The 139,149-nt window shown below is 45.3% G+C and overlaps 10 protein-coding genes and 1 long non-coding RNA gene across 24 annotated transcripts; 6 read left to right on the forward strand and 5 right to left on the reverse strand.

Moving 5' to 3' along the window:
• Positions 1-7,061: 7,061 nt before the first annotated feature.
• Positions 7,062-7,520, forward strand: LOC608133 (G patch domain-containing protein 4-like). Its single transcript, XM_038544073.1, has one exon. The coding sequence runs from the start codon at positions 7,122-7,124 to the stop codon at positions 7,518-7,520; it is 399 nt and encodes a 132-aa protein (XP_038400001.1). The 5' UTR covers positions 7,062-7,121.
• A 12,300-nt stretch (positions 7,521-19,820) lies between these two features.
• Positions 19,821-62,108, forward strand: RNF212B (ring finger protein 212B). Of its 4 annotated transcripts, none has more exons than XM_038544213.1 (15): positions 19,821-19,958; positions 21,493-21,593; positions 25,060-25,112; positions 25,495-25,569; positions 41,670-41,785; positions 42,425-42,485; positions 43,209-43,237; positions 44,271-44,317; positions 44,533-44,575; positions 44,727-44,787; positions 45,742-45,790; positions 52,143-52,182; positions 52,467-52,567; positions 52,821-52,882; positions 54,476-55,104. In XM_038544213.1, the coding sequence occupies exons 2-15, from the start codon at positions 21,494-21,496 to the stop codon at positions 54,539-54,541; spliced, it is 903 nt and encodes a 300-aa protein (XP_038400141.1). In that variant the 5' UTR covers positions 19,821-19,958; position 21,493; the 3' UTR covers positions 54,542-55,104. The 4 variants fall into 4 exon arrangements, with proteins under 4 accessions (XP_038400141.1, XP_038400142.1, XP_038400140.1 ...); XM_038544214.1 differs by lacking the exon at positions 54,476-55,104 and adding an exon at positions 60,493-62,108 and having other exon boundaries at positions 19,831-19,981; XM_038544212.1 differs by having other exon boundaries at positions 19,831-20,021.
• Positions 55,796-68,970, reverse strand: HOMEZ (homeobox and leucine zipper encoding). Of its 4 annotated transcripts, none has more exons than XM_038544207.1 (2): positions 68,434-68,970; positions 55,796-58,508 (listed from the first exon to the last, which is right to left on the reverse strand). In XM_038544207.1, the coding sequence occupies exons 1-2, from the start codon at positions 68,519-68,521 to the stop codon at positions 56,911-56,913; spliced, it is 1,686 nt and encodes a 561-aa protein (XP_038400135.1). In that variant the 5' UTR covers positions 68,522-68,970; the 3' UTR covers positions 55,796-56,910. The 4 variants fall into 4 exon arrangements, with proteins under 4 accessions (XP_038400135.1, XP_038400138.1, XP_038400136.1 ...); XM_038544210.1 differs by lacking the exon at positions 68,434-68,970 and adding an exon at positions 64,142-64,331; XM_038544208.1 differs by lacking the exon at positions 68,434-68,970 and adding an exon at positions 63,674-63,864.
• Positions 68,971-69,168: 198 nt separating this feature from the next.
• On the reverse strand, positions 69,169-74,926 carry PPP1R3E (protein phosphatase 1 regulatory subunit 3E). 5 transcript variants are annotated; one of them, XR_005363050.1, is made up of 4 exons: positions 74,189-74,926; positions 73,506-73,960; positions 71,739-71,816; positions 69,169-71,443 (listed from the first exon to the last, which is right to left on the reverse strand). XR_005363050.1 is itself a non-coding variant. In XM_038544215.1 (3 exons), the coding sequence occupies exons 1-2, from the start codon at positions 74,603-74,605 to the stop codon at positions 73,538-73,540; spliced, it is 840 nt and encodes a 279-aa protein (XP_038400143.1). In that variant the 5' UTR covers positions 74,606-74,926; the 3' UTR covers positions 69,169-71,816; positions 73,506-73,537. The 5 variants fall into 5 exon arrangements, 1 of the variants encoding a protein (XP_038400143.1); XR_005363051.1 differs by having other exon boundaries at positions 69,169-71,571; XR_005363049.1 differs by having other exon boundaries at positions 71,739-71,874.
• A 4,537-nt stretch (positions 74,927-79,463) lies between these two features.
• Positions 79,464-81,925, forward strand: BCL2L2 (BCL2 like 2). Its single transcript, NM_001031635.2, is given in 4 exon segments — positions 79,464-79,536; positions 79,814-79,901; positions 80,381-80,820; positions 81,417-81,925. Coding segments are annotated over 2 exon segments (582 nt in total). The 5' UTR covers positions 79,464-79,536; positions 79,814-79,901; positions 80,381-80,388; the 3' UTR covers positions 81,567-81,925.
• Positions 81,926-84,340: 2,415 nt separating this feature from the next.
• On the reverse strand, positions 84,341-91,448 carry LOC111096965. Its single transcript, XR_005363052.1, has 3 exons — positions 90,798-91,448; positions 88,428-88,503; positions 84,341-87,073 (listed from the first exon to the last, which is right to left on the reverse strand). It is a non-coding gene; the product is annotated as an uncharacterized LOC111096965 (long non-coding RNA).
• Positions 91,449-91,463: 15 nt separating this feature from the next.
• PABPN1 (poly(A) binding protein nuclear 1) lies at positions 91,464-95,630 on the forward strand. The gene is made up of 7 exons (NM_001130437.2): positions 91,464-91,822; positions 92,172-92,286; positions 93,008-93,075; positions 93,338-93,444; positions 94,308-94,395; positions 94,484-94,635; positions 95,530-95,630. The coding sequence occupies exons 1-7, from the start codon at positions 91,472-91,474 to the stop codon at positions 95,567-95,569; spliced, it is 921 nt and encodes a 306-aa protein (NP_001123909.2). The 5' UTR covers positions 91,464-91,471; the 3' UTR covers positions 95,570-95,630.
• A 9,256-nt stretch (positions 95,631-104,886) lies between these two features.
• Positions 104,887-111,334, reverse strand: SLC22A17 (solute carrier family 22 member 17; the record flags this gene model as incomplete). Its single annotated transcript, XM_038544074.1, has 10 exons — positions 104,887-105,525; positions 105,638-105,749; positions 106,084-106,301; positions 106,462-106,567; positions 106,737-106,882; positions 107,077-107,242; positions 107,851-108,005; positions 110,143-110,246; positions 110,339-110,848; positions 111,014-111,334. Coding segments are annotated over 10 exons (2,127 nt in total), but the record flags the coding sequence as incomplete, so codon positions are not given.
• A 2,066-nt stretch (positions 111,335-113,400) lies between these two features.
• Positions 113,401-122,663, reverse strand: EFS (embryonal Fyn-associated substrate). Of its 4 annotated transcripts, XM_038544219.1 has the most exons (7): positions 122,363-122,658; positions 118,605-118,685; positions 118,407-118,518; positions 118,012-118,152; positions 117,186-117,908; positions 116,733-116,822; positions 113,401-115,604 (listed from the first exon to the last, which is right to left on the reverse strand). In XM_038544219.1, exons 2-7 carry the CDS (start codon positions 118,613-118,615, stop codon positions 115,170-115,172), a joined length of 1,512 nt encoding a protein of 503 aa, XP_038400147.1. In that variant the 5' UTR covers positions 118,616-118,685; positions 122,363-122,658; the 3' UTR covers positions 113,401-115,169. The 4 variants fall into 4 exon arrangements, with proteins under 4 accessions (XP_038400147.1, XP_038400144.1, XP_038400145.1 ...); XM_038544216.1 differs by having other exon boundaries at positions 118,407-118,685; positions 122,363-122,659; XM_038544217.1 differs by lacking the exon at positions 116,733-116,822 and having other exon boundaries at positions 118,407-118,685; positions 122,363-122,663.
• An 8,687-nt stretch (positions 122,664-131,350) lies between these two features.
• Positions 131,351-134,786, forward strand: IL25 (interleukin 25). Its single transcript, XM_038544223.1, has 3 exons — positions 131,351-131,593; positions 131,770-132,014; positions 133,979-134,786. Exons 1-3 carry the CDS (start codon positions 131,585-131,587, stop codon positions 134,232-134,234), a joined length of 510 nt encoding a protein of 169 aa, XP_038400151.1. The 5' UTR covers positions 131,351-131,584; the 3' UTR covers positions 134,235-134,786.
• A 415-nt stretch (positions 134,787-135,201) lies between these two features.
• CMTM5 (CKLF like MARVEL transmembrane domain containing 5) lies at positions 135,202-138,163 on the forward strand. Its single transcript, XM_038544224.1, has 5 exons — positions 135,202-135,755; positions 136,629-136,781; positions 137,298-137,390; positions 137,683-137,767; positions 137,868-138,163. Exons 1-5 carry the CDS (start codon positions 135,630-135,632, stop codon positions 137,879-137,881), a joined length of 471 nt encoding a protein of 156 aa, XP_038400152.1. The 5' UTR covers positions 135,202-135,629; the 3' UTR covers positions 137,882-138,163.
• Positions 138,164-139,149: the final 986 nt, after the last annotated feature.

Genomic DNA, 139,149 nt, shown 5'->3' on the forward strand with positions numbered 1-139,149 from the left:
TATCAGCAATAAAGCTATTTTGCTTTCTTACCATTTCCATGTTCGCTGGAGTAGCATTTTTTATTTTAAGAACTCTACCTTGAATTCATAACTTGGCTGTTTGGCATAAGAGGCCTACCTTTCAGCCTATCTCACCTTTTGACATGTGTTCCCCATTTACGCTTAATCATTTTTAGCTTTTGATTCAAAGTGAGAGCTATGTTTGGGACATCTGGGTGGCTTAGTCGGTTAAGTATCTGACTCTTGCTTTTAGCTCAGGTCATAATCTCAGGGTCATGAGATCGAGCTCTATGTCAGGCTCCACGCTGGGCATAGAACCTGCTTAAGATTCTCCCTCTGCCCTGCTTCCCACTCTCTTCTGCTAAAAAAAAAAAAAAAAGGCAGGGGGAAGGCACCTGGCTGACTCAGTCAGTTAAGTATCTGCTTTTGGCTCAGGTCATGATCCCAGGGTCCTGGGATCGAGTCCTGCATCAGGCTCCCTGCTCTGTGGGGAGCCTACTTCTCCCTCTCCCTCTGCCTGCCACTCCCCTTGTTTGTGCTTTCTCTCTCTCTGCCAGATAAATAAATAAAATCTTTTTTTTTAAAAAGTGAGAGATGTGCAACTCTTGCTTTCACTTGAACATTTAGAGGGCATTGTAAGGTCATTAATTGGCTTTATTTCAATACTATTGTATCTCGGGGCAGCCCAGGTCGTTCAGGGGTTCAGGGCAGCCTTCAGCCCAGGGTGTGATCCTGGAGACCCAGGATCGAGTCCCACGTCGGGCTCCTTGCATGGGGCCTGCTTCTCCCTCTGCCTGTGTCTTTGCCTCTTTCTCTCCCTCTCTGTCTCTCTCATGAATAAATAAATAAAATCTTAAAAAAAAAAAAAACTATTGTATCTCAAGGAATAGGGAGGCCCAAGGAAAGGTAGGGAGATGAAGGAATGGCTGATAAGTAGAGCAGTGAGAAAACATGTAACATTTAATAATTAAGTTTGCGATTTTATGTGGGGGCTGTTTGTAACATCCCCAAACAATTACAATAGTAATATTAAAGATCATGGAATCAGATCACTGTAGCAGATATAATAATAATGAAAAAGCTGGAGTACTGAATTACCAAAATGTGACACAGAGACACCAAGTGAGTAAATGCTGTTAGAAAAAATGACACCAGAGTTGCCACAAATTTCAATTTGTAAAAAAATGCAGTATCTGTGAAGTGCAATAAAGCAAAGTGCAACAAAACTAGGTATGCCTCTGTCTCCATCCAACCATCCATCCATCCATTTTCCCCTACTGGTTCTGTTTCTCTGCAGAACCTTGCATAATACAAGGATCTTAGATACAGATGGCTTAGTTGTTTCTCTTTCCTCCTGAAGTCCACAGCTTAGTTACTTGGACTCTCCAAAATAGGATCGTTGGACATTTGAGGAAAGCTCTAGCATGAAAGCCATAGACTAAAAAACATGGATGATGCAAGGAGCAGAAGAAGACTTCCAAAAAATTACAATTCATATACTCAAAAGGGTGCTTAGAGCGAGAATAGAGGACCCAGCTCTGAACCCCCATTAGGTCATTGGTTTCAAAACCAAATTCCTTTCAGCTCTCCGGACAAAGCTGCTCTTCTTTCCTGTCTTCCTGCTTGCAGTCATGGCCTGAGTATCTTACTATCATAGCACCATGGTCTTAATCACTCAGGCCTAAGACCTTCATCTTTTTCCCTCCCTCTCTTTTTGTAGCCCCATATCCAATTGGTCACCAAGCCCTGTTGATTCCACCTCTGAAAATTGTTTCACAACTGTTTCCTTATCCCATTGCTGTTGCCCTATTCCAGAAACTCTTTTCTCTCTTCTGGCGCACTTCAATAGGCTACCAACTAATCTTCCTGCCTGTGACCTTCCATCCCTTCATTCTGTCCCCAGTATTATAAAATATCATATTTATCATGTTTCTCTCCTGCCCAAAAGCCTCTGCTGGTTCTCCATTGTATAAAGCAGGGTTCCCTATAGCTGGCTGAGGGAGCACTACAATTACCCAAGGAAATATATATTTGGCACAGGGGAGGTGCTCAATAATTTCTCAGATAGACCTTCTCCTATGGTACCCTCTGGTGGCAACTTCATGCAATGGAACTATCTTCATTTCACCCATCAAATTCTGAGATTCTAATTCAGTGGATCTCCTTATTGCTTGAGGGAACTACTAGCTTGTAAAATAAAGTCTGAACTCTTGTATAGAAGCTTCAGTCCATCTCTCCAGGTTTTCCTCATAATCTCTCTTTTCCTCACCATCTCTCTTTATGTGCCATTCACTCTTTCCCTTCAATCACACTGGACCACCCTATACTTTCCCGTATTAATGACTTTACTGATGCTTTCTCTCTGCCTGGAAATCCCCTTCCCTCCACCTCTGCAGGATGAAACTTTAACATTGTTTTAGACTCATTCAAATATCTGTGTATCTGGAAATCTGTCTGAATTAGCTTGGCCTCTCTTTTCTTTGCATTCCCATAGTACTCCATACTCCCTCAGGGAAGCCTTCCTGAATTACATGCTCTCATAGTTCCTGGTGTTTTGTCTTTTAAATATTTAGTTATGGTTATATGTTTATTTGTGAGATTTTTAGAAAATGTCTTTTTCTTCTACTCTATTGGAAGTGACTTGATGGCAAGAGCCATATCTGTTACCATATACAGTTGGTATTCAATTATTTGTTGACTGGGTGAAATAATGTTTCTGAAATGATCATATATTCTGCTTTGTAGTGTGTATAGTTATATATACATTTGGATTCCCTTGTTAGGTGCATTTTTAAAGGGATAGATAATATCTTTTAAGTCTTTGTACCTCCCCCTGTCCCATGTAGCTCTGTGCTTGGAATACAGTAGGAGCTTAGATACAACTGCCCTACTAGGACCCCAGGGAACAAAAACTCCATGAGAGCCAGAACTTTATCTTATTCCTTATTATATCCTCAGTGGCTAGAACAGTAATCCCAAAATGAAAAAAAAAAAAAAAAAAATATATATATATATATATATATATATATATATATATAATCTGGAAAAAGAGAAAGAAGTGGATAATTATAACAAGGGCCATGATAGAGATCCACAAAGGATGATCTGGGAGCTCCACTCTGTGGGCAGGCCAGAGTAGGCATCCAGAGAAAGTGATTTCTGAGCTAAGTCTGGAAGGATGAATAAAAGTTAATGAGGATGATATGGCAAGCAAAGGAAACAGTTTGCACAAAGGCACACAGGTGAGAGAGTGTGACTTAAGTTCAATGAGACTGAAGTGCATGGTGATTGAACATTGAGAGATACAAAGAGAAATGTAAATCATGAAGAGTGTATGCCTAATAAATGGTCTTGAAAGTGTTGGGCAGTTTTAAGCAGAAGAGTGATTGGATCTGGCAACAGTGGTAGGATGGAATGGAGTTGGGCAAATCTAGAGGCAGGGAGCAGTTAGGAGGCAAGTAATCAAAGCAGGTAATAAAGAGGGACTAAAAGAAAGCAAGAGTGGTAGGGGTGCTTGGGTGGCTCAGTTGTTAAATGTCCCACTCTTGATTTTAGCTCAAGTCATGACCTTAGAGTCATGAGATAGAGCCCCACATCAGGCTCTGTGCTGAGTGTAGTCTGCTTTCCACCTCCCCCCTCCACCACTTGCGCTCTCTCTTCCTTTCTCAAATAAATAAATAATTAAATCTTTTTTTAAAAACTTAAAACATTTTTTAAATATTTTATTTATTTATTTGACAGAGAGAAAGAGCACACAAGCAAGGGAGGTAGAAGAGGGAGAAGCAAGTTCCCTGCTGAACAGGGAGCCTGTTAGGGCTTGATCTCAGAACCCTGGGATCATGACCTGAGCTGAGGGCAGATGTTTAACCAACTGAGCCACCCAGGCATCTCCAATAACAGAATCTTAAAAAAATTTAAAAAGATTCCATCTGTCCTCCTCCCTCTTAAAAAAAAAAATGCAAGAGTGGTAAAAATGTAGACACTGGATTCAAGATGTATTTATAAAATGTATAAAATTGATGAATAATTGTTAAATTTAGAATATTACTTTTAGAAATAATTGCATGGATGCCCAAAGATAGATGACATGAAGATGTTCATTACAGCTGTTTTTGCAATCGTTACAATCTGGAAACACTATGTGTGCATCAATATGGGATTTATTAATTAAATAGGGTATAATTAATCAAAACATGCAATCTTTAGAAAGAATGATGTAAAAAATAAATAAATAAAAAGAATGATGTATAAAAAATGAAATATTAACCAGAAACAAATTGTAGATATTATGTATACCATATTTTTGTTTAAGGGTGTACAACATGTATGTGTGTTGGTATATGCAATAAAAGAAATTCTAGAAGGATTTATATAGGGGTGTCTGGGTGGCTCAGTCAGTTTAAGCATTTGCCTTCAGCTCAGGCCATGATCTCAGGGTCCTGGGATCGAGTCCCACATTGGGCTCTCTGCTCAGCGGCGAGTCTGCTTCTCATTCTTCTTCTGTGTTCTCTATCCCCCTCAAAAATAAATAAATAAAATTGTAAAAAAAAAATAGAAGGATTTATATAGAAGCTATCAACCATGTTTGTCTTTCGGGAATATGATCAAGGGTAATAGGCTTTCACTTCCCAATTTATAAACTTGTGTTAATTTTTTAATGGACAATTAATTTTTAAATGCAATATGTGATTCTGGATAGAAAAATATTTTCTATAAGGATATTTGTGGGACAATTGATGAAATGTGAATAAGGTTTCTAGATTAGATAATGTATCATATCAATGTTAGTTTCTTAATTTTGATAATGGCACTGTGTTTATGGGAGAAAATATCCTTGTTTATGGAAATATACACTTAGAAGTAATGAGGTATTATGCCTACAAATTCTCAAATGGAAGAGAAAAAATAGTAATAGAGACTAACAAAGCAAATGTGGTCAATGCTAACATTTGGAGAATCTGGATCAAAGTAAATAGAAATTCTATGTACTTTTCTGTAAGTCTGAAATTATTAAAATGTTTTTTATTTATTTTTTAAAATTTTTATTTATTCATTCATGAGAGACAGAGAGAGAGGCAGAGACATAGGCAGAGGGAGAAGCAGGAAGAGCCTGATGTGGGACCTTGATGCCAGGACCCGGGGATCACAATCAGGGTCCATGCAGAGAGCCCAATGCAGGACTCGATTCTGGGACTCCAGGATCATGTCCTGAGCCAAAGGCAGACTCTCAACCGCTGGGCCACACAGGCGTCCCTGTTCTATACCTTTTTAAAAAGAATCGTTAGGGGTACCTCGGTGGCTCAGGGGATCACAACCTGAGCCAAAGGCAGGCACTCAACCACTGAGCCACCGAGGTACCCCTAACGATTCTTTTTAAAAAGGTATAGAACAGGGACGCCTGTGTGGCCCAGCGGTTGAGAGTCTGCCTTTGGCTCAGGGCATGATCCTGGAGTCCCGGAATCGAGTCCTGCACTGGGCTCTCTGCATGGACCCTGCTTCTCCTCCCTCTTCCTATGTCTCTGCCTCTCTCTGTGTCTCTCATGAATAAATAAATTCTTAAAAAATAGAAAAATAAAAAGGTATAGAACAGAATATAAAGTATGCTACTATTTATGTGTGTATGAAAGTGGAATGTATACATATATTTGTAAATATATAAATTTTCTGTGGGAAGATATACAGGAATCAGCACTATTAATGCCTTTGGAAATGAGGATTTTGTGGCTAGGAACTGAGGAAAAAGGAAGACTAATTTTTCATTGCATATCCTTTGATAACTTTTGAGCTTTTACTAAGTAATTCGCCTACCAAAAATAAATGTAATTTACAATAATAGAAGATTTTATAAAATGAAGAATTTCAAATATACTCAAAAATAGAGAGGAATATAATGAACTCCTATATCCCAGAATCATTACCCCAATTTTACAATTATTAAGATAATTAAGATAATTTGATAATTTGATTAAGATTATTTGTCATATTGCTTTATTTATTCTTTCCCATTCTATTTATCTTTTTTCCTGAAATTTATTTATTTATTTATTTATGTGGTTCCATGCCCAGTATGGAGCCCAATGTGGGGCTTGAACTCACATCCCTGAGATGAAAACTGAGCTGTGATCAAGTCAGATGCTTAACCAACTAAGCCACCAGGTCCACCTTTGCTGAAATATTTTAAAGAAAATTCCAGACATCATTCCATCCCTACATATCTCAGGAAGCATCCCTTAAAAATGTGGGCATTTTCTTACATGATCACAAGGCCATTATCATAGCTAAAAAATTAACAATAATTCTTTATTATCAACTAATATCCAGTCCATAATCCAATTTCCAGTGTGTCAAGAAAGGCCCACATACTATATATAAACACTTCACTCTAGCTGGTAAATTTACTTCTTATAGGTTACAGATTAACAATTTTGAAACTGCTTTACATGTATACTGGGGTTGATTTAATAAATAAATGTATAATGGATGTTGGGAGCCAGGGTTCTCACTGTCAGAAAGAAGACAGGAGAAAAGGCAAGAAGTAAAGGCTAGAATGAATCCTGTAGTAATGGATTAGAATTGGAGACATCAGTATGAACTCGTGTTTAACTTAATTCATATATAGATTTAAAAAAATGATAGAAATGTATGTATACATGAATTAGTATACGTATATTACCTAGGGCTGTCCACTGAGAGGGCCTAGATATGACATCCTTGTAGGAATGGTCACATTTTGTGCCTAGCTTTTGGTTTCAAAATACCATTCTCCAATAAAAGCAACCAAGAATCCTCGGAGAACCATCTGATTTTAGAACTGGGAAAAGGAAAATACAAAATAAGTCTAGAGCATCTTGTCATACCAAAAAGGAAAAAAATTTCAAAGGGTTAGAGGAGTCAACCTAAAAGTGTTCCCCAGTAGCCAAATGGAATAATTTGAGCAATAAAATATTATAATATTAGGTTAAAATCCAAAGTGTAAAATAAATACAGATGTGTCTATATTGATATAAATAAATGATTGTGATGGGCAACGCATGTGTTCATGCAGAGAGGGCCCTGCGGTGACAGGATGATAGTGGCTTCTTCTCTGGTGAGGGCCTGAGGATAGTGACTCTTCTCTCACCATGAGTGCCACCCCAGAGATCAAGAGTCATGGGATGAAGTTTGCTGAGGAACAGCTGCTAAAGCATGGACGGACACAAGGCAAAGGCTTAGGCCGGAACGAGAACGGCATCACCCAAGCCCTAAGGGTGACACTGAAGCAGGACACTCACGGGGTGGGACATGACCCTGCCAAGGAGTTCACGGACCACTGGTGGGATGAGCTTTTCAACAGGACTGCGGCCAGCCTGGTTGTGGAGGCTGGGCAGGATGGAGTACGGATAAAGCGTCTTTCGAAGGAGACAGGCCGTCGTAATCATCCCAAGCCCAACTTGCTGTATCAGAAGTTTGTGAAGTTGTGGTCACAAGCAGGGAGAAGTGGCTTGCAGACAGGACCAGAATCCGGTGCTTCAGACTCCTAATTCCTAGCATAACAATAGAAGGGAGCTAATGTTCAGTGATCATCTGTTATGTGGGCCCTCTGTGTTATATAGCAAGCTTTTCTCATTTCTCCTCCTCCCTATGGCCACCATCCTCTCCTGCCTGATTTTGTTCACAGCCTCATAGCCAGACCCCTCACCCCGTCACTGCCCACCCCAATCAGTTCATTGACAGTGACTAGAATGCTAACAGATTTCACTAGGGCTCTGGCTCATCCTTGACCTGGGATGACAGTCCTGATGTGTCAGACTGGCTCATAGGGACCTGAGGCCTTGTCCTGCGCTCACCCCTTTCCGGACCTCTAACACTTTTAGCCAGATGGAATCAAATTCTTCTGAAAATACCACCTTCTTTCACCTGCAAGATTTTGCACATGCTCTTCCCACTCACTGCCTCCAAGAGTCTGCTGCCTTTCCACCTTTACCTGCCAATTTTGATGGCCCTCTAGAGCTCACCAAGTTCCTGAAACTTCCCCAGACCCTGAAGTTGGATTGATTATCTTCCTCTAGCACAGGCAGCACTCTGTGCCTGCCTATGTTCTGCATCCCTCCTTCACCCCACACATAGAATCCATATGGGCTGACTATCTCATTTGTGTTCCACTCTGTATCTCCAACCCATTGGTCCATAGTAGGTTCTCAGTCTGCTTAAATAAAAGCACTCCAGGGACGCCTGGATGGCTCAGCAGTTGAGGATCGGCCTTCGGCCCAGGGTGGGATCCCAGGATACGGGATAGAGTCCCATATTGGACACCCTGCATGGAGCCTGTTTCTCTTTCTGCCTGTGTCTCTGCCTCTCTCTCTCTCAATCTGTGTCTCTCATGAATAAATAAATAAATAAAATATTTTAAAATAAATAAATAAATAATTGAGGGAACCCCGGGTGGCTCAGTGGTTTAGTGCTACCTTCAGCCCAGGGCATGATCCTGGAGACCCGGGATGGAGTCTCACGTCGGGCTCCCTGTGTGGAGCCTGCTTCTCTCTCTGCCTGTGTCTCTGCCTTTCTCTCTCTGTGTGTCTCTCATGAATAAATAAATAAAATCTTTTTAAAAAAATAAATGATTGAAAACATAACTGAATGGTAGAGTAGGAATAAATCTTTACAAAAGAACTTTAAATTATGTATGCAGATATTTTTCCTTAATAGAAAGTGGTGGTTAAACACTTCCCCACTTTGAGCGTGGGCTGGACTTGTATTTTTGCTTCCAAGGAATATAGAAAGGGAGTAATATTTGAACTTTGCAGAAATCTAGCAGATGTTACCTTAATCAAATCATGAAATTTAACATCAGCATTTTGTCATGTTGATATTATGAACCCCCTGATGTGACGAGAACCGCACTTGGCATCTATGTGTTGTTTTTTTTTTAAGATTTATTTATTTATTTATTGAATGCATGAGGAGGTGGGAAGGAGGGCAAGGCAGAGGGTGAGGAAGAGAGAATCCCAAGCAGAATCCTAAGCAGATTCCACAATAAGCACCGTGCCCGATGTGGGGCCCAATCTTATGACTCTGAGGTCATGACCTGCACTGAAATCAAGAGTTGGATGCTTAACTAACTGAGCCACCCAGGCGCCCTTGCTCTATTTTTGAATTGTCTTTTAGTTGTTGTAGAAGTTCTTTATATATTCTGGGTATTGAACTTTTATCAAATATATCACTTGCAAATATTTTCTCCCATTCTGTGGATTGGCTTTTTGCTCTCTTGATAGCGTTCTTTGATATACAGGAGTTTTTAATTTTAATAAAGTACTATGTATCCATTTTTTTCTTTTGTTGCTTGTGCATTCATCATATTTAGAAACCATTGCCAGATTCAAGGCTATGAAGATTTGCCCTTGTATTTTCTTCAAGGAGTTTCATAGTTTTTGCTATAACATTTATATCTTTGATCAATTTTTAAATTTTTTTTATTTATTTATGATAGTCACAGAGAGAGAGAGAGAGAGGCAGAGACATAGGCAGAGGGAGAAGCAGGCTCCATGCACCGGGAGCCTGACGTGGGATTTGATCCCGGGTCTCCAGGATCGCGCCCTGGGCCAAAGGCAGGCGCTAAACCACTACGCCACCCAGGGACCCCTCTTTGATCAATTTTTAGTTAATTTTTGTATATAGCATAAGGTAAGGGTCCAATTATTCTTTTTCATGTGGGTATTCAGTTTTCCCAGCACTATTTACTGAAGGGATTATTCTTTCCCCCGATTGGTCTTGGCATCCTTGTTGAAAATCAACTGATTATTGATGTGAGAGTTTATTTCCTGATTCTGAATTCTATTCCATGGTTTATATGTTTACCCTTATGCTAACACCACAATTTTTTGACTACACTACATTTGTAGTAAGTTTGGAAATTGGGAAATGTGAGTTCTTCACCTTTTTTTTTTTTTAAGATTGTATTCATTTATTAATGAGAGAGAGAGAGAGAGAGAGGCAGGGATATGGGCAGGGAGAAGCAGGCTTCATGCAAGGAGGCCGACGTGACTCCAGGATCACCCCCCAGGGTCAAAGGCAGGTGCCAAACTGCTGAGCCACCCAGGGATCCCCCACATTTCCTCTTTTTCAAGATTGTTTTGGTTATTCTGGATCCTTTGAAATTCCATATGAATTTTAGGATGGGCTTTTCAATTTCTGCAAAAATACTAGTGGCATTTTGATAGGGATTATATTGAATCTGTGTATCATCCTGGGTAGAATTATCAACAATGTTAAGTAGTTTTCCATGTACAAGTCTTGCACCTTCTTGGTTAAGTTTATTACTAAGTATTTTATTCTTTTTGATCCTATTATAAATGGATTTTTTTTATGGACAACTAAGTTTTTGACAAAGGCAATTTAGGTGAGAAAAGATCATCTTTTCAATAGATGATGCTGGAATAATTGGATGTCCATATGCAGAAAACAAAAACAAAACAACACACACATACACATGAAAGAACTTTATTTGTTTTTAAAGATTTTATTTGTTCATTCATGAGAGACACAGAAATATAGGCAGAGGAAGATATAGGCTCCCGTGGGGAGTCTGCTGTGGGACTCAATCCCAGGACCCCGGAATCATGACCTGAGCTAAAGGCAGACACTCAACCACTGAGCCACCCAGGTGCCCCACATGAAAGAACTTTTTTTTTTTTAAAGATATTATTTGTTTATTCATGAGAGACAGAGAGTAGAGAGAAGGAGGCAGAGACACAGGCAGAGGGAGAAGCAGGCCCCAAGCAGGGAGCCTGACATGGGACTCCATCCCGGATCTCTAGGATCACGCCCTGAGCTGAAGGCGCTAAACTGCTGAGCCACCCGGGCTGCCCCCCATGAAAGAACTTTAATCTGCACCTCATACCACATAAAAATGTAACTCAAAATGAATCATATTCCTAACTATAAATTCAAAACTATATAGTTTAGATTTCTAGAAGAAAACATGGGAAAATCTTTGTGCATTGGGTTAGGCAAAGATATCTTAGATATTATACCAAAAATGCTCCATTAAAGAACAATTTGATAAACTGGACTTTATAAAAAATAAAACCTACTTTTCAGAAACTATTATTAGGAGACTAAAAAGACAAGCCACAAACTGGGCATATAGTTGATGAAGGAGTTTCTTCAGCATGTAAGAATTCTCAAAGTCAACAATAAGAAAATAAACAACCCAATTTAAAATGGGCAAAAGATTTGGAAACTTCACCAAAAATATATACATAGATGGCAAATAAGCACATGAAAAGATAAAAAGATGTTCCCCATCATTAGTCATGAGGAAAACACAAGTTAAACCACAATAAGGTACTACTACATACCTATTAGAATCATTAAAATTAAAAAGAGTGAACATACTAAGTGTGAGCAATAATGTGGAAAACATGAAATTCTCATACATTGCTGGTGGGAATGTAAAATGGTACAATCTCTTTGGAGAAGTTCAGCAGTTTCTTCAAAAGTTAAACATATACTTACTATACCTACTATATGATCTAGCCATTCAGCTTCTAGGAAATTACCGAAGAGATAAGAGAGCATAGATGCAATGATTTGTGCATGAACACTTAATGCAGCTTTATTTGTAATAGCTCCCAACTGGAAACAACCAAATGTTCATCAACAGAAAAATGGATAAACAAATTGTGGTATATACATACTACTCACTACTAAGTGAAACGTGAAATGAAGTAAAGTGAAATACTAGTCAAGAACTATCAAGGGGCGCCTGGGTGGGCTGAGTCAGTTAAGCATCTGCCTTCCACTCAGGTCATGATCCCAGGTCAGGCACCTGTTCAGTGGAGAATCTGCTTCTCCTTCTCCCTTTGCCCCCCCTCCTGCTGCGCTCTCACTCTCTCGCTCTTGTGCTCTCTCAAATGAATATGTAAAATCTTAAAAAAAAAAAAGGGAACTATCAATACATGGAACAACATGGATGAGTCTCAAAACTGTTAAGCTGAGGGATGCCTGGGTGGCTCAGCGGTTGAACGTCTGCCTTCGGCTCAGGGCATGATCCCCAACTGGGGAGAGTCCTGCATCAGGCTCTCTGCAGGAAGCCTGCTTCTCCCTCTGCCTGTGTCTCTGCCTCTCTCTGCATCTCTCATGAACGGATAAGTAGAATCTTAAAAAAAAGAAAAAAGAAACTGTTAGGCTGAATGAAAGAAACCAGACAAAAAATAGTACATATGATTCTATGTATATAAAACTCTAGACAATGCAAACTGATCTGTGGTGAAGAAAGTACCTGGGTTACCTGAGGATTGAAGTGTTGGGAGGGTTGGGAAGAATGGTTTACAAAGAAGCATGAGGAAATTTTGGGGATGATGGATATCTTCACTATCTTTATTGTAGTAATAGTTTCAAGGGTATAGGTGTCAAAACTTATCAAATCGTACATTTTTAATATATACAATTGATTGCATTGCAATTCTATCTCAATAAACTTGTTTAAAAAGTCACCAATCTGATATACAGCTAAATTTGTTTCAGTCCCTCCCCTTCCAATTTTTAAGAATTGCTTTTATTTTTTAAAAAGACATTCAGGTTTTTTTGTTTTGTTTTGTTTTGTTTTATTCATGAGAGACACAGAGAGAAAGAGAGAGAGAGAGACAGGCAGAGACACAGGCAGAGGGAGAAGCAGGCTCCATGCAGGAAGCTCCATGCAGGATCGACGTGGGACTCGATCCCAGGACTCCAGGGCTGAAAGCAGTGCTAAACCGCTGAGCCACCCAGGCTGCTCAGAATTGCTTTTAAATTATATTTTTAATATGTACATAAAACAATTATATTTCCAAAAGATGAAATTATATAACAAGTTAAATTCTAAAATTTTAATTTCAGAAACGCTAGAAGATAAAACGAATTACTAAAAATGGTTAAAGAGGTAGGCAGGAAACATCTTAGAGGTGACAATACAGAATTAATTATTTATCAACTTAATCCTAATTAAATTCTAACTAAAAGTGAGGCTAAATATCTTTTGCTCAAATTTCTATTGTCACTGGGTTTTTTGTTTTTTTTTTTTTTTGGTGTCACTGGGTTTTAAAAAAAAACATTCTTTGTACATTAAAGGCATTAGTACTTTGTGATTTAAGTGGAAGATATTATTTCCCAATTTGTCACTTTACCTATGATGGAGCGTGTGTTTGTATGTGTGTGTGCGCGTGTGTGTGTGTTTGAATTTGACCATACAAAAGGTCTTCTTTTTTTTTTTTTAATTTTTATTTATTTATGATAGTCACACAGAGAGAAAGAGAGAGGCAGAGACACAGGCAGAGGGAGAAGCAGGCTCCATGCACCGGGAGCCCGACGTGGGATTCGATCTCGGGTCTCCAGGATCGCGCCCTGGGCCAAAGGCAGGCGCCAAACCGCTGCGCCACCCAGGGATCCCCAAAAGGTCTTCTTTTAGTCAAACTTATCATTCTTTTCCATTATTGCTTCTAGATTTCTGAATCATAGAAAAGCTTCCCACTTCTTGGTTATAAGTATTCATTAATGTCTTCTGCCAGTACTTGTACATTTCATCTTTATATTTAGATTTCTGACCCATTTGAAATTTACCCTGATGAATGAATGATGTAAGATATAGACCTAATTTTATTTTTTTTCCAAATGGCTATACAGTTGTCCCAATTCTGTTTATTAAAAACTCAATCCCCCCCAAAGTGAATTCCCCACATTTATCATAAATTTTCCAAATGTACATGGTTCTATTTCTGGACTTTCTAGTTTATTGTACTGGTCTAGATGTTCATCCATATGCCAATATTATACTTTTTAAATTACAGAGGCTTTATTTTTTTAAGATTTTATTTATTTAGGGGGATCCCTGGGTGGCTCAGTGGTTTGGCGCCTGCCTTTGGTTCAGGGCGTGATCCTGGAGTCCCGGGATCGAGTCCCGCATCAGGCTCCCTGTGTGGAGCCTGCTTCTCCCTCTGCCTGTATCTCTGCCTCTCTCTCTCTCTGTGTGTGTGTGTGTGTCTCTCATGAATAAATAGATAGAATATTAAAAAAAATATTTTATTTATTTATTTGAGAGAGAGAGTGAGTAAGCAAGAAAGAGCACAAGCCAGGGTAGAGGCCGAGGGAGAGGGAGAAGCAGACTTCCCACTAAGTAGGAAGCCTGACTCGAGGCTTGATTCTAGGACCCTGGGATCATGACCTGAGCTGAAGGCAGATGTTTAACCGAATGAGCCACCCGGTATCCCTACAGAGGTTTTATAATACATTTTAATATTAGGTGCAGCTAGCTATCCATCTCATAGGACACTGAACATTTTCAGGGTTTTCCTGGATACTCTTGTTTGTTTAGTCATTTTCCATGAGAACTTTATGATCAATTTGTTTAATTCCAGGAGACAACCTGTTGGTATTTTTCCATTGGGATCATGTTACATTTATAAATTAACTTAGAATTGACATCATTAGGATGTTGACTTTTCCTATCTAAAAACAAGACTTGGGAAGCCTGGGTGGCTCAGTGGTTGAGTGTCTGCCTTTGGCTCAGGGCATGATCCCAGAGTCCAGGATCAAGTGCCACATCGGGCTCCCTGCAGGCAGCCCGCTTGTGTCTCTGCCTCTCTTTCTCTCTCTTTCTGTGTTTCTCATGAATAAATAAATAAATAAAATCTTAATAAATAAATAGATAAATAAAAACAGGACTTATTTTTCCATTTGTTTATGTTGATTTTTGTCTCTTTTAGTAATATTTTAAAGTTTTCTTCATATACATTTGCATATGTATATTTCTGTTAAATTATTGTCTAAGCATTTTAACTGCTTGTGGATATTTTCTTTTTAGTTTTCTTCCCTACGATTTATTTACTTCAGAAAGACAGAGAGTGCAAGCAGGGGTAGGTGTAGAGAGGAAGAGAGAGAGAGAAGGAGACTCCCACCAAGCACAGGGTCTGACGGGGACTGATCCCAGGACCCTGAGATCACGACTTGAGCCAAAATCAAGAGACAGCTGCCTACCAACTGAGCCACCCAGACATCCCATGCTTTGTTGTTATCTTAAAGACTTTTCTTTCCTATTACATCTTCTGATTATTATTTGAACATAGAAAGGTTACTATATTTCCTTTGTTAATTTTATAACATCTTACTCTACTAAATTTTCTTATTATTTACATTTTCCTATTGATTCTCTTCCATTTTTCAGATAAACATGATAGAATCTTCTAAGAAAAGATGTTTTTATTTTACCCTTTTTAATTAATATTGATACCTTGTTTAGTGGTAGTGGCATTCTTGTCCTTATTCCTAAGTAACAAGAATGCCTCAAGTGTTTCTTCATTAAAAAACATTCCAGCTTTTGGGCACCTGGGTGGCTCAGTCCACTGGGCAGCCGGCTCTTGATTTTGGCTAGGTCACTATTCCAGCGTGGGGGGGTGGAGCCCCTCACGGAGCCAGGAGCCGCAAGCCCAGCCCAGCACGCAGAGCAGAGGCTGCTTGTCTCTCTCCTACCCCCACTCACGTGCTGGTCCACACTGGTACATGCTTTCTCTTAAACAAATTAATAAATAAAACTTTAAAAAACAAAAGCATGCTAGTTTTTGTGCACATGCACACACACATTTTTAAATCATGTTAAGGAAATGTCCACTGATTTCTACTTCAATAAGATTTTATTTTATTTTTTTAAGATGTTATTTATTCATTCATGAGAGACACACAGAGAGAGGCAGAGGCACAGGGAGAAACAGGCTCCATGCAGGGAGCCTGATGAGGGACTCAATCCTGGAACTCCAGGATCACACCCTGGGCCGAAATCAGGCGCCAAACCTACTAAGCCACCCAGGCGTCCTTTCAATAAGATTTTTATTTTTATTATTTATTTATTTATTTATTTATTTATTTATTTATTTATTTAAAGGGAGATTTCTTTTTTAAGATTGATTGATTTATGATAGACATAGAAAGAGAGAGAGAGAGGCAGAGACACAGGAAGAGGGAGAAGCAGGCTCCATTCCAGGAGCCTGATGTGGGACTCGATACCGGGACTCCAGGATCGCGTCCTGGGCCAAAGGCAGGCGCTAAACCGTTGAGCCACCCAGGGATCCCCTCAATAAGATTTTTAAATCAGAAATGGGTATGAGGACACCCAGGTGTCTCAGTGGTTGAACCTTAGGTTCAGGGAGTGGTCTCGGAGTTTTGGGATCGAGTCCCGCATTGGGCTCCCCGTGAGGAGCCTGCTTCTGTCTTTGCCTCTCTGTGTCTCTCGTGAATAAATAAAATCTCTTAAAAAATAAAAAACAGAAATGGGTGTGAATTACGACAAATGTTTTACTGGCAACTGTGGAGATGATCATGATATTTCTTCTTAGAAATACAATCAATTACATTAATGGATTTCCTAATATTGGAATTATTTCATTCCTGTAGTGAATATCACTTGGCCATAATGTATATCTTTAAAAATGTGTTGTTGGATTCTATTTGCTAATATCTTATTTAAAGATCTCTGCGTTGGGACGCCTGAGTGGCTCAGTGGTCGAGCGCCTCCCTTCACCCAGGGCATGATCCTGGGGTCCTGGGATCAAGTCCCACATCGGGCTCCCTGTGTGGAGCCTGCTTCTCTCTCTGCCTGTGTCTCTGACTCTCTCTCTGTGTCTCTCATGAATAAATAAAATCTTAAAAAAATGTTCTCTGCATCAATGTTTTCAAGTGGGCCTATTCTATTGTTTTATGTATGTATGCAATCTTTTTCGTTTTTTCCCGTCAATGTTCATTTCATAAATTTTTTTAAATCTCTTTTTTCTATGGCCAGAATATTTAAATAGAATTAAGATTATATTTAGAAAAGCCATTTATGTGATGGTTTGAGTTGTGAGCTGAACTAATCACTCATATTACGGAACACCATTTTTACTTGAAAGAACAACTAAAAAACTATAGTTACTCTGACCTGGATATTTGGTAGACATTTTCTCAAAAATAAACAAAATGAGTTTGTCACGTCAAGGAAAACAGTGACAGTATTTGTTGCCAATGATAAAATTTAAGATTTCTTTTTTCTAAAAGATTTTATTTATTTATTCATGAGAGACAGAGAGAGAGGCAGAGACACAGGAAGAGGGAGAAGCAGGCTCCCCACAAGGAGCTCGATGTGGGACTCGATCCCAGGACCCTGGGACCATGCCCTGAGCCGAAGGCAGACACTCAACTGCTGAGCCAGCCAGGATTCCCAAAATTAAAGATTTCAGAGAAAAATTAGAATTTTGGAAAACTTGTATCTGTAACTGTGAGCCTGACAACTTTCCAATATTCAAAGATTTTTCTGATGAAACAGGTAGTAATATCAACAAAAATGATTTTTAAAATTATAAAATAAAATGTGTCAATAATTAACATTACATAATGAAATATGTAAATGTATATAACTCAGTGAACCAATATTTTCCAAATGACTCATTTGGTCTAAACATAAGATGTTACACATTCATTAATACAGTGCTACATTCCACATCACAACTAGCTTTTAACAAACTCCCATCATTTTGGTGGAGTGTCAAAGAAAAATTTTCACAATTACCTGAAGAAGCTATTAAAATACTACTGACTTTTCTACCTACATATTTGGGTAAGTCCAGATCTTCTTCACACATTTCAACTGAAACAATCTGCCGCAATAGAATGAATGTAGCAGGAAATGCACAAACACAGCTGCTTTCTATAAAGTCAGATAGTAAGAGATCATAAAACGCTACTCTTCACACTAAATTGTTTTATTTTGAAAGATATAACTATTTTTCATAGGTTATATTACTATTTAATGGGTTTATTATTGTTGTTTTCAAACAAATTAATTAATTAAAAAATTTTTTTAATTGCTAATACCATACATATGATAGGTACTATCCACATAAACAAAAGTTTTTTGGGAAGAGAGTTTTCAGTAATTTTTAAAATGTAAAGGAGGGGGCATCTGGGTGGCTCAGTGGTTGAGCGTCTGCCTTCCACTCAGAGCATGATCATGGAGTCCTGGGATTGAGTCCCACATTGGGCTTCCCTCAGGGAGCCTGCTTTTCCCTCTGCCTATGTCTCTGCCTCTCTTTCTCTGTGTCTTTCATGAATAAATAAAACCTTTTAAAAATAAAATAAAATAAAATAAATAAATAAAATGTAAAAGAGTACTAAGGCCAAAAAGTTTGAGAACCACTGCTTAGTGGATTCCTCAGGGAAAGCTCATGTTTACATTTTTGGTCGGCAGCCTTTTATACCTGAACACAATGTGGGGAGAAATAAAGTTCTTGGATCATATTTTCTTTTTGAAAATCTTGAAAATGCTGTCACATTGTTTCTAGCATAAAATGCTGCTGTAGAGAAGTCTGATGCTGTAGAAAAGTCTGATGCCAATATATTTTTCTTTGCCTTATAAATGACTAGTACTTTTTCAACTGGATGTTCAGAAGGGTTTTTCTTTATCTGTAAGACTAATTGTTTTATTAGAAAATGTTTTGGTTTTGATTGTCCTGGATCAGTTTTCTCCTATATACAGTATGCCCTTTCAATAGGTAGACTTAAGACTTTTTTTTTTTTTAAGATTTTATTTATTTATTCATGAGAGACACACAGAGAGAGGCAGAGACACAGGCAGAGTGGGGAGCAGGCTCCATGCAGGGAGCCTGACATGGGACTCGATCCGGGGTCTCCAGGATCACACCCCAGGCCTAAGGCAGGTGCTCAGCTGCTGAGCCACCCAGGCATCCCAAGACTTATTTCAGGAAAATTTGTTCCAAGTTTTAAATATTTGTTAATACATTGTTCTCTGGTTTTTCTTGGAGGAATAAATGTGTTTGCATGTAAAACCTCTTTTGCTTATTTTCTGTATCTATCACTTTCTCTTAAAAACTTTTCTTTTTTTTTTTTTTTTAAGAAAAACAACTCTCCTGTCAGCCATTAATTGTGCTTTCTTTCTTTCATTTCTGAAAAAAAGTTATAAATTTTTTTTCTGATATTTGTTAGTTCTTATTTATTATGTTCTCTATCCAGGTTGCTTTTTAGCTTTTCTGATTTATGCTATTTTTTTTAAGATTTATTTATTTATTTATTTATTTATTTATTTATTCATTTATTCATTTATTCATTCGTGAGACACAGAGAGAGGCAGAGACACAGGCAGAGGGAGAAGCAGGTTACCTGTGGGGAGCCCTATGCAGGACTCGATCCCAGGACCCCAGGATCACACCCTGTGTGTAAGGCAGACGCTCAGCCACTGAGTCACCCAGGCGTCCCTGATTTATGCTATTCTTTCAAAATATCCTTTAAAAAAAAAATTACGGGATGCCTGGGTGGCTCAGCGGTTGAGCATCTGCCTTCAGCTCAGAGCATGATCACGGTCTCGGGATCCGGTCCCACATCGGGCTCCCCAGAGGGAGCCTCTTTCTCCCTCTGCCTGTGCCTCTGCCTCTCTCTGTGTCTCTCAAGAGTAAATGAAATCTTTAAAAAAATGGTTGAAATATTCATCTGCTTTGTGACCACAGTTTTTCAGTATTATTATTTATAGGAACATTATCAGGTTCACTCTTACCTGTTTCCACAATAATTTGTAAGGGATTAGGCCGCATTCCTCTTTGTTGCCATTCTTAAATGAGGTAAATTTTCCTCAACTACCAAGAAGAGGCACCCTTGGTGCCAGCTACCGCCAACCCCACTTTCCCGCCCAGTACTTGGTGTGGGCTCTGCCCACGCCGCTTGCGGTCCCCCAGGCCCCGCCCACCGACTCGGCGCCCCGGCCCCGCCCACTGCCCCGGCGCCCCGCCCCCGCCCCGCCCCCGCCCCGCCCCGCCCACGCCGCGCGCGCGCGCCGCGGGGCCCTCCCATTCAGCCCGCCGCCGGGAGCTCTGCCCACGCCTCGCACAAGCCGTCGCGGCCCCGCCCAGCCTCTTGCCTCTGCCAGGTGCCGGGCTTGCTGTGTATTTTCCCGCCATTTCCAGCTCTTGGTGAGGAGAACTGGATGATTTCGGTGAGACCCCAGGGCTTCTGAGACCATGGCGGCCAAGCGGGTAGGGAATGTAACTAGAAAAGAGACTACTAAATTGCCATCACCTCTAGAAATCCGGCACGCCTCGCCCTCACAGCCCCTTAACTGCCCTTCTGGGAAGGGGATCCTCTGTACGACCTATTTAATTAGCCCACTAATTGTTGTTGCTGTGCTTACACAAAGCAGGATACATAGAGTAGGGCCTTTTCAGTAGTTCTGCAGACTCGCCTCCTGGCAGAAGTTAGTGTATTGTGAGCAGGAAATCTAAAGCTCATGGCTCTGTATGATGCCTTTGCATTGAACTGATTATTCAGCACGTTTTTATCGCGAATCTTTTCTTTTGTGACAAAAATGTTGAAGTGTGGTGCAAACTAGTCATCATTCTTTTAGCAAATCTCTCCGTAAGCTACTTACAAACTGTTTTTAAACAAAAGACTTAGGGGGCAAAAAATGTTACCTTCCATTGTGGTTATTTTCCTAATGTAAATTTAAAGGAAATCAAACTAATAAATATTATATTCATCGACAACATATTCATGGAATTAAACATATGACTTCATTAAACATATGACTAATTACAGTTCAATATGTATCAGCTCACTTCTGTATTTTTAATAGTTTCTTCGTTTAAAAATCTTAGAGTCACATTTACAAAATTACGTATTTCACCAGTTATGTGGATAGAATTAGTATTGACAGAAAATATAGGGTGTATAGTTGCCATATCTAACAGAAAGGTTTATTCGATGTGGTAGCAAGAACTTGACACCGGGAGTAAGAAAGAAGACTTGAATTCTAATCCTAGAGTTGACATTAAAGATGGAACTTTGGACAAGTCATTGAATTTCAGTGAACATAAGGTATAACTTTTGCACAGTGTTGGGAATGGACAAAATGTTAAATGATTTTTGAAGCCCCTTCTAGATCTATGACTGTCTGTAGACTAGAAGGGAAAGTGTACAAGCTGAGACAGTATCATTAATGAGCCAGGTTTCCCTTAGATAAAATATGTCCCAAGTGGCTAATAAAACATCTTCTATTATTTGATCCACTGCTTCTCCTTACGCCATCTCACTGTATCACAGGGAACTATTAGGAAAGAAATTGATTTTTTAAAAGATTGTTTTTTCTGATTACAAATTGGTGCATGAACTACTCCAGAAAACTTGAAAACAAAAAAGTGTAAAGGTCAAACACACACACACACACACAAATATCCATAATCTTACCATTCAAAGAAATCTCATTGTCCCATTATTTTTCTAAATATATACATTTTTTTTCTCTTTTAAAAATGGTAAATGTAGTTTGTGGTCTGCTTTTTTTCACTTGAGAGGTATAGGTTCTTCCTGACAACCAACTAGAATACCCACAATAATAGTGCCTGCATCCCAAAAAGATAACAGAAGCTAAGCAAATATTGTTCCATACGTTTTGGCACAGCTACAATTATATTACGCTCCAGGTTATTTTCCTCTTTCTCTTTGTTCCAGAATGGATTGGTTTCACTGTAACCAGTGTTTCCGAAAAGATGGGGACCATTTCTTTGTCACCAGCTGTGGGCATATTTTCTGTAAAAAGTGTGTGACTCTGGGTGAGTGTCTTAACTGTTTTCAGATTCAGGCAAAAAATGTTTTTAACCTAGAAATAATGATTAACCATTTCTCTGTGTGACTTGGGATAAAAATCACATATTGGGCCAAAGCTGGTATAGATATAGTAGGAAACTGTTGATTATGGAAATTTGAGGCATCCATTAATAAAGAATGATTTAGCAAATTGAATATCTAATACTTGAACACCAAAAGTTACTTGTCAGTGTTTTGAAGTCTGTGCCAGGGAAAGCCACATGGTTATCAGACTAATTAGAGAAATAAGAAAAAATAAGAGTAATGAATAGTAATTGGGGAAAGTTTGGTTAATAACAAGAGTCATTTCTAATGGGAAGTGGTCTAGCCCCATTTCAAATTGATAGAAATGTTGATGATGATGAATAAGATGATAATGGTTGTGGTGATAGTAGTGATATATTTGCAATTTAAAAAGTATTTCCAGAGGTGCCTGGGTGACTCAGTTCGTTAGGCGTTGGACTCCGTTTTGGCTCAGGTTGTGATCTTCTGGGTCATGGGATGGAGCCCCATCAGGCTCCGTGCTCAGTGGGGAGTCTGCTGGAAGTTTCTCTCCTTCTGCCACCCACCATGCCCTCTCTTTCTTTCTCTCTCTCTGAAATAGAAAAATATTTTTTTTTTTAAAAAGTATTTTCCCAGGCAGCCCGGGTGGCTCAGTGGTTTGGCGCTGCCTTCAGCCCGGGACCTGATCCTGGGGACCCGGGATCGAGTCCCACATTGGGCTTCCTGCATGGAGCCTGCTTCTCCCCCTGTCAGTGTCTCTGCCTCTCTTTCTCTCTGTGTCTCTCATGAATAAATGAATAAAATCTTTTTTGTTTTTTTAAGTATTTTCCAGGAGCTCCTGGGTGGTTTAGTCAGTTGAGCATCAGACTCTTGATTTTGGTTTAGGTCATGATTTCAGGGTCCTGGGATTGAGCCCCAAATCGGGCTCCATGCTCAGCAAGGAGTCTGCTTGTCTCTCTCTCCCTCTGCTCCTGCTCCCACTTGTGCTTTCTCTCTGTTTCTAAAATAAATAAATCTTTTTAAAAAAAAACAAAAAGTATTTTCCACATGTAAGAATTTTATGTATCCTTATCATAACTCCGGAGGTAATTATTAGTAGACTTATTTTACAAATGAGGAACTGGTTCAGAAAGGATAAATGTTTTGACCAACTTCTTATAGCTAAAGTCTTAGAAATGAGATATGAATCTAAGGGGTCTTTTTTCACACCAACATGCTTATAAGGTATAGAAATAGCCCAGAAGAGGGACGTAGGATAGGGTAAGGAAGATTTCATAGAAGAGCTGTTGCTTCAGTAGAGTTTTTTTTTTTTTAAGATTTTATTTATTTATTCATGAGAGACACAGAGAGAGGCAGAGACACAGGCAGAGGGAGAAACAGGCTTCAAACAGGAAGCCCGATGTGGGACTCCATCCCAGGACCTCGAGATCATGACCTGAGCCGAAGGCAGATGCTCAACCACTGAGCCACCCAGGCAGGTTTTGAATAGTAAACTGGAGTTGCCAAGTGGATAAGGCAGGGAAGATCATTCTCGTTTAAGAGAACAGTATGTATAAAGGCATACTACATTACAAACTCATAGTGCAGGGGGCTGCACATGGTTAGGATTGGTAGAGCATAGAGAATAAAGAAATGGTTAAGAGATAAGGCTAGAGAGGTAGGTAATGGCCAGATAATGGAAGGTTCTATAAACAAGACTGAAGAGCCTGAACTTTATCCTGCAGGTGGTAGAGAGCTGGGATAGTTTGTTTTGTGTTTTGTACGTGCTAGTTCACTCTGGCAGCAATATGGAGGGAAGACAGGGAAAAATCTTTAGTCCTCAAGAAAGAGTGAGGTTACTAGCATCTGGAGAAGCTTTTTTTTCTCTATATGGATCTCATGACCCTTTTAATTTATCTGCTAAAGTAACAGAACTGTTTACTATGGTAACAGCAGCTTACCTTGGAGAGGTTTGTCTCAGTGAAGCATATGTCATGTGATGTTTTCGCTTGTTGTGGCCTTTGTCTTAATAACTAGCACAACTACTAAAATTTTAACTTAAAAGAAAGACTAAGACTTTTAATTTTTATATCTTTTAGTTTGGGTTAATTAGAGAATGCAAACAGGAGAGCTTCAAAGCAAGTTCCAGGAATATTAGCAAAGTGAGAACAGAGCAGGAATAATTGGGGAGTTTCTTTTTTTTTTTAATATGTTTTTTAAAGATTTTATTTATGTATTCATAGAGACACAGAGAGAGAGAGGCAGAGACACAGGCAGAGGGAGAAGCAGGCTCCATGCAGAGAGCCCGATGTGGGACTCGATCCAGGGTCTCCAGGATCACACCCTGGGCTGCAGGCAGTGCTAAACCGCTGTGCCACTGGGGCTGCCCTGGGGAGTTTCTTACAGTAGCTATAGTGTGCCTGCTGTTAGGTAGATGGGGGAAAAAAGAGCAACCTACAGTTGAAACCTTTGGTACTCTTGTGTTCTTCCTAGTATTCTCATAAATGTACTCTAGTACTCTTGCTGGAGGGTTAGAACTGCCCCCCCCCCCCATCCGCAGAAGAAAACTGGAAATTCGTAAAGAGGAGATAGATAGGGGCGCCTGGGTGGCTCAGTCAGTTGGCTCTGGTCATAATCTTAGGATCTTGAGATCAAGCCCCATGAGGCTCCCAGATCAGTAGGGAGTCTGCTGGAGATTCTCTCTCCCCCCCTTCTCTCCCTCGGCCCCTCTTTCCACTTATACACATACAGTCTCTCTCTCTCTCAAAATAATCAATCCTTTTTTTAACAAAAAAGAGGAAGGGGGATCCCTGGGTGGCTTAGTGGTTTAGCGCCTGCCTTTTTGGTCCAGGGCACAATCCTGGAGTCCCGGGATCGAGTCCCACGTCAGGCTCCCGGCTTGGAGCCTGCTTCTCCCTCCTCCTGTGTCTCTGCCTCTCTCTCTATGTCTATCATAAATAAATAAATACATCTTTAAAAAAATAAAAATAAAAAATAAAAAATAAAAATAAAGAGGAGGGGATCCCTGGGTGGCTCAGTGGTTTAGTGCCTGCCTTCCGCCTAGGGTGTGATCCTGGAGTCCCGGGATCAAGTCCCGCATCGGGCTCCCTGCGTGGAGCCTGCTTCTCCCTCTGCCTGTGTCTCTGCCTCTCTCTATCTCTCTCTGTGTCTCTCATGAATAAATAAATAAAATCTTTTAAAAAATAAATAAAAATAAAAAAAAGAGAGATGGATAGAGCTACACAGTGTGAAAGCCTTACTTGTCATCAACATACAAGTTTGGAAATACTGATTTTGAGAACAGAGCTCAAGATGATGTCCTTTTATAGCATAAAAATATTCTAAATTCAGTGAGAACCTGTTTCTTACTAGCCTACTTGACCATGTACTTTAGGAAGATCTTACTCCTTGCCCACAAGAACCAAACTTATTTTTCCCTTTCTCCCTTAGAAAAATGTACTCTTTGTGGAACTGCTTGCAAGCATCTGGCTCTTTCTGGTAATGTAAGTTTTTCTCCCCCTGCCACAAACCATCTTCTCCCATTCCTGGTCTGTAGGAAGTACAGTTGATGCATGACTAAGCACTGAAGTTTTTAAAAAAGAAGGAAAAGAAACAAAACTCACAGGTAGCAATTTTTTTAAAAAAGGGAGGTGGTAAACAACAGAAGAATTATTTGTGGCTGTTGCTATAGAAGCATGAGGTAAGGAGGATTAGAACATATAATCTATATTACATAGGGTAGTGGTGAGCTTCCTTATACTTAGAATAGTGAAATAATACCAGGTGCTTTAGGGAAGGTGGTAGGTATATCCTTTGCCATATTTTCCAGTATCTTATTTCATTCCCTTGTGGATATGCTCAATGTTTGTCTCACTCTCTTCATAGCTGAAACCTCAGGAGAAGATATACTTCAAAAGCCCTGTGGAGACAGCCCTGCAGTATTTTAGTCACATCTCTCAGGTATGAGAAGCAAAAGTAAAGAAAATCAGATTCACCAGGCAAATTCTAATTGCGTCTTTTTTAAAAAATCAAAGATTCTCTTTAGACTGCATTTATACACAAATGGAGGGAATTGGCTGTTTGTCTGCTTTCTTCCCTGATGATACAAATCTCAACAGTAAACTTATTTACTGACCCCAAACCTGTGATAGACTGTAAAAACCAGTATGTGGGGATCCCTGGGTGGCTCAGCGGTTTAGCACCTGCCTTCGGCCCAGGGCTTGATCCTGGAGTTCCGGGATTGATTCCCACATTGGGCTCCCTGTATGGAGCCTGCTTCTAACCCTCTGCCTGTGTCTGTGCCTCTCTCTCTGTCTCTCTTTCTGCGTTTCTCATGAATAAATAAATTAAAAAATCTAAAAAATAAACCCCACTATGTAGCTGACATCCTACCTTATACTTCCTGGTTCTATTAAGTAATTTTTAAGAATAAAGAAGGCTCTAGGGGTACCTGGGTGGCTCATTTGGTTAAGTGTCCCACTCATGATAATGACTCAGGTCATGATCTCAAGATTGTAAGATCAAGTCTTGCATTTGGCTCCACACTGGGCATGGAGCCTTAATCTTAAGCAAAGATTCTCTCTCTCCCCTTCTCCCTCTAGAAAAAGAATAAAGAAGATTCTAGAAGTTTTATCATCTTTCTGTGCAGACTAATGAATCTTCTAAAAATTGCTTTGGATATATAGGCCTGACCCTGTAGTCAGGGGACTAATGGGCTAGTTCTCAAACTTTTGCTTAAAGACCTGTGTTCAAGAAAGGATTTCTTGTTCTTCATTTCCATTTTTCAGTAACCTTTTTTAGTAATGCATATATATTTAATTCTTTATTTAGTGTTTATAATTTGTTGCCTCAATTTTAGAAAATATTTTTCTTTCCTGATGCATCATATATTTGCATACTGTTGACTTGATCAAGAGCACTAGGAATGGGGATGCCTGGGTGGCTCAGCAGTTGAGCATCTGCCTTCGGCTCAGGGTGTGATCCCAGGTCCTGGGATCAAGTCCCATGTTAGACTCATCGTGGGAGGCCTGCTTCTCCCTCTGCTTATGTCTCTGTCCCTCTCTCTCTGTGTGTGTCTCTCAGGAATAAGAAAATAAGTAATCTTAAAAAAAAAAAAAAAGCAATAGGAATGCGGTAGGAAGAGGAGAAAAGATAGAATAACCATTTAAGAGTTCCCAAATTGTAAAAACTTTGGTTTTCCCCTTCCACTCTCCAGTCTCCACTCATTATTTTATGGCCTAGTGGAATTTCTATCTTGGCATGTTTCCTGAGATTTTATCACTGTTTTTCTTTTTTTTAAGATTTTATTTATTTATTCATTGAAGACACGGATGGGAGGGGGGCAGAGACATAGGCAGAGGGAGAAGCAGGCTCCCTGCAGGGAGCCCGATGTGGTACTCGATCCCAGGACCCCGGGATCATGCCCTGAGCCAAAGGCAGATTCTCAACTGCTGAGCCACCCAGGCCTCCCTATCACTGTTTTTCTTCTGTACTCTTACTTCTCATTCTCAGGAGAGTAATCCTTTCCAAAATGTGAAGATGATCCTTTGTCATGTTCTGGCTGAAGTTAGTAGATTTAATTTTTTGTTGGTGGGGCAGCCCAGGTGGCTCAGCGGTTTATTACCGCCTTCAGCCCAGGGCCTGATCTTGGAGTCCTAGGATTGAGTCCCATGTCAGGCTCCCTGCATGGAGGCTGCTTCTCCCTCTGCCTCTCTGTGTCTCTCTTTCTGCTCTGTCTCTCTCTCTCTGTGTGTGTCTCTCATGAATAAATAAATAAAATCTTTTTAAAAAATAATTTTTTGTTGGTGTTTCACCCCTCAATCCTAACTCTGGAAGTAGAGGAAGGGGAATTAAAGCTTTCACTGCGTTCTGCTTTTAGTTGCTTGGGTGAGCCATCATATTTGAGATACTATTTAACATTATGAGGAGATAAAATCTCCCTGAGACTTAAGGAGAAATGTAAACAAGGTCACATGAACAAGAGAAAAAGCAGACCTTTGGTTAATAATTAAACTCAGGATTAGCTAATGATCAGTAGAGAAATTATATGTAGTCTGAATTCTAACCTGCCTAATCAAGGCACCAATTACACATGGTCAAATAATCAAGATAAAATAAACGGAAAGGGTCAGTTAATCATCACTTTGGTCAAGGACCAGTTTGGTGAAGTCAGCAATGTCTGAAAATGTGTTTTCCTAGTCTGTGAAGTTGAATAACTGATCCAAATAATATCTAGATTGCCTCATTCAGGCCTCTTGCTAAAGTTTGTCTTTCTCAGTCAGACTTTACTGACTCTCATATATCAAATGGTAGCCCCAGCACTGTCTACTTCTTACCCTGTTTTATTTTCCATCATATCTCTAACATCATATACTTATTTATTGTCTAAATCCTGCACTGGAGTGTAGGCTCCATAAATTTAGAGATTTGGTAGGTTTTGTTTGTCGTTATATGGCAAGCTCTTTGGATAGTTCTTAATATGTAGTAGAAGTTTTAAAAATTGTTAAATGAATGATTTATGAATCATTTAAATGAATGGCATATTGATCTAAATATCTATTTATGTTTTAATCATCCCAGATTTCTGTATTGACTGGTCGAGGGCATTTTTCTGCTATACTACTCCATGGCCAGTAGTTAGAACTTCCTGTTTTAAAATCTTTACTCACCTCTAGATAAAATATCTAAGTATCTTTGGGGATTGGAGAGCCTCCTATAGACCTGTGAGCTTTCTTCTAATCCCAGGTCATAGATTACACCCTATTGATAACTAGTATCGATACCTGTGCCAGTAATTGTTTCTTCTTGGGTAAAGCCTTCCCTGATTCCTGTAGGCAGATTTTTGCCCTGTTCTTTGTAATCCTAGAACACCATTGCTCTTACCTCTGCAAAAGTGTTTTAATTTATTTGTTCATAGGGCTATTTTTCTCACTAAACTGAAACTTTAAAAAGGCAGGTATGAACTTTGTATTGCCCAATGGCTAATAGGTACTTGGCACAAATTAAGTGAATAAGAAGTGTTTGTCAAATGAATAAATGCACATCAAGGCTGAGAGGGAGGTGGGAATGGTTCAAGATAAGGTCAGAGAGAGAGGCTTGAACATATAGGGACTTATAAGCCGTGGTAAGGAATTTAGATTTTCTTCTAAGTGGCAATGGACACCATTGAAGAGTTTTAAGCACAGAAATGGCATTATCTGATGTATAATATTAAAAGGGAATCTGGCTGCTGAATGAAGAATGGGCCTTGGAGAAGTTAAGATCAGAAGCAGAGAGAACATGTAAGAGGCTAATGGAATAATCTAAGCAAGACTTCTTGAGTTAAAGTGGTAGCAATAGAAATGGAGGAGGGGGGGAATCCCTGGGTGGCTCAGCGGTTTAGCACCTGCCTTTGGCCCAGGGCGTGATCCTGGAGTCCCAGGATCGAGTCCTGCGTCGGGCTCCTGGCATGGAGCCTGTTTCTCCCTCTGCCTGTGTCTCTGCCTCTCTCTCTCTCTCTCTCTATCATAAATAAATAAAATCTTAAAAAAAAAAAAAAAGAAATGGAGAGGGGTAGTCAAATCTGAGATGTTTTCTAGGAAGAACTGGGTAGAACCATTGTTGGTTTGGATGTGGGAGGTGAGAAAAAGAGAGGAATAGAGGAAGACATCTGGGTTTTTGTCTTGAGCAAAATAAGACAAATATATGGGATGATTATATTGAGAAGACCACTTGAGGGAAAATACCATTTTGGACATACTAAGTTACAGATGCTTTTTAGAGCTCCAGGAGGAGAAATCACAAAGGGGAATAAATGTACTATTCTTTTTTTTTTTTTTTAACACAGTCTGTCTTTTTAATTTTTTTTAAAGATTTTATTTATTTATTCATGAGAGACACAGAGAGAGAGAGAGAGGCAGAGACACAGGCAGAGGGAGAAGCAGGCTCCATGCCGGGAGGCCGACATGGGACGCGATCCTGGGTCTCCAGGATCAGGCCCTGGGCCGAAGGCGGCGCTAAACCACTGAGCTACCCGGGCTGCCCCATAAATGTTCTGAAGCTCAGGACATAGGTCAAGGATAGAGCTATAGGGATCCCTGGGTGGCGCAGCGGTTTAGCGCCTGCCTTTGGCCCAGGGCGCGATCCTGGAGACCCGGGATCGAATCCCACGTCGGGCTCCCGGTGCATGGAGCCTGCTTCTCCCTCTGCCTGTGTCTCTGCCTCTCTCTCTCTCTGTGACTATCATAAATAAATAAATAAAAAATTATAAAAAAAAAAAAAAAAAAAAAGGATAGAGCTATAAATATGGAACTCATTAGGATATAGGTAGTTTTTAAAGTCTTGAGATTGGATGCGATCATCCAGAGAAGGAGCCCCTTCAACATCTAGGGATTAGATAGGTGAGAAGAGAAGTTAAGGAAGAGTGGCAATAAGTGAGTAGAAGCAAGAAAGTGTGATATCACAGAAACTAAGAAAGAGAAATATTTCAAGAAGGAAGAAGTAAAAAAAAAATAATAAATAAAAAATAATAATAAAATAAAATAAAATAAAATAAAATAAAATAAAATAAAATAAAATAAAGGAAGAAGTAACCAGCTTGGTCAAATACTGTTGAGACATGAAGATGAGGGCAAAGGAGGGAGGACTGGATTTGGCAACATGAAGGTAATTGATGACACAAAAGCATGTTGAACAGAGTCTTGAGAAAGGAAAACACATTGGAGTGTTTTGGTGGGTGTATGTTTACATTCTGTCTGCTTCTTCACCTCCCAAACCTCTTATTGAACCCTCTGCAGTTTGGCTTCATTTAGACCATCTCACTGAAATTGTTCTTGCTAAGGATATTAACAGCTTTCTTGTTATCAAATCCAGTGGATACTTTGTTGTTTTTGTATTTGATTTCTCAGCAGCAACCTAGGCCTACTCTTGCCTCCTTAAAATATTCTTTCATGGCTACCATGGCTACCAACTTCTTTCTCCCTTTTGTGTTTATCTTCATCTGTCCATCTCTTGAACAGTTCTATTTCTCAGGTTCTATACTAGACACTTACACTCTCAATGGATAATCTCATCCATTCCCATGCTTCAGTTATCATGGATTTAGGGATCATTTCTAGTTCTATTATGTCCAGTAAAGATCTCAGTTTAAATGTCACCTCAGAGGCACCTTCTCTGACTACTATATTTAAAATGGGCCCTAAAAAAAAAATAAAAATAAAAATAAAAATAAAATAAAATAAAATAGGTCCTTCCCCCTGCTCAAGATTGATTTATTTATTTTAGAGAGCAGAGGGAGGGGAAATGGAAGAGGGAGAAAAGCAGACTCACTGCTGAGCAGTGAGCCTGAAGCAGTGATTGATCCCAGGACCCTGAGATCATGATCTGAGCAGAAATCAAGAATTAGTTGCTTAACCAACTAAGCCACAGGTACCCCTGTCCTAGAAACTTTTTTGTTTCCTTAATAACACTTGGATAATTTATAATTTTGGTGGTGTTTATTGTATGCTCCATAGACTATAAGCTCCACTGAGGCAGAGACTAGCTTTGTTTTATTCATTGTTGTATCCCATGCAAAGATGACAATTTTATTGCATAGGAGGCATTCAGTAAATCTTTGCTGAATGAATGAGTACTCCCTGCATACACACCGCACACACCCTGCACTTTAGGCATATATCCATTTGCTAACTGGATATTTTCACTAATTCCATATGTACTAAACCGAACTCAGTATTCTTAATAACCCTCAACCCAGCCCACTCTTTATATACACACAGGAGAACAGGCTACTCTTCCTGTTTCTTTTTTTTTTTTTTTAATATTTTATTTATTTATTCATGAGAGAGCAGAGACATAGGCAGAGAGAGAAGCAGGCTCCATGCAGGAAGCCTGATGTGGGACTCGATCCCAGGTCTCCAGGATCACACCCTGGGCCAAAGGCAGGCACTCAATCACTGAGCCATCCAGGGATCCCAACTCTTCCTGTTTCTATTGTAAATGATAACTACCATCCACATCCAAACCAAAAATCTGAGTCCCTCTTGATTCCTTCTTTGCATATCTAATCCATCATTAAATCTCTCTAAAATACTTGAATTTTTCTATTTTATCTCCAGCCTTCTAGTTCAGTCCATCATTGTTTCTCTCCTGGATTATTGCAGTAACTTCTTAACTGATCTTTTCTTTTCCTACCAATTCTCCATGTTGAAGCCAGGAAATCACCTAAATATAGGTATGATTAGGGGGTGCCTGGGTGGCACAGTTGGTTAACTGACTGACTCTTGGTTTCTACTGGTCTGGTGATCTCAGGGTCGTGAGATTGAGCCCTGTGTCAGGCTCCATGATCAGCCCTGAATGTGCTTGAGTATCCCTTTCCCTCTGCCTCTCCTGTTCATGTTCTCTCTCTATCTCTAAAATAAATAAGTGAGGGACACTTGGGTAGTTCAGTGGTTAAGCTTCTGCCTTCATCTCAGGGCGTGATCCCGGGATCCGGGATCGAGTCTCACACTGGGCTCCCTGCATGGAGCCTGCTTCTTCCTTTGCCTGTGTTTCTGCCTCTCTCTCTGCATCTCTCACAAATAAATAAATAAAACCTTTAAAAAATAAAACAAATAAGTTAAATCCTTAAAAAATATATAGATATGATCAGTTCATTTCCCTATTTAAAACCATTTAATACAGGGGATCCCTGGGTGGCTCAGTGGTTCAGCGCCTGACTTCGGCCCAGGGCGTGATCCTGGAGTCCTGGGATTGAGTCCGGCATCAGGCTCCCTGCATGGAGCTTGCTTCTCCCTCTGCCTGTGCCTCTGCCTGTCTCTCTCTCAGTCTCTCATGAATAAATAAATAAAATCTTAAAAATAAAAAATAAACCAAAAAATAAAAAATAAAAATAAAAAATAAAACCATTCAATACAACTGTTGCTCTGAGAATAAAAGCCAACCTTTAACATGGCCCAGAGGCCAGACCTGCTTTAGTCCCTGCTTATCCCTTCAGTCTCACCTCTTATCCTCTCCCTCAACCCCCAACTATAATACAGACACACTGAATTTGTTTTAATTGTTTATATAAATAGTTTCCTCTGTTGTTTCTGGACTTTTGTACATGCTGTTCCATCTGTCTAGAACATTCTTGTCCCCAAACATATACAGGGATAAGTACACACAGTACTTAGAATACAACATCATATTGCCATATTATATTAAAATTTTGTTTGCTCATCTGCGTCATCACATGAGAATAGGGGCAGTATTAATTTTATTCATCTTCTATATAGACTCCTGACATGGTACCAGGAACATAGTAGGATTCAATAAGTATTTTTTGAAAGAATGAATAAAATAATCTTTCCTGTTGAGGTTTTCCCATAATATAGTATAAGGGGATATAGTAAAGCAGTAATACTGGGAAAATTATTGAAGTAGAAATATCGAAAGTAAATCTGCTTGCTAGCTTGTAACTTTCTTTGAATCATTCATACTCCTTCACATGTAATGTGAAACAATAATACTCATCTTAATTCTTATAAAGATCCAATGAAATAATGCTATGAAAGCATTCTGAAAGCTGTAAAGTACTATATTAGTTTAAAGAATAATGTGGAAAACTCATAATAGATTATGGAAGGTCACAAACCTGCAGGAAAATAGTTAAAGATCATATAAGTAAAAAGTTTGTATTTTTAAATTGTTTCCAAAGGGAAGTATAAAATACTTGCTTAGCTTTATTTTTATTTTTTTAAAGATTTTATTTATTTATTCATGAGAGATACAGAGAGAGAGGCAGAGACACAGGGAGAGGGAGAAGTAGGCTCCACACAGGGAGCCCAATGTGGGACTCGATCCTGGAACTCTGGGATCATGCCCTGAGCCAAAGGCAGACACTCAACCACTGAACACCCAGGTGTCCCCTGCCTATCTTTTTAAATAACAACTTTATAGACATATACTTTACATACCAATTTCACCCTTTTGAAGTATGCATTTCAGCATTTTTAGTATATTCACATAATTATGCAGTCACTACAACCTAATTTTAGAACAGTTTTTTTTACCCCAGAAAAAACTCTATATTCATTAGCAGGCACTTCCCAAATCTTCTCCACCTTCCCCAGCCCTAGGCAATCACTAATTTACTTTCTATCCCTATAGGTTTGCCTATTTGGGAATAAATATGAAATTTTACAATGTGTGATCTGTTGTGACTGCTTTCACCTAATCATAATGTTTCTAAGGTTTGTCCATGTTGTAGCATGTATTAAGATTTCATTAAATAAAAACTTAAAATGAAAAAAAAAAGATTTCATTAGTACTTCACTCATTTTTATGACCAAGTAGTATTGCATTATATAGATGTGTATACATTTCACGTATTCCTTCATCAGTTGAGAGATATTTAGGCTGTTTCCACTTTTTGCCTATTCTGAATAATTCTGCTATTAATATTTGTGTATAAGTTTTTGTTTGGGCATATATTTTCATTTTTCTTGGATATATATGTGGAAGTTGAATTACTGGGTCAAACGGTAACTCTATGTTTAACTTTTTGAGGAAATGCCAAACTATTTTCTCAAATGCCTGCAATATTTTACATTCTTACCTGCAGCGTTATGAGGGTTTTGATATCTCCACATCTTCACCAACTGTTGTTTTTATTTGTCTTTTTGATTATAACCATCCTAATGGTGTGAAGTGATATCTTATTGTGGTTTTGATTTGGATTTCTCTGATGACAAATGATGTTGAGCATCTTTTCATGTGCTTACTGGCCATTTATATATCTTCCTTAAAGTAATGTCTATTTAGATCCTTTGCCCATTTTAAATTGGGTTACCTTTATATTATTAGTTGTAAGAGTTCTTTATGTGTTCTAGGTACAAGTCTCTTACCAGATATATATTTTGTATACATTTTCTCCCATTCTTTGGGCCCATCCTTTTTATTTTTTATTATTTTTAAATATTTTATTTATTTATTTGTGAGAGACACAGAGAGAAGGCAGAGACATAGGCAGAAGGAGAAGCAGGCTCCCTGCAGGGAGCCAGATGTGGGACTTGATCCCAGAACTTGGGGATCATGCCCTGAGCTGAAGGCAAGTGTTCAACCTAATTCCCAGACGCTCAACTGCTGAGCCACCCATCCATCCCTGGGCCCATCCTTTTTAAAATTAAGAACAAATAACCCAGATGTCCATTAAATAAATATAAATAGGAAGAACAGACAAAAGAGGACATTGAATAAAGTCAGAAATAGAGGAATCCCTGGGTGGCGCAGCGGTTTAGCGCCTGCCTTTGGCCCAGGGCGTGATCCTGGAAACCCGGGATCAAATCCCACATCGGGCTCCCGGTGCATGGAGCCTGCTTCTCCCTCTGCCTGTGTCTCTGCCTCTCTCTCTCTCTCTCTCTCTCTTTCTCTCTGTGACTATCATAAATAAATAAATAAATTTTTAAAAAGTCAGAAATAGAGATTGATAGAAAAGGAGGGAAAGATATTGATCCACAAAGAAAGACAAATACAGAGAAAAAGACATAAATGGTATACAGAGAAAGACTCTCATAAATTTAGTGTTAGGATTGTTAAACTTTTTCTTTAAAAAAAAAAAAAAGATTTATTTACTTTACAGATAGAGTGCGCTCGAGCATGCACAAGTGAGGGAAGGGGCAGAGGGAGAGAATCCTCAAACAGATTCCCAGCAGAGTGCAGAGCCTGATGTGGGACTCAATCTCACAACCCATGAGATTAAGGCCTTAAGATCTTGACCTGAGTCAAAATCAAGAGTTGAATGCTCAATCAACTGAGCCACCAGGCACCATGATAAACTTTTTCTTAAAAGGCCAGTAAATATTTCAGGCTTTGCAGGCCATACAGTCTCTGTTGCAACTACTCAACTCTGCTATGCTAGTATAGAAACAGCAATAGGCAGTATGTAAACAAACAGGTATGGTGTTCCAGTAAACTTTATATACAAAAACAGGCAGCTGGCCATGGTCAGTAGTTTGCTGACTTTAAAGTCATCTGTTTTGCTAACATATACGTAACTACCACATATGCCATTTGAGTAAAATCAGATCAAAGCCTGATCTCATCAACAGACCAGACCAGTTCTTCATCTCTTACTTGAATTTAAAAATTGAACAACTGAGATAATCAGTGATACCTTTGAAGAAAGGTTTACTTGGTCTAAGATTATTTTACCTGAAAAGTAGAAGGTAATCTGTCAATATTTAGGACTTCTGAATCAGTATACCTGAGGGTTTTTTTTTTTTTTTTTTTTTTTTTATGACTACTGAGCAAGGCGTTGTGGTATGAGAGGTAATATCGCTTTGATCACAAATTGTGCAACTCAAGGAGCACCTGGGTGGCTCAGTCAGTTAAGCCTCTGCCTTTGGCTCAGGTTATGATCTTGGGATCGAGCCCTGTATTGGCATCCTTGCTCAGTGGGGTGTCTGCTTCTCCTTCTGCCCCTCCCTATCCTGCTCATGCTCTCTCTCTTTCTCTCTTTCCTCTCTCTTCTCTACTCTCTTGGATGGATGAATAAAATCTTAAAACAAATTAAAAAAAAAAACAAATTGTGCAACTCACAACTTAACTTCCCACCAGGTGGGCTGCTGTGGCTTTCCTATCCAGAATGGTATTTCTGAACATGTAACTGTCTTTTCAAGACCCTTTGGTGGCTTTTTATCAGCTATGTTTCAGATTTTTCAGTCACACCTACTTCTCCTAATGGTCTGGTTTCTCCTAACTTCCCCAATCACATTCACAATGACCGCCTCACATCTTATATACCAACATCAATTCTTATGTAGGCTATTTATTACCTAATCTATAAGGAAGATTTACTTTTTTGCAGTTCTTTTATGCATATAGTTTCATACCTCTGTGCCTGGGATGTCTCACTTCCACACTCTGAAGACTGAATAGTTAACTCATTTAATTTAAAGATTTATTTATTTGAGAGAAAGAGGGAGAGAGAGAGAGAGAGAATGAGAGGGATGAGGGGTAGAGGGAGAGAATCCTCAAACAGAATCCCCTCTAAGTGTGGAACCCGACAAGGGGCATCCTACCACTCTGAGATCATGACCTGAGCTGAAATGAAGAGTCGGACACTTAACCACCTGAGCCACCCAGATGCCCCCCGAATAGTTAACTCTTAGTCATTATTTCTATACTTTACACATATTTCTTCTGTTCTGCATATCACTTTGCGTTTTATTTATTGTTTCACGTGTCTGAATGTCTGGTACTGTATGGTGATGAATTACTAAAGGACAAAAGGACAAGAACCCATACTACCCATCTTAGTGTTTCTGCTTCAGTATACCTGTCACCCCACTTCACCAATTATCAGCTTGTAACCAATCTTCATTTACTACACTTCCAGCCACTCCAGACTATTTTGAAGCCAAAACTAGATGTTATATTATTTTAATCTATAAATATTTCAGAATGTGTCTCTAAAAGATGAGAACTCTTTTCTTAAATAAAACCATGTCATACTAAAATAACAACCCCCAATCTTATCAAGTAATCAACCAGCATTCACAATTCTGCAGCTGTTTCATAATTATTTTAAAACTTTGTTTGAATTTGGTTTCAGTAAGGTCCATAGAGTTCACTTGGTTAATATCTCTTAAATTTCTATTTAACTGTAAGTTTCCTCTCATTTCTTTTTTACTATTTTTAAAAAGATTTATTTATGTGTTTGAGAGAGATGTGCAAAGAGTATGTGCAAAGGGAGTGGGAGAATCTCAAGCAGGCTCCTCCCTTAGTGCGGAGCCCAATGCAGGGCTCCATCTCAGGAACTTGAGATCATGACCTGAGCCGAAATCAAGAGTCAGATGCTTAACCAACTGAGCCACACAGGTGTCCCCCTTTTTTTATTGTTATTGAAGAAAATGGTCTTTTGTCCTATAGCATTGTTCCCGGTGTGGATTTTGTTCATTGTACCCAAGTCATTTGATAATAATACTTGTCTGTGCTTTGTATTTCCTTAATCAGATCATTTGATTGAGGGTGGGTGAGAGTCAAGCCTATTTTATAGCAGTGTTGTGCTCGACCAAGAGATACATAACAGTCTTCCATCTCTTGTTTTGTGTGATGGTAGCCAATGATGAACTTTTACATGGACCCATTAATTCATTAGGAGCTGCAAAGTGCTATTTAATTCTATCATTCCTATCTCATTTTTTTTAGGTGGAATACGTCTACAAAGAGAAACTTCCTTTTCTCAACTATATGATTACCTTGAGATATAATTTAAAATACTAAGACCTTTAGATATTATGAAATGAGGGAGTCAGTTTCATAAAAGATAAAGAAGACCAAAAAAAGATAGATAAGACAAACCAGTAAGTTTGTAGAGTCAAAGGTAGATAATGAGTTTACCAATACCTTTGAAGTAAATTTCTAAACTTAGCAACCTCTTTACAAATGTTCAAAACATTAAATTTAAATTTAATGGGAATAAAAAAATGCATGGGAATATAAATCTTCAACTAAAAAACTCCTCTGACATTTAAAAATAAGACTTAGGAAATCCAAAAAAGTTTCTTAAGCTAATATTCATTTCCACAGTATACATCAATTTTTATAAACAAGAACCTTTTTTAAAAAATAAAGCAGAAAAAAATAAGGCAGAAAAATGCACACCCCATATTGGGCCAAAATATCTATGTCTTACCATAATAAACTACTGAGCTCCTCTTTTCCTTCCATTCTGATTCTCTCAATATCTTTCAGTGGTTTCTCCCTATCTCCAGGCTTTTGTTGTTAAGTGGGCCTATTTTAGAACCGAAGTTTTAAAATACTGTCTTCAGCAAATAGTTATGTTCCATGTTACCAGTTCTAAAAGGAGTGGGAATCTATAGAGCATGAGGACCATGATACCCTTACCGGGTCCTGGTATGGAGATATAGGAAAGGAATCTGGATCTAGAAGTAGGTAGTTTTATACATTGTTCCAATAAAATAAATATTTAATACTTGGCATCATCCAGACAGCATTTATTATCAACAGAACTTCTTTCATTATCATCTGCTTTGTGCTATTATATTTACAAAATAATCCCAGTTCTTAAAAAAGAAAAGTGAGCAAGGGACGCCTGGGTGGCTCAGCAGTTGGGTGTCTGCCTTCAGCTCAGGGCATGATCCCAGAATCCGGGATTGAGGAAATCTCCTTGCAGGAAGTCTGCTTCTCCCTCTGCCTGTGTCTCTGCCTCTCTCTCTCTGTGTCTCTCATGAATAAATAAATAAAATCTTAAAAAAAAAAAAAAAGCAAAATTTGTCCTTCTTTAGGAAAAACAAAGAAGCCAACTTTTTTTTTTTATGAGACTAAAGAATTTGAATGAAACAGAATAATGAGTTTGCTAACAATCAAGATTTTTAAAATACTGAATTTCATTAGTGCATTAGGTTTTTAGAATCTTCTTTGATGGATGTATTTGAAACAGGCTAAACGTGTACTCTAGCATCAGACAAAAGCACTTGTTCGGGACGCCTGGGTGGCTCAGTGATTGAGCGTCTGCCTTTGGCTCAGGGTTTGATCCTGGAGTCCTGGGAGTCCCACATCCGGCTCCCTGAATGGAGCCTGCTTCTCTCTCTGCGTATGTCTCTACCTCTCTCTCTCTCTCTGTGTCTCTCATGAATAAATAAATACAATCTTCAAAAGCACTTGTTCCTCTCCTATAACACTGCTTCTTGCTAATGGTTGTTTTCTTTCCTCTTCTTGGAATGGTCAGATCTAGGATTTGGATTTGAGTTTTTAGGTAAGTAAGCCTGCCTAGGTCTAGGCAAAAGGCCCTTCAAAATCTCTTTTGTATCTGTGGAGTTCCAGAGGGGGATCTGTTTTCTGTGCACATGGTGGGTGAGGTATGCAGAAGTCTGGGAGAGGAACAGGCAAAAGAAGTTCTCAGTCAATAAAAGAAAAAAACAGATCAAAGTTCTTTTGGCTCGGGCCACCTTGGTGGCTCAGCAATTGAGTGTCTGCCTTTGGTGACCCACATTGGGCTCCCTGAGAGGAGCCTACTTCTTCTTCTATGTCTCTGCCTTTCTGTGTCTCTAATAAATAAATAAATAAATAAATAAATAAATAAATAAATAAATAAATAAATAAATAAATTTTTAAAATCTAAAAAAAGATATTTTAGCTCTGACAAAAAAACACATGGTGGTGGAGTTGGAGGTGTGGGGGAAATTTGGAAATTAGACAAATTTGCAATTGATTTGAATTAAGTAGAAATTGGGTAAATTCTTCCTCCTAAAGGATCTAGAAAGAAGGCAGTAATGTGTACTCATGGGTGCTCTAATTAGGAGAGTAGTTTAAATTGGTTTTATTGAGATAGGAGAGTAGTTTAAATTGGTTTTATTGAGATAGGAAAGGGAGGAACTTAAAAGGGGAATTCTTTTTCTCTTAAGTTTAGTTCCTTCTAAATGGCCATCTGTCGTGTGTTCTAGCTCCGAGAGGAGATTGCTGATTGCCCTTTATCTTTTCCTTATCCTTTTTGAGGTCTGAGTTCAGTAAGTTAAAAAGATCAATTTTTTAATGAGACAGTGGGACCTTTGGCAGGTCTCTAAGGATTTGGGTTTTCTTGGCACAAGCCTAATCCTAATTTAATTCCACTGCAAACTGCTCCCAAGAATGGGGTAAGGTGTTTGGATACTGTCTCTTGGCTAAACATTGCATCTACTGCTCGCCAGTCCCTTGCCACTTTATGTAACTCCTGGGATTCTGAGTAACTTTTTCTGTAGCTGCGCTGTTCAGATTTTTTTAAATGAGTACGTTTTATTTTTATGAAAACAACCACTTTTTAAAAAAACTAAAGAAGGGGCAGCCCGGGTGGCTCAGCAGCTTAGCACCACCTTAGGCCCAGAGCGTGATCCTGGAGACCCAGGATCGAATCCCATGTCGGGCTCCCTGCATGGAGCTTGCTTCTCCCTCTGCCTGTGTCTGTGCCCGCCCCCCCCCCCTGCCCCCCGTGTCTGTCATGAATAAATAAATAAAATCTAAAAAAAAAACTAAAGACTATAATGAAATCTTATGGAACTAGAATTAGTGAGTTTGCTTTTGAGTAAAAAGGAAAGAGACTAGAAGCTATCTAAACTTTTAAGTACAATTCTATAGTAATGTGGCAAAAGCAACTTGCAAATTAGGTGAGAACAAAAAGTTTATGACACAAGTACCAAGATCTGGGAAGGACCTTAGACAAAAGGTTTACAGTCTGAGTAGGGAGGAAGCAGATGAGACATAAATACTGCTGGGTACTCAAAAGTAGAGCCTGACAAAGCTAAAACACTTTCTAAATATTAACTTCTGCTCTGATTCAGTAATGCCCTGAAAGGCACATCAGTGTATCAAATGGTAAAGCAAAGCAAAAGATAAAATTATTTGCCCATGCCCAGAAATAAAATTCAGAAATAGGTAATCTCCTTCCGTGCTTCTCTGCCCTTTTCTGAAATGGCATAAACAGCCTACAAGTGCTCCTGTGTGAGTGTCTCACTGGTTACCAGTGCTCTGTACTAGCTAGGAGTGTGGAATTTCAAGTCCAGACTACTAGTAGACAAGTTAGGTCAGAACCAATTCTAAGTTTGAAAAAATTTTTTGGTATAACTCTCCTTGCTCAAGATGAAAGATGATGTTTGTTTGTTTGTTTGTTTGTTTGTTTGTTTAACAGGGGGAGAAAATACAACCCAGGGGGAAGTGGGAGAGGGAAAAGCAGGCTCCCTGCTGAGCAGGGAACCTGATTTGGGGCTCATGAGGCTCGATCCTATGACCCTAGGATCATGACCTGAGCCGAAGGCAGACACTCAACCAACTGAGCCACCCAGGTGCCCCAAAGATGATGTTTTTAAAGGGCCATTCTACCATGCCAGAATATTCTCATTAAAATATTAAAAAGTCATTGTCCTGGAAATGAGAAACTTTGGTTTTCTCTAGTGCCATATCCTCTAGTTTTGGGGAGTCCTGAATTAGGCCAGATGCTTTGGAAGAACATGATCAGTACTAAAAGATGAATTGACGGTTTCCCTTTGTCACTAAAAGGGGAGAGGAGTTATGGGGGTGTATGTCAAACAACTATTTTTCCCTGGTAGGTGTGGCGTTTCCAGAAGAAACAAACAGATCTCCTCATCGCCTTTTATAAGCATAGAATTACAAAGTTAGAAGCAGCCATGCAGGAGGCACAGCAGACAGTGACCAGCCAGGAAAAGTAAGTGACAAATTCAATTGCCAGAGAGCTTTTTTTCTTTCAGAGAAGCTGTAGTTCTTATTTCCTTATGGTTGCAAAGCCTGAACATTGCTGCATGTGTGTTTATGTTTGTCTTGGGTAAATCAGGTACAGAATTATTGGTCCCCTCTAGGGGGACAAAATCCCCATTTTGTTTTTCTCTTTCTTCCCTCTAGGGGCCCACCTCACTTTATGGCTTTCCTACTTTTCTGTCAAAAACTGCTTCTTTGGAGAAACTAGGCATAGCTTTTGAGTGATAAAGATGAGAGATAGCATTTGAAATGTTACCTCTAGGAGGGTATATTTTGGAAATCTTCAGCCAAAAGATGGAATCCTTGATGGATGTTTCCAGACAGCTGCAGGCCAGGGATGGGTGTGGAGAGGAAATAGAACTCTTTGTAAACTTCTCTGAAATTATACCTAGTGACGGCTTATTTTGTCCATCTGATTCTTCTGGCCATCAAACTCTACCCCTATCTCCTGAATCCCTAGATCTCTGATAGAAATACCTTGTATAGTGGCAAGCTCTCTTTGTAAGCATTAACCAGATATCAGCAACAATAAAAATCAGTTTGTATCCCATTGACCTGCTGGAGATGATTATTTCTATCTTTTGCCTAGAGAACTGTCAGTCTTAAAGAAGGAGAATGCAGAACTGAAGAAATGTCTTGCCATTCTAAAGGTGAATTGAAACACGTTTTCCTTACTATTATTTTCTCTCCTACTGTTCCCATCTAACTGACTAGACACGGTATAGAACAATGTTTCCTAACCTTTTCCACACGTGGAATAAATAACTGATAATATTTATACAAGTGCACTGTCATAAGTGGTCGAGGCCACAAAAGACCTAGGAGGACTGAAATGATCAATATGTAGCACACTGGTAACCCATTCTTGAATATCAGTAAGTCATGACATACCATTTGGGAAGAAACTCTCTTATTGAAGAGACATCTGTTGTAGCTTAAAATTTCTCTTCAAGTGTCCCAGGACTCCTCAGGACCCTTCCTCTTCCTCCAGTCTAACTCCATTTCCTAGATCTATCTTTCTTTTTAAGAATGTTCTTTGTCTTTATATGACATTCTTACTGATCCTCCTGCTGTAAGTATTTTAGCACATTTTATCCTATCATTTTCCTTTCTTTCCCCTATAGACTCTCCATATTTTCCCACATAAGTCAGTCTTCAGGATTCCCAATGTGTTTTTATGAAGAACGGAATTTTTATTACATCAAAGCTAATAATTTCCTAGAGAATCATTGCTGCTAGTTTTTCTCCTACTGAGAATCTTAGCAACTGTAGCTAGAGGACATTGTAGCTTAGTTATCTAGCAAGTAACACTCATTGTTTAGAACCCTAATCCTAGCTGCAGTTTCCTTCATTTCCATTTTTCTCACTTACAGGAATCTCCAAATTGGTACCAAGGAAGCAGGTCAGTTTTATCAGGCCCCATACTAGTGCTGTTTGAAAATTACTGTTCTCTCTTGGCTCTTGGCTGCAACACCTGTGTGGGCTCTAAGGTGAAAGAAATGGTTGATGAATGTATCTTTTACTTCTCCAGTTACTCACTGAAAAGTGTGGAAGTGAAATCTTGAATGTAGTGCTCATTCTTATGAAATCCTAACTCACCCTTCAGAATTCAATTCACGTGTCATTTCCTCCATCAAGACATCATTAGGCAGAGTTTGATGTTCTATCATTCATTTATTTGGCAAATATTAAATGCCTATTGTTTATCAGGTACCATGCTACATGTTGAGTGTACATCACCAGTTAGTCTGCACCCTACCAACTATTAAATGTTTTTTACTTCAGCTCTGTGTTGGTGGGTTAAGAGACATGGCTCCTGCACTCAAAGAAGTTACAGTCTGGTGGCCTTTCATACTTCCGTACTTCTGATATACCCATTAACACTTAAACGTTGCTTTTACTTTTGTCTCTCCCACTAGCCTGTGAACCTTTCGAAGATAGAAACTATATTCTAGTTACCTTTGTAATCTCAGGATCTAGGATATATAAACACTAAATAAATGCTTGTTGGAGAGATGGATGAGAGGATGGCAGGAGGGAATGATAGATTTATGAGTGTATGAATAAATGGATAGATACATGTAAAATTGAGAGTACTTATAGGCAGAAGAGAAGGTTTCACTTAGGAAGTTAAAGAGCCAAGGAGTCTCACATTTGCCTCCATATTTTGGGGTCATACTTGATAGTAAGCAATTTGTGCTCAGAGAGTAAGCTGTTACTTCTTTAAACAGTGGTCTGTTGGGATGCCTGGGTGGCTCAGTGGTTGGGCATCTGCCTTTGGCTCAGGGCATGTCTCTGCCTCTCTCTTTGTGCCTCTCTTGAATAAATAAATAAAATCTTAAAAACAAACAAACAAAACCCCACAGTGGTCTGTTGATTCTCTCAGGGGCACTTAACTTCTGCTTAGAGCTGCCACTTTTTTTTTTCTCTTACAGGTCAGCCACACCTCGACCAGTGGGCATTACTTCTCCATCACAGTCAGGTAGAGAACATTTTCTCCCCCAAATATCTGTGTGAGATAAATTTCCTTTTACCATATAGAAGATAGTTTCCTCTCAAAGACTGTAATGTGATTTTCCTATGTATATGATATGAGAAGATCATACAGCCAGATGTCCACACGTGACCGATTGGCTAGGCAAGGCGGGGCCATGACATGGATGGCAGCTCTTCATTGCTCCCTTGATTCTCTTTCAGTCACTCCACGACCCAGTTCTCAGCATAGCAGCCAGGTGGTCAGGTGAGTAGGAAGCCTATACACCCACATGAAAACTGGCAAAAATTGGAAGATAAATAAATACCTAGATACGGCAGAAGTAGGGATTGAGGAGACCTTAGGTCTATGTCAAGTTTCACATCAGGTTTGTTTTTCTTTTGTCTCCCTTATACAGTCGATCCTCCTCAGCGGAGTCTATCCCTTACAGAGTATCTGGCTTCAGTAGCTTGGGAGCAGTAAGTAATATTTACCTTCTCTTCCCAGATTAAGATTTCTAATGTTAATTGAAGGCAAAGATGTCAGGCAAGAATATTATGTCTATATTGGTTTTGGTATAAATTATCCAATGCCGTGCCTGGACTGTCTTTTCTTTTGGCAATGAAGACCTGATGTTAGAAGCTAACATGGAGAGGGGTGCCTCAGTGGCTCAGTCGGTTGAACTCAACTCATGATCTCACGATCTCACGGGTCATGGGATTGAGCCCTGCATTGCACTCCACGCTCAGCAGGGAGTGTGCTTTAAAGATTCCCTCCCTCTGCCCCTCCCCCCACTCTCTCTCTTTCAAATAAATAAGTCTTTAAAAAAAAAAAGCTAACACAGAATAAATGGGAAAGTAGTAGAAATATTCAGTGACTGAATTAACAGTGATAATTCATCTTGGGGGCTCGCATCGGTGGCTCAGTTGGTTGAGCGTCCAACTCTTGGTTTCGGCTTGGATCATGATCTCCTGGTTGTGGGATCAAGCCCCACGTATGGTCCTGTACTCAATGTGGAGGCTGCTTCAGATATTCTCTACTTTTTCCTCTCACTCTCTCTCAAATAAAATAAAATATTATTAAAAATTCATTTTGGAAGTAATAAAGTATCCTTGGATGAGCATGCCTATTCTGGCAGAACAACATACGCTTCAATGTGTAGATATAGAAAAAGAATATGGAAGCCAGGGACGCCTGGGTGGCTCAGCGGTTTAGCGCCACCTTCGGCCCAGGGTGTGATTCTGGAGACCTGGGATAGGGTCCGTGCATGGGGCTCCCTGCATGGAGCCTGCTTCTCCCCCTGCCTGTGTCTGCGCCTCTCTCTCTCTGTGTCTCTCATGAATAAATAAATAAAATCTAAAAAAAAAAAAAAAGAATATGGAAGCCGAGAATGGGATATATTTATTAATTGGTATTTGTTATTTGTCCATCAGGGAGCCAGAGGCCTGCAGGGAAGAAGCACTCCCAGGGACTCTTATATTGGTGAGAAGGGGATAAAAGGGTCAGAAACCAATATATTCTGTGCAAATGCCATCAGATTTCTGGTTTTCTCTGCAAATATAATGCTATTATGCATTTTTTATGCATAATATAATGCCATTTTTTCCAGACACTGATTCCAGGTATCCAGAGATATAGTACTACTTTTCATTTTTTTAAAGGATTTTATTTATTTATTCATGAGAGACACACACAAAGAGAGAGAGAGAGAGACAGAGACACCGGCAGAGGGAGAAGCAGGCTCCATGTAGGGAGCCCAATGTGAGATTCAGTCCCAGGACCCCGGGATCACAACCCAAGCCAAAGGCAGATGCTTCAGCCACTGAGCCACCCAAGTGTCCCATATTACTGCTTTTCAATAATGATATTCCTGTTCTCAAACTGATAAGGAGGGATCCCTGGGTGGCGCAGCGGTTTAGCGCCTGCCTTTGGCCCAGGGCGCGATCCTGGAGACCCGGGATCGAATCCCACGTCAGGCTCCTGGTGCATGGAGCCTGCTTCTCCCTCTGCTTGTGTCTCTGCCTCTCTCTCTCTCTCACTGTGTACCTATCATAAATAAATAAAATAAAATAAAATTAAAAAAAAAACTGATAAGGAAAAACTTTTTTTGAGCAATAGAAAGTCATTGGAAACCCTTGGTCAAGAGATGGAGAACTTGAGTAAAATAAATTTGGATTTTTAAAATTACCACAAGATGGCAGTAGAAGTTAGGTCTAAAAGGAAGGTTTACTAGACGCCACTTGTGTTATTAGCCTGAAGGGTATCAGGCTTCAGTGTGTATTAAACTTAAAAATATTCATTGAAGAATGAAAAATATTCATTGAAGAATATCCAGTGAAGAATACCCACTTAATTTCTTGTCTCTTTTCTCTTAGAACTATTTTTGTTATTACTTTTTTCAAGGGAGGGTATTTGCCAATCCATAGAGAATGCTTAATCAGAGAAGATTTCCCTTTCTTTCACAAGAGGCAGTTGTGAAATTTACACATTTCTTTCTGGATAACCATTTTTGAAAATCACCAATATTTTCCCTCCAATTCTTTCATATTCACCTTTTGAAAAATGTAGAAGTTCTAGAGAATTTATCAGGTTAATTGTAATATTCTTTTATTTCTGATTTTAGTTATTTGAAGCTTTTATTTTTTTTTTCTTGAACAGCCTGGCTGAAGACTAGCCAATCTAGTTGAACATTTAAAAGAACCTGCTTTTGGTTTTGTTGATTTTCTCTGTTTGTTGTTGTTGTTCTCTATTTCTTTTTTTTTTTTTTTTTAAGATTTAATTAATTTATTCGTGAGAGACACAGAGAGAGGCACAGACACAGGCAGAGGGAGAAACAGGCTCTATGCAGGGAGCCTGACGTGGGACTTGATCCGCGGTCTCCAGGACCACACCCTGGGCTGAAGGTGGCGCTAAACCGCTGAGCCACCCCGGCTACCCTGTTCTCTATTTCATTTATTTCTGCTCTACCTTTCATTTATTTCCTTCTGCTTCTTTTGGGTTTAGTTTTAGTTTCTTAAGACAAAAGGTTGGATTATTGATTAGAGATCTGCATTTTTTTTAAAGATTTTATTTATTTATTCATAGAGACACAGAGACGGGGGCAGAGGCACAGGCAGAGGGAGAGGGAGAAGCAGGCTCCATGCAGGGAGCCCTAAGCAGGACTTGATCCAGGGTCCCCAGGATCACACCCTGGGCTGCAGGCGGTGCTAAACCGCTGCACCACTGGGGCCGCCTGAGATCTGCGTTTTTGATGTAGACCTTTTCAGTTATAAATTTCACTCTAAGTGCTTCTTTCATTGTGTCCTATGAGGTTAAGTATTTTCTTTTTAGATTTTATTTATTCATGAAAGACAAACACACACGGGGGGTGGGGGTGCAGAGACACAGGCAGAGGGAGAAAGAGGCTCCATGCAGGGAACCTGATGTGGGACTCTATCCCGGGACTCCAAGATCACGCCCTGGGCCAAAGGCCAGCGCCAAACCACTGAGCCACCCAGGGATCCCTGGTTAAGTATTTTCTAGCTTTGTTTTCATTTGTTCAAGGTATTTTCTAATGTCTTTTATGATTTTTTTTCTTTGAACCAGTGTTGTTTAATATCAAAATATATTGAATTTTCCCCAATTTCCTCCTGTTATTTTTTATTTCATTTCATTGCAGTTGGATAAAATACTTTGTATAATTTAGATACTTTGAAATGTATGGCCTAACAGATGGTTTATCCTGGGGAATGCTCCATGTACACTTAAGAAACTGTGTTCTGCTGTTGTTGTTTGGACTGTTCTAAAGAAGTCTGTTAGATTTAGTTGGTGTATAATGTTGTTCAAATCTTCTATTCCATTGCTGATCTTCTGCCTAGTTGTTCCATTCATTATTGAAAGTAGGGTATTGAAGTCCAATAGTTTCCCTCCATTTCTCTTCAATTCTGTTAGTTTTGCTTCATGTATTTTAGGACTTTGTTATTAGGTGCATATATAAGTGTAATATCCTCTTGATGGCTTGACCATTTTATCATTTTGACCTTTGTCTCTAGTAATGATTTTGTCTTAAAGTGCATTTGTCTGACATTAGTCCACTCTCTTTTGTTTACTTGTTTACATGGAATATTTTTTCCTTTTTTTTTTTTTTTACTTTCAACCTATAAGTGTCTTTGAATTTAAAGTGAGTCTTTTTTTTTTTTAATTTTTATTTATTTATGATAGTCACACACACACACACACACACACACACACACACACACAGAGGCAGAGACATAGGCAGAGGGAGAAGCAGGCTCCATGCACCGGGAGCCCAACATGGGATTCGATCCTGGGTCTCCAGGATCGCGCCCTGGGCCAAAGGCAGGCGCCAAACCGCTGCGCCACCCAGGGATCCCTAAAGTGAGTCTTTTGTAGATAGTGTATAGTTGGATCTTTTTGTTCTTCATTCTGCCAGTTTCTGCCTTTAATTAGAGAGTTTAGTACATTTATATTTAATGTAATAATTGTTAAGGAAAGATTTCTGACATTTGCTAGTTGTTTTCTATATGTCTTATGTCTGTTTTGTTCCTTACTTCCTCCATTATCCCTTCTTTTGTGTTAAATATTTTCTAGTGTACCATTTTAGTTCCCTTGTACCATTTACTATTTTTGAGTTATTTTCTGAAAATAAACATCATGATTAAATTAACATCATAATAGCAATATAGTACAGATTAATGCTAAACAATTTCAACAGCATACAAAAAGTACACTTCTATATAGTATCATTCTTTTCACTTCATTGTGCTGTTACCACATAAATGATATCTTTATAAATTGTGTACTCATAACACAGAATTACAGTTTTATACAGTTGTCATTTAGATCAGATAGGAGAGGGGCACCTGGGTGGCTCAGTTAGTAAAGCGTCTGCCTTCGGCTCAGGTCATAATCCCAGAGTCTGGGAATCAAGCTCCACATCAGGCTCCCTGCTCAGGAGGGGTCCACCTCTCCTTCTCCCTCTATGTGCTTTCTCTCTCTCTCTCAAGTAAATAAATAAAATATTTTTTAAAAAAGGGAATAAATAGGGGCACCTGGGTGGCTAAGTGATTGAGCATTTGCCTTTGACTCAGGTCATGATCATGGGTCCTGGGATTGAGTCCCACATCAGGCTCCCCAGAGGGAGCCTGCTTCTCCCTCTGCCTATGTCTCTGCCTCTCTCTGTGTCTCTCATGAATAAATAAATAAAATATTTTTAAAAAGTAAATAAATAAATCATATAGGAGAAAAGAGTTACAAACAAAATCCACTTACACTTTATGTTTACCTATGTAATTACCTTTACCTCTTTATTATTTCTTCATGTAGATCTGAGTTACTGTCCAATGTCCTTTCAGTTAAGCCTGAAGGACTCTTTAATGTTTCCTATAAGGCAGGTTTGATAGTGATGAATTCTCTTAGTTTTTGTTCATCTGGGAATGTTTTAATTTCTCCTTCATCTTTGAAGGATAGTTTTGCTAGATTTAATTTTTGGTTGATAGTCTTCTAGCATTCTGAATGTTATACCCCTGTATTCTTGCCTCCCTGGTTTCTAAGAAGAAATCAGTGCTAATTTTACTCAGAATGCCTTGCATGTGATACGTGACTTCTTTTGAGGGTTTTGTTTTGTTTTGTTTTGTTTTTTGGCTTTCAATAGTTTATGATATGTCTAGGTGTGGATATCTTTAGACGAGATCGGGCGCGTTCAGGGTGGTATGGCCGTAGACTAGGTGTGGATATCTTTAAGTTTATCCTGTTTGGAGTTAGTTGAGCTTCTTGGATGTGTAGATTCATTTTTTTTTTTTTAACCTAATTCAGGAAATGATCAGCCATTATTTCTTCAAATATTCTTTCTGCCCTTGTTCCTCTCTTTTCTTCTAGAAATCCCTTTATGTATTTGTTGATATACTTGATGGTGTTCCAGCATAGTCTCTGAGGCTCTGTTCATTTTTCTTCATTTTTTCTTTTCCTCACATTGGATAGTTTTAGTGGACTTCAAATTTGCTGATTTTTTCCTCTGTTTGTGCTGATGAGCTCCTCTAGTGAAGTTTTCATTTTGTTATTATAATTTGGTTCTTTTAAATATATTTTTCTGTATTAGTATTCTCTATTTGTTGAGATACCATATTCATACTTACTTTTAGTGCTTTAGACATAGTTTCCAAAGATATTTGAGCATATTTAAATACATGATTTAGGGTGCCTGGATGGCCCAGTCAGTTAAGTGTCTGCCTTTGGCTTAGGTCAGGATCTTGGGGTCTTGGAATCGAGCTCTGCCTCAGGCTCGGAGCCTGCTTTTCCTTTTCCTCCCTGCTCGTGCTCTCTTTGCTATCTCTGTCTCTCTCTAATAAATAAAATATTTTTTAAAAAAATAAAATACCTAAAAAAATAAAAAATAAAAAAAATAAAATACCTGATTTAAAGTCTTTGTCTAGACAAAGTCTAGGCTGGGCTTTGTCCAATGTCTGGGCTTCCTCAAGGACAGTTTCTATTGAAACTGTTGCTTCTTTGTATACCTCATTTTTTGTTGGAAATTGGACATTTAAAGTAACACAACATGGCAATTCTAGGACTCAGATTCTTCCCTCCTTGCCAGAGTTTTTTGTTCTTGCTGTTTATTGTTGTTTAGTGACTTTTTAAAAATAATTCTGTAAAATCTGTACTGTGTCATGTGGGGCCACCAAAGTCTCTATTCAGTTAGATTAGTGGTTAGCTAATGATTGGACAGATTCCCTTAAACACCTGGAACCAGTGAGTCTCTGTCTTTACTGAGGGATTCTGTGTGTACGTTGGGGTTCACTTTCACCACTCAACCAGGCAATTGACAACTGTGCTTAGCCTTCATCCTGCTTGTATGACCTCAAGGTAAGAGACTGGGGCCTTTTCAGGTCTTTTCTGAGCATGCATACAGTCCTGCATATGTATATGCATATGGTCTAGATCCCAGGAATGTCATGTTTTCAGAGTCCACACCAGCAACTCATTCATCTGTGCTGTTAGCCTTTTTTTTTTTGCCCCACTTGATATTCACATCCTCAGGCAGCCCAAACAAGTGCTTCTAATTATTTACAACAAACACTCCTGGGGAAAAGGTTTTTCACACGTGGTGAGCTCTAAGCTCCAAATCCTGATGAGTTTGTGCTCCAGGTCAGGTCAAATAAAAGCAGCCTTGCAAGTAAGTGGAGTCTTCCAGTGAACCACTGGACAGGTCAAATGATTAGTCTCTGGGAATGGGCTTTGAAAGAGTTCCAACCCCCACGAAGACTACCAAAATGTTGGTTTTCAAGGCTACCACAGAGCTAGAGGAGAAATGGGAATAGGGCAAGTTAAAATGCCACAAAGTTCACTGTTCTTAACCTTATTTGACTATTTTTCTGGAATAAGCATTCCCCAGATTGCTTATTGCCCTTTACTTTACAGAGCTCTGAAAAAGTTGATTCTGACAATTTTTGTCAATTTTCTCATTCCTTTTACAGAGAGAACTTCTGGCGGTCTTTATGCCACCATTTTTGCGGTCATTCTAAACCAATGTAATGAACCTTTGTCTTTAGCCATTCTTTCTGGTAATCCCCATCTTAGAGGGGGAACCAAGGCACAGATACATTAGAGCACATCAAGGCAGTAATGGATCTTGGCCCACAGATTCATGAAACGGAGAGAAAAGCACCTTTAGGAGACACTGCTAGGTGATTTGTGAGCTTTTTCACTTGCTCTTAGCCCCTAATATATATACTGAAAATCTTGGGTCCCATTTCTTTGTCCTGGTCCCAAGTATACCTGAATGAATCTCTTTTCCAGTTCATGGGTTATTTCACAGGCTCATTTTTATGTTTTCCAGAAACCCCTTCACCATCTTCTACTCATAGCCTATCTTATAGGTAAGTAATTATGCTTCCTTTCACTTGGAATCTGTTCACACTGACACTCTGCCAGCAGCCCTGGGGCTACTTCTCTGCTGGCTTATACATAACACTGAAGTTTCTAAATCTACCTTGTAAACAAGAGAGTATTGAATATCATCATGTCTTTATGTCCAAATTATTTCTAATCGCAAGCAGGGTATTTTTTCCTGTTGTATCTAAATAAATAGGCTCTCCCTTTACACATGCTCTTTACCTTTACCTTCCTTTTCTCTGCTAATGCTTCTCTTTCCCCTCCTTAGGCCTTCACCTGCCTCTTCTGGACAGGGGATTTTTTCTTTCAGACCATCCATAAATGGTAGTGATTCAGGCCACACAAGAGTCCTCACCCCCAACAATTCAGGTATGTTAACATTCCCAAAGGAATGGAGCTTCAACCATTGACATATATACTAAAATGAAGATTTTCAAGGTAAAAAGAAGTTAGGAAAAGAATGGTCTTTATAATGTGCCTCTTAAATTGCTTAGCTAAGTCTTTTCCCTTCTGAGTAGTGTTCTACAGATTAAGACCTACCTATTTACCCTGACCCATAAGTAACACTGCCAAAGAATTGTCCAAGGAAGTTATCTTTCACCATGCCAATTTTATCCTCCAGGTCAGAGGGAAAGCAGAACCCCACTAGAGAGTCTTCCTGGTTTCCAGCTACCAGTCCAACAGGTGAGCCCTAGCTAGTCTAACTTGCCTGCATATGAAAATGCGGTTAGGCCCGCACATGAAATACCTTATTGGTTTCCTGTTAAGGTGGTAGAATGTAACCAGTGGAGAATGACATGGGTTTCAAATGTGGTAATCATGTATTCACAATTTTCCAGGATGGTCTCAATTTTAAAGATTCTATCCTACTATCAGATTAACTTCCTGGTTAGGGGTTTAAAAATTAGGTCACAATGGTAGTGAATGGCTTTAAAGTGAGAGGTCTTGGCCAGCGTGAACTAAGTGTGTAGACACAACTAACATTCCCAAAAGTTCCACCAAAAAGTATTTCAATGGAATATATCTTTTGGGTAGAGATACTGCTTGAACAAGGAAAAACCATGTGCACTTGTCTAGAGATGGTTAGGATAATGCTTTATACATTTATGGGACTATGATATGATGTAGGCAACAGAGGAAAAGGGCATGAACGAGAAGAGAGGTTTATAAGGAGCTCAACATGAAAAGGCCAATCTTGCCTTTTAACTTTTATGGCTCAAGTTTTGAGGATATTTAGGCCCTTTTTCCGTGCCAACCTCCTGGTGACCCCAAGGACATACTATGGGAGGTAGTATTTTGCTCTCATATTCCAAGTGCCCTTTACTTTCATTGGTAAGAAATTAGGGTCTAAGCCCTAAGAGGCAACACTGGGGAAATAGCATCCCTGAGATTCTCACAAATGGAGGGATTAACCTACAGATGAAAAAATACCTGAGACATATAAACCATCTACAAATATATGGCCCCTAATTAGATTCTGATTGAAACAAAGTGTAAAAAAACAAAAACGAGGACAAAAAAACAAAAACATTTATGAGAAAATTGAAAACTGAGTACCTATTGGACACTTGATATTAAAGAATTGTTAATAGTTTTGTTTGGGTGTTTGTTTGTTTTTTTGTTTTTGTTTTTTTTTTTTGGTAGGCATAATGCTATTGTGGTTAAGGTTTTTAAACCTATTTTAAAATAGTCTATCTTTTGGAGATACACACTAAAATTTTTAGAGATAGGAAGTTAAACGACTTTCTAGATTTTGCTTTAATATAATCTAGTGGACATGGGACAGAGAGAAAGTAGAAATGGAAAAAAAAATGGCCATAGTTATTTGTTGAAGTTGGGTGATGGGTACTCATCAGTTCATTATACCACTCTAATTTTGTATTTTTTGAAAATTTCAATAGTAAAATCAAAAAGAAGCTATTAAAGGAAGTGCCACCTCCCCAGAGGCATAAGAATCCTGCCTCCCTGGTAATCGTCTCTGAGCATAGTAGTCAGATATTCTAGGTCTTCCAAAATAGTTTTTAAAATAGTCTGCCCTATTATTACCATAAGCCACTAAAATGTTCTAGAGAGTTTCATAATTAGCAACAAAGCCTTTGTCATACTAGATGTATCAAGCCTTAGTTTGGAAAAGTTAGTTATCACACAGTAAGAGAAAACTATAGAGAAATAACAGCAGTGGTTTGCTGTCTTGATAAATTTCACGTAATGGTTTGAGAGGGCCTTAATTACCTTGTTATAAATCGCCCATATCTGCCTTCCTGCCTTCTGCTGCAGACTCTCTATGAACAGAGACAGATGGGGTTAGCCAGGTCAAGAGAAGCATGGACTACTTCCAGATAGATCATCTTCAAGGTCTGATCTCTTCATATTGCTTAAGGAAGGCCTATAACATCCAATACCCATTAAGTGTGATAGCCTTGGAAAATGTTTCCTCATTTCATTGTGTATCCTTACCTCTCCTGATCTTTACCATATACACCCTGTGTTACCTCCTGGAAAAATGGTCAGGCATTATATAAGGCTAGTACTTCAGGAGGGTTTAGATCTCTCCCACACTCATGTAACTCTTTCGTTTCCTACAACTTAAAAGTTGTAAAAACAATTCTTGGCATCAGTAAGGATGGAAGGTAATATACTCATTAAGTCTGGTTCATTTCTAGATTTCATTCTTTTAGCTTTGAATATATTCTTCCATTGCCAGTGTTAATAAGCAACAGCTCTGTTCCTTGTCCTAATTTATTATACCTCTTCTGTTTGCATGTAGTTTTGTCTATGCCTAGTTAACTATGTTGATTTTCCTTTCTGTTGGATTACAGTTGGAGACCCAGACTTTCAGCTTACTAAAGTATATAGATAAAATAAAGATGTCCTTTTATTGTTATTGCAGCTCTATTGGTATTATATCACAAGCTCTAGAATGGTGGAATGGGCAAAGACCACCACCACTGAGATGAAACATGTATTCTTTAGATACTAAATAGAAACAGAATTAAATAGGTCGGCCACCTGCAGGCAGACCATAAGCAAAAATATCGAAAAAGAATAAAGATAGCAAACATCTCTCAGCAATAAATTAGGTCCTGGGGATGACCTTGAAGCTGAACCAGGATTGCCTATTCTTTCTGGAGCTCTGAATTTTTTTAAGGGCACTTCTAGACACCTCTTCTGGGCAAGAGCCTGTGCTATACAGGTACAGGCAACAGATCCGCCCAGTGATAGATACTAATGTGCTGCCTTTTAAAGTTTTTGTTTTTAAATTTTTTTAAAGGTGTATTTATTTTAGAGAGCAAGCACATGTGTGCATGTGAGCAGGGAAGGGAGAGAAGGAGAGAATCCTCATGGAGAGGCCCTACTGAGTATGGAGCCTGATCTCACAACCCATGAGATCATAACCTGAGCGGGAACCAAGAATCGGACACCTAACCGACTGAGTCATCCAGGCACTCCAAGTTTTTGTTTTTTTTAATCTACCTCAGTATATCCTGCTGCTTTACAAAAAAAAAAAAAAAAAGGAGTATACTAAATCAGAATGTTAATGGATTTGGCTCCATTAATCTCTAAACCATGGAAGTGGCAAAGTGGAGGAGAGAGAAATAATTTTATTTTTGGCCTTTTTATTATTATTCTAGCAATTTGGGGCTTCCACTTTTATTTCTAGATGGTTACCCGTTGATATCAATAATCAAGTCAGTTAAAGACCAGGGTCCCTCTGTCCCCAAGACAGATCCTATAAAGAGAGGGAAAAGTCTCAATTACAGACACAAATTGAACCAACACCAAAAAGATGAAAAATTAGTCTCTGTCAAGCTAGGCAGGAGGGAGTCTCAGGTTTGTAAAACCAAACCTGGAACCTACCTGCACCCACCTTCTGAACAGTAGAAACTATCCCTCTTCTCTATCTCTCCATAACCTAATTCTACTTTTTAAAAGGACATTCCCCCTAATTCCCACATCCAATAAATATCCAATCTAAATTACTCTCCACCCAATTATTAAACTTTTCACAAGCTCCATGGGGAAGATTTACCCTGAGACAAATAGTGAACAGAATGGGGATTTTGGAAAAAGATTTAAGAAGTACAAGGCAAGATGGTCCCAGTATCAAAAATGAAAACTTTCTGCTACCTGTGCAACTCAGTAACGAGGAAGGTAAAAGATACAGTCAAGTTGGTGTGCGTTAAGGAAATACTTGTGATGAGACTGGGACATACTAAGACTCATAGCTATATTATGGCATGGACTTGTGCTCAGAGAGAAGAGGTGCGAAGCAGCCTTACATTCTAGGGAAAATGGTGGGATTGGGGGATGCACTGTAATCATCAACTGAATCAAAATTCTTTACTCCTCCTTTCCAATCCTCCTATAGATGTGGGGCCAAGGTCTGGCCTCTCCATAGTACACTAAGGGAAAAGAACAGCAGACTTGAAGAGACCAAAAGTCTTTTCCCAGCTCATGGACCAGATCCTTAGCACTGTCTTCATTGAGACTAGAACCCTGATTTCTGCCCATCCAATCCCCACCTTTCTCTTTGGGTCCTATGGTCATCGTCCCTGGTCCACCCTCACTACATTCCCAATCCCCCAACCTCAAGAACACAAAGCTTTTCAGTTCTTTGCCACAAGGTAATTTAAAAAATGTGGTTTCTTTAAACAGTTACTAAGTTGGTTCATCTTTTAGTAACAGACCTTCCCTCCCCTAGTCCCCTCGACTCAGTCCTGTATGATCACATCATCATCGTCATCGTCATCTTCCTCCTCCTCCTCCTCTTCATCCTCATCATCTTCTGGCAGTTCTTCCTCCTCCTCTTCCTCCTCTTCATCTAGACAAACCACCACCTCAGCTGGCTCAGGTAATCGAGAGTCAAACCAATCCAGTACCTGCTGGGTGCTAAGCCTTGATGCCTGACTCAGTTGAGGGATATCACTTTCCCGTAGCTGTTGGTGGGCTGCCCAATACCTCTCCAAGGGTCGTATATCCGGTGGGGGTGGGGGGTTTGGCAGAGGTGGTGTCTCAGCCCATTCATTCAAGGATCGGGTTGAAGGTGGGGGTGTGGGAATTGCTGGGTCCTGGAAACTAGGGACACCAGGTACTGCATTGTCCCGAAACCATTTTAGTTGCCCATGCTTCAAGGCATAGCGTGTGTCACCAAACCACTGAATAATCTCAGGCCGAGGTAAACCAGTGATCTGTTCTAATTTATGGTAATCCTCACGCCGTGCCCACTGGCACTGTAAAAAAAAGGATTTGAGGATAGCCAGCTGCTCTTTGGTTTTGCGTTTGGTCTTTCGCTGGCGTTGCATATCTGGGGAAAGGTACTCTGCAGGGCCAACCCTACCTGGTACTGAGTTATGTCTTAGCCCCTGAGGCCAGGCTGGCTCCAGATGTGGGGGCAGTGCCTGTTCATTGGGTGACAGTGGCTGTGAGATACAGCCCAGTGACTGGAGGGGTTTAGAGGTGGCAGTAGCTCCATTAGCCAGTACCGGGAAAGTGGAAGAAGAGGTAGAGGAAGAAGAAGGAGTCATATTAGATACTGACTCCTGCTTACAACTACTAGTAAGTAGTGAGATTGGGGGGGGCTTTTCCCGAGCACATGGCTGGTGGACAGCTGTGGAGTGGTTCCAGGAAGCAGAATCTAGCCCATGTGACTGGTTGGGACCCCTGCCTGACTGCCCCTTAGAGAGGCCACTGCTTTGAAGATTCTGCCAAAAATCTGATTGGTGGGGGAATGCCCCACTGCCAGGTGCAATCAGGGGTTCCTTTGCCTTCTGCTGACTCAGCAGCTCTGAGGACTCCTCAGGCTCTACCTTCAATCCTTTCATCTGAGTGGGCTCACTAAGAGTCAGGGGCACTATTCCAAGACCCATTTGTTCTGGAGGTGGCATTGAAGAAGGCACCTCCTCTGGGGGCCGCCCTGCATGATGAGTAAAAGACAGAAGGGATTTGAAATGGAGCTGGTCCCGATGGTAGACCACTCGGGCTCGAGTCTCTTCTATTTCTTCAGATGACCAGCTAATGCCACAGCGGAGGCGCTGGGCCATGAACCAAGTCTTGACTTTCTCCATCTGCAGCCCATAGCGTAAGCAGAGAAGGGCAATGTCTGCTAGACTGGGATAGGGAAAGTAGCTGAAGGTTTGTAGCAAGTGTTCATTGCCATCCAGCTCACTGGTCTGGGCTGCTTGGGTCCACACAAGCTGTAGCTCCTCGGAGATTGGAGGGAGGCAGATGAGCCCCGCCGGGGAGCTATTAAGACTGCTGGCCTCTTTATTAGGAGGCATGGTGTTTTCTGATTTGTGCCCTTCAGAGATAGCTGTAATAAGAAGAGAAACAGCTCAATCACTGGGGCTCCTCTTTCAGCCCATTGTTCAATTTCTGCCAAACAAAATGTTGGACTCCAATTCAATCGTCTATGTGTACCGTGTTGAATTGCCTTTACAGTGCTTTAATAATTTCTCATTTAATTTTCCTAACTTTATGAGCCTGTTATAATTCCTGTCATATGTATGGAAAAAACCAAAGTCCCATAGAAGTTAATTTAACCCCAAGTGACACGACTGGTGTATATTGTCACCAGGACAAAACTCTGTCTTTAGAGGTTAAGGAGGAAAATTCATCCTTATATTGCCTTTATTTTTCTAATTCAAACTCACTTCACCCTCAAAGTTCACAAGAGTCACAAAATGAAAACTCAACCACAAAAACCATGGGGTGCAGTAATCTCAGAACTGATGCAAATGCTTTAGCTCCTGACAATTTATGATTACCTCTAAAATGTGAAGACGAATGAGGAATACAAGAGGAATATCTAGAAAGGACAGCACTGTTCCTCTGCCCAGCCCCCAGCCCCTTTCCTCTTCCTTTCTGGGTGGTGGAGTCCTTTGGGGAGGGGAATGATGGTGCCTTAAGTAAGCCCTAAACCCAAACCCCTCTAAGCTTTTTCTCTCTGTAGGATAAGCAGTCAGATATCTAGAATAAATGGCGCTTACTCCTCCTGGTTTTGGGGTCCTGTGGGGGTAGAGAGAGGGAACTGTTTCCACCAAGTCATCCTTGGAACAAAGGTTAGCTCCTCCCCCCAGCCTTTGTCTCTTCCAACAGCTCAGTCTCTCTCCGGGGAGCCTGGAGAGCTCCCTCAGAATGTAACAGCCCCTCCACACAGGGTGGAAGGCCTGCCGCTCTTATCTTTGCAGCCCAGCTTTCTTCTCAGGGCCAGGTGGGCAAATTCACTATGAATTGCAGCCAGGTCCTGCAAGCTCCCCAGCAGCACCACTGCTCCCAGGACTGTGGGTATGGAGGCTGCAGGGAGAGCCCTTGACTCTGCATCATTCCTGAAATACCTCCTCAGGTTATTTCCCAGAAAGGTCTGTTGACCAAATTTTCACTCAGCTCCCTGTCTGGGCACTAGTAACTCCCTGACACATCTGTCACCCTTAATTCTAGAGGAATCCCATCTGAGTTTATAAATATTTACTTTTGGTAGGTTAAGGATGGGATAGGATTCCTATGTAAATGCTATATGATGAACAGAAAATCTCAAGTCCAGGAAGTTATAGTACAGTGTGGTTATCAAGGGACTTTATGTGACGATTAGAAAAAGTTGGAAGCATTTTAATGTGTCATGGTTTCCTTTTAACAAGTGGATCTAATGAACCAAAGGCAAATCCGATCCTAAAGTCTATACAGCTCAAAGAGAACCTTAAGAGGGTAAATGGAGGCAGCATGGCACAGTAGGTAGAAATATGATTCTTGAGTAAGGCCAACCTGCAGTTTGAATCCCATCTCTGCCACTTACCAGCTATGTGATCTTGGGTAAGTTCCTGAATTTAAATGAGCTTTAGTTTCTTCATGTGTAAAAAATGCACACAGTGCTGTCTGGTAAAGTTACATATTTTTACCAAGTACCTACTATATGCTAGGTGTCATGTGTAAGCAAGACCTAAAGCAGCTGTTGGGGTGGAGGTCTGGGGTGAGGCAGAGTTGAGATCAGTTGCAGCTCTAACTCTTCCTAGAGTCCTGCCAGTCCTTGGACAAATTATTTAACCTCACTAAGCCTTAGTTTCCTATTAGAAAAGAAAGGCAGTCAAAACAGCACCTTCCTCACAAGTTTATGGCCAAAAGAAAAAATGCAGTTGACATGATGCCTAGGACAAAGTAAAGGCTCAATAAAGCACAGCTTTTCTCATTACTTCAGCCTCACAGGGTGATTCTGATATAAGGGAATGCTCCTCCTAGACAAGGAGGGAAGTGAAACAAAGGCTACATTCTTTAAAATCATGGTTTTCAATCTGTTTTTGCAGGGTCCTAATTCTAATGAGCAGTGGAGGAAACCAGGATATCCATGATTTTATGCTTTTTATATTTTGGGAGTTGGAAATAATTCCAGAATGGATTATGCTGTTAAAACAAAAAAAAGGATGAAAATCACAGCTTTAGAATTGAATCCATAATTTGGACATAAATCCTTTTTGATTGCCAGATGAATTGCCAATGTAGTAGTAGCTCTACTTTTAGTCTCCAGGTTTATCCCAGACACAGCTGAGTGGCCTGTGAGCAATTGTTTGCACAGCCAGGTGCTAAGCCACCATTTAGACACTGTGGCCCGTTAAGACCACCACCAAACCTAAGGTGGAGAATACTTTATGACTGCAACATTTGACATCTACTTAACCTTATTTGTGTCCTTTTTTTTAAGGACACAATTACACTTTAGATAAGAGAAAACTGTACCATAAGGAATAAAGCAGTCCAGTGTAAGGATGAAGACTGCCGGACAGGAAATAAGGCAGGCACAGCTATAAGCCTTACAAGGAAGCATTTTGCTTTCGTTCATGTGGTGTGTTATCCTCCAGATTCCCATGGTATCAGTTTGATGTTTCAGTATAATATACAGTAATGCAAATACCAAATTTGGTGTACTGTATGCATCCAGTTTTCTAATTACACAAAACAAATTGCGGAAGATTTCCTGATATAGAATGGTGACTTAAATCAAGGCACAGCTGTATAGCTACCTGGTACCTCCCTGGAAGAATCTGCCTTTGACATAGGAAGAAACTACAACCAGAGTGTGGCTCATGAGAACTATAATGAGGAGGGTAGACCTCACAGTAGTCAAAACCACAGTGAAGACACTATGGTGTCTTGTGTTCTTGCGCCTCCAGCTGGAAGGGGAAGAAAAAGAAGGGAATCAAAACTGGGGAAATAAGGACTCCTATGGGCAGAGATGATAGTGATGGTGGGATTATCAATTCTGAATAATTACTAAATTTGTACCCTTATTAAATATGCTGGATATGCCCTACTGCTACATCAAGCAGCTAATAAAAAAATATGAGAAAAACATATATAGAGAGAATAACAACACCCTTCTTTCCCTTTGGGCTTTCCATACCCATGGACAGGCAGCAGAAAAGAATGGGCTACCTTAAACTTCCAGTCTAGGTGTCCATACAAGTCTAGGAAAAGAGGTGTTCACAACTTTAGGCTTGAGCCTAAACTTATGGTTAAAGCAGAAGACAGTTCAAATGAAAAACTAATGATCCTGCAAAGTTACCCTCTATCTTTATTCAAAGAATTGAAATACTCCCTGAAATGTGTTTTGGTGATAGTTTTAAGGACCTTAGAGAATTTTTAGTGGTATTCAACTTATGTGCTGCTTCTCAACTTTTTGGATCATGAACCTCTTTGAGAATCAGATAAAGGTATGGACTCTCCCTCAGAAAGTTATGACTACCCCCCCCCCCATAAACATCCAAACTCACACATTATATATATAATCTCAGAAGCCCCAGTTAAGAACCTCTGAATTATGTCCTCCCAACTTAATAAAAAAAAAAAAAAGCAGTTTTTTTATGGTATGTTTTAGAAAAGCAGTTTTCTATGGTAACTGCTTAAAGAGGAAATACAGCTTGATGTGAATGAATCGAAAGAGTGGATGGAAGACTCAAGAGAATCTAGAAGGTACTGGGTATTGGTGATATTAATTGGAGAGAGTGGAAGGGAGAGGTGTTCAATTGGACCAGGAGCCTGGCTTAACTGACCCACTGGATTATATGACCAACACCTTACAGTGAACTGCATACTAGAGGCTGGTGGCCTATTCTCTAGTGTGCCAAAACCATCTTTCTTCAGCTGCCCTGTGTGCTTGGACCAGTTGTGTGTGATTCCCAACCTGTTTATGCCCATATTTTTTTATTCATATAATAATGTCATTAAATAGCACAAAAACCTTTGAAAAATTAGTGCACTAAAAGTTGTTTCTATGAAAACAAAGGCAAATGTTTTGGAAAGACAATACAAAGGAGTGTACAATTGTTGAGTTGGGAGTAGTAGGCAACTATAAAAGACTGGAAGGGCAGGGGACTTAAAAATCTCAAAAGTTTTCTGCATTCAGATTGCTTCAAAAGTGTTCAAATTTTCACTGCATTAAAAATAACCCCAAACCTAGAAATCATAGATGAGAGGTGGTGACACATCAGAATTACCTGGGAAACGTAAACCAGGGAACCCTCCTTATTTTGACTTAGTCTGGACTGGGGCCCAGGCATCAGTACTTTAAAAGGTTCTCAGGGTGCCAGCAGATTTGAGATTTGCTTGTGTAGTTTATACTAGAAGGCAATTGGGAACTCCAATCATCAGACTTACACAAAGAAAACGCCTGGACACTACCCCAAAAGATTGGTGAAATGAACATACTTTTAATGACAACGATTAAAGATACGTATGAATCATTAAAAAAATTCCCAAGTCTAACTGGCTTTTTTTGTTTTTTGTTTTTTCGATCATTGCCATTTACCTGTTCTAATCCTATAATATAAAAGAGCTTCAAATGTATGGTGAGGAGGTTCATATGTAAAAGATCTGATCTGGGCCCACATTACCAAACACGTCTCGGCTTGAGTCTTCTTTCAGTTTAGAAGTCTCAGATTAGGACGCAAAACCAGGAACCTCTGAGGATTCGGGGTCTCACTTTCCCGGTTTGTTTGGAGTACGGCTGGGTAGGGGGTCAGAAAGGGCAGTTTCTCCCAAACCTTTCATTCCCAAAGACCACTGCTCCCCAGAAGTAAGGCCAGATTTCTGTACGTGTGCTGAGGTCGCCAGAAGGTAGTCGTGGGGGGAGGAGAGGCCTGGGAAGGAAACATTTCTCCTATCCTCCATTTCGCAGGCAGTCTACAAGGCTCCAAACTGGGTCAGAGAACAAAAAGTTGCTGCACTTGGGGCGACGAGCCCCAGGGAGCAGACGAATTTCAATCCTCCCCTCGCGGAGGGCGTCCCAACCCAGCCCTCTCCTCCCTACACACCCACTCACCCTCCCCCAGTTACAACAGGGAACCGAAAAGTCCAGAGGAGAAAGGAGAGAGAACCGGGCGACTTCGAGCCTAGAATTCTCCTCCCCCCCGAGCCTGGGGATGGGGCTCCGGAGGTCGGAGATCACACAGGGGCTGGGAGGGGAAGTCGAAGGGGCTGGGGATCACTCACCGCGGTCCGGCCCGGGCGGCGGCTCCCAGCCTCGCACCATGGGCCGGGGGGAAAGGGGGAGAAAGGGCAGGGGGCCTCCGGGGTGGGACTGGGGTTCCCGCCCGGTGCGGCCTGCTCCAAGCCCACCCGCGCGGAGGGCCGGGACCGGGACTGCCCCCCCTGTCCCCGAGAGCGCGCCCGTCTAGCCCAACCCTGCTCGAGCGAGTTGGAGGCGGGGCGGCCGGGTGGGGCGGGCCGCGGGGGCGGCGCCAAGGTGGCCCGAGTCCCGATTGGCGGAGGCGGCGGGCGGGCACCGGCGCGGTGCACCGGGCGGCCATTGGCTGCGTGAATCTCGGCTGAAGTCGGTTATTGGCTGCGTGGGCCTCCGCTGGGTGGCGATTGGCTGCTTGGGGCAGGGAAGATGTCCCCCGGGGCCAGGGTGCTGCGACTGATACCCCCTCCCTCGCCCCCGACCTTTACGCGCCGGACCTTCGGAGCAGGCTGAGCGCTGGTCCTCCCGGAGGCGTCCCCCAGGACCCCGCCGCACTTCGTTGGATTGTCCAGGACTCCCTTGCGACTACTCCCCGTTCCTTCCTCCTGAAGGGAGACTTTTTCAGCACCTCCTTGCCAGCCGTGCGCACAAGTGGAGCCGATCCGCGCCTGCCCAGCCGGCAGCAGCGTCACTGTGAAACGCAGCGCCTACAGCGAACGGGAACTTGCTCTCCGGGCGGATCAGATGTCCCGCCGCCTGGAAGACGAGGGTCCCAGGAGCCCGGCACCCTCGGAACAGCGGACGAGTGTTCCCAAAGACTAGTGCCGGAAGGAGCACCTGTTTGGGACCCACCAGACCCCTAGGCCCCCTCTCCGTCCCAGTGAGGAGGACCTGGAACTCCCACTTGTACTTAGGAACCTTAGTTTTTGCTGTCAAGAAAGGGATGGCAGTAAAGTGGATGTTTCGCCAAAGTCGCCACACACTCTTAAGTTGTGGGCTGAAAGTTTTTATATTTTGGATTCTTAGTCTTCAGACTAAACTTGGGAACAGCCCTTTCTGAAGTGATTCTTTTGTTCTCATGCTGGTCCTCAAAAAAGCCTCTTCTTGCCCATTTCGGTCACTTAATAGTTTACATAACTACAGTAATTTATAAAACAATTTCAGACGTCGCTCTGTATTCCAGACACCACCTCTCCCCGTATACTCCCTCCAAAATCAACCCCCATTATGGATTCTTTGTTCCTCCAATTTAAGGTCTAGAATGCTGTCATAGTTGTCAGACATCAGAAATAAGCTTAAGCACTGAGCCCTATTTTATTTATGGTATTATCCCTGTATTTCTCCCTGCACACCTCCTAGCCCCATTACATTCAGTAAAAATTTCAGCCTTTTAAGAGCCAGGCCCACAATCTTACAACTGTGTATCCAGCAAAAACATCATAAACAAGGGAAAGATATATATGTGGAGGCCGAGAAAATTAAGGCCATTGCACCTCAAGTTTAGCGTTAGCACAAGTACAGTCATCTTAGCTTCGGCAGCCATCTCAGGCCCCTGTGAACAAGAGCTGAACTTTACCCTACTTCAGTTACAGGAAAAACCGCAGAACGCCCTTGACAGAATGCCCTTGACAGAAAGTCCCATATCGGAATGAAAACAGAGCTTAAGAAACTCCCCCACCCTTTCCCCCATATTGGAATGGAGAAATTCCTCCACCCCTTCTGGAAGTCATCTAGACCAGCCCATAAAAACCCAGCTGGAACCCACTTCGGGGTCCAAGCCCCTGCTCTGCTGTGTCGGGTGTACTTGGACCCAGGCTTGAGCTTCCTAATAAACCCTCATGTGCTTGCATCGGTGTCGGCTCCTTGGTGGTTTCTTGGATTCACAATCTTGGGCACAACATATATACTCAGCTTTAAAGTTAGAAACTTCTGATTCCTCAGGGTTTAAGCCTGGACTGGTGGTATGCAGACTTTGTCCTAAATCATGACTATCCCCATGCCCCAGTGGTTTGTTACATGATGAAGGGAAAAGTGAAACATTTTAGGCAGCAGCAGCCTCAGTTTTGAGTGGAGATGTTGTTCTCTCATAATCCAAACAAATAACAAGACAAATAAAAAATAACTTCCCGGTTGACCGGGAAGAACTCATGCTTATCAAGCTGGAAAGCCAGGCAGGCAATGTCTGTGGGAACTTAGTGCCTGCCCCTAGAGGATTCAGTTTGGCTCTCTGGCAACACTGATCATAGGCTTGGAAATCTGAAAGGTGGACAACTCTGCTCATTAAGACACTCACTCCTGGGACACCTAGGTGGCTCAGCAGTTGAGCCCCTGCCTTTGGCTCAGGGTGTGATCCTGGAGTCCTGGGATCGGGTCCACATCAGGCTCCCTGCATGGAGCCTGCTTCTCTCTCTGCCTATGTCTCTGCCTCTCTCTATGTGTGTCTCTCAGGAATAAATAAATAAAATCTTTAAATAAATTAAAAAAAAAAAAAAAGACACTCACTCCTGAGACTCCAGAACAGGGAGCAGAACTGGACAGGTTTAGGAGAGGAAAAATCCAAGGATAGAAGAAATCCACCTGCCCCTATTCTAGAGTGTGTGCTGAAGACTCCCTCTTATGTGGATTTCACTCTAAAACTTTAGAAGATGGAGTAGACTGTATGGGGATTGGAAGAGAGGAAGAGATCCAGGCTATCCGAGATGGGAGGGCCCCACCTTTAGCAAGATAACGAACCTTCCCAGCTCTTCCAGGGACTAGTGCTGAAGAATGGGGACTCATCATGCCATCCTCAATATAGAGATGTTAATCCCCCATATTGGTGGAAGTTCTCTCTTCCTTTGCATGACTTAGATATTAGCAGGATTAACCAAGAGGCACATTTACCCTATAGCTAAAGAAGCTGAAGTTTCAGGGCCATCTCTTGCACAGACCTCTTCCAAAGCACTGAAGGAGCCCCAAGAACATGTTAACATGGTCATAGTTTTTTGTAAAACTTGAAAAAAATATTTCAACTGCAATTGACTAAGATTGATGTCTCTTTCCTTTCTGACTTCCCCTCCATTATACTTCTTTTGTCAAGTGGCAGTGGAGGGGCCATAGGCATTTTGGGATTGGTTAAGGAAATTAAGTTGGGGATACATTTGCTTTGGGTTGAGTAGGTCTATCACTGTGGTTTGCAGTTACTTCTGTAAATAGTTTAATAGTAAGCATAGTGTTAGGGGCTGAACTGTGTTGTCCACCCCCCCACACACACACACACACACTCCATATTCTTACTGTGAAGTACTAAGTCTCGATACCTTGGAATATAACTGTATTTGGAAACAAGGTCTATAAAGAGGTAGTTAAGTTAAACTGAGGTCTTCAGGGTGAGTCCTAATCCAATATGACTGGTATCTTTAGAATAGGAAATTTGGACACAGACACGAACATAGGAACGACCATGGGAACACATAGGGAGATGGGTATCTATAAGCCAAGGAGAGGAACCTCAGAATGAAGTCAACCCTGTGGATACCTTGACCTCAGACTTCTACCCTCTACAATTGTAAGGGAATTTCTGGCTAAAGCCACCCAGTCTGTTGTATTTTTGTATGGCAGCTCTAGCTGACTAATACATCTACATTAATACGAATGTCAACGATCCAGAGCATATTAGTCATTACAAATTTGAAATGCTCTGAAATTTTATATCACATACATCAAGGAAATTTGATAGTGTTTTTTTCAAGTTTGATAAAAATCTGAAAAAAATTGTGATTTTTTTTAATTTTTTTTTAAGATTTTATTTATTTATTCATAGATACAGAGAGAGAGAGAGGCAGAGGGAGAAGCAGACATCAGAAGCAGACAGAGGGAGAAGCAGGCATCATACAGAGAGCCTGACGTGGGACTCGATCCAGGGTCTCGATCCAGGGTCTCCAGGATCACGCCCTGGGCTGCAGGCGGCGCTAAACCGCTGCGCCACCAGGGCTGCCCAAAATTGTGATATTCTTATCACTTATAAAGTGTGAAGGTGAAAATTTTCTAAATCACTAAGAATAAAAAAAAGTGTCATGTAGAAGACTTTTCTATACTCCTTAGAGAAAACATTCTCATCATAGAAGCTATCAAGAGCATGCACTCAGAAATAAAATTGTAAAAAAAAAAAAAAATGCTTGTCAAGTAGGTTTTAAAATTTTATTTTTCTTGATTTTATGATATTGTATTTGTCAGCTCTTTAAAATTTTTATCTTTTCTCATTCTAAACTATTTTCACTTTTGTGACTAATGTGTTTTTCTTTTAAAAGTCTCCAAAAAGGGGCATCTGGGTGGCTCAGTGGTTGAGCATCTGCCTTTGGCTCAGGGTGTGATCTCGGTGTCCTGGGATAGAGTCCTGCATTGGACTCCCCATGGGGAGCCTGTTTCTCCCTCTGCCTATGTCTCAGCCTCTGTGTCTCATGAATAAGTTTTTTAAAAAGCCCCAAAAATTGTGCTTCAGGCACCCCAAAACTAGCATCTACCCCTGGGACAACCCAAATGGATATGGGGAGTTTCTGCCTCACTTAGGGGAAACATGCTCCACCATTTTGTGCCCGGTCTCCTAAGAAATCCAAAAGCTGAGGGCTGACCAATCAGAACTGCAACTATTAAAAGATTTGGGATAGCTAAAGCTGCAGTGAAGGAATTTGTGGAAGAATTTCAGACAGACGTAGCACTAAACTGTGAGAAGCCAGGAAAGACATTAGGGCCACGGAGGGACTTTAGGCAATAAGCCACAGAGAAAAACCCTGGGAAGCCCCCCACTTACCTCTCTTTGGGTGTCTGCTCCTCATGCTGACTCTACCCTTCAGCATATCTAGCTTCACAACGTAAGTGTGGGTGCTCTGTAGTGACATCACAACTTGGCCATTATGATGAAATTAGGAGAATCTGATTATTCTCAGGTTAGGGCTTTCCTATTAGAAACATTGTCTCATTTGTGGGTAACTGAATTCTCTCATTGTTCAGGTGATGTGGAAGTCAAAATTATGTTAGAACCTGATCTTTTTCAAGGATGCCTCACTTTAATATTTATTGTTCCACTCTGGATTAGACAGAGGTCTTTGCTTTTCCTCTTCATATTTCTTGTGCTTTACTTTAGGGTTGCCCTTGATAGAGAAAAGGGCTTTGCTCTGCCCTTCAGTGCTTAAGAAGAATGTAACTTAGATGGTCCCCCGACACAAGGGGAAACTCGGGGATTTTATCCTTTAACTGTACCAGGAATTGGTGCTGGGTGCTAGGGAACTAGAGCTGGGCCCCCTGATAACTTTCCTGCCACTACCCAAATGGTGGGATTCTATTGGGGTGTCTTATACCAGTGCTGCCCAGCTCCTCTGTATCTTCTGCCCATCCAACTTTTGTGTAGCAATAGGACACCAATGGACAGGGCTTTTAGGAAATGAGATGACCAAGAAATGGGAAATAGGGAAGAGGAATCTTGCCGCTGGGTCTCTTGCCACCCCCCCCCCCCGAAAAAATCAATTTATCTCAGTATCTTATAATATACTTTCATATTTTACCTTTATTTCAAACATGAGGCCTCTTAACCAGAAGGGAGGGCAGTTGCATGAGGAAGCTGAAGTGAGGCTCAGCGCTAGTGGGATTGGGGCCCAGAGAACAGGGCTGCGCTGTGAAGGGGATGAGGACACTCTGGGACGGCCTGATGAGAACTGTGGTTTGGGGGGATTCACATAGCAAACATGCAATTCCTCTCCAGGTTAGCTAGTCAATGGGTGAGTTATTCAGTCTTTTTTTTTTTTTTTTTAGCAACTTCACTGTTCCTTAGCAATATCACCCAAAGTGCCAAGGCTTGGGAGAACAGAGAAAACTACAAGTGCCTTTTGTTTCTTTTTATGCCGGTATAGAAAAGGGAGTGGAAACTAGCAGCAGAAAATGAAACATTTGTGATATTATCCTTGCCATGAAAAACCCCAGGTCTGATTGTGCAGCAGCCTGTTTTCTAGCCTGGGAGTGGGATATGGTCAGGAAGGCTGGGGTTAAGCCCCATCTCCAGCTGCACTAACAAATTCTCTGACCTTGCTGAAGTCACTCCATCTCCGGACCTGTGTTCTCATCTGTACTGAAGCAGGGACCCCAGTGATCTCTAAAGATAAGCTTTTCCAGGTCTCTGATTATATGACTTGCAGATTGCAGGGATCCAGAGTTGCTCCAGAGAAACACAGGTGTTAGAAGGGAAGGCGGGTGTTAGACTGAAAAGTTCAGGGGTTAGGACTTACTATGAAGAGAAATAATGAGCTGCATTCATAAAGAGAAACAAGGTACAAGAAGAAGGCTCGTAGGTGTTAAGACAGGTTGGTGTAGGGAAACATCTGAGGTCTAGATGAGAGAAATGGGCAATGTTCCAGCTGTGTTGCTTCAAGGGTTCAAGCCCCTAACCAGGGTAATGTTTTCTCTTACAGTGCTGTCTCGTCCACAGCTGACGTATTATATGTTAAATTGTTCCTGTTCATATAGTCACCAGCCTTTAGGGGAAAGGACTCATCCCAATGCCTAATATGTAACACATCTCTAAAGATTGCTTCAAACTTCTAGTATTTCCCATTCCAGATTAGACCACCAGCTTACCCCCAGGCCCTGGGGCAGCTCTATTTGGGAAGAACTAGAAGATTCAGGTGTTGGCTCTCTAAAGCTGAGAATGGGGGGTGGGTGAGCCATGGTACTTCCTACAGAGAGAGCTCAGGGAAAAATGGATTATCCTTGGTTCCTTGTCTCCAACCAGTTTACATTTCCACTCAATAATACCCAGGCTTGGGCACCTGGGTGGCTCAGCGGTTTAGCACTTGCCTTTGGCGCAGGTCGTGACCCTGGGGTCCTGGGATCGAGTCCCACATCGGGCTCCCTGCGTGGAGCCTGCTTCTCCCTCTGCCTGTGCCTCTGCCTCTGTGTGTTTCTCGTGAATAAATAAATAAAATATTAAAAAAAATAATACCCAGGCTTGCAGAAAGGGCCCAAGCACAGACCATTTGGCAGTTGTCCAAGTCAGGGATACCTTTTAGTGGAAACTTTAGGGACTGGTCAGTTCCAGACTAGTCCGGGGAGTGGAAAAGGGTGTCACACCAACAAGTGTGGGTTGGTTACAGCCAGGAGAGAATCCCAATCAATGTACAGAAAAGCTGGAGTTCAAATGGGTTCCCAAGTTCTCTAGCAGGCAGGCAGTGTGGTACCTTGCTGATTCTGGAGAGCCAGGACACTGGTACAGGAGAGAGCAGCAAGCTCCTGCATGGAGCTTGGGACCCTCAGTACTATGCCTTCTCTGAGCCAGTTTGGAAGACTGGGAGGATGGGAAGGCAGAGCAATTGGAAATTGTGTTCTTTTCCCAATAAAAGATTATATATGGCAAAGTTTTCAGTTTTGTTTAAAGTAAAAAATACAGTAACATGGCTATGCATAGAAACACTGGAGATCCTAACTATGCCATTTACCAGAGACGTGAGCTTGGAACAAATTACTTAGCTTTTCTGACCTGTTTTCTCATCTCTGAAACAGGGATAATATTTCTCAACTGTTAGAGTTGCTCTGAGGATTATAATGCATGCAAGACACCAGATTTTAGTTGCTAAGTAAAGGTGAGCTATTATGATTGTTAATACAACATGACAATAATGCATACACATTAGGCAAGAGATTATTATACACTGAGCCTCAACCCAGGCTCTTCCTTCTCCATCATCCTCCCTTGGGCTCTTCATCGATGACTAAAAAGCACATTGTTTGGTGGCTTCCAGGAATTTCTTTCTTCACTCTGCTGGAACTTTGACCTGAAGATGATCCACAAGATGCATGAAATTTTTTGTTTTCTTCATCAGGTAAGGATGATGTTTAAACCGGCATTTCTTTGAGGAGTGACTCAAGATTCCTCTTTTTTTGGCCATCTTCCTTCAAAAGACTAAGGCTTTGGATAGGAGGGGCATGGTAACAAGCCCCATACTCTGTTCTGAATGCATGTATGGGCCCATGTGCATGCACTCTCTGACTTGGTAATAAGGAAGAGGGGGATTCAGAAATTTTTAAGAAAGTAGTAACAGATAGAAAAGGGTGTGGGGAACTGGTTACCTGGGAGCAGCTGTTCATCTGCATCAGGAACTGCTTCTTTTCCCTCTTCTCCCTTCTAGACGACTGTCAAGAAGGAGCCTGAGGAAGGAAGGTGGATCAACCATGGTCTTGGAGAAAGGAAGAAGGTTCTCCACCCCTTCTGGAGGGAGAAGGAATAGCAGAGATCAACAAGGACGAAGATGGAGGCAAATGGAAAAGAGAAAACGAAGGTGAATACCCTGTATGCTAAAAGGAAAATTAAAGTGATGAGAGAGAGGGACAAGGAAAGGAAAAAGCTTAGGAATAGGGCAAGAAAGGAAAGGAAAAACTACTAGCAGAGGTTAGCCAGGAGGGGAGACCTAAGGCATGACTGTGATAGAAGAGTCCAGCTTTCCCACTTTACTTGCTCAGGGTATGGAACAGACTGCCATCTTCTGGTGCCACTTAATTGGCTTTGATTCTTGATTTGAAATGTTTTCCATTTCTCATATCCATAATCCTTTATCCTAAAGAGAGCCTCACAGGGTTTCATCTCTGGGGCTCCCAAACATTATTTTCCCCAACAGAGATGCAGCTGCCCAAAACTGTCTCAAAGGACCTAGACTGGAAGTCTGTGGGGGTCAAGAGCAAAAACCACGGGGCAGAGGATGAACTGCAGTTTGGAAGAAGCCCTGGAATACCATCAGGCTGAAGTCTGGTTATGAGATGCTTCCTGGGCTCTGAATATTTGTGTCAAATATTCATCCTCAGCCCTACCCAAATGCTGAAAGTGCTGTGTGTTCTGAACTGTAGCACTCCAACTGTTTAGGTTGGAGATTGGGGCTTCTAATCTACACTCTGCCACTCATAGATCATAAAATATCAAAGCAAGAATAGACTGTGAGATCACCTCGCCAAGATCTAATTTTCCAAGATGAAAACTGGCGCCCACAAAGGTAAAGTTAACTTTGCCCAAAGTAATACGGCTAGTCAGTGAGTCTTTCTGAGGCAGAATCATGAGAGGGATTCTTGTGATTCACTATTCCATGACAAATACAGTGCATAAAGTGCTTAGAGGTCATTAAAAGGCACCCTAGGAAGGTATAAGGCTGGCATTTTTCTGGAAGTCCCTGAGTGTACCAACTCTTCAGGCACGGCATTATTTGGCTACAAGGTCAGGCCTGGAGTTGGTTTCGCCTTCATTTTAATCCCCAGGGCTGCCTGGAGGAGGGCGAAGGAGCTCTGATTGCCGTGTGCCATCACTCCCCAGGCCAGGCAGGGGTCAATTAAGCCCGGGAACGTCAGGGATAACCAAGGAATCGTGTCATAACGCCTGGGACTGAGGAGCAATGGCCAAGTTCCTGGGACTTAAGCAAGGCAATTATGGCTGAGTTTAAAGCTAGGATGGGCAGGACTGCGGGACCTGAGGTGGCAATTGGCGGGTTAGAAGAGGAATGAGCAATCCAAATGACTTTGGTCAGGTGGGCTCCTACTCGATCCCAAGGAGGTGGCTAACCTTCACTGCCTAGGCCTGACGAATCCACTCCCTTTCTCCCAGTACTAGCTCACGGTATAGGACATCACATCAATCTTTCGCTTTGTTCCTAATCCCTCTAATGCCTTGGGTTCCTATCACATCCAGCTCCTGTCTTCCCATCCCCATGTCCCCGACCTTGCTGGTTTCCGCCCACTGCCCACACCCCTTTGATTTCTCCCTCCCCAGTGGACTCTCTCGGACAGCTCCCAGCCAATCTCGGTTTCTCTCATTCCTCCCCGCCAAATCTTCGGGCTCCCCCAGCCCCTGGGTGCCTTTGGTTTGCCCGCCGTCGGCCGCAGGTGGCTCAGATAAAGTGGATCCAGCCCTGGGGCTCCGGGGCTCCGCCGCTCCCGGGGTGCTCGGGCCCACGTAGCGCATAGTCGCGGCCGCCGTTGTTGTCCCAGAACTCGTGGCCGGTCACGCGGTAGCGCAAGGCGAAAAGCAGGGCGCCCCCGATGGGCGGCGCGGGCAGGCGGAAGGCAAAGCGGTCGGCGCGCGGCGGGGGCGGGGCCGGGCCGGCGTAGGCGGCGGGCGCTTCGCGTTGGCTCCGCCAGCCGTCGGCGCTCCAGCGCACGCTCACGCGCTTCTCGTAGGCCAGGTCCAGCACGCGCGCGCTCCCGGCCACGCCCAACGGGCCCGCCTCGGCGCGTTCCAGGCAGATGCGCTGCGCCTGCAAGCGGGCGGCGAAGCCGGGCTCACTGGCCGGCTCCAGGGCGGCGCGCGCCTCCTGGGGGAGGGGGGAGGAAGGAGAGACGGGGGCGGGGTCAGGCGAGGCACCGGCCCAATCCGGGTCGGGAGTGGAGCCCCGCGGAGAGCGTGGCCCCAAAAGGAAAGAGCCACAAGCCTCGGGTTGGGAGTGGACGAGGGTGTCCCTCCATAAATCCTCTCCCACACGCCCACGGCGGCCGGGTCGGGGAGGTCCCGGGAAAGGGGCGTGCCGCCGCCGCCCGCCTACCTGGAGGCCGCGGGCGCGAGGCCTGCACGGCGCGAAGTGGCGGAGGGCGTCCCTTTGCAGCTGCGCTTGCACGTGGCGAGGCACCCGGGGCAGCTCTCCGGGGCGGAAGCGGCGCACCGCGGCCAGCTCCAGCCCAAGCGCGTCGGCGAAACGCACTCTCTTGCGGGTGTCGGGGCTGCGGCTGCGGGGCGCCCGGACGCCGCCGCCTCCGGCGGGAGCAGAAAGAGCCCGGCGACCCCGACTCGGGGCGTGAGCGCGGGATCGGGCCCCAAGGCGCGTCCCGCCCTCGCCGGGCTCCACCTCCGGCTCCTCCTCGAGGCTGGGCCGCTGGCTGCGGTAGTAGGCACGCTCTGTCAGCGCGGCTATGAAGCTCAGGTTGCGGGGGATGTCGGTGCGGGGGGGCCGCTCTCGAGACATGGCCCCCCCGCCCCGGCCGGGCCCTCCTGCAGCGCCGCCGCGTTGCCCTGCTCTCCTCTCCCCCGACCGCCCGGCGTCCGCGCAGAAGCCGCCCCTCGCCGCTGCCGCTGCCGCTGCCGCTGCCGCGGCGTCCTCTCCTTGCTGTCACCTCCAGGATCTCCACGTCCTGTGGCTCTGTCTCCCCTCCGAGACTACCTTTCCCCCCGCTCTGGCTGCCAGCTCCCCGGGTTGTAGACCATCATCTCCTGCCTCCTGCGGGCTGTCTGCTCTGAGCGTGCGCTCGGCGGCGCTCGCCCTCCGGTGCCTCGGCCCTCTCGCCCCGGCCCCCGCCCCCGCCCCCGCCCCCGCCCCCGCCCACAGTCCGCTGATATGGGGCTCCCTGTCAGTCTTCGCATGTACCGGGGGCGGGGATCCCCCTTCCGGTCTTGATGAGTGAGACCACTCGGGCTTTTTTTTTTCTTTTTTTTTTTTAATAACTTCAACCTCTCCAGCACCGGAAGGGTTAATGCAGAGGCCAGAGTAACCTTTCCCGGTCTTGCAGACTGGTTCAAAATACCCAGTGTGTGACTTTCTCTTTAGAGTTTCACCGTTTTCTTTTCCAAACCCTAGGCTCCAGGTTTTGGAGTGGGGTGGCGGAGGGAGCACAGAAGGGAAGGTCATGAAAACTAGGTAATGTCTCAAATAGAAGCTGAGACGTGGCCCTCAAAAGGGTGGGTGGTCCATTGGAAAAAAGAGTTCTGAATTGAGTTGTGGGAAGACAGCTCTGGTCTCACCTCTGGTGGCATTTTGCTGTGTGACCTTGAGCAAGGCATAACTTCTCTGGACATCAATTTTCTCATCTGTGAGAAAGTCGATGAGCATTCTGATCTCCAACACCACTGCATGTACTTTGAAGGCAGAAACTGTGTCTGATTCACGGTCAGTTTCAGCATATAGTAGGCTCTCAAATTACTGAGTGAGTGAACACAACTCTCTGGGAGTTGGGACTGGATTTCTAGCTCTAGTGGGAGCTTCTAACAGGGGCACAGAGCTGGCTTTTTTCTCCTTCATTTTGTTGTACATTAGTGAAAGAAAAAAAAAGTATTTTGTGTATTTTTTTCTCTGAATTTCCTACTGATCTTGTGTAACACTTAAAATGTACTGGGTATGCTTGCACGAGTTTTACAAATATTAACTCCTTTTTAAAAATATTTTACTTATTCATGAGAGACACAGAGAGAGGCAGAGACAGGCTCCATCCATGCAGGGAGCCTGATGTGGGACTTGATCCCGGGACTCCAGGATCACACCCTGAGCCCAAGGCAGGCGCTAAACCGCTGAGCCACCCAGGGATCCTCACTCCTATAAATATTTTATAGATATCCTATAAGTGAGAAATTTGAGGGAGAGAGGGGATAGGACTCTTGCCCAGGGTCACATAGGTAATGATTGAGGAGCTGGAATTAGAACATCAGCAGTCTGTGCTAGAGCCCACTCTCTTATACATTTGGTTATATAAGCTTAAAACATTTAGTGATAATAGTTGACATTAGAGTACTGTAATGAGGAATGTTAGAGTAGAAATGGAATCTCTACATTTACACAATAGTTTAACTGTAAAAATCACAAGTAACTAAGTTGGAAATAAACAGTGAGACACATACTATCTTGTCATACAAGTCATTCCTGTTTGCATTTTTACTCCAATATTAACCTTAGCAATGCTAATTAGCCAGGAATCATTTTTAAAGTGATACATTTTTTTTGAAGATTTTATTTATTTATTAATGACAGACAGAGAGAGAGGCAGAGACATAGGCAGAGGGAGAAGCAGGCTCCCTGCAGGGAGCCTGATGGGAAACTGGATCCCAGGACCCCGGGATCCTGACCAGAACCAAAGGCAGATGCTCAACCACTGAGCCACCCAGGCATCCCTGAGTTTTATTTTCTGATTTTATGCATACATATATAATTCAGGACATATTCTTTTCCTATTTTAGGGTGTAAAATAATGTTACACTAATTTGTGTTATAGTCAAGCATTTTAAAACTTTCTTCCTTGCTCTTGTAAAATATATCATTGAGGGGGTCACCAGGGTGGCTCAGTTGGTTAAGTGTCTGCCTTCAGCTCAGGTCATCATCTTCGGGATACTGGGATGCAGCCCAGGTCAAGCTCCCTGTTTGGTAGGGAGTCTGCTTCTCCCTCTGTCCCTCCCCTACTCATGCTCTCTCTCCTTCTATTTCTCTCTCAAATAAATAAATAAGTAAATAAATAAATAAATGAATAAATAAAATCTTTAGATATGTATATCTATATCATTGAAAGAATAGATAAGGTTCAAAGTGGGCCTGTGGTCTGAGATGTCCTGATAAAAACATTTATGCTTTGTCTATAGTTTCACTGTTATTCCTTGGCTCTGTGGTGTTGGTCTGAGAAGATCCTTGAGGTATGCAGCTTTGGACCAGGTATAATTTGTGTTGTTCTGGCTGCTCAGACTGACATTTTTTTTAAAAAAAGATATTTATTTATTCATGACAGACACAGAGACAGAGTCAGAGACACAGGCAGAGGGAGAAGCAGGCTTCCCACAAGCCCAAAGTGGGACTCAATCCAGAGACTCCAGGATCACACCCTGAGCTGAAGGCAGACACTCAACCACTGAGCCACCCAGGTGCCCCTAAGACTGATATTGAACCTTTATTCCAAATCAATTTTTGTTTCTTTTTCTTTTTTTCCCTCTTCACAGTTGAGTCTTTGGTTCTTTAACAGCCACTACAGTTATCTTCAAACATCAGAGTGGGCCTGCTCAAATAACTGACCAAGGGTGTTGAATGATTTGTTCAGTCAACATTTACTGAGTGTCTATTAGGCCTGAAGAACATAGCAGTGAATATAATCCCGTTCTTGCTCTCACAGGGTTTATGAATAAATGGGAGGGCAGACAGAAACATTTGGATCCTGAAACCTAAAAGTGTTTTTATTTCAAGTAAGTGTCTTAGAAGAAATCAGGATTGCAAATGAAGGACTGGACTGGATTATTCTCTAAAGAAGGCAGCCTTGCTGGTGGCAGCTGGAGTGATCAGCCCAAGAGCAAAGAAGTGAGGAGGGTGATTGAAAGGATACAGTCATAAAGGTGTGAAATCTGCTGTGCATTCAGAATGGAGGGGATAACTGAGTTTGGACTTGATTCTTTTTTCTTTTTTAATTTTATTTTATTTACTCATGAGAGATACAGAGCGAGAGAGAGGCAGAGACACAGGCAGAGGAGGAAGCAGGCTCCATGCTGGGAGCCCGACGTGGGACTCAATCCCGGGTCTCCAGGATCACGCCCTGGGCTGCGGCGCTAAACCGCTACACCACTGGGGCTGCCCTGAGTTTGGACTTGAAAATGGAGTTGTAACAACATAGATTACCCAAAGCAGAAGAGATGATCTTACAGCAATGCACTTAAAGACAAACTTTAAAGTCAGACAAAATTGAGTAACAGTTTCTAAGTATATGATTTCAGCCAAATTACTTACCGTCTCCAAGCCTCACTCTCTTCATCTATAGAATGAGAATAAAGCATAGGGATTGGTGTGAGGATAACTATCATACATGTAACGAAAGCACATAGCACCTAATAACTCATCAAAATGTATTTGTTGTTACTATTATTGTTACAGAAACCTTTCTTCTCCTGTGACTGTAGGGCCAGGTCGGAATATCAAGGCTTGAAGTAGAGGTAGAAGTAAAGGGAACCAGCAGGAAAGGAAAAGTGGGTTGCCGCTTTCTAGCCTTTGGCTGGAGATCCCTTCAAATGGAGCCGAAGGACGTGCCAGAGCAAGAGCCAGTGGGGCCCAGTCAGAATGCCTGAGAGAACATTCCTGAGGATCACCTGTAGACAGACTGCTTAATATTCTGTGAACTGCCCTGTATAAATATACTGCCTTGTATAAATAATAAGTATACATATATATGTGTGTGTCTATACATATAATTATATATATATTATATATATATATATGTAATCTGAAAGAGTAAACATCAACCTTGTCATTAGCAACTTCCATGAAGGGAGGTGGAATTGGGCAAGAGGTGGAAGGGGGGGGGAGATTAAGGACTCATATTTTTCCCCCTTATACCTTTATGTTGTTTGAACTTGTCATGAGAATTCATGTGTTGAGTAAAAAGAATTAGAATGAAAACCAATCTGATTACAAAACAAAAAGAAGAAAGAAAAAGAAAGAAAGAAAAAGAAAGAAAGAAAGAAAGAGAAAGAAAGAAAGAAAGAAAGAAAGAAAGAAAGAAAGAAAGAAAGAAGAAAGAAAGGAAGGTAAAGAAAAGTTACCTGCAGAAACTACTTGGCGATCCAAGTCTTGATGCCTGGCTAAAGCTTCAGCCCATGAAGAGACTACTAGATTAGAGGTCCTGGAGAGAAGAGGAAGTGAAATGTTCAGTGTCCATGTCGTGTCTGCCAGTCCCGCAAGGCAAGGAAGGCACCTGGTCAGCAGTTCCCATTCTAGTGGGAACTGCTCCCCTAATCCAGGCATCCGCTCCTGGGCAGGAAAAATTCAACAAGTGCATGGAACATCAGAGACCTTCTGGGAAATGGTGAATTTACTCCGAGGTTTCCTGAGGCCTAGCCGGCTTCTCTGGGCAGCCTTCAGTCTCAGGAGCCCAGACTGGCCCTCGGTATCCTCCCAGCCCTACTCCTCTTGGCCTCCAGCGGGCCTCTCTCTTCCGGAGTTGTGGCCCTTCCCAAGCTTGCTTCCCAGCCCCGCCCCTCTCTCTCTGGACGCATCTCTGGGCCCCATCATCACCCGGCGCCGGGCCCTCCCTCCCGCCCCCCCTTTCTCCTCCCTCCTTCCTTCCCTCCCTTCCTCCCTCTCTCCCTCCCTCCCAGCTCCTGCACCAGGAAACGGCCCGGATCCTGGCAGCGGCCTGACCCGTGAGATCCCTAACCTGGCAGGCAGGCGGGGTTGGAGACTTGCTGAGGGTGGGGGTGAAGGAGGAGCTGGGCTGTTGGACTGCACTGGGGGGGAGCCGGGAGTAGAGATGGTGAAGGCAGGAAGCCCTTGGCCCTGGGTTTCCCGGGAGGACAGTCGTTAAACATGGATTCGGCCACACAGCTGGTAGAATGTTGGGGGCAGGGGCCGGTCCAGGAAGCTGCAACCCCAGCCTTCTTAGTCCAGACTCTGATCGCTGGCCTTCCCCACCTAGCTCTGCTCTCCCCCTCCCCTTCCCAGGGCTCCACGCTGGCCAGGAGGATGAAAGGCCCCAGCTGGGGGCTCCTTGCCACCAGGGCTGGGTCCTAAGAGCTGCCATCCAGGCTAGGTGAGTGTCCCCTTTCTTTTCTGTCCCAGGCAGCCCTTTGCTTCTTCCACCTTTCCCTTCAGCCCCTGTCTCCACCCCCATTGTGTGCCTCTGCCAGCATCTTCACATCTTCCCTCTGGGGAAGTACTAGGCCCCTTCCTTTAGCCAAAAAGGTGTGTACTGTGGAAGGGGGGGGTGGTTTGCAGGGGTGTTGCAGAGCTGGTATTCTCCTATTGTGGAAAAAAATCTAAAGTATTTTAAAAATAAAATTTACTTGTTTTGCATTTAATGTGGCATATTATGAATTTAATGGCCAGCCCCTCATGCCCTGACCGCTCACCTTGACTTAACTCTTGTGTTCTTGCCCTTCCCTGCCCAGTGGTCTCTGAGCATTTCCTCCCACCTCTCTCCCTGTCTCACTGGGTTGGCCAAGCCTGAAGTACCCCTTCTGGCTCTCTGACCATATATTCATGCCAGTCTTTCATCCTTGACTCTTACAGCCGCCCGGATGGCGACCCCAGCCTCAGCCCCAGACACACGGGCTCTAGTGGCAGACTTTGTAGGCTATAAGCTGAGGCAGAAGGGTTATGTTTGTGGAGCTGGCCCTGGAGAGGGCCCAGCAGCTGATCCACTGCACCAAGCCATGCGGGCAGCTGGAGATGAGTTTGAGACCCGCTTCCGGCGCACCTTCTCTGATTTGGCAGCCCAGCTGCATGTGACCCCAGGCTCAGCCCAGCAACGCTTCACCCAGGTCTCTGACGAACTCTTCCAAGGGGGCCCCAACTGGGGCCGTCTTGTGGCCTTCTTTGTCTTTGGAGCTGCACTGTGTGCTGAGAGTGTCAACAAAGAGATGGAGCCACTTGTGGGACAAGTGCAAGAGTGGATGGTGGCCTACCTGGAGACACGGCTGGCCGACTGGATCCACAGCAGTGGGGGCTGGGTAAGAAGCTTCTCAATTGCTGCTCTGCACACCCCTCCGAAAAAGCTTGTCTCCAGAGGGAAGATGGGGGCTCTGGCTGGAGGCTAGGGGCGGAGTCGCCCTATTTGGGTGGAATCAGATGCCTTCACTATGGGTATCTCGCTAGACTCTGCACTCCAGGGCTGCCATGCAGTCATCACTGGATGGGTTCATGGTCCAAAGCAGAGGACAGACTACACAGTGCCTGCAGGGAAATGGCATCCAGCTGTCAGGAACTTTTTACACCAGAGTACGGTGACATGGGCGGTGGTGGGGATGGGGTGTCAGGGATGGGGTGGTAGTTAGGAAAGCCTTGGCAAAGGATGTCAGTTCAGAGCACAATTTTTGGCCAAGGAGAGGCTGGGATTCACTTGAGGTAGAGAGGGCAAATGAGCCAGGCGCTCATGGGGGATGATGGGGCCTTGCAGCCAGTAGAGCTTTGGCTGGCGAGGAGCTGGGTATGGGGTAGTGCTTGCAGTGGATGGAACTGGAACTCTTCCTCTCCTCTTTCCTCCACTCTTTCCTCTCCTGATCTCCCTTTCTCCTTCTTTCTCTCCTACTTCCCTTCTCTCCCACAGGCGGAGTTCACAGCTCTATACGGGGACGGGGCCCTGGAGGAGGCGCGGCGTCTGCGGGAGGGGAACTGGGCCTCAGTGAGGACAGTGCTGACGGGGGCCGTGGCACTGGGGGCCCTGGTCACCGTAGGGGCCTTTTTTGCGAGCAAGTGAGCAAGTCCGGGGCCAGGCGGGGCTAGGTGTGGCTAGGGGACAGGAGAGCAAGAACAGAACAGGAGAAATGCCCTTGGAAGAAGTGGGGTGAATGGATGGGCACGGAATGGGGATCGGAAAGGGCAGGGTACTGTGTGAAGGAGCTGTGTTTGCCAGGCAGGCAGTTGGAAGGATGAGCTGGGAGACATTAGGGAATGTATTTGGAAAGTCGGGGGCGGGGGGGCGGGCAGGAGATAAAGTCATTCCAAGGTCAGGAGGAGGTGGGAGAGATCATGTCTATAGGTGTAGGCACACAAAACTATACCTAGAACTTAGCTTGTAGCCATGAGGAAGGTCGACTTGCAGGAGGGGTTGTGTCTCCATTGGATGAGTGAGAGTGTGGGGGGGAAACAGAGGGCACATTCCTTTGAAATGGAAGCTTGAGGTTCTCTGGTGATAGAGAGAGATGGCTGTGATGGTGGGCTGCTTGGACATGTGTGTGCATGTGTACGCATGCTTGTGTGCATGCCGGGCTGCTTGTCTAACCTGTTGGTGGCTGTACTTGAGAAGAGCTCCCTGTTGGAGTGGCAGGAACAAGGGGCAGTTCTCTGCCCCTCCCCCCCACTCCCCCCCTTGTCCTGATGCCTCAAGGCTGTGGGAGAAACACTGTATCCAGTAGAGGGCTTTGGGCACTTTCTGGCAGAAAGTCATCAGCAGGCTTGAGGGAGAAGAGAAGTTCTGTAGCTTGCCCTGTTGCTTTGCCATCCCCATTCCCTGTACATCACTTACTTGCTGCTGCCTCCTGGACTCTGACTGAAAACAGGAGAACAGGCTGCCAAGCCTGCAGGGGGTGGGTGGGGGTGGGGTTGGGGGGTCTGGACCTACCTGCCACCCTCCTTTCCCACTGGGGCACACTGGTGCCTCAGGTGTTCCCTGTCTCTGGGACTGTACCCAAGCTTAACTCTAAATTGGGACTCTAATTTTCCTTTGGAGTGTGTGGAGGTAAATGTTGATCTAGAGTATGGTCTGGGTCCTGCACTGTGTCTCAGTGAGACTGCTGATGCCTTGAGAGGAACATTCCAGCTCTGAACCCCATGGGTGTGAGGGTGACCTGTAGTCCGTGACTGGCCTATTCCATGTAGTGGGCTTTGGTGCTGCTTTATCAAGGGCCAGGTGTATGGGTTCTAGAGTACCTACGACCTAGAAGCATTTCTTTCTTTGAAGCCACACTGTTTGCATGGGTATTACTTGTCTGTACCTCAGAGTCTGAGGACACTAACTTTAGAGCTCACAGTCCTCTAGAATGGACTCAGATTATAGCATTTTCTTTTGAGAGAGAAATTATTTCACTCCAGATGTATGTCCTGAGCCAGACCTCACTGCTGCACTTCCCAAGGTGCTAAAATTGCTGCTCTCCAATGCTGACTTCAGACACAGTGCTCTAGAACCCTGCCCTTGATCCTGAGCACTGATCAGCTTAGCTAGACCATGGTTGACTCTTCTTAGAGATTTTCATTTGGTCCCAGAATGTGGCAACATAGTTGTACTCGCGAGAATGTGGGACCAAAATTGGCCTCAGGTGTTTAGCCCAGACTTCTGCTTTTGAGAGAGGGCTGCACTTTTTAAACGGTATTTATAGGGGAAGTGGTAGACTGCATGCACCACTTGGTCTGTTGTGAGTATGCTGATACCAGAAACTCAGAGCTGGTCTGTGGCAGGCAGTTGGGGTGGGGGTGGGGGGTCTCTGACTTGCTCAGGACAAACTAGACCAGTGGTTTTCAGACTGCTTGGCAGAACCCTGAAGTTTTGGAGGAGTTGCCTCAGGAGTCCTTGGGGAGATGAAGAGGGGGTGCTAAGCAGGCTGGGCTACATGTCCTCAAACAGAATAGCTCCCCTGGTGGCTGTCTTACATATCGGGGTTCAGGGTAGATTTAATTTACATTAAGGGGTTTGCTGCTGAAAAAAAAGTTGGAAAACCACTGACTAGACCATCAGCTCCAAATTGGAGCCCACTCTCCCCCAAGTTTGGGGCAGACTCTTCACCTTCCCTTCTACCACAGGACCCCTGACCCTGCTAGCTTTCCTGGGGGCCTTTAGCAAACCAGAGCAGCAGGGACCATGGTCAGGTAACTGAAATGCCCTGTGCTGAGGCCTTCACACCTGGGTGGAAGTAGACATTGTTTTCTGAAAGGGTAAAGGGCTTGGATTCCCAGAAGCATAGCTTACTTGGGGTCATAGTGGGCAGTTTTGATCTGTCCTGTCCTTTATAGCTTGAGGGGCAATGGAAACCCCAGAGACTCTTCTGTCAGGGAAAACTAGAGACTCTCTTCTAGAGCCATATAGTTCCTTGGAATTAGCTCTTGGCCAGGAAGGCTGAGTATGGCTCCCAACTTTTAAATCTATTTCATTAAAAAAAAAAAAAAAAAAAGGGAAATAAATCTAAATGCCATTTTTTCAGAGATTAAAGAGGTGGAGAGGGCATTTCTTGCTTTCCAGAGCCCAAAGGGACAAATAGGGACTTTGCTTAGGCCAAGGAAGGAGAAGTAGGGCAACTAGGTCCTGCAATTATTAATCCCACTCCCCATTTATCCTAGGGTATATACTATTTTACTTTTTTAAATCATAAAATGGCGGGAGAACAGATTTGGTTAGTTTAGAAGAAAAGAAAAAGCTCTATAAATATAAATATATATTCCTGTATTTTTATTTAATAATTTATAAATATCAAGTTCATTTGACTTTTATTTTTGTGTAATATGTAATGGTCGTATTGAAAAAAAAATAAAGCCCAGAAGTTTAATGAGAAGGACTGAGCAGGGTTTGTGACTTTTACACTCTGTAGCCTGGTGTCAGGACATTTCTTGATCTAATCATCTCTTCATGACCTTGTTAAAGTGCAAGAATTAGAGTAACAGGGATTTCGGAAAGTGTTGAGATAAAAAAAAAAAAAGAAAATCAGAGTTGTTCCCCCCATCTCCCAACCCCTGCCAAATGCCCAAAGCCAAGAGCTCCATCTGTGCCAAACCAAATCTTAAGAGGTGTGTGTATACAGTACTTTGGAATGGCCACAAACAACCAACCAAAACAAAGAAAATCTTACCCCAAATCTTTTTGTGATGTTAATCAAGTCCCCTGTTGTGGTTCAGCCTCCAGTGATGATGAGCATTTCTTCCCAGTATCCTGCTGCTTACTTCTTGCAAAAATGGAGCCCCTGCTTCCTTTCCTGGCACCTTGAGATACTTGATTTCAGCCATTTTAATGCAAACAGCTGAAGTGGATGGAATCTACAGGAATTATTCAGCCCATCCTTCTGTCCTAATTGAGAACAACATCAGAATCCTGCCTGACAGGAAGAGCGATACTAATTTCAAATTATAAGAATTTCTAGTCTTTCTATAATCTGGTGCAATTAAATTACATTTGGGTATATATGTGTTAGATTGTAGTTAGAGATATACTGCTCAGAGGAGAGTTTCCATCCTCTCTATAGGAAATCAACAGGGCAAGCCATATGAAAATCTGAGAGTGGCTTGGTGAACATGGAGTTAAGGAAAGGGGAATTAGATGCTCTTAATAGTTAATATTGTCAGGCTATGAGAGCATTTATCTCCACTCCAGTGTGATTGATTTAATGATCGGTTGATTTGTATTTGACTAATTCCTTCCAAAAAGCATTTGCAACATCTTGCTATACAAAACAATAGGAGAATATGGATTTTTAAAGTAGAGGTAAAGAAAAAAAAATAAAATAAAAAATAAAGTAGAAGTAAAGGATAAATTGAAATATTAAAATAAGATGACAGCAAAAGGAAAATTAATGTACAGAAAAGCATTCTATAAGCAGTATTTCCGAATACTGAAGCTAAGCTATAAATTCGGCCTTGAGCTTTCCAATTTCTAAGGCAAATTGGAAAACAAAACAAGATTCACTTTCCTCTTGGGATTTAGAAAAGTCTGTCGGTTCCTTAAGATGGGCAAAGACTTTTGTGGCTCTTCTGGGGTGATATAGAGGCTATCACCCTCTGTAACATCTGACAGTAAATATGATGTTGAGTTTTGCACCAATAAACACCAAATGGGAATTCAGTAGATCCTAAGCTTGTTCTATCAGGCTCATCACAATTTAGCCCAAATATACCCTATGGCGGTTTATTATAGGGCTAAATTACAGACCATATAAATGGATAGATGGATTTTTTAATCTTTTAGACATTTCTCCATGAATGTCATTTCTCCATATGGTACTTTCGATAAAATTTGGGCAACATTTAGTTACAGTTTCTAGCAAATGGATTGTAGACATTCTGTGTTTTTACTTAAGAGCAGATTCTTTGAAAACTTTAAAATGTTCCTTAAATGTGGATATAGGTGTGACATAAACTATATGAGAGAGAGAGAGAGAGAGAGAGAGAGAGAGAGAGGCAGAGACACAGGCGGAGGGAGAAGCAGGTTCCCTGCAGGGGAGCCCAATGCGGGACTCCATCCCGAGACTCAGAGATCATGACCTGAGCCAAGGCAGATGCTCTACCACTGGGCCACTCAAGCGCCCAAAATTAACAATATTTTAAAAATCAACTAGAAAACGTAATATAATGGAAAGCTATGTAGTTTTTTTTACTGATTCAATCATTGATTCATGCAACAAATATTCAAGCATCTTCTATGTACTAAGCACAGTTCTAGACACTGAGTGCACAGGCACAAATTTCTGCCCTCATATTACATATTACTTACATTCTACTAAGGGAAACAAACAAAAACTAAATAAATTCATTTCACAATATTCATTAACATAACATTTCATGTTTCAAGGTGATAAATGCTGTGAAGAAAAATAATTCATTGGCATGGAATTGGGAAAGTGTTTAAGTATAGATTTCAATGTTAAATAGAATAGTCAGGGAAGCCCTCATTTCTAAGGTGACTTTTTTTGAGTAAAATCATGGAAAATGAAATTGGAAAAATATTTTTATTGATATGGAAAGACATTTCTAACTTGGTAAAGAAGGAAGTAGAAAATAATATATACAGTATGATCCCAGTTTGCCAAAATAAATATATAAATGTGTGTGTGTGTGCATGTGTGCCTCTATATGTATATATGTTTTGAAAATTTCAGGAAGGGGATATGCCAAAATATCACTAGTGATTATCTCTGGGTGTTGGATTTTACTGGTGATTTTATTTTGTTCTTTTTACTATCCGTATTTTCTGATCTTTTCATAAAGAACACATATATATGATGCAATATATTAAAACAAGTTTTCCAGGTACAACATTTTTTAAAAGTTAACCAAGCAGAATAGGAAATAAGCAGCCCATGTAGATTCTTTCTCATTTAAATGGACACCTCACTTCCCTGCAAGGACAGACCTAGGGAGTTAAGATAGGCGAGCCTAGACTTTGCATTAGAGAATAATTGGAGTTGGGGCACCTGGGTGGCTCAGTTGGTTGGACATCCAACTCTTGATCTCAGCTCAAGTCTCCATCTTAGGGTTGTGAGTTCAAGCCCTGTGTTGGGGCTCAGCCTGAAAAGAAAACAACAAAGAAAATAATTGGAGTCTGTTCCATAGTAGAGGTAAGTAAATGATCAAGGCTTCAAGGTTTTATGTCAGCACTAACAGAAATATAATGCAAATCATATATGTAGTTTCAATTTTCTGGAAGCCTCATTAAAAAAGCAAAAAGGTACAGGTATAAAACTAATTTTAATAATATTTTACTTAGCCCAGTATATAAAAATTATTACAATTGCAACCTATAATTAATATAACAGTTATTAATTTGTTTTATAGTCTCTTTTTCCTATTGTCTTTGAAATTTGGTGAATATTTGACATTTTCAGTATATCTCAAGTCAGACTACTCACATTCCAAGTGCTCAAGGCATGTGCGAGTAGTGGGTATCATATTAAACAATGTAGTTTTAGATTATAGAGAATTATTATAGCAGGCAAAAAAGAAAAAAAAAAGCAAGAGTTAAAAATAGGAATGAAACTACCACAAAGCCATGTGTTTATATAGTTTAGTGAGACAGCTTTTCCCTTTTGGACAGAACTGGAGATGCCCTCATCCATTTTTTACTGATTTAATTCTCCTTAAGTCCACTAGCCACTTCTATTGACACATTTTTCCTTCTAGAGCACAGCATCACTGAGTTTTATTTTTCCCAAAACTCCATAGCCTCTATGGAAAGGTTATTACTGAAGGAAAATTATACTCATAATGGGTAAATTTCACATCATTACGTATGAATTTCTTACAAATTCATTCTTAGAAACTTATCTCTTTGATGTTCTCTATGCATCAACAATGGGTAAGATTTTAAATTATTATGGAAGATCATTCATTCAGTTAGCATTTATTGAGCACACAGTGATGGGCAATGGGAATACAAATATAATTAAGATGATGTCCCTGCCTTTTACAGTTTACACTCTAATAGGGAAGTATCTCACTTTACATGTCATTCAAATATCTTTTTAAATGTCTGAAAAAGTAATCATTCTTACTAGAGTAAGTTTGGAAGTTGGAGGGTTTTTAAAATTTTAAATAAAAATAACATGATAAAAAAATAACATGATATTGTGGGGAAAATCGTTCATATAACGCAGAAAATGATAAATCAATTATAATCCTACTACTCAGAAAGTACCACTGTTAACATTTTGGCATATTTCTTTCCCATCTTTTATCTGTGCTTATATTTTATGATCATACTGTATATACAATTTCTTATACTACAGTTCTGCTTACCATTATATTGCACAGTTTTTCCTTGTCATTAAAAGTGTTTTGAAGGCAAAATGACTATATAAAATTAAATCTATGTGTGTATAATAATTCTCCTGAATGTGCCTATTTGGACATTCAAGTTGCTTACCTTTTTTCACTTTGATGAAGGTCTTTATTCCTAAATGTGCAGATGATAAATAAAATCACCAGGTCAAGAATCTCAACTGTTAAAAAATTAGAGAAAAAAAAAGGGGGGGACGCTTGGGTGGCTCAGTGGTTGAGCATCTGCCTTTGGCTCAGGGCGTGATCCTGGAGTCCCGGGATCAGGTCCCACATCGGGCTCCCTGCAGGGAGCCTGCTTCTCCCTCTGCCTGTATCTTTACCTCTCTCTGTGTGTCTCTCACGAATAAATAAATTTTAAAAATAAAAAAATAAAAAGAATCTCAACAGTTTTAAAGCTTTTAGTACATATTACCAAAGAAAAGATAGAACTGGTTCTTGCTCCCTTTTTTCCCCAAAGTCCAAGTTGTTAAAAAAAAAATATCATAATCGTGCTTTATATACACTTTTACATTCTATTTCTTTGACCTAGCAAGAATTATTTTTGGATTTTATTACATGTTTTGTGTAACCCTTTTAATAGGTGCATAATAATCTTTGGGTATAATTACAGCTTGCCTAAACATATGTCTATTGTTGAAATTTAGTCTTTTTCCAATTTCAATATCATACATAATATAATCTTTGTGTATTAAGGCAGACTTTATGGTAATTTTGATCTAAGCTTTGAAAGCTAGCTCTGAATTCCCTGCTAACTTTTTTTCTCCCCTGCTCACTTTTAATTATTAGTTCCATGACTTGGGCAAGTTACTTCACTCTTTCTTCGTCCCCCCAAAAGGCTATAGTTTTGGAAATATTTGCTTTATAAAGTTGTGAGAATTCAATGAGATAATATAATAAGGAGTCCAGGATTGTGCCTGTTACAAAATCAAGTGCTCAACAAAATTAGGATTCGAAAGTCCTTATAAAAAAATCGCATGTCCCTTGATCAGCTTGATTAGTTAATTTATCAAGATTTTGTTTATTTATTTGAGAGACAGCACATGCCAAAGAGTAGGGAGGGGCACTGGGAGAGGGAGAAGCAGGGTCTCCGCTGAGTGTAGATCCTCCATCCCAGGACTATAGGACCATGAGCACTAAAGGCCATGCTCAATCTGAGCCACCCAGGCGCCCTCAGCTTGATTAGTTTAAATCAAGCACCAATAAAATATGAAAATCTTGATTAGGTTAAGATTAGTAGAAAACCTTTTTTTTCCAGTGACCTCACAGTCTTTTAGAACTTGTCTTCCGTGCTCAAGTTAGTTCTCCCAGACCACTGGAGCTGAGATGGCTGCTGAAGTAATTTTCAGTGAAATTTTAAGCGACTGTGACTCTGCTTTGAATTCCCCTGTTCCTGAGGTAAGGATTTGTGAGGAAAAGTGAGGGTGAGGGGAAGAGTGGGGGTATACTGAGACGCTTTTGACTTTTTGGTTTGCTAACAGGGATCTCCTCTTGTCCAAATCTCCTCACCCCAGACACACACATCCTGTTGGGGTTGTCTGATTAATTTGATTGGGCTCATTTGAATCTGGCTGTCAAACCCTAGCTGCGTCCGGCTACAAATAACCCTCTTGCAAACTTTGCACCTTTGTTTCTTCTTTTTAAATAAATGTGTAGTATCACTACTACATATGGCAACCCTGCTTTCCAGGGTGATGTCTCATTGGTTATCTCAGAGTGGAAACTTGTGGTGGGAACCTGCCTGGAGGAATTCCTCTGTGGTCTGAAGGAAGGTTTGGGGGCTGCGAAAGAGTTGAAGATGAGGGTGGCACCCAGATTCCCGGTCAACGCAAACATTTATTGACAATATGTGCCAAGCATATTGCCCTACAGTGGAGCTGCAAATATAAATAGGATCCAGCCTCTCCTCTCCAAATTCTCAGGATGCAGGACAAAATGATTACGTGCACAGTGGAGGTAGTAGGCCTGCTAGTCATGGGAAAGGAGAGGAGGCTAGCATAAGGTTTTGCACGAGCGGTGATGCTTAGGTTTGCAGTGGTCTGGTTGAAGAGGGACTTCATGTACAGAGGCACAGAGCTGGGTGCAGGTATACCCCCTGGAATGAGGAGTGTAGAAATAACATTTGTGACGTAGGCTGGTCCTGAGGTCTCTAAGGCCACGGTACAGTTTTACTTTTACCTGGCCAGCAAAGGGGAGCCAGCTCACTGTGGTAGCGGTGAGGACTGTTAAGAGTGACACTGGAAGCTGAGAGATCTATTAGGGGGCTTAGCAAACAGCCCAAGAAACAAACTGAAACTGAGGCATGAGCAGCGGGCTTGGAAAGTATGCCTGCACAAGGAAGACAGATCAGACAGGACTGGTAGCTCTGGACTGAAGATTCCTTCCTGCTTTCTGGTTTGGGAGACCTGATGGGTGTTGGTACCTTTTGGTACCTGGATGGGGAAAGCAAGCATCTTACTGGAGAGCTCCATTCAGAACCTCCATTTCCAGCAACATTCCATCCACTGGTAGCTTCCTGGTTAGCAAACCAGTTTACAGAAACCGCCTCAACGTTTCCAGCCACTGCTTTCTAACATCTCTCCAGCCGGCGACCAGTAGCGTCAAGATGGCGGCCCCCCGCCAAGGACTAGTCATGTGACCTCGGCTTTCCATGGCTGGAAGCCTTGCCGTCCGTTGCGGGGCAAGGTTCACCTGTCACGAAACGGATGTTAGCCCTTCGAATCTCACGAGCCAATCGGCATCCGAGAGGGCTATTGCTGCGAGGCGATCGGAAGATTGGCCTTGTCTCCTCGCCCTAGCCAGCGGCCAATCACCGAGCGTCATATACTCGCGGATCCGCCTGGAGGTGGGGGTGGGGGGAGGCAGGAATGTCGTCACAGCGTGGCGGTATTGTTACCTAAGGGGTTGAGAGGAGGTGGGGCGTATGTTGATTGACAGGCCAGCTCCCCTACCGGGATTTGAGAATTTGGCGCAATAGCCCGCCTTAGGGGTGGGGTCTTATTTGATTGCCAAGTAATATCCCCCAATGGAGTCCTAGCTCGTGGTGACGGGCAGGTTGCTAGACTAATGAATCCTCGGCGTGCCCGGCGCTGTTCTCCAATCGCCGGGCGGCGGGCCCCAGTCTGAGCGGCGATGGCGGCGGCGGCGGCGGCGGCAGCAGCAGCGGGGGCTGCGGGCGGTCGGGGCTCCGGGCCGGGGCGGCGGCGCCATCTTGTGCCCGGGGCCGGTGGGGAGGCCGGGGAGGGGGCCCCGGGGGGCGCAGGGGACTACGGGAACGGCCTGGAGTCTGAGGAACTGGAGCCTGAGGAGCTGCTGCTGGAGCCCGAGCCGGAGCCCGAGCCCGAAGAGGAGCCGCCCCGGCCCCGCGCCCCCCCGGGAGCTCCGGGCCCTGGGCCTGGCTCGGGAGCCCCCGGCAGCCAGGAGGAGGAGGAGGAGCCGGGACTGGTCGAGGGTGACCCGGGGGACGGCGCCATTGAGGACCCGGTGAGGGAAGGAGGGCGAGCGAGCAGGCCTGGCCGTGTCACGGGAGGCCCAGAGCTCGGGCGAGCGGGAGGCAGGCGGGGGGTGGGGTGGGCGGGGAATAACGTGGCTGGGGCAGGGCCGGGCGCGGATCCTCGACGTCCAGAAGGGGCCCAGCCGGGTTGATTCGGGCGTTATGGGTGCCTAGTGTTGTTCCAGAGAAGGTAGCTTGCTTTTCTTTTCATCGCGACCCGCGCGTGGGGCGAGGGAAATGGCCGAGCATGGCTGGGGCCGCGCTTGGACGGAGAGCAGGGCGCAGCCCCTGCGTTGGTTCCTCTTAAGCTCTTCTCCATACCCTTTCCACTCATTACAGGAGCTGGAAGCGATCAAAGCTCGAGTCAGGGAGATGGAGGAAGAAGCTGAGAAGTTAAAGGAGCTACAGAACGAGGTAGAGAAACAGATGAATATGAGTCCACCTCCAGGCAATGGTGAGTAACCGGCGGTTGCACGCGGAGCCCGGGTCCTCGGAAGGGTTCTGCGAGCACGGGTTGTGTGGGATTAGATGCTCGGGACCTTGGAGCTGCTTGTATGAGCAATTACTGGGCAGGTGCTGGGGTCATAGTCCATTGTGTGTTTTTTCTGACCTTAGTGAGGCAAGAATCTCTATTTTGATGATGGTAATTTTGTGCCTTTCTTTGTCCTTTTTACAAATGTGTTCTTTGTTCTTTAGTCTACCTCTACTCTTTGTGGACGTTGCCAACTGGCATTTGACCTTCAAGTCTCATAGTTCTTCCTTTAGTTGGAGACCCTTTAGTTAGGAGTCCTAAAAGAAGCTACTCGACTGCAGAGGGCTTTCTCTTTAACCTAGAACTGTTGAGTTTGGGTTCCCTTGATTTTGTTCACTTTAAAAATGATTTGAGTCAAAGCTGTTCAATAGGGTCTTGATTTGGGAGCAGGAGAGAAATTCCTGTACTGTTTTCTCTGATTTTTTTTTTAAGGATATGTTAATCTGTTGCTTGATTAGTCAGATGTTCAGCCAAGCATCTATTGTGTGCTAGACAGTATTCTTGGTAAGGGGTACAGCAGGGAACACAACAGACCAAAATCTTTGCCTTCCCTGTAGTGGTGGTGGTGGTAGTGATGCATATATTGGTCAAATAGAAAACCAGTTTCTTGCCACCCCCCCCTCCCTTTCTTTTTTCTTCAAAGCTGGCCCAGTGATCATGTCCATTGAAGAGAAGATGGAGGCTGATGCCCGTTCCATTTATGTTGGCAATGTATGTATTGGGGCCCTGATTGGGGTTGTGGGAAGGCTCTTGTTTGGGGAGTTGGTTAATAGGAGTCTTAAGGAATATTTCAAGGATAGGTAGTAGGTTGGGGGAGTATTGAGAGGGTTTGGAGGAGGTAAAAGGAAATGAAGATCAGCAGAGGCTCTGGGGTTGGGAAGAGAAGATTAACTTCTTAGAGAACGAGAGTTGATGTGATTTTGGAGAGGATAGGCAGGGTACCTGTGAAATATAACCTTCTCTACCCTCACAGGTGGACTATGGTGCAACAGCAGAAGAGTTGGAAGCACACTTTCATGGCTGTGGTTCAGTCAACCGTGTTACCATACTCTGTGACAAATTTAGTGGCCATCCTAAAGGGTAAGTAGAGAAGTAAAATGAGGTTGTTTTAATCACATCTTAGAAATAGATAAATAATGTTTTGTATTGAGCAGCGTTAACTTGTTAAAATAAGCAGTGTTTGTTTTATGGTTAGGGCGTTAGTGTCACATATACATATCGGGTCACGTAAATGCCTTCAGAGACCAAACATAAAGATGAAGGTTAGCATGAGTGGGATTGTGAACTAGAAAAAGGAGGGACAGGGATCCCTGGGTGGCGCAGCGGTTTGGCACCTGCCTTTGGCCCAGGGTGCGATCCTGGAGACCCGGGATCGAATCCCACGTCAGGCTCCCGGTGCATGGAGTCTGCTTCTCCCTCTGCCTGTGTCTCTGCCTCTCTCTCTCTCTCTCTCTCTCTCTCTCTCTCTCTGTGTGACTGTCATAAATAAATAAAAAAAATATTATAAAAAAAAAAAGAAAAAGGAGGGACAGCATTTGCTTAGCAATCCAGGCTGTTTGTATACTATTTTATAATTTTCTTAAGAGTAGGTGGAAATTTAGATTGAAGTATTCCATTTAAAAAAAATTTGACCAGGGCAGCCCGGTGGCTCAGCGGTTTAGTGCTGCCTTCAGCCCAGGGCCTGATCCTGGAGACCTGGGATCAAGTTCCACCTCAGGCTACCAGCATGGAGCCGCCTTCTCCCTCTGCCTGTGTCTTTGCCTCCACCCCCCGCCCCCGCCGTGTCTCTCATGAATGAATAAATAAATAAAAATCTTTTTAAAAAAAAATTGACCAATAAATAAATATGTGGCCCTGTTGTTATTCAGGCATACCTGCAAGTTGGATTTGATGTGTAAGCTGCTGTAACTTCAGATGAATGAAATGACAATTATTTTTTTCAGTTTTGCGTATATAGAGTTCTCAGACAAAGAGTCAGTGAGGACTTCCTTGGCCTTAGATGAGTCACTATTTAGAGGAAGACAAATCAAGGTAAGCCCTGTACTCATTGCTGTTCTGGTTCTGTGCAAACTCTCCAGGCTTATTTTAAGACTTTCTGTTGTATATCCCTCACTTTCAGGTGATCCCAAAACGAACCAACAGACCAGGCATCAGCACAACAGACCGGGGTTTCCCACGAGCCCGATACCGTGCCCGGACTACCAACTACAACAGCTCCCGCTCTCGATTCTACAGTGGTTTTAACAGCAGGCCCCGGGGTCGCGTCTACAGGTCAGGATAGATGGGCTGCTCCTCTCCCCCGCCTCCCATGAGCCCTGTATGTTTCCTTCTTTCCTGATCTGAGGAACCTCCCTCACGTTACCCTCCCCTTGGTCTCCAGGGACTTGGTCTCCTGCCTGTGCAGGGTGAGGAAGGTAGTTGCAGGCCAGGCCAGGAGGCCAGTCTCATCATCGTTTTCTGGAGCAGAAATTGGTGATAAGGGCTGGATCTCTCTACTCTTGTTCTGAGAGATGCTTCTTTCAACCCCAGCCTTTTTTTTTCCTTGAGGGTTGGTGGTAGTGAAGGCATTGCTTGGACATTTGCTATTTTTCCCAGAGTTAAGGAGGGGTTGAAGATTGAACCTCCCTTGGAAGAATACCAGAGGCTAGTTGATCTTCCTCAACAGCCGTGTGGGAGGATACTGAAATATTTACTCTTTAACTGAGCCACTGTTTTGCAAGGTTAACTTTTTCTCTGGGCCTAGTGTGGTGCCCATGTTGTTGCTTTACTATCATTTCTCCGCCTTTGAATAGACAGGATAGGCATATAGACCTTGGCTTTTTATAAGATATACTTATCTGCTCCCAGGAATTAGGGAGGATCTGTTGGTGAAGGCCTGGGGTTTAAGAGCTGTGGAAAACTGAAACTGGAAAGATAATGAGTCCATTTTCTTGCCCCTATATCTCAGATGTAGTTTTTTGCCTCTGGCAAAGTATTCTGTTAAATTATCCCGTCCTGTTTGCCAGGTGTGTCACCATTGTGGGGTCACTTTTAGGATACTTGGAAACTTCTCCCCCCCTCCCCCCCATTCCCTGCACTGTCACTGGGGCAAGGGCCCACGGGGAGGGGCTTGTGCTAAACTCTTAAGTGATCATGTTAACACCTAACTCTCCTTCTTTCTTCCAGGGGCCGGGCTAGAGCGACATCATGGTATTCCCCTTACTAAAAAAAGTGTGTATTAGGAGGAGAGAGAGGAAAAAAAGAGGAAAGAAGGAAAAAAAAAAAAAGAATTAAAAAAAAAAAAAGAAAAACAGAAGATGACCTTGATGGAAAAAAAAATATTTTTTAAAAAAAAGATATACTGTGGAAGGGGGGAGAATCCCATAACTAACTGCTGAGGAGGGACCTGCTTTGGGAAGTAGGGGAAGGCCCAGGGAGCGGGGCAGGGGGCTGCTCATTCACTCTGGGGATTCGCCATGGACACGTCTCAACTGCGCAAGCTGCTCCCCTTGTTTCCCTGTCCCACTTCACCCCTTTGGGGGCTGCTTGAGGGTAGGTGGGCATGGGTGGTAGGAGGGGTTTTTTTACCCAGGGCTCTGGAAGGACACCAAACTGTTCTGCTTGTTACCTTCCCTCCATCTTCTCCCTAACTTTCGCAGTCCCCTCCACCTGCTCCTGTCCTGCCAGGTCTGCCACCCACCCCACCCCTCTTTTCCGGCTCCCTGCCCCTCCAGATTGCCTGGTGATCTATTTTGTTTCCTTTTGTGTTTCTTTTTCTGTTTTGAGTGTCTTTCTTTGCAGGTTTCTGTAGCCGGAAGATCTCCGTTCCGCTCCCAGCGGCTCCAGTGTAAATTCCCCTACCCCCTGGGGAAATGCACTACCTTGTTTTGGGGGGTTTTGGGACTTTTTTTTTTGTTTTTCAGTTTTTTTGTTTTGTTTTGTTTTCCTTTGCCTTTTTTTCCCTTTTATTTGGAGGGAATGGGAGGAAGTGGGAACAGGGCGGTGGGAGGTGGATTTTGTTTATTTTTTTAGCTCATTTCCAGGGGGTGGGATTTTTTTTTAATATGTGTCATGAATAAAGTTGTTTTTGAAAATAAAAATTGTTTGGCCTTTGGGTGTAAGAATTATTTATCTATTTTCCTATTTTCTTTTAGATCCCAGATGGCTGTTAATACTCTTTGTGGAAGTGCTGGTGTTGTGGAGGGGAAGTTCTCACTTAACGAATTAGAGTGGGGGTTAAAATTACAACAGGAACATTGTGTATTTAGTTGGGGACGATGAGTTTTCTGGGTAGTATGTAGCCTGGTATTTGAAAGGTCTATCGAATGAGTCTGGGAATGTAAAAGAATGGCCGGATTGAGTAATCAGTGTGCATACCTGATTAATGTGCAAATGAATTATCCACACCAGCAGCACTGGAGTCTTTGGGTTCTGGGTAGCTTTTCTTGTCTTTACCTCAAAGTGAGCTCAAAAAAATGAGGGGAAAAGGCAGTAGTTTGCTAACAAAGATAGTTGCAAAGCTTATGCTATCTTCTGTAGCCACACTGACCACATAATATATGTTCAGCGAATTCATTTTGAATCATACCATTAATTAGGACTTAACTGGTTTTCACTGATTTATATCCTTAAGTTTTGTACTTGGTCTCATTAATAACTGAATTACTCCATTTTGTATTCTTAAGTCAGATTGGTCTTAAAACTTTTGGGTGCTACATCGCCCCCTAACTCTGTTCCAGTCTTCCCCTGCTACAGGATTTCTAAATATCTAAACCTTTATATGTTCTATTGAACCATTTACTTCTGTTCATAGGGTGTTTTGTGATTGCCTCTGACCTACATACTCCAGTAATCTTAGGTTAAAGAAATGAGTTCCCTATATATCCATGAAGCCTTAACCCACCTCTCTCTGGCTTTGTATTCTGAATTCTCAGGGCAGCATCAACCACATTAGCATTTCACTCATCTATTATATTGCCTCCGTTGCATCATTTAAGTATTCAGAGGTCTGTCTGTTCTCTAATGATTCAACTAGAATAGTGCCTTGTAATCTGAATGGAGATTTCTGCAAAGGCTGGTTGGTAAAAATCTGGATAGCATATTAATATCAACTTGGCTAGAATCGCATGGAACTACTTAATGCTGGGAAGCTTAATGCATTAATACTGGGAAGGTCTCTTCTATCCACCAGAGGGCACTAAACGGCCATCTAAAAAGTTCACAAATTGTTAGAGATCTTAGGGAGAATGTCATTTTTTTAACCTTTGTTTTTAATTTTGTACGTCCAATTAACATCCTGCCCATTCTCCGTTCTGTTTTAACTTCTTGAGCAACTCCCTACCTTAATTGGGCTGCTGATAGATGTCTGGCTCCAGACTTCATGTTGCCATTGAAGGGCCCTTGTTCTACCACCAGTAATTACAAATTCACTTAGGTGTGGAACTAAGCCCTTTCCCAGTTTGATCCTGGTTAAGTTTCCCTGCCACATCTTGCTCTACATCTGATGCCCTGTGCATTCCAGTTGAGTTTTATGTACTGTTCATGCTGTGCCCATTCCATTTACTCTCTCAGAATCAAGGTGTAAGCCAAGGCATAAAGCCAAACACCACAGCCAGAAACCTTTCTTCATTCCCTAGTCAGAATGAGTCACTTCTGCTCTCAGGGCAAATTGTTCCTATCGCTGTTGAAGCATTTCATGGTTTTATAATTAGAACAATTATATCTTGGTTTCCTCACTAGACTGCAAGCTCCTTGTGGGCATGGATTGTGCCTTTGTATAAATTAGTAGGTACTCAGATGTTAATTCCCCTTGAGGGTTCCCTTTATCTGGGACCTGCTGGTTCCTGTCCTCACAAGAATCAGATTTCCCTCCTTATCTGAACTTCTAATTTTTCCAATATCTTAGTAATTTTTTTTTTTTTTTTTTTTTTTAGTAATTTTAAAGGAAGTGGCATGGAAGGAAAGTTACTTTCCTTGGGAAGGATTGCTTTTTTTGGTCAATCACTCCTGATGAACCACCTCTTAACCAAGGGATTGGAGTGAGCTCAGTCTCACTGGGAGGGACTATGGGGGAAGGAAGTGTTTAGAAGATTTAAGGGCGCTTGTCTACAAGATTTCTCTGGAGTGAGACTGAGGGACTGAGTGATAGAAAACAAATGAAGACAACACAACCTTTTCAGCTAGAATTTGCCCAACTTGACATCAGCATAGAGAAAAATGATGTTTTGTGGGGTTTTTTTCTCCCAAAATGGTTGCTCTTCTACATGGTTGAAATGAAATTAGTAAATCAACTAATTTTAAAACATCTTTCAACTCTGCTAATGCTAATTTCTCAAATCTCTTTTCCTTTGTTTGTGCTTGTGGTAATCATTGGTTCAACAGACATTTACTGAGTATTTACCAAGTGCTGGGCATTGTTTTGGATGTTATTTGTTTGCATGTCATTTGTTAAGAATCATTTAGGAAGAGAACTTTTTAATAAAGATTTTATTTATTCACAAGAGAGAGAGGCAGAGACACAGGCAGAGGAGGGAGAAGCAGACTCCATGCAGGGAGCTTGACGTGGGTCTTGATCCTGGGGCTCCAGGACTATGCCCTGGGCCGAAGGCAGGCACTAAACCAATGAGCCACCCAGGGATCCACCTAGTAAGAGAACTTTAATTTTATTTGCTGAAGGCAAATGTTGGTTTGCCATACCTCTGATTGCATCCCATTGAAAAGTTGTATGGATTTTGTTACATATAATTCACATACCATAAAAATTTAACTTTTAAGTGTACAGTAGTATTTTATGTAACATACATATATGTTATCATCTATACATACATCTATGTTAACCATCACCATTACTTAATTTTAGAGCATTTTCATAATCCCCCAAAGAACCCTATACCCATTAGCAAGCATTCTTAATTTTCCCTCCCGCTAACAAACAATGATTGTTTCTCTGATTTTGCCTGTTCTGGATAGTTCATATAAATGGGGTCATACAACATGTGGCCTTTTATGTCTGACTTCCTTCACTTGGTATCATGTTTTAAAGATTCATCCATGTTGTAGCATAGATCAATAATTCGTTCTTTTTCATAGCTAAGTATTTCCTTTTTTTTTCATAGCTGAGTATTTCCTTGTGTTGACTGATCACATTTTGATTATCTGTGAATTGATGGACATTTGCAGTTTCCATTTTTTTTTCTACTGTTAGGAACAGTGCTGCTACAAGCTATATGATTTTCTATGAACATACCTTTTCATTTCTCTTAGAAGTGGAGTTGCTAGGTTATCAGTTAATAAACCACGTTTAACCTTTTGAGGAACTGCTGGAACTGCCAGGCTGTTTTCAAAAGCAGCAGCAGCATTTTACCTTTCTACCAGCAGTGTAGTAGGGTTCCAATTTCTCCACATCCTCATCAAATTCATTACTGTCCATCTTTTTGATTATAGCCATCCTAGTGGGTATGAAGTGGTATCTTGTGTTTTTTATTTGCATTTCCCTAATGACTAAGGATACTGAACATCTTTTCTTGTGCTTACTAGCCATTTGTTTATCTTCTTTGAAGAAACTTTGGTTTGGATCCTTTGCCCACTTTTTAGTTGGCTTGTCTTTTTATTGATGAGTTGTAGGAGTTCTTTATATGCTGAATACTAGACCCTTATATATATGATTTGCAAATATTTTCTCCTCTATTTTGTAGGTTGCTTTTTCACTTTCTTGATAGTATCCTTTGAAGCACAAAAGTCATGAAGATGTATGCCTATGTTTTCTCCTAACAGTTTTATAGTTTGGCTCTTATATTTAGGTCTTTGATCCATTTTGGATGAACTTTTGTGTATGGTGCGAGGGAGAGGGCCACTTCATTATTCTGCATGCAGATATGCATTCTCTCTGCACCATTTGTTTAAAAAGCTGTTCTTTCCTCATTAAATATGTTGGCATCCTTGTTGAAAATGAATTAATTAACCATGAATGTATAGGTTTATTTCCGGAGTCTCAATTCTATTCCATCAATTTATATGGCTGTCCTATGCCAGTACTACACTGTGTTCATTACTTTACCTTTGTAGTTAAGTTTTAGAAGTGCGAAGTAGGAGACCTCTAATTTTGTTCCTTTTCAAGATTGTTTAGCTATTCTGGGTCTTGTATATTTCATATGAATTTCAGAATCAGCTTGTCAGCTTTCAAAAAAGAAAGCCAGGATTTTAATAGGGATTATATTGAATCTGTAGAACAATTTGGGGAGGATTGCCATTGTAACAATATTAAGTCTTCCAAACTATGAAAGTACTATGTCTACTTATTTGTCTTTAATTTCTTTAACAATGTTTTATAGTTTTCAGTGCACAAGTCAATGCTTCTTTTAGTACATTTATTCCTAAGTATTTTTTGCTGTATTAAGTGGAGTTTTCTTAATTTACTTTCAGATTATTCATGGCTATTGTATAGAAATATAGTTGATTTTGTACATTGATCTTGTATCCTACAAGTTTAATTGTAAGTTTAGTAACCTTACTGAATTTGTTTGTTTAGTTCTTACAGTTTTCGTGTGTGTATAGTCCTTGGGATTCTGTATATACAAGATCATGCCATCTGCAAATACAGGGTTTTACATTGTTCTTTATATTCCAGGAGTATTTTTTTGTTTTTGTTTTTTTCATTTTCTTGCCTCATTTCCCTGGCTTGAACCTCCAGTATAATGTTGAATAGAAGGTGAGAGCAGACATCCTTGTCTTATTCCTGATCTTTGGGGAAAAGCTCTCAGTTGGTCATGATAAATAGGATCAGCTGTGGGTTTTTCAGAGTCTCCTTTTATTTCATTGATTTTTGAACACTTGCTGTTCTCTGTGCACACCATTCATGTTCTGTCATGCCCCTGAGCTTTGCATTGTTCCAGTCCAAATATCTGAGAAGCTTTCCTTGACTGTCTCCCAAAGAGGAGACCGTTCCCTTGACAGAGTTGCTGCAGTGCTTTTTATATTTCTCTGTATTTTATTTTTTTTTTAAGATTTTATTTATTTATTCATGAGAAACATAAGAGAGAGAGAGGGAGAGAGATTGGCAGAGACACAGACAGAGGAGAAGCAGGCTCCATGCAGGGAGCCTGACGTGAGACTCGTGAGACTCGATCCCGAGTTTCCAGGATCAGGCCCTGGGCTGAAGGCGGCGCTAAACTGCTGAGCCACCGGGGCTGCCCTTCTCTGCATTTTCATATAGGATTTTAAGTATTAGTTGCACGGTATTCGGAACTCACAGGGCAGGACCATGTCCCTTCCCCCAGAGCTGAGGCAGTACCAGACAGTAGTGGGTCATTGGTAGAAATCGGTTCCATAGTGGCCAGGCAAGGTTGACCAAATGAGAGGGATGAGAGTGGCCTTCATGTCATTTCATGTAACTTAAGTTTAGAAATGTACCCTGTATATTATTTTAATTTCCCCCTCAGAATCCATTATGGCCCATAGTTGTGAATCCAACTAAAACATTTCTAAAATCTGTTTTGTGTTCATGAAAGTAGTCATTTCCTTATTTGCCTAAAAACGATCTCAAGTTCCTGAGGTACCTTCCAAACTGACTACAGAATAAGTAATACTTCCATGGTGTTCAGAAATATTTTCTATCTGGTGTGCAGTACGAAGATTACAGGTTCTCAGTTCTCCAGATCTGGCTACTCTAATTAGTCAACAGTCACAAAATCTTGAAGAAGTTACCTTTCCAAACCTCAGTCTCCCCATCTGTAAAAGCCTTAAAAAGGAGACCTGTTTCTTTCTTTTTTAAAAAAATATTTTATTTATTTATTCATGAGAAACACAGAGAGAGAGAGAGAGAGGCAGAGACACAGGCAGAGGGAGAAGCAGGCTCCATGCAGGGAGCCTTACGTGGGACTCGATCCCGGGTCTCTAGGATCAGGCCAAGGACTGAAGGCGATGCTAAACCGCTCAGCCACCCGGGCTGCCCAGGAGACCTGTTTCTCATGGGATTATTGACTAGGGTCCAGTGATTGGTGGGTTTAGAACAAAATGCCAATTGTTTTAGCTATACACTGACCCTTTTTACCTAGCCTATGAATTGCTTAGGGATAAGGGACTGTATCTTCCCCCGTGCTTCGTTGATGCTTCTTGAATGCTTTCATTTTCTTTGCCTTCACCTCTTTGGTTGAAGTCAGATAATCATGTTCTCTTTCACCTATCCTCCTACAAGAGCTGCTCTTTGTTTTTACTTTTTTTCCCTAAACCTTCCTGTAATGTGCAAAGAATGGGTTTACTGGAATGCCCCTTTAACGTCATTCTTCACAGTATGTATTGGACAGTGTCATTAGCATATAACTAACAGGGGCCCGTCCAAAAAGTACAAGAGCTTTCTTATCTACCATCATGTTGGTTTTCGCTGAATCCCTGGAGACAGTAGGGAGTGAGATTTCATTTCATCATTGTCTATCCCAAGCTCAACAGTGAACGTTGGAATCAGTTACATTGTTCACAGACATTGTTCTACAGAATGTGAGATACAGAGTACATAACTGTGAAGGAACTGATAGAGTTGAAAGAGCAGCCAGAAGGCCCAAATTGGAGTCCTGGCTCTACCATTTAATGGCAGAGCCTTCTCATTTCCATGTCCTCAGTAGTTAAATAGGACAAAAATAACAATACGCACTTCTGTGGGCTGTAAAGATTCACTGAGAAAGGCTCTTAAGAGTTCTCCAGTGACATGGTTAGTATCGAGAGTCCAGCAGCATGGCTTGGTGTGTAGAGCCTTGGGCTGTCGACATGGATCAGCAGAGGGGAAGGAGAGAGAACACTGGTGTTGCAGGAACCTGTGGAGAATGGGCCTCCCTCCTCTGGAAGAGACTGGCTTCAAGAAGCCAGTTTCTTTAAGAATTCTCTCCCGGGGGGATCCCTGGGTGGCTCAGCAGTTTGGTGTCTGCCTTCGGCCCAGGGTGTGACCCTGGAGTCCTGGGATCGAGTCCCACATCGGGCTTCCTGCGTGGAGCCTGCTTCTCCTCTGTGTCTCTGCCTCTCTCTCTCTCTCTCTGTGTCTCTCATGAATAAATAAATAAAATCTAAAAAACAACAACAACAACAAAAAAACATCTACCATGTCAGGCTTTGGTGTTTTAAAGTTGAGAAAGACAAAGTTCCTGTCCTCAACGAGCTTACCATTTAGTGGGATAATTTAAGAGGCATTTATAATACATTATCTTGTTTAATCTCATAGCAACCCTTGAAGGAAGCTGGAAGAAATTTGCCCAAAGTGGTAAAGCCAGGCCAGGGCTAGTTTGAGAGGCAGGGAGGCCCTGTCATCAAGGTGGAAGTCCTAGTCTCCTATAGCCAACTCCTGGGTGCCTCAAGACTCAATCCTTGCTTCCAAGGGTAGTGCCTAAAGATTGGAAGGAGTTAGGAAGGTGGACACAGTGTGCGCCAATTAAGAGCTCCAACTCCAGGATCTAATGTGTCAGCTCTGTCACTCATTAGCTTTGTAACCTTGACTAGGTTACTGAGTATCTCTGAGCATCAATTTTTTAAAAGATTTTATTTATTTATGAGAGAGAGAGAGAAAGAGAGAGACACACACAGGCAGAGGGAGAAGCAGGCTCCATGCAGGGAGCCCGATGCGGGACCCAATCCCAGGTCTCCAGGATCACGCCCTGGGCCAAAGGCGGCACTAAACCGCTGAGCCACCCAGGCGTCCGCATCAATTTTATTTGTAAAAGAAGAATACGGTAGTGGGCATCCGTCGTTTTTACCTGCACAATATCCAGTCCTACCTTTGCTAACAGCACTTAGTTGTGTTCCATCTTCCCGGTTCTCAGTAATATGGGTGGGGATGCGGTATGTTACTCAAGCTAGCCAGGCTTTTGCTCTTTGGAAGTGAATCTTCAGTGGGATGGAATCCCACTGGTGGTCATTCATCCAGGTGAGGTCCCAGTCCCTACTCCCTGGACCAGTGGGCCTCTCTGGTTCCTGAACTTTTTTTTTTTTTTTTTTTTTTTTTTTTTTTTAAAGATTTTATTTATTTATTTATTTATTCATGAAAGACTGAGAGATAGAGAGAGGCAGAGACACAGGCAGAGGGAGAAGCAGGCTCCATGCACCGGGAGCCTGACGTGGGATTCGATCCCGGGTCTCCAGGATCGCGCCCTGGGCCAAAGGCAGGCGCCAAACCGCTGCGCCACCCAGGGATCCCTAGTTCCTGAACTTTTATGACTAGTTCTGCTTCTCTTTGTTTTGTGAGCTCCCCACCACGCACCTCTAATAAATTCCCCCTTTTAACTTCATTATGGCAGTTTTTATTGCTTGCAATAACAAAAGAACTGTTAATTGATCCAAACACCTACCTTGTGGTGTTGGAAGGACTAAATGGTTAAGTGAAGTTTGTTAAGTGCCTAACCCAGTCTTGAGCAGCATAGCAAGTCATCCGTAAAGGTGGTGGCTGTAAGTTAACAGCGGGGCAAGGCACAGGGAGGTGGGGAGGGAGATTATTACTAATTTTAGTTCCACTCAAAGAAACCTTCCCCCAAGAGACAGGACAACAGAAGGGAGGGAAGTCCAGGCTATGGTATGCTCATTTATTCAAAATGTCTTTATTGAAACAGAATGATAGAGCAAGAAAGAATGAGGTCTGGGAGGATGTCTTTGGGCGCAGGATGATGCCCAGACCTAGTGATTACACTGTGGAGCTCGCTCCCTGTCCCCTGACTCTTGCCAAGGAAGTGAACACAAAGCAGCAGGGAGGAGATGGGGGTGGGGACAGCCCTCTGAGCCCTCCTTGATGGCTGGCGTGAGGTGCCTCTCAGTCTCCTGGGCAGCCCTGCCTTCCTCACCAGTCCTCCCAATCTGTTTGCCAGGGCCTTATGCCACCTTTCAGTATGAGCCAGCCTCCTGCCAGGGTGCTCAGAGGCCACTCAGAGGGCAGGGTTGGGGGTGGCAAGCAGTGGGACATGGTCACAGCGATTGGGGGGTGGCTGCCGCAGCAGGGAAGGCCGGCGGCACAGCTCCCCATCCCGGAGCACCTCGGGCAGGAGCTTGCGCTTGGTCTCCGGCAGAAGCATGATGCTGAGGATGCAGAGGAGGGCACAGGCTGCCAGCACCACATGCTGCAGGAAGGCTCCATGGCCCATGTGGAGGCGCTGAGCTGGGCCACTTAGCCCTCCAAGAGCCCCCAGTGCCATGATCAGACCCAGGCCTCGGCCCCTGGGAGAGAGGGAGGAGGTACTCAGCCTCTAGCTGTGGCTAGCCGACCCTTCTCCAGCAGCCTCCCTGCCTCCCTTAGGCCCCTCCTCAGCCAGAGCAGCACTGCTCTCACCGGACAGTGGTAGGGATGACTTCAGAAGCAAGAAGGGTGCTGAGGATGCCAGCAGCTTGGGAGGAGAAGAGGCCAAGGACAGAGAAGGTGGTGATGGCAGCCTCGTTCAGATCTGGAGGACCAAGGGAGGATGTGAACAGAGGTGAGGAGATCAAGCTCGGTCTAGGTCCTGGCATCATCCCTTTGGCTCTCTGATCCCATGGCTCTCTCTGGTCCCATGGCTCTAGCCAGGTGGGCTCTGGGCATCCACTAATTGATTGGGAGAACAGACAGGGTTGTGTGGCTGGGGGGTGGGGGGTGAGGGGCAGGGAAGGTGGACTGTGGAAGATCTGAGCAGGGTCTGGTCTTGGGAGGCCTATGCCAGGAGCAGTGGCTGATTCTGTCTGGAGCACCTCTGCTGGGGTTCCTTTGCTCAGCCCACACTGTGGGGAAGGGAGGATGCTCACAATCCCACAGGCCCAGCAGGACAAGGGACGCAATGCCAGTGAGGGTCATCGAGAGTAGCAGGATGCCCCGGCGGCCAAATCGGTCCACGGTGACCCCCAGGAAGACGCAGGCCAGGGCTGCTGTGCCGCTGGCTAGTAGGGAACACAGGTAGAAGTCCGATGGGCTCCCTCCTCCTCCCACAGGCTGGTAGCAGTGGCGGATGGCATGGGCAATAAAACTGTGAGAAGGGGGTAAAACAAAGAGGAGTGTCTGAATCCCCATCCACATAGCCTTCCACTGCCCTGGCTGCCCTCTGCAGGGGTCCTCAGGCCTTCCCCACCCAGCCAGCCCCCATTCCAGCTACTGGCCTGGCCCTTGGCTCAGACACCCAGGCTCACTTGGTGAAGCCCAGGATAAGCAGATTTTTCCAGATGTTCCGGTAGTTGAGGAGGGAAGCGAAGGAAAAGGAAGATGTTGCAGGGAGAGGGCAGGTGTTCTCCAGGTCTTTGGGAAAGAGAGAGGAGCTGTCTGTTAGAAGAAACAGCTGAGAACCCAGGGTCATCCCAAATGGGTGGTGGGGACCCTGGGATGTGGCACAGATATAACTATGGAGAGGGTACTATCATGTGTGCATGTGAGGTGTCTATCACCTGTAGGGACCCCTGTCTCTTACCCTGTAGGGCCTCCTGGGCCTCCTCTCCCAACATCTGCCCATGGGGCCGGTTCCGCTCAGCCAGGATCCTCAGCACGGACTGGGCCTCCTCAATCTGTCGCTTCACTATTAGCCACCTTGCAGACTCCAGAAACAGACCAGGCCAGCTAGGGACAGAGTAGGGGTGCACTCTCAGGTCTTCCGTCTCCTGATCCAGGGGTGGGAAACTCCCACCCTGAGGGGCTGGGGCTGGGAAAGGTGGGGACAAGGGGTAGTGGAGAGGAGGAAGGGTCTCCGGGCTAGAGCCAGGCTGGAGGTAGAAGTGGGAATGGCCAGACAACAGGTGGAGGATGATACTAACCCATAAAACAGGAAGAGGATGCAGGGAGCGGTGATCATGCGCTGCAGAAATCGCCAGTCCTTAGAGACAAGGGCCAGGCCCAGGAACAGGAAGTGACCCCCCACCCCCACCAACTCCCCTGCCAGGGCCACCCGAAGCCTCTGGGTTGGGTCGCACAGCTCCAGGCCTAGAGATACAGCAGGGACAGGGAGGAGACGCCAGGGGGGAAGGAGGGATGGGAGAGAGAGGGAAGGAGGGACAGAGAGCGAGGTCAGACCCTGAGTGGAGGCTGCAGCCATCACCTCCCACAGACTAACCTCAGAATGGCAAAGAGTGGAGAGACTGTTCAGTCCTCTCTCTTCTCCTGCTCAAACCTAGGAGGACTCAAGGGTCAGAGTCCCTGGTGAGTGAGTGTTCGGCATTCCTACTTTACAGTCCCTCTCACATCAGACTTTTTATCTGACCTGCATTATCAATGCTTGTCCAACCGCATACAGCTACTCAGGATTTCATTTTTAAATGAGGCACCATTCCCTGACAACAGTGAGTCAAGGGCAAGGAAGGCCTTAAAGATGGGGGGGGGGGGGGGTGTTCAGGAAGAGGGGTGTGGAGAGAAGCAAAGTCCCTGGATCCTTCAAAGGCTAGGGCAGAAAGATAGCTGAGATCCTGGACAGCTGAAATTTGGGGCTGAGAAGAGACTGAGGGGGCTCTAGGGGGGGAAGTGGGAACAGCCTGTGTATACAGACAGGCAGGCATGGGCCTCAAGGGAAGGACATCTGGGAAGTTGCCACTCACGCATCAGGTAGACACCAAGGTCAACTCCGGCAAGCAGAAAGCCCAGGAGGAATCGGAGGGCCATGACACCTGTGGAGGAGCCTGCGGCAGCCCCTCCCACTCCACAGGGCCCCACCAGCCCCAAAGTCAGCAGCACAATCCCTCGACGGCCGAACCTGGAAAGTGGGAAGGGCCTCTGGTCACCCAGACTCCCTGGAAAAGGAGTTGCCGGGTAGGACCCAGCTGCCCACTTCAAAGCTGGAGGTATGAGGATGAGGCCCCGGGGTAAAAAGTTGGACTGGGGCTGGAGAAGATGGGAAGGGATGGGGACCATGGGTAATTGATGTCTGGCTACTGGGCACTGGAGTGTAGCTCTGTAGCTATGCAGGGGATTGACTCTTGTGGATGAGGCTGTTGGTCAGAGACGAGAGCATGGAAGTGAGACCAGCCATTAAAGGAGATTAGATATTGCTTGGGGGACATGGAACCAGTGATCCTTGGGGATAGAGCTATTGGCTATTGGAGATAGAACTTGTCTTGCTCAGACTGGTCAGAGGAGATGAAGTCATTGATATATGGAGTTGGAACTATAGATCTAGGAAGGCGAGGTCATTGGCTACTTATACATGGGGATGGTATTAGTCAGTGAAGACACAGCTATTGACCTTAGGGACTGAATAATTGATTTGGGGGGATGAGGCCATTGTTACATGGGTTGGTTTATGGGTCATTTAATCCATACAGATGTCAGTGGGGATGGGGTCACTTGCCAGAAGATCCACTGATCCATGAGAATAGAACTATTTGTTAACCCATGGGGTAAAACTATTGATCAATGGGGATGATCATTAATCTTTGAAGACTGGACAAATGATCTTTGGGGATAAGGCAATTGATTCATGAAGTGGGGACATTAGTTCTTGGGTGGATGGAGCTATTGGTCAATGAGGAATGAATCTACGGGGATATAAATCCACAAAGATAATCAATAAGCTGGCAGTGAGACCAGGGAAGCTGAGACTATTGGTCAGCAATGGTGCTTACTGACTATGAGTCAATGAGGACAGGGCTACCGATCCTTGGAGGCTGAGCTACTGATCTTTGAGAATAGGACCACTGATCTGTAGGGATGAAGATAGGGGTCACTGATCATTGAGAAGGGGGGCTGATCCTTGAGAGTGAAACTACTGCCCCAATACAATGGGGTCATTTTTCCATGGAGATGAACTTATTGGTTAATGAAGCTAAGGCTATTGAATTTAGGAGACTGAATTATTGGTTTTTGGGGATGAGGGTATTATTCCATAGGAATGATGCTCTTGGTCTGTGGGAATGAGACCACTAATGCATGATGAGAATGGGCTGTTGACGTGTGGTTTTAGGAACATTTTTCCAACAGGTGTGTGGCTATTGGGCAGTGAGGGCATATTGATTTTGGCATTACTGAATGTTGTGTTGCCTTTGACCTATGGGAGTTGAGCTATTAATCCATTTGGATGGGACTGTAGATGGATGGAGATGAGTCTAATAATCCATGATGATGGTCAGTGGAGATGGAGCACCTGGTCAGTGGATGGTATCAGGAACCACAGGAATTGGGAGTTTTGATCCCAGGGGAGAGCTACTGGTTGGCAGGGATAAGTTGTTGGTCTTTGAGATAAGGCCATTGATTCATGCGAATTGGGCTTTTGATCTGAGAGGATCTAAGAGCATTGAAGACCATGAGGATGAGACTATTAATCTCTGGGGGGGGGGGTACTATTATGATTATTGGTCTTTGGGGTGGAGTCATTTGTAGTGTTGAACTATATAGGTCAGTGGGAATGCGGCTTTTGATATTTAGGAATTAGCATACTGATCTGTAGGAATAACACCATTAAGATGAAGCCCATTGTGTAGATGGGGCTATTACTGGGTATGAGTCTATGAATCTATGAGGGTACAGAGGAGGTGGTTAGTGATGACAGGGACAATAGAGGACGAGCTAGGACTTTTGATCTGTAAAGGTAGGAGTTTTAGTCAGTGGGGATGGGGCTATCATCTTTGGAGATGAGCCACTGATCCATGGATATGGGGATGGCTAATGGGTGGTATTATTCTCTTGTGCAGAAGAGGTATGGAAGGAGTATTTCTTGATGGGGAGTGAAGTGAAGGTGAGACAGGGCTGGGGCTGCAGATCATTAAACAGAAGAAGTCCAGAAGACTGCAGAGTCCAGTGAATCCTCTTCGGCCTCCTGTTAAGGCCACCTGCCTGGGCTAGCCACCCTAGCGTCCCCTTCTCTCTACCCGCCCTGTCCCCACAGCAGCCCTCACCTGTCCGCAGGGTAGCCCAGGAACAGATAGCCGGAGGCAAAGCCCAGGATGAAGAGGATCTGCTCCAGGATCACCTGCCAGCCCAGGTCACACACTAGATCCCACTGGGGATGTGAGAGGGATATAGCCGGCGTCAGGCCCTATGCTCCCCTCTCTTGGCCCACCCCCAGACCCGCGGCCCGGCAGGCCGCCTCACCTGGCCGATGGCGTTGGTGGTGAGCACCGGCAACCCGTTATAGTCCCAGTCCTTGAGACAATGGTTGAAGTCCGGGGGGGCAAAGCCGCTGCACGAGGGGTCCGTACTGGTGACGACGCGGCTGGCAGCGCTGGCTGCTAGGGCCGCGCTGGTGACGCTGACGCCGCTGGCGTTGGGGGTCTGCTCCCAGCCAGAGGCGTTGGGGGCAAAGCCCCCGTAGTGGCAATGCAGTGGGGGCGCCAGGGTGAAGATGGGGTCCGAGGCCAGGCCCAGCGCCACGAAGAGCACGGGCAAGCAGCAGAGGCCGAGCTGCAGCTGCTGGCCGCCGCCCAGCGCCCCCACCTGGGCGAGCAGCGCTTCAAAGCTGAGGGGGCCGGGGGGCACGGCCAGCGACAGGCTGCTGCCCAAGCCGTCGCCGCCCGCGTCGCCCTCCCCCTCCCGCTCGCGCTCGCGCTCGCGCTCACCCTGCAGCTGCTCCGTGGGCACCGCATCTCCGAGGGTCCCGACCTGCTGGGGGGCGGGGGGCACAAGGGTGAAGCGGAGAAGCGGGGAAAGCCGCAGAGCAAGGGAGGAGGGCGGGCGCGCAGCGGGCGTCAGGGGCGGGGGCGCGGGAGCAGGACGCCAGGCGCGGGCGCGGGGGGATGATGGCGTAGCCCCCAGGGCGCGGGCACTTACTCCGTTGGAGCTGGGGGTGATCTCCACAGTGCTGTCGATTTTGCTGCCGCCCCCGCCATTGGGCTCGGGGGTCCCGGTGGCCACCCGGGGAGCCAGCTTGCCGACCGCAGGGGCCCCGCCGGCCCTCACCGAAAGGATGCGCTGCGCTCTGGCCCGGTGGGGCGCCGGATGCGCGGACTCAGCGGCCGGAGAGACCCGGCTCCGCAGCTCTGCAGCCGCGGGCGCCTCCTTCGTCTCTGCGATCTCGGCGCGGCTTTCCCCTCCCCTTCCTCCAGACTCTCCTCCCCTTCCCACGTCAGCAGAACCTTCGGTCCAGACTCTTCGTCAGAGGCAGGAAGGGGGGCCAGGGCCCAGGGGCTCTGTCTCTGTTCCCTGGGTCTGCAGGTCATTGCGGTAAAAAGGAAAGAAAGCTGAAGGATAGCAGCTATCCAGGCAGTTGCCAGAGATTCCGTCTTTGCTTCCAATTCCTCCTCATCCATCCATCCATCTTCCCATCCATCCACTCATTGTCAGTAAAATTTATTAAGTGTCTATTATGTGCCTGGCCTTGTGCTAGGCTTTGGGGGGTGACAGGATGGACAAGGCCACCTTGGAGTAGCTTACTTGGGGGACAGCTGTGTGTACTGGCATCTACAGTTCAGGGGATGCACACGGAGGGCTGGGTTGGGCCCTGTACGCAGCGCTGGCTGCCATTCTCTAAATAAGACTGCCCTACCCCCACCTCGGTTGAGTCTTTGTCATTTCTCAACATCATTTGGCACTGTTTTGTTTGTTTGTTTGTTTTTGTTTTTCATTTGGCACTGTTGACCACCCTTTCCTCTAAACACTTTCTTTTTTGGCTACTAAATCTCACACATTCATTCTGTTTCTCTAGCTCCTCTTTTCTCCACGCCAGGCTCGTCCTCCTCTTCACCATCATTCAGGGTCTGCAATCCTGAGGCTTGGTCCTGGGTCCCCCTTTCATTTCACCTTGAAATCTCACCCATGCCCATGGCCTCATTCACCCCTGATATAAACGATACAAATCTGATCTCCAGCTCCCACCTCTCTTCTGAGCACAGGATCTCTGAACTTTGGGTGACTCACAGGGACCTCAAACTCCATATATCCAAGACCAAACTTACACTCTTCCCCCTGTAACATGGCAGTCTTCTAGTGCTTCTTTCCCCCCAGTGAATGGTACCCTCATCACTCAACTGTGGCCAGGTGCTCAGGTGACACCCCTTATGATGCCTCCTCCTTACCCCCGTGTCAAATCCTTTACAGAATCCATTTTATTCTCTACAAGTTCTCAGATACTCTGCTTCTCTACATCACTACCACCACTAGTCAAGCTACCTGTTGCCCAGGACTCTTGAGCCTCCTATCTGGTGTTCTGCATCTGCTTCATTTCCGCCCCCTTCCCCATCTGTATTTCTAGTGCAGATGGAGTGATTTTCAAAATGCAGATCTATTCACCTCCCTTTTCTGCTTAACAGACTTCAATGGCTTCTCCTCTTCAACAAGGGAAATGCTAATATTCCAGAAGCCTCACATATGGTTCTACATGCTGGATCCCATACTCCCTGGTGCTCCACCTTGCTTCTCTCCCCAGACTGCACTCATTACACTGGCCTTCTTTCATTCAGTTTTCCCAATGCCATAGGGCCCTTGCACAACTTGGTCTTTATGCCTTGAAGGTTTCTCCTCCCTTAGTCAAGTTCTCATCCTTCAGCTCAAGCATACCCACCTCAGAGGAGCCTTCCCTAACCCCTAGAATTGCTACTCAGAGTGATTTACAGACCAGTGCTCCCATGTCATCCAAGAGCTTGTTAGAAATGCAGAATCCAAGCCCTTGAATCATAATCTTCCTTTTAACCAGATCCCTAGGTATATGTACATTCAAGTTAAAGACACACTTCTCTAAAAGATTTAATATCTATTAGGTATTTAATATCTATTTTCTAGTCTAAGGTTAAGGACTAGAAAGGAGCGTCCTGTTAGTCTCACCCGGGAAATCGATTGCCTCTTCTCTCCACTGCACAATACACTTCCAATTTGTCTCCTCTGTTCAGATATTTTCCAAATACGGGAGCTCTAATATGTTAAGCAGCTTCCCACTGCTCCCCTACCCCAAATCATTTCAGTATCTCTTTAGGATTTATTTTGGTGCTGTCACAGCCAACGTTCCTTGGGTATTTGTTTGTCTGTGTCCTTGTGTCTGTCCTGGAATTATTATTTTTAAAAATATTTTATTTATTCACGAGACACACACGGAGAGGCAGACACAGGCAGAGGGAGAATCAGGCTCCCCACAGGGATCCCCGATGCAGGACTTGATCCCGGGACTCCAGGGATCAACCACTGACCCACCCAGGCATCCTGTCCTGGAGTTAGACATAATAAACTTTATGTGGCACTGGGCCATTTACAGGCATTTTATTGTTATGGCCTCACAATCCTGTGAGACCATTATGATCATCCTCTTATTAAAGATAAAGCCTGGACTCAAAGGGACTGACAAGATTTACTTGCAGATAGGCACAAGGCAGATCTGGGACTTGCACTGAAACCTCTATTTCCAGGTTGATCTCTTGACATTCTTTTTGGGAGATGATGAAAAATAGCTCTGATATAAATCTTCAACACCCAAGGGTAAGTTTGGGTGACTCCAGAATCTGGAAGTGAATTTTCTTTGAGTGAAATGAGAAAGAAGGAACCCAAAATGGAGAAGGCAAATGCAGAGTGGGGCAAGAGACTCAGATTGTGATTGAAGTTTGGGGAGCCTCTAATCCAGTCACAGTGCCAAGGTGTCATCTGGGGAAAGCAGAGATGAAGCAATGGATCGGTGGCTTGGACTTCTTCCTGTGGTAAGTGCCTGGAGTGATCTTCCATCTAAGCCATGGCTTGTCAATTTCACCAAAGCTTGAGGACTATGGACTAATGACACATTGCATTCATTTGGCCCCTCAGCTCCTTCAGAAGGATGGTCAGCAGGAGGCCTGGGAAGGGGGATTTAAGGGGCCAGACCTTCTTGGGTTAACATAAGAGAGGGCACCCATAAGGAGAGGTTAGCCAGCAGCACTTTCCAGTTGGCCAGAGTGCTCCTGTGGCGCTAAGCTGAAGACAGACCTTTACTGGGGTGATCTCTTCAGCATGGCACCTTTCAAGGTTCTCGTGAGGCCAATCTCTCCACACGTGCACCTCTCTAATGATATCGTGTGATGATGAAGTCTTGGAGGAAAGGCCACCAGTCAGTAATAAGTGTCTGCCTTCTGGCAATGCTGGTTCTCAGACTCTCTTTGGGGCTCTTATCCCTGTGCCCTCAGCTATCACCTCTCAACCATCCTGTCCAAAGTCCTTCAACAGCCTCTCCCTCAACCAGTTAGTCCCTCACATCACCCTGTTTATTTTGTTATTTACTTATTTTAACTGACTCGGTTATATTCACCCCACTCCACAATGTACCCTCAGGACTGTGCTCGGCACATCATGGGAGCTGAAGCCCGCCGAATGAATAGTTGTTGAAAATAAGAGCAAAACCTCCCCCCAAACCCAAGGACATTCTGTCCACAGTGTGTGTCCTGTAGGTTTGGCCAAGGGGCATCAGGCCCGGCCCCTTCCCCGAGCACCCAAGAAGCAGAATCAGAGAACCAGAGAGCAGGGCTTACTGAGGCCCCACTCCGTCCTGCCTCCTGGGGGGAGGAGCCTTCTGGCCTCTCCCAGACCTCCACCTTCTGCGCAGTCAACGTCCTGCCCTCAGCCTCAGCTAACAGTGAGGTGCTGATGTTTTAGAGCCAAGAACCAGGACAAGACAGGGGTTCCAAGTGACCCAAGGTTTCAGTCACCTGATTTCTGTGGGGCCAAGTTTCCAGAGGTGGGTGGCAGTGTTGTGACCAAGAACCTCCACCCCAGGCCGAGGGAAGAGACCAGTTCCTCCCTGCCCCAAAGGGCCCGGCACCTGCCCCTGACAAAGCAGGGAATAATATTAAATATAAATAATTTATACAAAACGGCTCGTACAAAAAGCTGTGGGAGGGGGAGGGACATCTCTGTGAGAGACTGAGAAGACCGGAAAGATGGCCCCACCTCTCCTGGTCCCTAAAACAGAGCTCTCTGGCTGCCCAAGGCCCAAAAGGGGTAGGCAGGAGAGGGGCAGAGCAGGGCCGAGGGGCCCTCAGGGGGCCAGGCTGGAGAGCAGAGTGGTGAATTGCAAGGCCTGCCCGGCCAGCTCTGCCACGCGCTGTGCCAGTTCTTGGGCCGCAGGGTGGGACGGGTAGCCCAGGGCGGCCCCCTTGACAGCCAGCACGGCGGCCCGCAGTGCCTGGCCCAGCGCCGTACCTGCAGCCCCGACCTGCGCTCGCAGAGGGGCGGAGGCTGCCAGCCGGCCCAGAGTGTCCCCAACAAACACCAGGCGGTGAGCGGCCACCACTACCCGCTTGCCATGGGGCACGAAGAGGCGTGGGGGCTGGTTGGCCTGGGTGCTGGCCATCAGGGCCGCCACGGCTGCCTGCAGTGCTGAGTAGTGGCTCTGGCACTGCCCTGCGTAGAAGTGCAGGAGCTGCAGATCTCCGGTGGGCAGATCCAGTGGCTCCCCTGGGGACAGGGCCTCCTGAGGGTGAGAGGAGTGGTTGGCGGGCAGGTTCTCAATAGTGCTACTTTTACAATCGCTTCCTCCCTCCCCCCTCCTCCCCCCTTCCCTTCCTTTGCTCCCCATTCCTTCTTTTTTACCTGGGCTCTTCCCTCTGCCCATCAGAAAATCTAAATTCTCATTGCCTGTGGCAGAAAGTGCCCGGAGTCTATGTCAGATCAATCTGGATTCAAACTATTGCCAACGAATCTCTGAACTTGTTTCCTTATCTCTAAAATGGGGAGGTCCAGTATCAACGTGAACCACATGTGTAATAGAATTTTTTCTAGTAGCCATGTTAAAAAAAGTAAAAAGATCTAACTCCAGATATAAAAAGTGTTATAATTTCAACATGTAATCAATATAAAAATTACTGACTTTTTTTCATATTAAGTCTGCAAAATCTGATGTGTGGTTTCTATTTACAGGGCCTTTCAATTCAGACAAGCCACATTTCCAGTGCTCAATAGCCGTGTGTGGCCAGCGGCTGCCCATATTGAGTAGTCAGTTCTAGTCTCCGCCTCCCAAGGCTGCAGGGCAGTTAATGCCACGGGATGAAGGGGCTTAGAACAGAACGTCGCACACCACGAGCACTGTATGGGTACTAACGGTGGCTGTGATTAGTGCTGACACATGCGATGCACTTGGCACAGGGTCTGCACTTGGTAACTACCCGATAAACCGTAGCTACTATACTGAGGACCATTCTAGACAGTCCAGGAGACCACCTCACTTTTCCCAAGGCCCAGAGAGATTAACTGGTGACTTCAGGGCTCCTGGCTTCTTACTGGTGGAGCTGGGATTAGAAGCCAGGTCTCTTAGGAACCCAGGAATTCAGTTGGAAGGAGCCTCGGAAGGCCCCCCGCCCAGCTCTGACCCACAGTCCAAAATTCTCTCTGCTTCCCTGGCTGCTTGGTTTTCTAATTCCTCTCCAACACATTCTTTCCCCGCTTTCTGAATTCCTGATATCCTTTCCCAGGTTCCTGCTGAATTCTCACTCCTCTCAACTGCAGCTCCGCCTCACTGAGTTCTTATCCCCATCCTAATCTCTCTCCCTGGCTGGTTCCTCCTCCCTGTCCCCCTTCTCCAGGGCCATCTGCACAGGGTTACCTGCTGCTCTGGTGGCCCCCTCTCCAGCAGTTCAGGATCCCCTGGGAAGGCTTTATCCAGGGGCCTAGATCCCTGAGCTTTATCCATGCCCTGTGGGAGGGATCAGGGTCTCAGTGCAGGGGTGGGGGAGCAGGGCAGGTGGCCCCCAATCTTATTCCTGGCCCCTCCTCTCCCTTCCCCAGGTCTCTCCCGCCATCAGAGGTTGCAGTCCCTTGAGAGTTGAGTTCTGGTGGGAGGGTCAGATGGCTTGCGGACCTCAGGCTGGGTTTAGGAGTGTGGCCCTGCTACAAGTGATAGGGCCTAGTACTGGGGTCCCAGGGCATAGGGTGAAGGGCTAGTGGAGAGAGGAAGGAGGAAAGAAAGGGAGGGTCCCTCTGGGCCCCATGCCTCCTCACTCCTCCCTCTGATTATCTTGGGGTCATTTCTGGTGGGGCTGGTGGGAGATGAGCTCACCTTCAGGTGGACATAGTCGTACTCCTCGGCCATTGGGATGCCCTCATACTCATTGCGGTGTCCTGCTGGATCGTCCTCTACCTCCTCACTCATTGGATCCCCCTCAGCCTTGGGGCCCCCATAGCCAGGCAGGCGGGGTGGGGGTGGGGGTAGAGGCCGGTCCTGGATGCTGCCTTTCCGGCCCGGTGCAGGAGATGGAGCTGGGGAAGGGCTGGGGGCCTCAGAGACAGGCAGGGCAGGCAGAGGGCGACGGGATAGGCTCTCAGCTGAGGGTAAGCGGGGCCTGTGTGGGAGTGGGGGGCTTCTGGCCAGAAGCAGGGCCAAGGTGTCCAGGTCATTGGAGGCCGAGGCTCCTGGGGGCTCTGGAGAAGGAGGTGCCTCTGGGCCCAGCAGGGGCACATCGTAGATGCCCTCATCAGTGCCTCCACATTCCCCATCTGCTAGCAGTTCCTCTGGCGCTTCGTACAGATTGAGCACGGCTGATGCCCGTTTCAGGTTGGAAGGGGCAGCGTAGAGGGGGGGCTCTGGTTCCCGGCCCCACTCCCACTCCAGATCCGGTTCCAGCTCTGATGGTGGCTTTGGGGCCAAAGGCACATCATAGGGAGCTTCATCCTCTCCAGGTGACTGCGGGGCAACCAAGGCCAGAGGGCGTGTAAAGGAGGCAGGGGAGTCATAGGGACCACTGGAGGGAACTCGGAGGGCAGCGGGGGGCACGTCATAGACCTGGAGAGGGAGCAGAGTCACCGGTTATCCTCAGACGCAGCACTGGATGCCCACGGAGCCCTCAGTTCCCTGCCCAACACACACGTGGACACCCAGCCCTCACCTCCAAGGCATCTCCGGGGGCAGCCGGTTGGGTCCCACTCCCTCTGGGGATCTTGTAGATGGGATCAGGGGAGGGCGGGCAGGGTCTGGCTGGTGGTCCTAAGGTAGGACAGAGCCGAGCTGGGGGTGGCACCACATATACCTGGGGGGTCAAGGCAAATGGGTGGATCAGGAGTGAAGACCAGGGAAGCCCATAATGTATGCCTTAGAGGAGCTTACACCCCTTCCAGCCCCCACCCTGTACCAATGGGGAAGGGTTGGCAAGCAGGTTTCACATGGCACAGGATCCGTGCAGAGCTGTGGTTTCAGGGATCACCCTGCCCCACTTGGCTGCAGGTACCAGTGGAGGGGAATGGGACTCTTCTGGCTTGGGGTTGGTAGGGCTCCAGCTCTCACCTCCTGGTCCTCATTGCCGTGCTCTGGGGCTGGATATGGTGAGCCAGGCTGGGCTGGGGGCACCTGGGTGAGGCTGGGCTGGGGTGCCGTGCCAGCAGGAAGGAGCTTCACTCTGTTGGCGGGCACAATGCCCTGTTGGCCATGCAGAGAGCAGAGGCACCAGCCGTCTAGCCCACCAGCGCCCTCCCTCTGCAGTACCCGTAGAACATCCCCTCGGCGAAAGGACAGCTCCTGGGGGGACTCAGCGGTGTTGTCGTAGAGTGCCCGGGCCAGCTGGGCCTGGTGGGTGAGGTGGAAGTGGGGAGAGGGGTCTCACACATGTATCAGGTCATCAGGTAGGTCCTGTGCTCAAAATATTACAGAGCTCCCCATTTCCCTCAAGCTAAAAATCTAAACTCCTGACTCAGCTCTTCGTGACTGGGTCCTGCCTTGTCTCCAGCTTCATCCCCTGTACTCTTCCTTTCTATTCCCTGAATTAGAGGAATCCTTTCCCACTTCAGGGCCTTTGCACTTGTGGTTTCCTTGGCCCAGAATGCTCTTGCTCTGACTCATCACCTGACTGGTCCCTTTTCATCCTGTAGTTTTGCTTAAGTGTTTCCTTCTCCAAGAGGTCTTTTCTTCCCTCTTCTCCCCACCCCATTCTGTGTCAGTCTCCACCATTGTTTTCTTCCATCATACTTCACACTATTTGCCTATTTCGTTTCTTAATCTGTTTCTTCCCTTTCCCTGTAAGCTCTGGGAGAACAGGGATGGCTATACTCGTAAGCCCCTACAAAAAGGCTTCACCTGGAATTGAGTCTCAATGAACCTATGTCAAGTGAATTTCCTCCAAGGCCACGAGAAAGCCCTGAGAAGGCCCACCTCCGTCACGTTCCCTGTTTTCCAGGCAGCATCTCCCCACCCCTGTCCCTGCCCCAAGCAGGTTAGACTGAGTGGCAGCAGAGCCCCACCAATTTGAGAGAGCCTGGGAAAAACCCAACACAGATAGTGCCTCGGCAGAAAAAGGAAGAAAAGAAAAACTGAAGCAATTGTTTTATTCTCAGTCTTAGCAAATAAGGTTCTATCAGAGGAAGCAGAAGTTACCATGGAGAGGAGAAGAGTATACACGCTACTGTGTGTGTGTCTGTGTGTGTATAGATGGGTGGCTAGCAGGCCAAGAGCATACATTTATCAGCCTGTTGCCAGTTGTGTCTGGTAGGGACATCTAAGCTTTGTTGCTTCGAGAGTCACCTGCTCAGGTGGTTAGTCACAGATATCAAGTGCAAATTATGTGTCCAGACACTGTGCAAGTCTTTATGCTAATCATCTCATTTCATCTCATCTCATTTAATCTCAAAACATCCTTATGAAGAAGGAGCCATCATTATCCCCATTTGAAAAGGCTAGGACAGAGAGGGTAGGACTCTGCCCGCAACAGAGAGTGGGTGCTGCTGGTGGAGGTGACCTGAACCTCAGGCTGTCTGACCCCAGAGCCCACGCTCTCAAACCCCGCCCCTGCCCCACTGCCTCTCCAAGATCACAAACAGGAGGTTCTACTTTTTTTCTTCTATTAGTAACTTAACCACTTGGTTAAGTATAGTCCATGACTCAAACATGACTCAAGTGCATATGAAGTCTTCATTATACCTAATTTTGCTTTGTCAGTCACCCCTCATAGGGCTCTGGTTCCATGTTGTCCTTTGGTAGAAAAACTTACACCGCTCACAGTATCAAAAAAATATTGTGGTTTGATTCTGCTTGCTAAGTGACTGTGCCTACTGGCAGGATTCCAGGCAGTGATGGTGGAGAGCAAGTGGTTAGGCATCACTGAGCGGGTAATCCATGTTAGCTGGCGAATTCAGGAAAACATCTCAAGCTAAAGATCTCTAGCAGGCTGCATTTGGCCCCCAAGGCCCTGGAGAGGAGGCCCTGCTCAGCCAGCATGAGTACATGTTCCTCTTAATTGGCATTTCCCTGGGGTGGAAAGGTGGTCCAGCCCTCATGGTGTGGGGATTTTAACAACAAACTGGCTTTTCCTTTTGCCTGGTTCCAAACTCATCAAACCATTTTCTGAGTATATTTTGGATTCTAAAAGGATATTGTCCCACAGAAAGAAAACATGCTAACCAGATGGCACAAATTCCTGGTTAATTCAGCACTTTTCTAATTGCAAATTAGAAATTAGTGCTTTGGGGGGCTCCTGGGTGGCTCAGTGAGTTAAGTGTCTGTCTTCGGCTCTGGTCGTGATCTCAAGGTCCTGGGAAAGAGCCCTGCATTGCACTGTCTCCCTGCTCAGCGGGAAGTCTTCTCCTTCTCCCTCTCCCCGTGCCTCTACTCCTGCTCTCTCTCTCAAATAAATAAGTAAATAATGTTAAAAGAAGAAGAAGTAGTAGTAGTGGAAGAAGAAGAAATAATTAGTGCTTTGGATTAGGCAGGGGGACTCAGACCCCGGGCGGAGTCCTGGCTCTCTGTCTTTTTCTAGCTGGGTGACTTTGGGCAGGTTGTTTGACCTTCCCAAGCCTTGGTTTCCTGCTTTGTAGAATTCCATGGCCATATCCAAATATCCATTTCTGGATAATAATAGCACTATCCTTACAGGATTGTCTCGAGGACTGGAAGAGATAATGCATCAGACAACCAGGACAAAGGTTAGGGCCAGCACAGAGGCCAGCACATATTCAATAAATATTAGCTGTTATTAGGATCCTAAGTTTGATTAGTATAAATGCCACCCCCACCTCTAGGTAAAAAGAAAGCTCCTCCTCCTGGGACTACAAAGCCAACCAGCTGACCAGCTAGCTCCTGAGCCAGCATCTTTCCATCAGAGTACCCCCACTATTTTCAGAACCCCCCCCCCGCCCCACCCCAGGCTCTGAGTGAAGATCTTCTCACCATCATACCGATTGAGATATGAGACCAAAGGAGTTTGGTCTTAGAGGGAGTGAAAAACTGAACTTGCCCTTGAGGGGTATGGGAGGATGTCTGGAGCCATGCTTCTCGGCTTGCCAGCCTCATAGGGCTCCTTCCCAGAGTCCCCATTAGGAGGGGACCAGAGAGTAAGCGGCAGCCTTACATTCCTGGGGAATCACAGGGTCTAGGGAAGGGTGGAGAGGGGACAGAATTGCTTGGATCCAGACTATAAGGCATGCTGGACAGAAAGAGGTGGGGCTGTGTGGAGAGCTCCTCCTTGTGTTAAGGTTTGAATTCCGTCCAGTGGGGCCAAACCTCTGAGACAAGCAAGGAACCCAAGCCAGAGTTGCTGATAGACTGATTGATGATGGGTGTGGCCACCTCTGCTCTACCCCCTCCTCAGGGACCCAGCTGAGGGAGTGGCTGCCTTAACTGGGGGGTGGCAGTGGGCCTGACACTCTCTGGGAGGCCTCCTCCCACTGTCCCATCATGCCAGCTGCCTCCTCCCTTTGTCCCCAGTCCCCAGAAAGTGGCCTGAGGCTGGCTGACATCACCTCTCCTCCTCCCTCTATTTTCTCTCTCTCTCCCAGCCTAATCTCCCTCTTTTGCTCTATCTCCCCCCCTCCCTCCATCCTTCCCCTAGAGAAGGGCCTCTTTGGCCTCTCCCACTCTCCAGGAACCACCGCTGTTCCTTCAGCCCCCTCCCAAACTTTTACGTGCCTCCCAGTCACAAGCCCCTGCCAACCACCGGTAGCCATCTGTTCCCTCCCATAAAACAGCAGACAGGCCTGGGGCTGGGCTTGCTCCCTCCCCTCCATCAGGGGTAGCCTCTAGAAAGAAAAAGAGGAGAATGGGGAGGAGGAGGGGAGAAGGTGGAACCTAGACCCACAAGGAGTTCGGGTGGAGAGGGAGAAACGGAAACAAAAGTGGGGGTGAGGGGAGGACACAGCCTTTCGGAGAAAGGGCCCAGGCAAAGAGACAGAGCGAAGGCAGAAATAAAGTGACAGGAGTGCAGGGCAGACCGTGAGGGCCCAAGGCCCGCAGCCTCCTCAGCCCGGTGGACTCACCGACGTGGCTACGGCCATGGCCTTGGCCTCCCGCGCGGCCTGCTCCAGGCCGAGCTCGGTTTCGCTGACTTCAGCAGCGGCCGCCCCGGACCATGGAGGCGGCCCCCGGCTGCGGCGCCTGAGTCGTGGCCTCCGCGGAGGTTGGAGGAGGAGAAAGAAAACCCACAAAACTCCCCAGATGGGAGGCAGCTTGGCAGGGCAGGAGGAGGAGCGGGGCGGGCCGGGGCGTCGCTGCGGGACCTCATCCAAGGGCGCGCGCTCCGGGCCGTCCCGGGGGCCGCGGGTGGGCCAGGCCCCCGAGCTGCGTGCCCTAGGCCGCGGTCGGCCCCCGGGGCCGCAGGGGCGAGGGCTCCCTCCCGGGGCCGCGCTCGACGCCTCGCCGGGCCGCCCGGGGCCGCCCCGAGCGCCGGGAGAAGCCGCCGGGGCGGTTGGGCCGGACGGGCGAGTTCAGGGGCCAACCCTCCCCACCCGGGGGCCGCTGCCGAGAGCGGGGCGCCCAGGGCGGCGGGCGGGGCGGCCCCAGCTGCGAGGGCGTGGGGCGAGCGCGCCCCGAGACGTTCGCCCTTTTCAGACTCGCCCGGGTTGGCACCCAAGGCCCCGGGGCGCGTGGCCGGGGGGCGGCGTCGCCCAGGTGGCTGCGCCCGGCCCAGACACGCGCACCCCGGCGGCCAGGCACGGTCACCCTCCGCACGCCCGGGGCCCTGGGGCCGCGACGGCACCTCGCTCCCCGCACGCGGGCTCGGCCCGAAGGGGCGCGACGGCCTTCCCCACGCCGCGGCCCGGCCCCCGCGCGCCGCCGCCCCCGGCCCGCCCGCGCACCCTCCGCAGGGCCCCTCGGCGCGCCCCGGAGCTCGGGGCAGCTCCCGGGATCTCTGGGGACGGAGAGAAAGGCCACGGAGCAAAAGCAGCAGCAAAGAGAAGGCGAAGGAGCAGGAGCCGGGGTCCTGGGGACTCGCCTGGAGGGGGGCGGGCGGGGACACTGGGGGGCTGCGAAAGCTCCGGGGGCCGCGCGTGGCCTTCGGGCTCAGCCCCGCGCGCGCCGCTCCCCTTTCCTCCCCTCCCCGGGCTCCCGGCTCCCTCTCGGGGAAGCTCCTTTCTCCTCCCCTCGGGCCCTCCGGGCTCCGGCGCGGGGCTCCAGTCCCGGGGATTAAAAGAAAGGAGGGAGGGGGAAAGGGAGGGGAAGGGAAGGGGCGGAGGAGAAAGGAGGACGAACCCTCCAAAGGCGGGTGTAGAGTTTCAGCTCGGGACCCTCGGGCCACGCCGCACGCCCCCTCCCGGGCCCCGGCGGCCGCGCCTCTTCCTCCCGACGTCGCGGCGGACCTGCGGCGCGGGGGTGCGGGCTCCGGGGAGCGTCCCTCGCCCGCCACGCCCCGCTCTGCCGCGCCAGCCCGCGGGTCCCGCGCCTCTCAGCGTCCCTTGCAGGAGCCCCACATCCGTCCCGTGGGAGGGAGCGCGCTCCCTCCTCCTTTCTGGGGTCCTCAGCCGAGCCTCTCTGCTCCCTTGGCCTTGCCTCCGCGCTGGCGCTAGGGTTGGCCGGCCGTTCCTGGGGAGGGAGGGGGCGGGGGTGCGCGGGCCGGGGTCTGAGGCCGGACAGGGATTCCGGCCCTGGCGAGAGAACAGAGCCTGGCCCCGGACCTGCGGGCGGGCGGGCCGTGCCGCCTCTTCCACTCCTCCACCAGCCCTGGCCTGTCTGTCCCCGGCCCTCACTCTGGCTCACTCTGCTGCCCCGGGGGTGGGGGGTGGGGGGTGGGGGCTGGGGGCGGGAGCGAGGACCTGCTAGCACAAAAGGGCAGACCTGTTTCACAGGAGCTGGGATCAGCTGAAAGGACAGGGTTCTTGGGTTCCCACATTTCTCCTTACTGTGTGCCGTTTCCCTCCTGCTTCTTCCTTTTGGGGCACACCTCAAGGCCTCCGAGGCTGGAAGGGAGCTTTCCTTTTTCCACTTTTGAGGTTCCTGGTATTTAAAAAGTGAGATGCCAAAAAAGATTGAGAAGCTGTAGATTTTTAGTGTTTACGTTTAACAAATTAACACCTCAAATGCATAAATCAGACAATGACTGTGTATAACCTTATCTGGAGATAACATCAGAAGTCTAATTTAAGAGGCTTTGTGAACCTGGGGCCTTGAACAGATGCTCCCTTCCTTCTCTCCTGACATTCTCCAGGCCCACACATCCAGGCCCACACATCCATTTCTTAGGAGGGAAGGGGGCTATCTGGCCTGGCTCCCCCTCCCTGACACCTAGGCACTTGTGAAGAAGCAGAGGTGAGAAGTGGGACCTATGGGGTGGGTTAGGAAGAGATTCTGGGGTGAACGTGGGGTTGGACAGTACAGTATGGGTTCTAGGCTTGGCTCACAGATGGGGGCAGACCTGAACGTGGCCCTAGGAATTCTGAATAGACTTAGACCCCTTAGGGGGTACTTGCGTGACTCAGTGGGTTGAGCAACTGCCTTCGGCTCAACTCATGATCCCAGGGTCCTGGGATAGAGTCCCACATCAGGCTCTCTGCTCAGTAGGGAGCCTGCTTCTCCCTCTCCCTCTGCCTACCACTCTGCCGGCTTGTGCATGTTCTCTCTGTCAAATAAATAAAATCTTAAGAAAAAAAAAAAAAAACCCCTTAGGATGGTAGAAGAACTTATAAATTTCCAGATGGATCTGAAGGGAGACCTCCAGCCCAGTCCAATCTCCTCCAGACCTGAGCCCTGATGGGGGTGGGGGTGGGGGGCTGGCTGCCTGGAACACAGACATTCAGCCGCTGGGGAGTGACCTTAGTATGCTCTGCAGGAGGGGTGGGGGACGGAAAACGACAGTCAAGGCGAATTGGGACCCAAGATGGAGATGGGCAGGAAATCCAATTCCCAAAGATGAATGCTCAGACAGCCACAAGGCAGCCAGAAGAGGCAGGAAAGAAGTGCAAGGACCAGGAAAAATGGTGGTTTGGGAGGTTGGGCATTGGAGCCTACTGGCCGTTGCTCAGTCCTGGGGAGATAAATGTAGGTGGGGTGGGGATCCCTGGGTGGCTCAGCGGTTTAGCGCCTGCCTTTGGCCCAGGGCGTGATCCTGGAGTCCAGGGATCGAGTCCCACATTGGACTCCTTGCATGGAGCCTGCTTCTCCTTCTGCCTATATCTCTGCCTCTCTCTCTTTGTCTCTCTCTCTGTGTGTGTATCTCTCATGAAGAATAAATAAAAATCTTAAAAAAAAAAAATGTAGGTGAGGAGGAGCAGCATACAAACCTGAAGGAAAACAAGACTGTGCTTCTGGAGAGCCCAGGCAGGGAAAGGACCTGGTCAGACTTGGGAATAGATCCTGGTTTATTAGCTGTATGACCTTGGTCAAGTTATATAACATCTCAGAGTCTCAGCTCCTCATCTGCAGCAGAGTCTTTGGTGAAGAGCAAATACACGTAAAATGCCTAGCACAGAGATCTCCCTCCCCGTACCCCCACAACTTGTACTTTCATAAAAACTGAAAGTGTTTCTTTGTTGAGGCCAGGAGGAGCCTTTTCCTGACCTTATCTCATCTCTGCCGTCACCTCTACAGAGGTTTAAGGTGATTCTACTTTGTTCAGGGAGGCTCTGGGCTTTAGGTGAGGTTGGATAAAACCCAGCTGGACACTTAGAGCCTGAGTGGGAGGTAGGAGCGGAGGTGGGGTTGGGGTGGGGTGGGGAGTTGGGGGGCAGCCTCAGGTGGCCTGGCCCTCAGGCTTCAGGGCTTCCCCAGGCCATATTCATAAGGTAGCAAGGAGGGAAACGCCCCATTTGGCTTTCTGGGGTCCACTTTCTCTTCATCTCCCAGGAGGGCCGACTGCTGCTTTCTTCCATCCCATATCATGACCTCCTTGGCCTGTTTTTGCTCCTCCTGCTGCTCAAAACTCAGGCACTCAGGATTTCCAGTTTTCCTCTCTTGGAAGCCCACAGCACCCAGATTGCCTGGGTTCTAAATCCTGGTTTCAACGCTGGTTAGTGACCTTGGCATGACCTTTTGGAGCCTCTGGTTCCCTGTCCGTAAAGTGGGATAATAATGAACCATAGCATCAGGCTTTTTTGTTTTTAATTTTATTTATTTATTTATTTATGAGAGACACAGAGAGAGGCAGAAACACAGGCAGAGGGAGAAGCAGGCTCCATGCAGGAAGCCTGATGCGGGACTCGATCCCGGGACTCCGGGATCACGCCCGGGGCCAAAGGAAGGTGCTAGACCGCTGAGCCATCCGGGCATCCCAGCATCAGGCTTTTTATCAGGATTAAGAGATCTCCGAGAACAGCAAACAGCGCCTGGCCCATGCTGTATAAATGTTGGATGAAAACAACCATTATTATTGTTATATGATGCCAGCCCTATGGGGGCAGCAGAAGGTCAAGGACAGAGGGCATGGTCTTGAGAAACTCACATCATAGATCAAGCTTGAATCCAGTCAGGACCTTCCCCCTGATCTTGGAGTAAATCCAAATGCTCTGCCATACCTGGTAGGACCCTCTGTGATGTGGCCCCTGCCCACCTCTTTACCTGTCTCATCCTGCTCTGCCCTCATCACGTGTTTCCCATGCGTGTTGTCCTGTCTGGTTCTCAGCTCCTCCCAGCTCTTTCCCACCTGTAGTTCTCTGCCTGTCCCACTGCCTCTGCCTAGACCACCCTTTCCCCACATGCTTTCCATCATCCTGTCAAATTCTTCATCTTCAGAAAGGCCTTCTCTGGCTTTCCACGTTTGAGCAGGATACTCCTTCCACCCCCCTGAGCCTCCTGTCTCATAACACTGTTGCATTTTCTTCATGACACTAATATTATCAGAAATTATCTGGTTTCCTTGTTTATCAATTTGTCTCCTCCTAAAATGTAAGCCTGAGGAGACAGAGATCTGATCTGGCTTGTCCTCCTCTGTACCCTCAGCATTCAGAAGAGTGCCTGGCATATACTGATGCTCGGTAAATAGCTGGTGAGTGGATGAATGAGCAGGGCAACCATGACTGTAGGACAAGTCTGAGTAAGCACAGGGTCCCCCATGGGTGGGTATGAGCCCTGGGCCGGGCAGGGAGGTGCAGGGCCTTCTGTCTATTTCACCCAGATTTTCCATGTGTCTTCCAGGGCAGACAAGATTCCCTCCCTCCCTCCCTCCCTCCCTTCCTTCCTTCCTTCCTTCCTTCCTTCCTTCCTTCCTTCCTTCCTTCTTTCCTTTTTCTTTCTTTCTTTCTTTCTTTCTTTCTTTCTTTCTTTCTTTCTTTCTTTCTTTCTTTCTTTCTTTCTTTCTTGACTTATTTATTTGAGAGAGAGAGAGAGAAAGGGAGACAGAGTGGGCAGAGGGAGAGAATCTCAAGCAGACTTCCAGCTGAGCATGGAGCCTGACTTGGGGCTCGATCTCATGACCTTGAGATCATGATCCCAGCAAAAACCAAGAGTCAGGCACTTAACTGACTGGGACACCCAGGCGCTCCAGCCAGGGCTCTCTTTGAAGGAAGGCTCCTAAGCCCAAGCCTCTTTGTAACTTGAGGTGATGCGACAAATAACTAGCAATCAGTACCATTATCATTTACTAATCAGGACACGGGAGCCTAGAGGCCCCCATCTAGGCCAGGTATTCAGTGGCTGGATCAAAGGTAGGTTGTGATGATACAGGAGGTGCCCCAGCCTGAGGACAGCATGGATTTACCAGCAGAGGCAGAAGTATTTGAGCCTTTTATTTATTTATTTATTTTTATTTTTTTAAATTTTTATTTATTTATGATAGTCACACACACAGAGAGAGAGGCAGAGACATAGGCAGAGGGAGAAGCAGGCTCCATGCACCGGGAGCCCGACGTGGGATTCGATCCTGGGTCTTCAGGACCGTGCCCTGGGCCAAAGGCAGGCGCCAAACCACTGCGCCACCCAGGGATCCCATTTTTTTATTTTTTTTTTAATTTATGATAGTCACACAGAGAGAGAGAGGCAGAGACACAGGCAGAGGGAGAAGCAGGCTCCATGCACCGGGAGCCCGACGTGGGATTCGACCCGGGTCTTCAGGATCGCGCCCTGGGCCAAAGGCAGGCACCAAACCACTGCGCCACCCAGGGATCCCGTATTTGAGCCTTTTAACTGCTGTTGCGTGGCCCTCACATCAGGTGTGTGCAGATGAGCTGCAGCAAGACTCTGCTGAATCCTGTGGTTTCAGTGGTATTTCTGGAGCCGAAGTCCAGAGCAACTGAGCTGGTTGGTGGTTTTATGGTCATCCATGGTTACCCCCTCAAAACCGAAAACTAAAAAATCTACAAGCACTTCTACAAATGAGGAGAAAGGTCCAGGGAGGGCCCAAGGTCAAGAAATGACCAGAGGCAGGGGCAGGACTTTCAAAGCAGCAGGGAAGGAGTCGGGTGTCTTTCTGGGGAAGAGAAGGACACCCACATTCTAGCATCCTGCAACCCCCTGGGGTCTTTCCTGGCCAAGGGTGGGGATGCCTTCCATCCCCTCTCTCCTGCCCTTCCCTGCTGGGTGCTCTTCCCTCCTCCCTGAGGCTCAGCCAACCCCCTCTGGCTACAGGGCCATGCCCAGGCAAGTGAGGACAGGTGTGGAGTGAACTTTCCTTTGCTTCCCCCTCCAGTGTTCCCATTGCCACCCATATCTCCCCACACCCCCAAGGATTCCCTGGAAGCTGAAGTGACTCAGGGATTCCAAAATGAGTTCCCTGAGGAGGAAACCCTCTGGAAAATGTTTCTCATGGCAGGGAATCACCCAAAGGAATCCCACAGAGCGGCTGGTGAGATAAGGACAGAGGCTGAACAAACTGGAGGGGGTGGGGTACTTGTGACTCAGAGCACAGGTTCTCAGGTCACAACTGTGATCACCACAGTGGGAGAAAGGCCAGCTCTGGGGGCAACTGTGTGCTCACAGGGGCCTTCCCTCTGCTCTTTAGGGCTTTCCTCAGAGGATATTCTGGTACAGAGGCAGGAGATACCCCAAAGGCTTCTCCTGAAAGGCAGTGTGGGTCTCTGGCAGCATCAACAGTTGAACCAAGCAACTGGAATCAGTTCTGGCTCTTTCCAGCACCCCCTCCTGGACAGGGCCAAGATGGGAAGATCTGGGCCAATGTCAGGCTCTGAGGCTATGATTGATTTGGGGGACACCCATGGGGATTGAGCTCTTGTGGAAGAGCAGTGCCCTCTGACAGTCTTTTCTGGGGTTAGGGGTTTCTCAGGAACACCAAAAGCCACCCTGGTGGCCACGTGCCAGACCAAACGCTAGGGGATCAGGAGCTAGCTAGAGCAGTGGACCCCAGCCAGCAGGGCTGAGTGCCTGAGTGGGCAGGAATATCCTGTGGCCTCTGGCAGGTTCAGGTGAGACCTGTCCCAGCCTAGACCTGGATAAGTAGGAAAGCACAGACTGCAGGGGCTTCTCTCCCATTTGCAGCTGACTAGGTGTCAGCAGAGTGTGGCACCTGTGTGCCAGATTAGATTTGGGGTTGGCCAGGGCTGGAGTAAAAAGCCAGCTCTGCCTCCTCCTAACTGTGCAAGCTTGGGCAGGTTCCTAAATTCCTTTGGGTCTTAGTTTTCTCATCTGTAATATGGAGATAATAGTTTCCATCTCATGGTTTTGTTGCAAGAATAAAATGAGCTAATGCACATACAGGGCTTGGCACCATTTTGGCATGTGATACACAGGAGCTGACGCCAGTGGCATGCAGAAGTGAGAGGGCGTTGGGGAACATGGGGCAGACAAGGGGGCAATGGGAGCGGGGTGATGTGTTCCCCACCTCAGTGATTTTCTTAAGAGCTCCTGCTCTCCCAGCTACCACCTGTTTCCCCGAAGCCCCCGCCTCACCTCCCCCAAACCCACCAGAAAAACTTCTCCCAATTCTCCAGACTGCCCCCTGACCTCATCACTCCTCTGCTTTGGGGTTGCTTTGCCCTACGACATTTGAAGGATTCCTCCTCATTTTGCAGTTTCAGTTATTCCTGGTTCCCTTTGTTTATTTTCTGAGTCCCTAGTTACTAGTGGAGTATTTTCTAAGGGAAAGCACATGCAAATCAGAAAACATCATTCTAGAGACCTTGTCTGTGTATGAGTGTGCTGGCGGGGAGGGTCGTGGGTGTGGGGATGGGGGGGGTCGATGGGCAAGGTTGGAGAGAAAAGGCTTGGCGGAAAGTAGGTGACCTCCTCTCAGCAGTGTCTCCCAGGAGGGGTGACCCTTGGCTGACTCTTGTCTTTGGGGTCAGGCCTAGTTAAAGCATTTCTGAGCACGTATGCCCTCTCCTGGCCAACGGTGGCCCAAGTTGCTGGGAGTGGGGCTGAGGTTGGGTGGACTTGCCCTGTGGCCCAAGAGGGGCAGCTGCCTCTGCTGTGGCCCTTGTCTCCAGTGCCTTGTGAGTGGGGGGCAGAGGCAGGCTTGTTCTGGAGCTGAGACCTCCTGCTGGGTCTTAGGTGAGGCTGTTAACAACCAGGCCCTTCCCCTTCCTGGGTTTACCTCATTTGTGCAATGGGAGCAACCACCCACATCTTCTTCCATCAGACTCTGCACATCCAGCATTCCTGGCAGTCCTGTGGGGTTAGGCCTGCATCCCTGATCCAGAAGAGGTCAGGGAAGGGTGGGATGGGGGTTGGCAGCTACTGAAGAGGGTGAGGGGAAGTCAAGGAGTGGGTAATGGACAGTGAGAAAGAAGTCTTAGATGATGGTCCTAGATGCTGGGGTCATCAAAAGGGAGGAAGGGGTCAGAGAGCAGAAGGGTTGAGGGTCAAAGGAGAAAGAAGGAAGTATTCACTAAGATGTGTGATCAGGAGGCTGTCTGAGAAGAAAGGGAATGGTGGAGAGAAAGCCCTGGGGGTAGCATAGAAATGAGGCCTCTTGAAGACAGACCAGATGATGTTCCCTGATTTGGGGTACCAAGCCAACCAGGGAAATTCCCATAATGTCAGTCCTCCAATGCCCAGTGTAGCAGAATACTATTACTTTGACTCCCACACCCAGAAAGGTACAAAGAACAGATTTTCCCCAATAAGCTCCCAAGGTGTGATGTGAATTATAACTTCCATGAATATAGCCTTGAAGCATCTTTTGGAAACACTTTCAGGGTTTTTTTGGTTTTGTTTTGTTTTTTTAATGTCAGGTCATTCCCTCCAAAAGGTCGTGGAAATAAATTTGAATAAACAAAACAGGTTTGCTGAAAATAAAACCAGGACACCGGAGCTGCTCCAGTCAGCCTGCCCCACCTGTCAGCTAGTGTAGCACCGTGGCTGGGCGAGCAGCATCAGGCATGAATCAGGTGAGTATGAAGAGGCCCGACAGGTGCTGAGACTGTTGCCGAGGGTGGAGAGAGGCCAGGCTCCGGGTTTAGGGCTGGGGACCAGGTGGAGCTGGAAACCAGGCTCTCAGGGAGCAGCTGGGGAGGGAACAGCCTGATTAGTTGAGAGCAGTTCTCTCACTGGCCTTTTCCCATAGGTGATCGTGTTCTTGGTAATGGCCATGGGAACCCACACCCTCAATTTTCGGATCCGGAAGGACTGCACCCACTGGCCTAACTGCTGTCCCAGCAAAAGGCAGGACCCCACTCATGAGTGGCTGAAGCGGGACACTGTGCTCAAGTTCCCCGGAGAGACCACTAGCCTCACCCACCACCCAGAATCCTGCAAAGCCAGTGAAGACGGACCGCTCAACAGCAGGTCTATCTCCCCCTGGAAATATGAGTGAGTCTGCTGCCCCTTTCCCAAATGCCAGCATATGTGCCCATCAGGGTGTATGTGAGGGGCCGGGGAGTTCCATCTAAGTCCAGCCTGCCCACTCCCTTTTATCTCAGAGAGGCCATAAAGGTTTGGGTGTTAGGCAAAGCCCACTCTGGGGTGTAGCTCTGCCTCTTAGTAGGTGACTTTGAGCCGCTCCCTCAAGGTCTCAAAGCTTAGTTTTTTTTCATCTGTAAAATGCAGTAAAACCCTCAGGCCAATGTGCAGATCAGATGAAATAATGTATGTAAAATTTGTACCTTATACAGGAAAGGTTGTTTCTTTTCTAGAGGAAACTCTTCCTCCTCCTCTTCTTCTGTCCCTACAATGGTATGTTTGTTCTAACTGAAATATCAGGGAATAATGGTATGATACACACATGAAGCACCCCAATACCACATGCTACTGCCCTGGCCCAGTAGGGATGGGTTATATGCATATCAAGCTAGTGAAACCCTCAACTCTGTGGGAGTAGCCAGAGCCCTGGGCTGGTTATTTTTGATTATAGGCTGTCTTATTCTTTCGTTCAGTGTGCCACACGAATATTAAAATTCTCTATTTGTTAAAAAAAAATTCTCTATTTGTACCATGATATAAAAAATATTTGGAAGCACTGAAATCAGGGCAATGAAGCAAAATACTAAATATTAATATTAGGGCTCTAGGGATCCCTATCTTGTGTCTGTCTTCCTGGGGTGTCTGTGTTCCCATTCCCCATAGGTCTAATTCTGGCTTGGCCTTGGCTTTGGGGATGGGTGGACAAGTTCAGTAGGTAGGGAGAAGGTGAACTTTGGTTGAGACTAGATCCAGGGTGGAGACTCCAGGTCTCCATGTGTTAAAGTGGTCTTAGAAGTCTGGCTGGGTCCTGGGCTAAATCCAAAGAGGTGGGAGCCCCTTTGGGGAGGCTGGGTGCCAGGTGGTTGACTTGGCTGGGGTCCAGACACCCCCCTGTTTGGAGGCTGTTAACATCTGATAATTACTTGGCTGATCTTCCCCAAAGTGTTCTTTGTGATACTTGTCCCACAGGCTGCTCCTCAGAAAAAAGGTGATGACAGTTAAGTGTGGGAAAAGCTGCTCCAGCCCTCACCCCTCAGAGATTCATGATGTGCTCAGCACATTAAAAGTTGCAAGAAGTCCGCAGAAAAGAAATAGCAAATTCAGTGTTGCCCAAACTCATTTGGCCACAGGCCCCTTTTCTTGCGGGGTACTTATTAGGGAACCCACCCTGGGAAATGCTTCTCTAGCTGAGCCCCAGCTAGTGAGGGCTTGTCTGTATGGAGAATGGTCTTATAACTGAGCAGCTGTTTCCCGCTAGCCTTTGGGAGTCCCCGGGCTTTGGAACATCTACATTTTAAGTCTTGTTTTGGCCACAAAATCCTTTCAGAATAAGTATTACCAGGATGCTTACATGTGCTCATGATATGTGCATGAAGAGCGTCTGGATGGAAGTGCAGGGAATGGTTGACTGACCGTGGCTCCCTCTGGGGAGTGGGACCAGTAGGGAGACTCACTGTCTTCATTTTACAGTTTTTTATACTTGGATGTAAGAGCAGTTTTACTTTTTAATAAAAAAAAACCCCAAATCCTAAAAACGTAATAATAATTACTAAAAGAAACCTTATGCCAGAGCCCAGCATGTATATCAGATGGAAGTAGAGTTTGTCTGGTGGATGTGGCCCACCTTCCCCTGCCTCTGCAAGGCTCCCAGTACCAGAAATCCACTCCTCCTTCCCTGCCCCTCACCAACAGTGGGGGAAAATAAATCTCAGGGAGGAGGTGGTGACTTGTTTAAAGTCACTCAGCAAGTGGGTTCAAGAGCTGGGACATAAAGTCTGGCCCACCTCGCCACACTTCCTTCCCCTGGCATCTGGTCCATCCCCTGTCTGCCAGGCCAGCCTCCCTCCAGGCTCTGATGACTGCCACCCCCACAGGTTGGACAGGGACTTGAACCGGCTCCCCCAGGACCTGTACCACGCCCGTTGCCTGTGTCAACACTGTGTCAGCCTACAGACGGGCTCCCACATGGACCCCCTGGGCAACTCGGAGTTGCTCTACCACAACCAAACCGTCTTCTACCGGCGGCCGTGCCCTGGAGAGCAGGGTGCCCCTGATGGTTACTGTTTGGAACAAAGACTCTACCGTGTCTCCCTGGCTTGTGTGTGTGTGCGGCCCCGAGTGATGGCCTAGTCGTGCTGCCCATGCCTGGTTCCTGGTTGGAACACTGGACCTGGGTGTGCAACCACCCGCCCTGGTGAACCAGGATGCCCGAATGTTCAGCCCCTCCAAAGCACTAGCTGGAGCAGCAGTGTCATTGGACAGAATGGTGGATTGGAGGGAGTCGCTCGTTTCACTTTTTGGAGTGGATGGGAAATGCAGGGTGAAAGCAACAGAATTTCTTATGGCCAATGGAAGAGGACATCCTGGCATTTCCTCTTGGGAAAGGTCTTTAAGACTCTACCCGTTTCTGGAGGCCACCACCCCATCTCTTCCCTTTCTCCCATTCCCAGCTACCTGGCACAGCACAAGCACTTTCTTGCTACTTTCCCCTTTGCTGATGGAGAGCCCCTCATTTCATTTGATTGTTCATCTGTCCATCCATCCATCCACCCATCCACCCACTCATCCATCCAACCCTCAGTGAGCATCTACTCTGCACATACCTTGATGCAATTACTAGGCTCTGAGAAAGAGGCTGTTATTGAGCTTGGAGAGATTTGTCCAAATAAATAATCTGTATTTAAAAAGGCCTTAATTTGTCTTGGTATCCCTGGTACCTGAACACCAGGATCCCCAGCCTGGTCCCTTCTCTTCCCCACGGTCAGCCCTCACCTGTTATCCTGTCCTTTTGCCTCCCAGAGTTTCCGCTGTGGCCTCCCATCCCTCCCCTTCTCTGGCTCCCTGGCCTACCCCTGAACACTGAGGTGGGGGTCAGGCTGCCCTCCCGGCATGCTGGAGACACAGAGGCCCATTGAGGCACTGCAGCAGGCACACAGCGCCCCCTTGTCCCCCCAACAATCTGCCTTTGTCCTCAGTCTTGGCTGCTAGAGCCCGGTCCTGGGGGGTGCTGCCTGGGCCGGGCTCCAGCTCCCACCCTCCCTTAAAGGAAAAGGGAGAAAGGACAGCCAGGGAGAGGGGAGTTAGTGGAGGGGGATGCAAACTTCTTCAGCCTCGGGTCCTTGGGGGGCTCCTAGTCTGGCTCCTTTCTTGCTCCCCTCCCAGCTCCTCCCAGTTTCTGTGTGGCCCTCCTCCTTTCCCCCTCCTCCCTGCTCCCCTTCTCCAGGTGGGGTGGGGCTCTAGTAAGGAGCCGGCTGGCCACTCCTCCCCGTCCCGCCCCTCCCCTCCCCATGTGCTTCCTGGGGGGCCAGGGCAGGCATCAGCGGGGGCACTCAGGGCAGCTGGGAGACCGCCCATCTGGGCAAGACTCCCCGGCGGCCCCACGGCCGGCCTGACTGCTTCTCTTGCAGGTTCCTCCAAGTGCCTCCCTGCTCCTGTTTGCTTCCCCCATCTCTCCAGGTTTCCGTCTTCCCAGTTCCCTTCTTGGGCTGGTGGCAGTGGGGGCTGTGCCTGGTGGGCTCTGTGGAGATGCTCAGTGCTCGGGATCGCCGGGACGGGGCCCCTGCAGAGGGGGCAGCTGTGGGGCTCCAGGGCTTCGCCGTGGACAAGACCTTCCTCTCCTCCCTCAAAGGCATCCTGCTGGAAACCGAGCTGGTAACAGCCACCTTCCCAAGCTGGCACCTCTCCCAGTGTGATCCCACTCCCCCTCTCCCTGCCCCAGTGCCCCCACTGGGTTCACCCCTCAGCGGTCTCCTTTCCCAGGCTTTCTGGACACCCCCCTGCTCCGGCCTCACCTCCCACCCCGCCCTCTGGCTGCCTTTCCATCTGAAGGCCCTTATAGTAGCTTCAGTGGCAGCAGGAAGAACTGAATTAGACAGGACATAAAGGGCACACTTCCTGCAGCCCCACTTTATCTGTGGCCTGCTCCCTGTGAACATCTGTTCTCCCGAAGGGACCTTCCTCTGTCACTTAGCAAGACCTTAGTGTTAATGTAAGCCCACTGCATATGTGTCACCCTCCATGTCAGAGCTGAAGGGACCCTTAGAGTCCACCGTGGAGCATCTGCCTTCTAAACCTCGTCTCTTGGTGTGAAACTGAAGGCCTTGTGTTGGTCCTTGTTTAGAGGTGGTTCAGACATCTGAGAGTGGGGAAAGTACTCTGGGATAGGGGGTCCCTCCTGAGGTGCAGGGCTGCTGTAGGCATGACTCCAGGCTGGTGTTTACCCCTTACCCTATGCTGCAGCAGGACACCTCTTTCGTGGGTTCCACAGGATGGTGCCCCCTGGAGGGGTGGGCTTGGTCAAACTGCTGGTGTTGCTGGGACCCCTGGGCAGGGGGAGGTGAGAAGCTGGAAACTGCCCTCCATGGGCAAATGCCGTGGAGTATGGCTCCTGTTAACAGGGATGGGGAGACCTCAAAGGATGGCTGGTAGAGGGCCAGCCTGGAGGAGCTCCCAAGGAGGGGAAGGCAAATATCTGGCCAGGCCCATGTCCCCTTCCTGGCAAGCTTCACATACTTGGTCCTGCAGGCCCTGACCTTCATCATCTTCATCTGCTTCACGGCCTCCATCTCCGCCTACATGGCTGCAGCGCTGCTGGAGTTCTTCATCACGCTCGCCTTCCTCTTCCTCTATGCCACCCAGTACTACCAGCACTTTGATCGGCTGAACTGGCCCTGTCTGGTGAGGGACCCTGCCTTTCCTCCCCCATTTGGGTCCCTTTCTTCTCTGAATGCTAAATTTCTCTTTTCCCTCCCAGCCTCTCTCCTTTTCTTGGGTCAGTATGGGCCCCAGGCCCGACACTGATTTCACAGCTACCGGGTACTGGTGGTGGGGATGCAGGTCACTTAGAGCCACTCTCCCCCTCACCAAAGATCCAGCCCTGGCCCCAACCCTGCCCTGGCTCTCCTGGCTGGCATGTCCCAGCTGTGCCCCACTGAGGGCCCCAGGTCGCTCTGCATTCGTCTGCATCCCTTCCCTGGCTAGCCGTGTGAGTTTTCTCTCTCTCTCTCTCTCTCTCTCTCTCTCTCTCTCTCTCTCTCTCTTTCTCTCTCAAGTACTTTATATTGTGTCCAGGGGTATCTCCCTGTAGGGATTCCCAGTGCCAAGGGGCAAGCCGCTGACTAGTCTGGAAAACCTGAGGGTGATATTCTCTTGCCCTCTGACTTCCCTTTGACCCTGTGCCCCCCTATCTCCCAGGACTTCCTCCGCTGTATCAGCGCCATCATCATCTTCCTGGTGGTCTCCTTTGCAGCTGTGACCTCCCGGGATGGAGCTGCCATTGCCGCTTTTGTGAGTCTGGCCCTACAAAGCTCTCCAGGCCCTAAGGACCTCTGGCTGGTATTTGCACAGCCTCCTCACAAGCCCAAGGCAGTGCCTGGGGCTCTGGCTCACACCTTGCCTGCTACCGCCCACCTCCCTCTCCCTAATACTGATGGCTGCTGACTTTTTTTTTTTTTTTTGGTGTTTTTTGTTGTTGTTGTTGTTGGTTTTGGCCAAACTTTATTTAGTATTCTGTAGTTGCTTAACACACACTTAAAGGATGCTGACCTTTGTTGTATCATCCCCGCTCCTACTCCCACAGGTATTTGGCATCATCCTGGTTTCTGTCTTTGCCTACGATGCCTTCAAGATCTACCTGACTGAGATGGCTCCGAGGACCAGCCAGGGTGAGTGTCTGTGTTCTGGGGAGAGGAGATGTCCTCTCTACCCTTTGCCCCAGCTACCCCATCCTGACATGCCTTTTCCTGCCCGGCTCCATATTTGCAGAGGACCAGCAGTGATCCTGAGCTACCTGGCTCCCAGGCCCAGCCAGACAAAAGAAACAGTGTAGCCCAGACCAGACACATTTCCTTTGGATTCCCTAGCTCACAGCCCACTGTGCTACCCTCCCTCCAGCCAAGCCTTCAGAGATGGAGTCTGGCCTGAGGAGTCACCAGGGACTTGTCTGTGGGGCTCAGTGCTCTGAGATCTGGCTCTTGATGAAGCTCTACCAGGAAGGAGGTGTTTTGGGAGGGAGGGCAGGAGGAAGGTGGTCATTCCCAAATTAAAAGATTCAAATCTTACTGGTGAGTCTTTTTCTTCCCCAGAAATTAGGCAGATCAGGAAGGCCAGAGGGCATTGACAAAAATGATGCCTGGAGCAGGTCATGGTCCCTCCTCTGCAACCAGGTCTAGGCACTGGGGAAGGGGGGCTAGGCTGAAGGTGTGAAGACTTCCTTCAACACCAGATTTCCTCTCCATAATCTCTGTGTGCCAGGCTACTGTGTGGTGGGCCAGGTGGCTGGGCTCCCAGAGTTCCATGTCTGAAAAGGCACAAGCCTTCCCCATGGAAGTGCCCACCTGCCACACCTGTGCACACAGGTTTGTTAGCCCATTTGGGGGCCAGGTGCGTGTGTGGAGCTCCCCCTTGTGGTGCGGGGAGGACTCGGCCCGTAGACCGCGCGCGAAAGAGAGATTGAGAGAGGTTGGCCTGCGACATTAGATGAGGGCAGAACTCGAAACGCTGGCTCTGGAAGAGCTCTTAGATATCAGCTGGTCCCATGACTTCATTCATTTCACTTAAGAGAAAACAAGCCCAGTTGCAGGAAGTGACCTCTTCACTTATGACACAGCTGGGATTAGAACCTAGCTTGCCTAATACCTATCCAGGTATAGGGTACTGAGCTCCCGGTAATGCAGAAAAAAATGGCCCGGCCTCACCTCCAGCCCCCTCTACCAGTAGGTATGCTCTCCCAGCTTGCTAGCACCTCAGCAAACATTTCCTGAGCTTCTCCTGTGTGCATACCCTGTGCTGGGCTCCAGGGATCCAGAGGTAACAGGCAGGCCTGTTCTTGGGCACTCACAGCCTGAGAAGGAGACAGGCTAGTGAACGACAGTCATGACTGCCCACAGCGAATGCTACGAGAGAGCTTGCTGGGGGTAGTTTGGAAGGCAGGCACTGCTACGGCTCAGGAATCAGTCCTACCAGGGCCATAGTACTCCAAGGCGCCTGGGAGGCTCCCGGGATGTCCCTGCCCACCCATATGGCCAGTGTCAGCTGGCCCCAGAGC

This window comes from Canis lupus, chromosome 8, assembly GCF_011100685.1.
Source record: "Canis lupus familiaris isolate Mischka breed German Shepherd chromosome 8, alternate assembly UU_Cfam_GSD_1.0, whole genome shotgun sequence".
NCBI lineage: Eukaryota > Metazoa > Chordata > Mammalia > Carnivora > Canidae > Canis > Canis lupus.

Bases quoted from the DNA above. Each gene is read 5' to 3' on its own strand.
- PPP1R3E (XM_038544215.1), bottom strand. From the start codon at position 74,605: ATGTCTCGAGAGCGGCCCCCCCGCACCGACATCCCCCGCAACCTGAGC. The intron at 73,961-74,188 runs GTAGGCGGGCGG...CCCCTCCCCCAG, and splicing joins CTCGCGCCCGCGGCCTCCAG to GAGGCGCGCGCCGCCCTGGA.
- HOMEZ (XM_038544207.1), bottom strand. From the start codon at position 68,521: ATGTCACTACAGAGCACCCACACTTACGTTGTGAAGCTAGATATGCTG. The intron at 58,509-68,433 runs GTAAGTGGGGGG...TTCTTATTACAG, and splicing joins GAGCAGACACCCAAAGAGAG to CTATCTCTGAAGGGCACAAA.
- CMTM5 (XM_038544224.1), top strand. From the start codon at position 135,630: ATGCTCAGTGCTCGGGATCGCCGGGACGGGGCCCCTGCAGAGGGGGCA. The intron at 136,782-137,297 runs GTGAGGGACCCT...CCTATCTCCCAG, and splicing joins GGCTGAACTGGCCCTGTCTG to GACTTCCTCCGCTGTATCAG. The intron at 137,391-137,682 runs GTGAGTCTGGCC...CTACTCCCACAG, and splicing joins GAGCTGCCATTGCCGCTTTT to GTATTTGGCATCATCCTGGT.
- PABPN1 (NM_001130437.2), top strand. From the start codon at position 91,472: ATGGCGGCGGCGGCGGCGGCGGCAGCAGCAGCGGGGGCTGCGGGCGGT. The intron at 91,823-92,171 runs GTGAGGGAAGGA...CACTCATTACAG, and splicing joins ACGGCGCCATTGAGGACCCG to GAGCTGGAAGCGATCAAAGC. The intron at 94,636-95,529 runs GTCAGGATAGAT...TCTTTCTTCCAG, and splicing joins CCCCGGGGTCGCGTCTACAG to GGGCCGGGCTAGAGCGACAT.
- EFS (XM_038544216.1), bottom strand. The intron at 118,153-118,406 runs GTGAGAGCTGGA...TTGACCCCCCAG, and splicing joins ACGGCAATGAGGACCAGGAG to GTATATGTGGTGCCACCCCC. The intron at 117,909-118,011 runs GTGAGGGCTGGG...CTCCCTCTCCAG, and splicing joins CCCCCGGAGATGCCTTGGAG to GTCTATGACGTGCCCCCCGC.
- IL25 (XM_038544223.1), top strand. The intron at 132,015-133,978 runs GTGAGTCTGCTG...CCACCCCCACAG, and splicing joins ATCTCCCCCTGGAAATATGA to GTTGGACAGGGACTTGAACC.
- LOC608133 (XM_038544073.1), top strand. From the start codon at position 7,122: ATGAGTGCCACCCCAGAGATCAAGAGTCATGGGATGAAGTTTGCTGAG.
- RNF212B (XM_038544213.1), top strand. From the start codon at position 21,494: ATGGATTGGTTTCACTGTAACCAGTGTTTCCGAAAAGATGGGGACCAT. The intron at 43,238-44,270 runs GTCAGTTTTATC...TTTCTCTTACAG, and splicing joins AATTGGTACCAAGGAAGCAG to GTCAGCCACACCTCGACCAG. The intron at 52,568-52,820 runs GTATGTTAACAT...TTTATCCTCCAG, and splicing joins CCTCACCCCCAACAATTCAG to GTCAGAGGGAAAGCAGAACC.